General features: G+C 39.9%; 7 protein-coding genes across 8 annotated transcripts; 5 read left to right on the forward strand and 2 right to left on the reverse strand.

Moving 5' to 3' along the window:
- The first annotated feature begins 11,410 nt into the window (after nucleotides 1-11,410).
- Nucleotides 11,411-14,862, forward strand: LOC118782293 (tubulin beta-3 chain). The gene is made up of 5 exons (XM_036535600.1): nucleotides 11,411-11,416; nucleotides 11,588-11,713; nucleotides 12,197-12,305; nucleotides 12,658-12,768; nucleotides 13,787-14,862. The coding sequence occupies exons 1-5, from the start codon at nucleotides 11,411-11,413 to the stop codon at nucleotides 14,860-14,862; spliced, it is 1,428 nt and encodes a 475-aa protein (XP_036391493.1).
- A 2,896-nt stretch (nucleotides 14,863-17,758) lies between these two features.
- On the forward strand, nucleotides 17,759-28,705 carry def8 (differentially expressed in FDCP 8 homolog). Its single transcript, XM_036535063.1, has 12 exons — nucleotides 17,759-17,926; nucleotides 19,067-19,195; nucleotides 20,753-20,850; nucleotides 21,965-22,114; nucleotides 23,152-23,293; nucleotides 24,020-24,184; nucleotides 25,042-25,169; nucleotides 25,590-25,703; nucleotides 26,047-26,127; nucleotides 26,852-26,992; nucleotides 27,312-27,421; nucleotides 27,727-28,705. Exons 2-12 carry the CDS (start codon nucleotides 19,090-19,092, stop codon nucleotides 27,815-27,817), a joined length of 1,326 nt encoding a protein of 441 aa, XP_036390956.1. The 5' UTR covers nucleotides 17,759-17,926; nucleotides 19,067-19,089; the 3' UTR covers nucleotides 27,818-28,705.
- An 892-nt stretch (nucleotides 28,706-29,597) lies between these two features.
- On the forward strand, nucleotides 29,598-45,373 carry LOC118782424 (AFG3-like protein 1). Its single transcript, XM_036535781.1, has 17 exons — nucleotides 29,598-29,800; nucleotides 30,513-30,603; nucleotides 30,767-30,835; nucleotides 30,951-31,075; nucleotides 31,503-31,652; nucleotides 31,898-31,972; nucleotides 33,425-33,549; nucleotides 34,785-35,055; nucleotides 35,329-35,466; nucleotides 38,642-38,795; nucleotides 39,015-39,122; nucleotides 40,055-40,180; nucleotides 40,429-40,539; nucleotides 41,523-41,638; nucleotides 41,972-42,172; nucleotides 42,942-43,136; nucleotides 44,080-45,373. The coding sequence occupies exons 1-17, from the start codon at nucleotides 29,672-29,674 to the stop codon at nucleotides 44,302-44,304; spliced, it is 2,409 nt and encodes an 802-aa protein (XP_036391674.1). The 5' UTR covers nucleotides 29,598-29,671; the 3' UTR covers nucleotides 44,305-45,373.
- Nucleotides 45,374-51,226: 5,853 nt separating this feature from the next.
- dbndd1 (dysbindin domain containing 1) lies at nucleotides 51,227-75,249 on the reverse strand. 2 transcript variants are annotated; one of them, XM_036535292.1, is made up of 4 exons: nucleotides 74,957-75,249; nucleotides 69,706-69,849; nucleotides 63,205-63,342; nucleotides 51,227-51,889 (listed from the first exon to the last, which is right to left on the reverse strand). In XM_036535292.1, exons 1-4 carry the CDS (start codon nucleotides 74,985-74,987, stop codon nucleotides 51,735-51,737), a joined length of 468 nt encoding a protein of 155 aa, XP_036391185.1. In that variant the 5' UTR covers nucleotides 74,988-75,249; the 3' UTR covers nucleotides 51,227-51,734. The 2 variants fall into 2 exon arrangements, with proteins under 2 accessions (XP_036391185.1, XP_036391184.1); XM_036535291.1 differs by having other exon boundaries at nucleotides 69,706-69,852.
- Nucleotides 75,250-83,943: 8,694 nt separating this feature from the next.
- gas8 (growth arrest-specific 8) lies at nucleotides 83,944-97,594 on the forward strand. Its single transcript, XM_036535601.1, is given in 22 exon segments — nucleotides 83,944-83,967; nucleotides 84,534-84,620; nucleotides 84,865-85,062; nucleotides 85,277-85,483; nucleotides 85,598-85,652; nucleotides 86,100-86,305; nucleotides 86,596-86,763; nucleotides 87,029-87,115; nucleotides 88,885-89,000; nucleotides 89,002-89,058; nucleotides 89,676-89,773; nucleotides 92,839-93,043; nucleotides 93,186-93,324; nucleotides 93,577-93,710; nucleotides 93,804-93,957; nucleotides 94,047-94,151; nucleotides 94,353-94,457; nucleotides 94,570-94,710; nucleotides 95,264-95,411; nucleotides 95,765-95,914; nucleotides 96,195-96,267; nucleotides 97,411-97,594. Coding segments are annotated over 22 exon segments (2,841 nt in total).
- A 1,161-nt stretch (nucleotides 97,595-98,755) lies between these two features.
- Nucleotides 98,756-104,595, forward strand: mthfsd (methenyltetrahydrofolate synthetase domain containing). The gene is made up of 8 exons (XM_036535750.1): nucleotides 98,756-98,926; nucleotides 99,120-99,223; nucleotides 99,682-99,795; nucleotides 100,152-100,265; nucleotides 100,883-100,973; nucleotides 101,093-101,202; nucleotides 101,922-102,047; nucleotides 104,050-104,595. Exons 1-8 carry the CDS (start codon nucleotides 98,899-98,901, stop codon nucleotides 104,560-104,562), a joined length of 1,200 nt encoding a protein of 399 aa, XP_036391643.1. The 5' UTR covers nucleotides 98,756-98,898; the 3' UTR covers nucleotides 104,563-104,595.
- Nucleotides 104,596-109,674: 5,079 nt separating this feature from the next.
- On the reverse strand, nucleotides 109,675-114,005 carry foxf1 (forkhead box F1). Its single transcript, XM_036535143.1, has 2 exons — nucleotides 112,707-114,005; nucleotides 109,675-111,032 (listed from the first exon to the last, which is right to left on the reverse strand). Exons 1-2 carry the CDS (start codon nucleotides 113,686-113,688, stop codon nucleotides 110,869-110,871), a joined length of 1,146 nt encoding a protein of 381 aa, XP_036391036.1. The 5' UTR covers nucleotides 113,689-114,005; the 3' UTR covers nucleotides 109,675-110,868.
- Nucleotides 114,006-121,896: the final 7,891 nt, after the last annotated feature.

The raw sequence follows: 121,896 nt of genomic DNA on the forward strand, positions 1-121,896 counted from the left end.
CTTTGATGAAATGTTTATCAAAACAACCTTTCTGGGCGATTCAAGGCTGCTGCTTCTCAGTTAGCTGATTACAGCAGAAAAGCAAAGCAAAAACATAACTAGACATAAGTAGTGTAACCCATAAATATCAAGGCAGTTCTACAGGCAAACAAATTGCTATAAAATTCACTTACAAAGTTTTAAAAGCTGAGGTTTCCTTACTGACAGCATTCCTCTATTGTTTAAATTATTGTCCTGGTAGCTACCGTAGCCCAATTGAGGGCAAAGCAACGCTTTCCAGCCATGCGTAATCCGCTAATGTCATAAAGTAAAGTGTATAACTGTGTTGAATCTGGCATTCTTGGATTCAAAACAGTAAGTAGAACAGGGAATAGTGAACTGATTGAAATGTGAGGTGGGTATGTGCAATAGCGCCATCAATGGACATTGTAATACTATAAAACATGTTTCTCCAAATAAATGGCATCCAAAATCTCTTTGCCTTGGTCATCAATTATTGAATTATTGATTTTGGATTAAGTTTCTTTTGATTTTTGATATGTTCACATTTGTTTAAATGCACAATATTTTTCATGTCTTTCTCATCAAGTTTCACTTTACTGTGTTAAATGGGATTTTATCAATTAACAATTAACAATTGTTGTTAACAATAATAGATTACATTACATTAATATTCCATCCCTCCTAAGGATCTCTAAGTATTTTACAGCAAGGGTGGATATACCACCCTCAGCTACCATCAATGTGAAGCACTTAAGTATATCATAAAAGCCAATAATGTGCCAGTTTGAACATCACACATGGGTTTTTGTGGAGGGACAATGATTTAATCAGCACATTAATGTGGAAAAGGATTAGACAGCTAATGCTAAAAAAAAGTCAGATTGGAACTTTGGCCTGGATAGTGGGGACCACACTTTCTATTTACATTATGTGCCATGGGAACGCTGACTACAGTGATCCAGGACCTAGTGTAACGTCTCTAGGGCAGGCGGGACTACTTTAATCTTACTTTTTCATAAAATGATCATGTTGCATTGCAATTTTAGAGAGCATTAAGGGTGACATTAGCAAACTACTGAGTAAATTGCATGCACCCAATCAAACATGTTCATTTCTGTAATGTGTCATAAGTGTCTCAGAAGTGCAGCAGAAATGCCGTTTACCGCCATGGAAGATGACAGGTATACCATTATTTCATAATAATAACAGTTATTGGAATGAGTAGGTTGCAAGTTTTTCCTCTTTGAGTGTGATGTTGTGAAGCAGTGGTGTCCACAAAACAAATAGAGACAGAAGGCCCTCTTAATTCTGTACAACATACAAGAGTTCTAGAATCACTGCCATTGTTCAAGGACAATGGCCAGCATTCTAACTCAATCAGCATGGTGGATCAAATCGCACCATTCCCTGACATGTGATGCCTCCATATAAGTATAATGCGACACCTTCCATCGAATATGAAGTCAGAGTCCTAAAAAGGATGACTTGTAGCAACATTATTGGAAGAATAATCATTGTGGGTATCAGTGTAGCATGCTGCTAATTGTACTTTTTTTTATCATCCTCTATTACCAAACCTAACGAAAGCAATGTCAAGCGCCGGTCTCTGGCTCCCTCTTGTGACAGAGCAGCAAAACACAAAAAAGCAGATACTGACAAATCTGTTTTCATTTCATGGAATCTCAGATCAAATAATCCACATGGAAAATTAATTTCCACAAGGAAATATATCTCTTATCTTGGTTATATTTTGATTTCAGTGCTTTTTAGTCGATACTGATATGAAGGTTTTCATCTTAATTGAAAGCAGAAGAATGTGAAACAGAAAGTGTTGCATTCTCTTGTTGCATGTGAAAAACGTTGAGAGTTTTCATTTAATAGAAGTGTTTGTCCTGTAACCAAGTGATGTTATTTTAGTCCAAGGTATAAATCAAGGTCTGAAACCATTGATTTGATAGTATTACTTAAGACCACCACTAGAGGGAGACGGTTACCGTCGAATCAAGTTATGGCTGAGCCCAATAGTTAGGTATTTGTTATTTCAAATTTGATCTGGAACTGACAGGTGAGAAAATTACAAAAAATACCTTGGAGCTTCCCAATATTGTTTTCTGTAAGTGGGTGGTTCTCATACCAACGTTGGAACACTCTAAGTCACATGCAAGAAGACAGACTGCATTGCTAAAAAATTTCTGATGGGAATGAGGGCCCATCAGATGGTCTTAGCCACAGGTATAATACCATTCTGTAAACATTCTGTAATAACATTCTGTAAAACTGAAAACACATTCACTGAGGAAAAATAAGACAATTATTTAACAGTGTTTCATACCAGAGTTTTACATGCATAAAATCCTGTACTGGTTTTATATTTTGATATTTTATGTGGGGGTGTCAGTCCAGCTTGCCCCTCCTGCAGCTAGTGTGACAGAGGCTTTCCGTATTACGTGCTGCTGGTGCTAAATGATACACCATACAGAGCTCTGGGTTCTCAGCTGATTGTTGTAGCTGGTGGTGACATATGAGTTGTCATCTTCACCGCAGGCTCCTGTTATTGTAGCTCCTCAAGCTGTCTTCACCTCTAATCACACCCTAGTCTGGGCTAAAAGGAAACTGATTTCCAACCACTCCCAACAAAGTGTCCACACAACATGCACTTCTCAATTTACTATCCATTATACATTTTAATACAGATTCTTTTAGCCTGTCTTTGGCAGGAGAGAGGATGTGAGTATCAGTACAGTTGGTGCTCTTTGCAATAAAGTATGTGTTCATAATGATTTGCAGTCAAAATATGCTTTTGTGAATCCACAGAGAAGTCTGTTTTGGAAGTTTCTCCCCTTATTTTTCTGTAAGAATGGACATGGGAGAAAAGCTTATGTCAGTGAAAGTAGTGGATGTTCATCAGAAATTAGGAGGAAGAAATTATACAATGCATATGATTTTTAGAGGTATAACAGGTTTTTGTTTCCATTTTAAATGTTCAACAACAATGGAAAACAGTACTTACTCAAGGCAGTTCAACACTCAAGATAGCTGATTCTTTTTCTATTGTATAATCTAAAACACTTTTTTTACTTTTGGGGGAGCAATCAGAGGAAGATCCTAGATCCTAATCCCATACAAGCTTCACTAATTAATATCAGAGTGCCTTATTGTAGTCCAACACTCTGAATTTGACCTCCAGTCCTCCACAAGCAGGCCAATGTGGAAAGGGAAAAGAGCCCCAGGTGCAGACTTAATAACCATGACAACTGTCCCTGAGTGCACCATCTGCCAGATAGGACCATTACTGGAGTCTTCTTCCTGTAATCCATCACTCTTTGTCTCAGCACTTTACTACATCTGCTGGGCAACATGGTGATCAATACAGTGCTGTGCATCATATTGTGTGAGAAGACTTGCCAGCACAGATGATAACTATCTGACTCATCTGTAACACAAAAGGCAGTCACAAACTTGTAAAATTCAAACAGTCTGTTTCATGTATTAGTGCCTGATTTGAAGAAAAATTATGCATTATGTCCGACAGAATTGTTACTGAACAGTTTTCAGCGCAAGATGACATGTTCTCATGTTCTGTACATCATGTCTGTACATCAGTGCTAATCATGAAAGGCTGACTCTTACAAAATGGTCACCAAAGTGAATATACAGTATATACTGGACACTGTTCTCAGTTTTGAACTTATGTCAAGAAGGTCCCTTGAACAAGGCTATGCAAAGAACACACAGGAACACACACAAAAACTAATTTTCTTTGTAAGGACTTTTGTAAGCACCTGATGCAATTCTGAATCTCATGCAAAGTACAATGAAAAATGCTTAGTTTGGGCATAGAATCTGTAAAGTTTAAGAGTCAAAGTAAAATACCTATACAAAAACAGCACCTTTATTTTTTTCCAATTTGTTTTTTTCCAACAGTGTCTGAGAATCCAAATATGCCTGAGCAGCTAGTGATGGACAGCATATCAGAATAGCTGAGTCACATCTCCAGATGAAACAATATCACCACACAGCTGGGAGAGTTATTTTCATAAAATAATTTTCATTTTTAGAAACTGTTTTCATAGTGGTAAGATGTTTTGGTACATCGTATATATATATATATATATATATATATATATATATATATATATATATATATACTTTTTGTATGTGAAAACATCTGAATGCTCATACTGTCCCTCCATATTTACCCCTGACCCCACTAACTAGGAACGATAAATGGGGTAGAAAAATGGCCATGTTGAATTATTTTCTGCTTAAAAAAAACTAAAAATGTTATAGCTTCATCTTAATAGTACTGCATATAACAAATTTGGATTTGTCACAAATAATGAATTTTGATTCAGAAACAATCTCTGAAGACTATAAATGGTCAGTAGCCTTCAGTATATCAATGATTTAGTATTTATTCAAAACTAGAAAGAAATGCTTACCTGAATGCCAAAGGGATGTTCTCAGCTGATCAACTAAAATAAATAAATAGAAACAACAGCAACAACAACAACAACAACAAAATCTGAAGAGAGCTCCCAAGTATCTCAGACAATTAAGGCACTTGTTACAAGCACAGATTGGACCCTACACTCCAGGGTTGAATCTGGCTGCTCCCTGTTGGAGACAGGGGTGGGTAAGTCAGCGAGTATTCTCTTGGATGGCTCTCAGCATGCTGTGACTCCTTTTGTTCCCTACTAGAGTTACTCTGACAGCATCAGGGGGATACTGGTCCTCTATTCAGTGACTGCCTCTTGGTACACTGTAGGACTTGCAGCGTGAAAACTATGTCGTGGTAGGCATGTGTGTAACAAGACTGCAGTTGCTTTGCCCCATGCACCTTGCTTCTGCTCAAGCTCAGCAATTGTTGTTGTGAGGCTTAGCGTAAAATATGACTGACAACTACAAAAGCTTTGTGAAACAGAGGAAGAATGCAAAAAAGATTTCTACAGCATTTCATCCAGGGAGACTGGCAAAAACACCAATCAGAAGTATTAGAATCTCGTGAATCACTACAGGAAGTGTCTTGTCAGTGTAATCCATGCCAAAGGAGGATTTGCAAAATATTAATTACAGGGAGGTGAATCAAAGCTCTAAGGACTAAAAGGCATGACCTTCCTCTGTTCAATGCTATAAGGCTTGAAGTATAACATGTTTAAAGATTATTAAGCAAATAAATGATTCAATATGTACATGTATTTCTTTTACAGCATGTATTTTGCTCCTATTTATTCATTAATAAATATGGACAGCATTTTATTTACTTTCACAGACACAAAGCAAGTAATGTGCCTTTACTCTTCAGCCAAAAACAAAGCAAGTAATGTGCCTTTACTCTTCAGCCAAAAACAAAGCAAGTAATGTGCCTTTACTCTTCAAGACCCATTAGTAAATATTTAACCTTTAAACTGCTTTGTGAAAAAGGCATGGACAAAAACTGGAGTCAATGACAATATCTGCAGGTGATGATGCAATGGGTCATCAAATCTGCATTACTTGCTGCCCAGCCCTACTGCCCCGGGAGGAACGCACACCCTCTTTATCTTCCCATTTATGATCCAGTATTGTGGGAGAAGCCATGGTGACTCAGGGCATTTTTTCTCCGCTTTGTTTTGGTTTTAGTTTGCTCAAATGTTCTGAAACTGCACCATCAATACAGCAACAGTCCTCCCAAAACAGTGTTGAAGAGAAAGAGAGACATATTGTGGTAGTGCAGGGATGGAGGGAGGGTCTTACTGCTTGAGAGAGAGAGAGGCTCACTGGTCTAACACAGACAAATAGCTAGGCCATGATGTAAGTGTTTGCTTTGTTCTCCCTGACTCACTGTCCTGTGCAGCTCTGTCTTTCATTACCATTTTGCATCATTATTGATTATAAGAGCTCATATATCCCAGTGGAGTCGTGTGGTCTCAAGTATATAATGTAGAGCAATGTGATCAGGAAACATAAACCTAAGTTATATATTCCATACCTTATTGTAAAACTTTGTTAAAGATCAGTGCAACTTTCATGTTGTATAAATGTTCAGTGCAACTTCCATGTTTGTATAAACCAGGGTTAGTGAAATGGTCAGGGGGAGAAAACTTAATGTTCCTTTATTTTATGTTTCTGCACGCATACTTGTTCTGTGGTACAGCACACTTGGAGGGCGTTGGTCTTCAGGTTGTTCATAGTTTTAGCTTCTGTGCTCATGTGATGCCTTAATGTGATCTGGTGCTTGAACAGTGTGAAAATTAACTGGTTTACTTGGCACTTTCCTCCACTTTCGGCAGTTGGAGGTGGCTGTTTTAAGGCTGCACAGTTTCATTTTAGGCGCTTCCATTCTGCTGTGCTTCCCCGAGGCTCCATAGGGCGACTAATGGCTCAGCAAATTGAGAAACATGTGACCGACATGGGATTTTGAGGCATCTGAGCAAACTAGAAAACTTTTTGAATGGCGACTAAATTAACTGCGTGTTGCCGTAGAATTAGATTATTACACAGTGTGCAACTGTTACTGACGCATTACGAAAAGTGCATAGCTTAATATCACTGTAAAACATTTTTTTTTCATGGTCGCTTTTTATTCTGACTTTTTTACTCACTCCCGGTTCAGTGCTGTTATGACTGCTTAGAGTCTATTTCACTGCAGCTGCAGGGATGTTGCAGCGTCTTTCACAGGTGTCTCTCATTGGCCGGCGCGTTGCTCCTCTACTGGGAAAGTGACGTCACCGGCTGGTGGAATTTGCATCCCTCTTTGTGAGGCAGTGCAGTGCAGTGCTGCAGAGGCGGCTTAGTATAAAACCCTCTGTTAGAACTCTCAGAGCCTGCTGTAGACGACTTGGGTCGGAACTACAATTCTCTCTCGCGCTCGCAAGACACAAAACAAAGGGAAGAATGAGAGAAATCGTTCATATTCAAGCTGGCCAATGTGGCAATCAGATTGGAGCAAAGGTAAAATGATTTATATTAATTAAAAACGTACTGGTTTAGTTGAACGGTATGGCACATGGGTAATAATTAGCGAATTTAAATACTCTTGCTTTGGAAACGAATGGTAGATTGTTTTGTTGCTAGCCAACATGTTTAATGAATGGTTGAACAGTGGAATAGTACAACTTTTTATCCTTTAAAACTGTTTAGGAAACGGAATGACTTGCAGCGTAACAGTCTATGTTTTAAAGTTAACGAAACATGTAGACTTCTGCGTCAGAGAAGTGACTGCTGGTGTGCATGTTGTCATTCCGGCGTTTGCCGGTATACCGCAGAATACGACTGATGGATTTCCATAGTGCTGAAGCGGCAGTCTGAAACCGTAGAATATGTGACCACGCCCAGCAAAGCAGACAACCAAAATATCATGTCCTTACAGAAATATTTAAGGACATTTCAAGGTGATGGAGATTCGTAATGTTCAAGTGCAGTTATCTGGGTACGAAGTTTCATTGAAAATAATAATGCCTCCTATGGTGAACGTGGCTCTGTCTCTACGAAGTTCGTGTTGCAGGTAGGTTTTCTTGAAGACGTGACAACTTATTTAGTAAGACTAAAAACTTCACTTTCACCGAAAATGGGTCTAGCGGGTTAAAAAAAATACAGTCAGCTTCTCTTTCCTTAATTGCCGACTGCCACACCCTCAGACTGCAGAGGACCTAACAAAGGCATGGTATCGGTTCTGCAGTGCAATCTGTGACGAACAGAGGAGGGTGCGAAATATTCGCCTCACATCCCACAGGCCCGTCGCAGACTGGCTAGACAGGATGCGACACTGCGTATGACATCGCGTATGACACCGCTCTCGGATATAAGAACTGCGTATTGATCGGTAATCTCACTCCACGCTGCAAGCGTGTCATGTATGTATCCATGTGATCCTAGAGGGGAACCATGGGCATCCTTTACACTGATGCGTCTATTATTAACAATACTGGCAATATTTAAACAAAAACGTCAATATGTTACTATATCAAACACAGGGTGCTTTGAACTGCCTAAAATTTTTATTTTAAGGAATCGATAAGCAAGATGATTTTTTGAATGACTGATATGGACTCTGTCTTACACAGCACTATATGAATTGTGGAAAAAAAAAGTTTTTAAGTTTTTTATCTTTAACCCTTTAACAACCTCTGTTTAAGTCAAGGATTACCATGCCCTATTCGTAGCTGCTTTGTTGTTTTTGGCAGTTTTGATATTTCTCCATTGTTGCTTGCTACCCTCACATCTTTTGTCTACAGTGTTCCCTGACATAACCAATAATAGGTGCAAAAAAAGGCCTGAGTTACAAGGGGTGCAGCCCAAAGTCAGTGTACTGGTAGAAATGATATAAATAACTGTACGGTATACCATCTACCAATGTAAAAATGTTTAAATGTTTACTATTATTGTTTAAACAAGCAGCCATTGTTTAGTGATAGGATGGATTTAATAAACCCTTTGTTGAGAGTGGGAACCTCAATCCATAAGCCAGTGCCTTTATGGGATGCCAAAATCCCAGGAGTTGTGCCGAACCAAAGTGTGAAGGATCCTGCCCTGCCCATTCCACTCACAAAATTCTTCATTGTTTGTTTGATCATGTCAGCAGATGCTAAGAAGAGAACATATATATATTCTATATGTTATATATGTAGCAGCCTTCTAACTTTCAGTGGCCTTTCTCCAGTTGTGAAATAATATTACCAGCCAACTATGATGCCACAGTGTAATATCATGTTACCTTATGTTTTCCTAAAAGGTTTGTCAGTCAGAAAGTGTAAGATGTGGGTGTGGCTGCAAAAATGCATTATCATATAATAGCTTTTAATGCAATCAAGTAATTACTCAACATTGATTAATGGATTAATTTACGTGTTGACAGGAACATGTCTAATCCAAGAAACAGTGATTCCTTTTCCAGGAGTTCTGGATTCTGCTGCACTTTCATTTATTAATTCTGTTTAGCATTAAACCCATATTTGCTGTTTTATGCCTCTGTGATTTTTATTAATTAGAAACTATTCTCTGCAAGTGGACAGTAGCATGACAAAACAATTTTGGCTCACAATGAAAAAATAACAAATCATTTGGCCAAAAATTGCTACAGATTGTCTTGATTTCATTTGTTTTGTTTTGTGGTTGTGGATATATCATGGAAATCGTGTATATCATGAGAAGCAGTTTTCATCACCAAGCCTTTATGAGGTGGAATGTTCCCTTGCAATGCTTGTAAAATCCAGAGCACATCTACTTCAATACGTAGCCTGCCGTCAGCCATCTCAGCTGATATGACTCAGCATCCTTGAATTTGTGCTGAGCAGAAGGGCATACTGTATTCACAGGACACCAGACTGCTTTGATCCTGTTTTGAAAAACATACAGTCATCCTCTGGCTCTGTGGTTTTGTGAAAAGAGAACCACCCTTCATGCAAAGCTTGCAGTGATTTGTTTAGGGAGCTGCAGGTGAACACTGCCTGTGCTGTGCTGCTGGCTTTCTTTGCAATGCATTATGAATGACTCAGCTTCCATTGATCTCGGTTCAAGGGAGAGACTGTGTCAGTGAAGGAGGAGGTGGGAAGGGCTATTACAGGCAAACATACAGAACTGTTGCCTTAATAAATTTTCTACACAGATCAGAGTTACAAAGGACAGAGTAATCTACTCAAGGTCATTTCATTGTCCTTACGGTTGGAAAGGATCGGCAACAGATTGGCAAAGCACAATGTTTTTCAGGCACTGTACTGAATAAGTCCTCAGACTGTGTGAACACTAAAATACATTTCATTGAACTGCCTTTACAATTCCTGGTTTTAAATCATAGAAATGTCTTCCATTATGTCATCCCTGTACCAAGACTTCTAATCTAAAGCAGAGTCTAGACATTGTACATCATTGAATTATGTCATTATATCCCTGGAGAGATTTGGGACAGGGGGTTGACATAATATGATGACATCATGCATTTTCTTGGGGACTGTAGGCAATTTAACACTACCCATTTAACACATTGGTGATTTATCATCTGAACTTTAACCTCACTGTCAGCCCCCTCACTCACAACCAAAAGTCCCCCATAATCCGAATTTCTGGTGCGGCACCTGGCAAAAGAGGGGGGAGTGAAAAAACGAGAGGCTAATTACCAATTTAGATAGCTGACAGACATCTGCTTTGGACAGAGGAGGCACAGAGCTGATCATTAGCATGCTGGAGTGCACACTGACATCTTCCCTTCTGTGTGGGGTGGATGCAGGCGGGGGTTGGGGTGGGGTGCTTGGGACAGGCTGTTGTTCAGCTCTACAGAAGGACGCCGTGAATGAGGGAGGAGGGAGTGGCCCTAGTTCCTTCTCCCAGGAGCAAGAAGAAAGCTGCATGCATAGATACTAATTTTATCCCACTTAGTGACAAATGTGGGTTATCTGAATTATGGCTCATTACCAGATGATTATTGTACAGATTCCACATGCCCTCTGTATTACATCAACCTTGAGATCTTTATTTTTTAGTGCATCTCCATACATGAATCTGACATGTGATAATGAATGTCTGTATGGCTATAAATGTTTAGCTGGCTTACCAAAGTGATGTTAGTACGCAGTTTTTGATTAGGTATGGGATATTGGCTCTGTTTACACTGTAACCTTTGCTTAATTGGATTAATTCTTGCCTGATTCTGCCATATGTTTTCCAAATCAGTTCTACCTTTAGAAGTCTGATATATGTTTGACTCTGAATTAGAACATTGTTTTTGTTCCTTTCTAATATCAATACATGTAGTGTTTTAAAACCTTTCAAACAGAAACACAGATATACACACATAATGTTGAGATGTGAAAGTGGAGGGGACATCATTAAGATAACATGATCGTATTGTCCTGGCTGTGCCTGATGTCACTTTTTCAGTGTGTCTGAAATGGCTCTATGGAGCTTGCTAGACAGAAACAGTGTGCCCTCATTGTAAGCCTCTCCCACTGTGAATTTTTTGCTCGGTGTAGGAAGAGAGTGTTTGTGTGGCCATGGCCCGCATCCCATTTCCAATCACTGAGCCAGTCAACTGTGTTTGCTGGAGAGAGCACAAAAAAACAAACAAAAAATGTTAACTGGTTTATTAAGTGCACAGACTGAGAGAATCTGGGCTCAGACACATGGCACTGGGTAGACTTGGAAAAGTTCAGCTGGGGTGGGAACATGGGGGAAAAATCAAGCAAATCAGAAAGGACTGGGCCATCAACTGCTTCTTTAAAGAAAAGATACCTATTACTGTATGTTCTTTTGACATTTGGTGTTAGTAAACATTTGAGAGTACAGAGATGTTCTAATGGATATTCAATGATTTGCCCAGATTTAGGGCTTTCAGTGGCATGTGTTGAGTCATGTTTAAAGGAGATGTTTTCTCTCCAGTCAATCTGAATCCTGTTCTGTGTTGTCTGGAATATTGCCTTGTGGTCAGTCTGATATGCAGGTAGGATTTAAACTACTGCACTGTAAGTGTGCATGAGGATAAAATCCCACTCAGTAAAGGCTGCCTATGGCCGATCTCCGAAAGTGCTGATCTCTGCGAGGTGTCAGACCAATCCCTCCCATCAGGACAGTTTCCCTGACACATACTGTCCTGACCGCGGTCTCTCTGAAGCTCCTCTCAGAACAGCTTGGCTCAGTGCCTGCTGTCCTCCCCTCCCCTGGTGTGTCTGCCCTCGTCTCCACCCACCTCTCCATGACCGTCAGTGCCCCCACAGCCCCATCCTCCTCTCAGCAGGCCGTTAGGTCTCACAGCTGCGCACACAGACTGGCCCCACAGTGGGACATCAACAGCATAACAGTTTACTCAGACACACTTATGTCTTCAGATATCTTTGTTGGGCATTTTCACAACTCAACCTACAGTAGTTACAATACAGCATAGCAAGCTGTGGCCTGATTTTTGCACTTCAGGTATTTTTCATTTTTTTATCGGTCAGCTTCATACTTCCAGTTTGATCATGGGTATACTACACCAAGCTAACCCTGGAGATCCAGGAAAACGTCATCTAAACTAGAAACATTCAGATGAGAATTTATGTGTTTAGTCATTGCGTCCAGCCCGTGCACACTTTTATAAGAGATTCATGTTCACAGTTTTGTTCCCAGAGCATGTTCCTGCTGTCAGTTAATGTGTGTACTTTGTGTCTGTAAGTGCAGCCAGTGATTTAGGGCAGAGCTTTGGTGCAGCTGCATGCTCAATGTGAACACTTTGCGGTTGCAGTTTTGGGAGGTGATCAGCGATGAGCACGGCATTGATCCCACTGGAAACTACGTGGGAGACTCCGACCTGCAGCTAGAGAGGATCAGCGTCTATTACAATGAGGCATCATGTGAGTCACTGGTTGCCAGTGTAATCAATCACAGACATAGTATTACATGTTGGAGGTCAGTGAAACACAAAGGGCATACCAATAAATGACCATTACATGTTTTTAACCCACAGCTGGTATTTCAGTCATATTTCATGCATTGCCATTGCACTTTATTTGGATGTAAACAAAAAAGGCAGACTCACAAATGATTTCTTTTGCTGTATTGGTTTAAACACCTCCTATAACATGGTCACATTCTTATCAGTGTTTTAAGTTGCTGATATGTGGTTGAGGCAGGTATGAGATAAGCTTGTTGAATGATGATAGGATTGATATGTAAGTAAAGCATATCTTGTTCTTTTCTCTTCAGCCTCCAAATATGTACCCAGAGCCATATTGGTGGACTTGGAGCCTGGTACCATGGACAGTGTTCGTTCTGGAGCCTTTGGCCACCTTTTCAGACCAGACAACTTCATCTTTGGTTAGTGGGGCCCATTCGTTCCTGTCCCGTAAGGGATGTCATGTCAGCTGAGATGAGAGTTTTGATTGCTTGACAATGAAGTCGTTCTGCAGCCCTGAAAAGTGACATTTGCTGATTTTGTTTTTTTGGGCTAATGTTACTGTGAGAGTGGCACATACAGTATCTTGGTAGCCAGAGTTATTAATGTTGAGGCATTTAATATTCTAGATTTAATCTGTAATCTCTAGATTTATTTCTGAAATCTCTAGATTTAATCTGAAATCAGGACTGTATGTATATGACGGCTATCTCTGTACATCACAAAAATATTCTCAATTCTCTGTGCTACCTTCTTGATATAGGTTGCAGTATTTACAGGATTTAAATGGTATGCACGCTGGCATAGATTTCTGCAGGTGACTGAAATAGCACATTGATCTCAATTGTGAAACGAAAACACATGCAGGGCTGAGCTTTTTTTTCCAAATTGCACACTGTGCTCAGAAACAGCTGCCCCCATTTCCATTAGTGACAAGCTGCCTGGGGTGTATAGCGGGCAGCCTTATTCACTGCCTCTGTCCTTGGCTGTGCAGATGAGGTTGTGGCTGCAGTAATGTTACAGCCAACAAGCCTGGAGAAATCGATGACTTTTATTAGACCAGTCAGGGAGTCTGCTGCAGTCTGTTTCCTAGAGAGATTCATCGCCATGAGTGGGCTTAACTCTTTAAGTACCAAATACCACTGTGAGGATAATTGCATGTGCAATTGCTAGTTGTCCTCTCAGAAATGTTAAATGTAGGCAGGTAGAATATTACTATTACTTAATGAAACATTATGACTACGGTAAATGGTACAGTTGTGTAAGTTCATTTTAGAATGCCCTCTATGCTGTTTGAAAGACATATTTTGATACTGAAATTTTAAGATGCTATACTGAGGAAAAATTTACTTTGGGGCAAAGTACGCTCATATAGTCAAAATTTGAGTAAAAACGACAACATCTAAAGTGATGAATGGTGCTGTTGCTGTAACCCCACAGGCCAGAGTGGAGCTGGGAACAACTGGGCCAAGGGCCACTACACAGAGGGGGCAGAGCTGGTGGACTCTGTACTGGATGTGGTTAGAAAGGAGTGTGAGAACTGTGACTGCCTTCAGGGCTTCCAGCTCACTCACTCCCTGGGTGGGGGCACTGGCTCAGGTATGGGCACCCTGCTGATCAGCAAAGTTCGTGAGGAGTACCCCGACCGCATCATGAACACCTTCAGTGTGGTGCCTTCCCCTAAGGTGTCAGACACAGTGGTGGAGCCCTACAATGCCACCCTGTCCATCCACCAGCTGGTGGAGAACACAGACGAGACCTACTGCATCGACAATGAGGCTCTTTATGACATATGCTTCCGCACCCTTAAGCTGGCCACGCCCACCTATGGGGACCTCAACCACTTGGTTTCTGCCACCATGAGCGGGGTGACCACCTCCCTGCGCTTCCCTGGGCAGCTCAATGCTGATCTGCGCAAGCTGGCCGTCAACATGGTGCCCTTCCCTCGCCTTCACTTCTTCATGCCCGGCTTTGCCCCCCTGACAGCCCGAGGGAGCCAGCAGTACCGTGCCCTCACTGTGCCTGAGCTCACACAGCAGATGTTTGATGCCAAGAACATGATGGCTGCCTGTGACCCCCGCCATGGCCGTTACCTCACTGTGGCCACAGTCTTTAGAGGCCGCATGTCCATGAAGGAGGTGGATGAGCAGATGCTGGCAATCCAGAGCAAGAACAGCAGCTACTTTGTGGAGTGGATCCCCAACAATGTGAAGGTGGCCGTGTGCGACATCCCACCCCGTGGACTGAAGATGTCCTCCACCTTCATTGGCAACAGCACTGCCATCCAGGAGCTGTTCAAACGCATCTCTGAGCAATTCACCGCCATGTTCCGCCGTAAGGCCTTCCTGCACTGGTACACTGGGGAAGGCATGGACGAGATGGAGTTCACCGAGGCTGAGAGCAACATGAATGACCTGGTGTCCGAGTACCAGCAGTACCAGGATGCCACGGCTGAGGAGGAAGGAGAGATGTACGAAGATGACGATGAGGAATCTGAAGTCCAGGGCCAAAAGTGAACATTCTAGAAATAAATTACCTTTCAATCATTCGAGTGTTCCATAACTTCTCAATGTTCTCCATGCAGGCCAAAAAAGGCATCCTCACCTTTCCTAGCTGCTTTAGGGCTCTGACTCCCTTTCGCTGTTAGTTTTTCTCTGATAACTGTTAGCGCCAGCTCCTAGTTCACTGACTGTATCATTGCTTCTTACTGGTATTATATGACCTGCTGAAAGTACTTCAGTTCTTGACCGTTTAGCTGACAATGTGCAAAATAAAGTAATGTTTCAAAAATGACAGATGGATTCAACTAGCTCTTGGTGCTGTTATTTTCTGTCATATCTTGTCAAAGCTCACTGGAAATGTTTTATTTTCTACTGATTTTGCTAGTTTTTATTTTTGGGAAATACTCAATAAATATACTGCTATCATGGGAGGTGATTGTGCTCTCACATGTGCTGAAATGTATGACCTGCATTAAAATCCTTTTTCACTTTCAGTTGGATTGGGAACAGAACAAGGTTAGGTAAAGGAATTTTATATATAATTGCACAAGAAGGATAAAGCAGAGCACCACTGAATGTTGGACTGATAGTGTGACTGTCCCATGTGTAAGTGACCTAGATGGTGGATAAAAATATCAGTGCTCCCGGGGTAAGAGTATACCTTCAGCAATGCGTTGATAACAGGGGATTGCATTAGCTGGACTGGAAGGAAGTTTTTGTGGTCTTAGATTTCTCTGCAGCACAAGCAACAAGACAAATCACATGGTAGCAACACAACAATTTTCAAAGCCAAAGGATATCCCTTAACAAAGAAGGCCTTTATATCAGTGAAAACACTGACCCTGCTATAGCCCTCAGGGCTGACTAAATTCAGATGACTGGCCACAAATATTTTAGTAAGATACCTCTCTTTGGAGAGAACAGTAGTCTGTGCTCACTGGCATCTGAAATTTCCCTGAGAAAGAAGTCTTTCTGAAGTGTTTCTGATTATAAAAGCTGTTAGTTTACAGATTCTGGTATATGTAATATAATTTGTGATTTTTCTTTTTTTTTCTTTTGCTGGCTACATGTGCTCATACTTACACACTGATACCAGCAGTTGACCTTCATTAATATGAAAAGCCCTGTAGTAGGACTCATTCATTATATATTATTCCTTATTGCTCAGATGCAGATAACAGAACACTAAAAGTTAATTGTGCTTGAGACAATGCAGCACTATGGATATAATTAATGGGTCAATATCATCTCATAAAACATACCATTTTAATAATTTAGTGCTGCCTAAGAGCCAAGCACTTTATGACTACAGGGTGAGACCAGACGCTTTCCCGGAGGTGATCTGATTGCAGTATAAAAGCCCCAAAGAGGAGACAGAATGCACAGACAAAGGAGACACAGTGTGATACGGAAGTGTGATGCGGAAAAGCTGGCAAACACAGTCTGGGTGAGTATTCTCCTTATGGATCAAATGAATCCTGGTAGACACAGAGGTAGTACCGCTCCCCCGTGAGTCAACTCACTCCACAGGAATTCGGGATGGTCTGACCCATGGCGTCACAGTGCTGAGTAAGCATACACCACAAGAGTCCTGATAGTGTCCGGGGATTATTAGTTTTGTGACTAAACAAATTATCCCAGCTGCAATGCTACTTTTATTCTGAATGCGGCCACAGTGCAAACCGCTTTCTTTTTTATCCAGAAAACCAGGAGGAACGGAAAAAGGAATCAAAAAATGCTACTGTTCGGTGTTTGAAGGGTTTGAAGAAATGTTTTGACAGATTCAGTTCTTTAAGAAAAAAAAAAACCCAAAACGGAGTCAGTCAGTGTTGTTTAGGACGTTTTTAAAATCAAATAATTTCATGAATGTGGAAATGCATCTGAAGACATTTAAAGGTCATGCTATTAGCTGGAATAATTTATGTTTGTTCCCATAAAGGCTAATTGGATTCCTTTCACAGAGGCTATTCTCTCAAAAAGTACCAAGAAGTATTCTAGAAGCCTGTAGGTGGGATACAGAGCAAAATAACTGTAGAATGTCTCTGATGTTTGAATTTGCATCTTCAACAAATACATCCTGGTCAATTAAATGTCTTGTACTTTTGTTCACTGACTGACTTATGGAAAGCGTAATATTCAGTGTGCATTCATGACCCTCATGACAACAAAGGGATATCTGTGTTTTATCACAAGACTAAATCTGACTACTTGCTTTCATGCCAATAATCGCCTTTTGACAAATGGCCTAACAGGTCTGTTGCTCCTGCTCCAAAGACACTATTGTTAATTCATCCAAAGATTTGGCATGCAGAATGTATGTCCATTATTTATGCTGAGTTGGTCTAGGATTAGGGAAAATGTGATGTAACACATGGTCCCATTATTTATGCTGCTGGGGGGTCGGCGGGTGGGGTACCTCTGTGCTCCATTCCACACCCTCTTCAAAATTTAATTTGAACAGAATTAAGATTTTACACGAAACCATTTCCTCTTGCACATTTAAAATATATTTAGGCTTAGAAATAAAATGTGACAGATAGCTGCTAACTATTTTAAAGATCTCTGCAGCCTTTGTCCCGATGTGCAAACCAATAGAGGTATAGCTGAATGGTAACAAGCTAGTATATAACATTGTCTTCCACCCCAAACGAACTCCAGATTACAGTAGGCCTACATATCAATATAATATAATATAATATAATATAATATAATATAATATAATATAATATAATATAATATAATATAATATAATATAATAAACTTCATGAACATCACAGTGGAAATAGGGAACATCTACACACAATTTGGCGAATAGCAAACCTGCCATCTCGGTTGATACGGATGATTAGTCTATTGTACTGAGGAGACACTAGAGGCCAGCACTTAGCAGTACAAGAACGCTGACATCCACCATAGAGACGGGCTACCTTTGCTTATGTTGATGCACTTTATAGCATTTGCAAAGAAAACCGCAAGCATCAAGGTTTTTAAAAGGCCATTTGAAAAACGGCATCGGAGGGGATCTTGATATGTTCCCACGGGGTTTACTGTTACTTGTTTGATTTTGAGTGAAATGGGGGTGAGTATGCCTGTCATGCTTATTGCAGCTAACTAGCTTGCTTCTCGGTGTTTCCTCGGATGTTTGTCTAATACTGGTTCATTTTGCAAGAACAACAGGAAATGTGTAGCTTGTCCAAATTAAATAATTTGCATTTATTGTGTTAGCTAGCTAACAAAGCGGCTAGTTTGCCAGATAGCCACTTATTTTGTTAGGTAGCTACATATCTGAAAGTGAATATTGCTGACTAACATCCTTATAACGTAACCAGCAAGCAACCCGTGACACTGACAGCCAACTTGCTGGCGTGAGGTAGCCAGATAGACATGTCCCAAATATGGAGCTATTCTGAGCTAGGTAAAAGAACAAAATGCGTGAGGCAATAAAAGTTGCGCTTTACAAGTGAAAAACTGATACTACTAGAAATAATAGTCGACATGTTAACTGACGGAAAACAACCGAAAAGCATTGCATGTAGCAAACTAGATAGCCTGAATACTGTTGCTCATGATAGGCTCCACTAATTCAGTTGGAGCTGGGACGATATTGGGAAAGGGATTAGCGTTCGCTAGCTGCTGCATAAATTTGCCCCTCTTACAACTAGCCTGATTAAATCAGTAAGCTAGCTGTTTGTATGAACAAATGTGGTTCTCAAACGTTGCACAGTAATATCTTGTAAAGTTGGAACGACGAAACATTTGCGTCTGTATGGGGCGGTCACGTTTGTGTTTGCTGTTTTTAAATAGGACGCTGAATGTTGTTTTTCCTTAAATCAGATTCACTGATCTTCAAACCAATTGTAGCAACCGGTACTATAGAGCTTGATGATGACGCGCACAATCCGTTTTTAAAGAGGTAGCTGAGTTTGTTTACCTCAGTGCAGTGTATATTTGTCTTAAGTAGCCTACTGCATATATCTTCACCTGCACAAGTCATTCTTCTTACCAAGCACATGTTGTTGTCCTTCGGCAAATGTAGCCATGTATATTAAAAGGAAATCGGAGAAAGAATAGGTCCTGCGTTCGTCTCATCAGTATCAAATACCATAAGCTATGAATAGCATTATTGATCGAATCAGAAATAAAACCCCAGCTTCAGCTATACCCCTGCAGTGTAAAGTCTGGGCAGGAGCTCACGCGCTGTGTGTGGATGTCGTTACAGTGCCCGTGTGTGTAGCTGGTGAGATGGAATATGATGAGAGACTTGCACGCTTTCGACAAGGCCACCTCAACCCCTTCGACAGAGGAGAGGAGGAGGGTACAAAAGAGGACAAAGGTACCCCTCAGCATGGTGAGTGACAGTGTTAGACAAAATTCCAGGTTTAGACCAAGTAGTCCATGTTAGACCAATTCTGGAAACATACAGAGGCAACTCTGTTAACCCTCAAGACGGTATTACTGAAAACGTAACTTCATGTAACTCTTATCCCAGTGATATTAACGTTAAAGGTAGGCTACTGTATGTTGACAGACTGGGTTCAGTGCTTTATGAAGCCATAAAAGTAACTTGCTTTGGTTCAGGACCACAATGACTGCAATTGAGGTCAAGGTGTCAATATCTGGGTTGTGTCAGCTGTGAGATCAAGTTACAGTTGTTTATCGGATAACACAAGAAGATTAAAGAATTTGTGTAAGGGTGTGTATATCTAAGGCGTGAGTATCAACGAAAATATGGAATTGTGCAGCATTATGCTGAAGACTGTTATGTTATTTTAAGGTCTTTTGGTTCCTACGTCAGTTGTAACTATCACTTGTGTGCCACAGTAGGAGGGACCTATAGTTAGTATCAGTGTACTGAGATGATTTTGGAGAGCCCTTATTATTTTACATGAAACTCTTTTGTTGGGATGGCTAAATCCAAATTAGGTGAAGAGCCTGAAGTGAAACGAGAAGTCTCCCTGAGTCTTGGATCACTTCCTTTATCATAAGTCTTACAGTTTGTTCCAGACACTCCTGGAGAATTGTCATTGTGTGTAGAGCATATAGATAAAGCAGACAGTGCAATTCACTGGAACAGTGTTTGGACCGGTAACCAGTCCGAAGAATATCTTTTCTTATCCTTCCTGCTGGGCACTAGAAAACCACCCACCATGCTGTGCTGCGAGGTGTATGCAGGTACATATATATATATATATATGTGTGTGTGTGTGTGTGTGTGTGTTTTTAGCGCATTTTGTAGTTTCTTCTGTATGAGGCTTGAATGAAAAATCTAGAGGGAACGTGGAATTAATTTGGTTTCTTATGCCAAAATGTGTACCTATCATATGAACACTCTGATCCTGAACCAAACATTCTGTGTATTTTAGTATTCTGACAACAACATGCTGAAATCCAGTAACCTGTGGATACTGAGGCGTTTATAGACCAGATCACTATGAATTCAGCTCTTGCATATGTCTGTACCCATTTTCCATTTTTAACCATACCTGTGGTCTGTGCTTTTAATCCTACATAGAACAAGGAGGTTGGATGATATGGTGTAATAAAACATGTTGAATGAGGTATATGGGTCATATTAGAGGTGTATGGTACAATGTTAGTTGGACCCATAGCCATCTTGCCCTCATCCACACACCTAAGCCTGACCTATATACTATGTATATATATATATATATATATATATATAAGCCTTGGTGTTAGTCATACCTTATCAGTGTCTATAAAAGTCATAAAGTTGCTGTACTGAAAACCCATGCGTTTTATCACCTCTCTCTTTTTACCACTCCTTCCGTCACAGTAAAAAGCCAGGCTCGTTCTGTGTGGCAGGTGGATCTGATATATACAGACTGGAAAGTGTTTCTGGCTTGTGTGAATGTGGCGATATGAACAGTGCTGACTTATCGTACAGAGGTGAGGCCTGAGGTGTTCTCCACTGAAACCAAAACCCAGAGCGTGGATCGAGCCATGGACCTGGGCCTGGCAGAGGATCACTTCTCACGACCTGTGGTAGGAACCCTAGCTCAGTGATATTGACATGAGAGAAATGTACCGCTTTATTGGTGTTAGAAACTAGGGTATTGCTGCTGCAGTCCCGCCATCTGAAATAACCTAGGTCAGAGTTAAAAATACATGCAAAACCTCTTAAATAAATATCAGTATAGTATCAGTATAGCTGGGTACTTTTTAGTTTTTGTCACCTATTTTAAGGTAATGGAAAAGCATGGGTGGAGTGGTACAGCTCAGCCTCTGTCTGAGTGGGTTTCACTGGGTACTTTAGTTATTTTTCACGGTCCAAAGACTTGCTGTCAAGGGTAATTAGTGTCTTCTCTGCTTGTATTTTTCTCTACTTTGCAAACGGATTGCCTTCCTGTTTTGTCCCATCCTTACACCCTGCACTTATTAGGATTAGCTCTGGCTTCCCGTTATGTTCTGCAGGAGACTGTGCTTATAAAAAATGGATAGATGTATACAATAAATCATAAGAACTGTGTGTGAAAAATTTTAATCTGAATAGATCAGAACAGCTGAACAAATAATTGAATGTGAAAGACGCGTGCTCATCAAGAACATTGTAATCTTGGTTTAATCCTTTAAAAATCTTATTTTTAGTGTTATATTTTTGAGCCAGACTTCCTTCTTTGACAGTGCTTTTAAGAAGGGAAGGGAAGGGAAGGGAAATGTCACCAGACACTTGTTTGAACAGCAACCTGCAGAGTAAGTTGGTAATCTGGTCAGCAGGGGAAAAGTATGAACTTTAGGCTGGATTTGTTCCATCAGGCAAACTTTTAAAAGAAAGTAGAAGTGATGACTGATGCACCTCATGTGGTGGAAAGTAAACATGGAAAAAAATATACAATAACTTTCATACATGTACATGAATGCGTAATGCGTAATGCATAAAGTAAGATAATAATGCATAAAGTAAGAAAATATTTTACAGCTTTGTAAACACATAATGTATTGATTTGGTTGGGAGGAGTTAGACCAGTATATTTGTGTATGTGCATTCACGACTGCCTGCCGGTCTTGTGAGTGTGATTGCGTGTGTGAGATGCAGAGATAGTCCTTTTCCACCGAACAGGTACTGTTTAGGGACATAACCCTGCTGGTGTCCACTTAGGGTTCCTTTGTGGCGTCTGACATTGAGCAGCTGAAGCAGGCGATTGAGGAGTGCAAGCGACTGATCCTGGAACTGCCTGAACACTCTGAGAGACAGAAGGACACTGTGGTCAAACTCATCCACCTCCGGCTCAAACTGCAGGAACTGAAGGTGGGCTGGGGCAGTATTCGCATAGGAGACACCCAGCTCCACACAGAATGACTGTCTGCTCAAGGCATTTAGTATAGCCATTAAAGACAAAGAGGTTTATGAAGCACATTTGTGAAGAGCATACATTTGCAGGGGTCATATATACCATCAGAATGCGAAATCTTGGGGGCCAGTGTGAAAGCGGAGCAAATCAGAGGCGTTTGAATTCTTGTCCTCTTCTGGGGCAGTGAATTGCCAAAGGACCTCTATAGCACATGCATTCTGGGAGGCACATACTGTAGTGCAGAGCAAGTTTGCATCCTTCACTGAATATATCAAACAAAGGTTTTGCTGCAGGACATAATTCTGCAGTTCCACTTTTCCCAATACCAATTTGTTGTGCAATTTCTGGAATAAATAGTTTGGATTACTTGTAACCACTCAGCTTATTTTTGTTTCTCCACTTATCTAATTTTGGGCAACAGTATGAAACTTGAAACTTTCCCAATGTGACAGGACACCTAGTAAAGATTAATGTAAGTAAAAATATTGCCCTTGTCTACCTAATTGTCACTACAGCATCACATTGCCCAAAAGGAACTTGCCAATTTATGCCAGTTTCCTGTCATGTTGTGATGGTTGCATGACCATACAGTGTTTCAACATATTGAAAGTAGTATTAGAAACTCCTTATGTGTTAGTAGTCACTTCCCTAAACTAACATTGAATGCCATTTGGAGAGGTTTCTGTGGTCTCTTTGCTGTAGTTGCACATAGGAAGCCAAGCTCAGTCCATCTGAGGCAGCAAAAGTGTTGTCCACAAGTTAGTGAATGCAATTCTAAATTGAACTTGTAAAGATGACACAATGCTGGCAATATTTATGATTAAACAGGAAATAAATGTATGCCTCGATGTTATACTTTATTCTTACATGTTAATAGCATTGCAGAGCAAAGTTATATTGTTCACATGCAATCAATTCATGGGTAAATTTTGGTTGCAACATGGTGCTGTGATGCTGTGTGTGTCATGTGACTGAGATTTGTGTTACTCTGCAGGACCCTGAGGAAGATGAGCCCAATCTGAGAGTCCTGCTGGAGCATCGCTTCTCTAAGGAGAAGAGTAAGAGTGTGAAGCAGACCTGTGACAAGTGCAGTACCATCATCTGGGGCCTCATTCAGACGTGGTACACCTGCACAGGTAAGGCCTAACTACAGTCTGAGTACATAGACCTGGCTTTTTAAGTCCTTTCAACTATACATTGACAAAGTGTGATGTATTTTTGTATTTTGTTAGCTGTAACCAATGCCTTATTCCAGACTTCCATTCCTCATAATGCTCATTGCATCCTTAGGGTCCTGCTTAATTGAACACATTTGAAAGGTAGAGGCACAGTACGGTCGTAATTCAGATTTTTTTTATATGTGACCACATTGTGCTTAAACCTGTCTCCTCATGTAGATTGTGCAGACTGTGTCACTCTCTTTTGTGGGCTGAATGTCTACACTGATAAAAAAAAGAAGATGTCACTAGGCAACAAAGACTGTTTAAGAGGGGCATCCAATTGGCTGATGTGTCTCTCTCTCAGCCAGACCAGTTGTTGCTGGGCAGCGTTGGCCTCCAGTACAGTTGGCCTCCACCATACTATTTTTCTCTGAGCTTTTGTAGGTCCCTAAGGTTGCATTTTGGTTGACAGCTTAATTGAGGAAAGTTGGATCTAATTTTTATTTCATGAATTATTAAATTTAGTGCTATCACAGATTTGTTTTTGGCACCTAATATGAGTTGAAATTACAAAAAGATAATAAAATATATATATATATATATATATATATATATATATATGTTTTATTCTATATGAGACAGACATATTGTACTGTAAAAACAGTTGCATTTATTATGTGTGTCACCCTTTCCTATTCCAAGGCTGTTACTACCGTTGCCATAGCAAATGCATGAACCTCATCACCAAGCCCTGCGTGAGATCAAAGGTCAGCCACCAGTCTGAATATGAGCTGAACATCTGCCCTGAGATTGGGCTGGACAGACAGGATTACCGGTGTGCAGAGTGTCGGGCGCCTGTGTCACTGCGTGAGTGCAGATTTAAAACTGTCCTTTGGCCACCTCCCTTCAACCTGCAACCAGCCCCCCCCCCCCCACAGCACTACTCTCCTATCTCCACCCGCACGCCAACCCCCCCCCCCCCCCCCCCCCCCCCCCAATTTCCACAATGCATTGTCTTCTCCCTTCCTCCTTTTCCTCATATCCTCTTAATGTAGACTGTGGGAGGACTATAGTGTTTGGAGCTATTAGTAGAAAATAGGCTACACGGACAGAATCTGGTTCTTCATGAGAAGCATCCTGTAAAGACGAGCATGAAAGAGCATGAAAACTGAATCAAGTTCAAGGTTTAGGATTCAAGCATGGGATGAGGATGCTGATATGTTTGGAAATCACAACTGATAAATTGTGAAAAATACATAACCAGATTTTGTCAATAAACACCGAATGAAAATTCCTGATCTTTTAAACATTTGTCTGACGCTGAAAATGTGACCGTGTGTTACTTATAGAGAAAGTACTTAGTTCCTCTTTTGCAAGCCAGTGACAAGAGTGATTCTGAACGGAATGACCAAACTTGAGACAGAAGTTGCCCGTAAGTGCTGATCTAGGACCAGAGTTCTCTAAACAGAAAAACGGAGCACTGGCTGACTCCCTCATTACTGAACATTACATTAAATTTTGCTTAGCAGGTGGCTTTTATCCAGACTGACTTACATAGCTTGAAAATGTTTTTTTATCGATTGGTACAGCTGGATAGGTATTGCACTAGGTATGCATCAAGAACTTTGACCAAAGGTCCTTACTATTAAGCTATCCTGGCCCTCACACAGTCAGGGTGATGTATGAAACAGACGCATGATGGGTTGTATTGTTTTGGGGTCCAGGAGGTGTTCCCAGTGAGGCCAGGCAGTGTGACTACACTGGGCAATACTACTGCAGCACCTGCCACTGGAATGACACGGCTGTCATCCCTGCACGTGTCATCCACAACTGGGAGTTTGAACCCAGGAAGGTAGGAGACAACTCATGTCACTTGTCTGACGATGCTTTGTGTTGTGTTAAGGTGAACATATGCATTGAATAATTTTAACTCTCTAATTTCAATGCATTAATTTCTGACTGGTTTGATATAATGGGGCCTGTGCTTTAAAAGTTGATTGATGATGAATGAATGCTGGCTGGCTATATGTGATATATGTGTCATGTGATATTGCTGTATGTTACAACTGTGATGGCAATCACATGTGCAGATGATGTGTATATGTGTATGCGTAGTGTCAGGCTTTTATGTATACATACACATTAGCAAGCTGTGATATGTATATGCACAGGAAAAGGTTGTTATGTGTGTTTGTGTAGGTGCAGGTGCTGGTGACGGCGTGTATATGTCCATTCACTGTGTGTGGTGCATTCACTGTGGTCCCCTGTGCAGGTGTGCCGCTCCTCCATGCGTTACCTGACCCTTATGTTGTCCAGGCCGGTTCTCAAGCTGCGTGAGATCAACCCCCTGCTGTTCAACTTTGTGGAGGAGCTGGTAGAGATCCGGGTGAGTACCTCTGAAACCTGCTTCATTGTGGGTCATATGTGCTGTTATTGAGAGTATTCTTCATGCACTGCTCTGCTTAATTCTTTGAAGAGATTTTGATTCCTAGTAACTTGGGTGTCTGGCAGGCTGTCTTTATGTAGGCAGTACAGTGTGAAGTTTGCACATTTTCAGTCTGCCAGGAGATTTCCGCTTCAGCAGTTCTATTTGTGACAGTCTACTGGTGTTGAAGCATTAAATAAGTCCAATGAAAGAAACTATCTGAGGAGAGTAGTTTGCTCAAGGAGGTTATCAAGAGTGATTGTGATCCTTATTGTGTTTATGAGGCTGCTTTGTCCTTATGCAGAAACTGCGTCAGGACATCCTACTGATGAAACCCTATTTCATCACCTGTAAGGAGGCCATGGAGGCAAGGCTGCTGCTGCAGGTCAGTGAGAGCACACTAGGGAGAAGTGCGCCCTCTATCTCAACTTCTGGTATCACCTTCAGAACCGCTTCTGTAAAACCACTAACCAGAATGACTCTTATTAATGCTGTCCTGATTTTGTGCAAGTGACAGAAACGCTGGTTCTTAGGTGTCGGTGCTGTGCTCATGCTAAATATGAGAAATATAGCATAAGACTTAAATGACTGTATTTCTCTTCAGGAGGTAAGAGCAAAAAACAAAAACTATTTTTTATAAACCAAGGACTTCTCACCGTCATGTCAGCTTTGTTCAGTTTGTGTTTGAGTGCCACCTTCTGGTGACTACTCATAGAAACACTGATAAAAATGTGTAGCAGCAATATGCAGAAATGATCTGAAGGCTGTATTTTCTATGTCGTGCTTTATATATTAAGAACCACAATGGTAAGTAAAATATTACAATAATTAAAGTATTAACATGACAGTAGAGTGAGAGGTTTTGCTATACTGCGATATAAGATTGCCAAAGATTATGCATGTAATGCAAAGAAGAGCTTTGATCCAATTAGGCTGTTCTGTTTATTAGTCTAGTAAGTTTAAATTAGATGACCAGAAATTAGAGTGGCTTTCTGGAAGTTTGTACATGCACGGCTTGTGTGTGTAGTCCCTGCCACCACTCCAAGGCAGGGTGGGGCCAGTGCAGCTTCTTCATACTCCCTCTACAGCATGTGTTGTCCACATGACAGCTCCAAGACCGGCAGCATTTTGTGGAGAACGACGACATGTACTCCCTGCAGGACCTGATTGACATCTCCAGTGGCCGTCTTAGCTGTTCCCTCACTGAGATCCACACCACCTTTGCCAAGCACATCAAACTGGACTGTGAGGTAGGTGCACTGTGACACGTTTTGTTGTTTCCTTGGCGAGGAGACTAACACAGAATCATGATGTCAACAGTCCATGTTCAGCATGACGTTGTTGCTGAAGATTGAAGCATTTAAATGACTTTGCTCTGCTTGATAAATGCCTCAAGGACTTGCTCTGGCATTACGTCATTCAAATGATAATTCATGCATGGTTTATCTCTGAGAAATACACAATGGCTTCTGGGTTAAAGACTGTATTTGTATCATGGTATGCTAGGGCCAACAAGAGGCCTACTCATGGTGAAAAACCTGTCATTATGCTCTGTCTTCCTCTCCTCAGAGATGCCAGGCAAAAGGTTTTGTATGTGAACTGTGTAAAGAGGGAGATGTGCTCTTCCCCTTTGATAGCCACACCTCCGTGTGCCATGACTGCTCTGCTGTCTTCCACAGGTCAGTGCACATAAGACTTGTCTGTGCTGATGTTACTCCTACCTGTCAATCTACAATACACAAGATGACACAAACACTACAAAAGTTGACTAATATTTAACTTTTTGATTTAGATTTTAACCAAATTCAACAACATTTTATATTTGATTTTATTTACAGACTATTAATTACAATGTAATGAACTTAGAAAATACCTTATCTGTTTTGTCTTCGTAGTTCTTACTGAAAGTACTTTCAATGACATATCAGAAATACTTGGAAAGCATTTGTTGAAATTAAGATGCATTTCTCTGTCTGATTTTTAGGGACTGCTATTATGACAACTCCACTACTTGTCCACGATGTACTAGAATGACAGAACGGAAAAATGAGCCAGCCACCCCCGAGGTGGCTTAACTTTACATGTTTTTTTTTTCAACCCCATCACTGTGACAACTGGTGGAAGAAGACAGGATAACTTCCTTATATTGTGTGCAACATAATATGTGCAACAGACTGGTATTTTGAAATTACCATTGTCACATTTTTATCTTGGTCTCTCGTTATTTGACTCATCCTATAAGCATGTCACCAGTATGTGTTTAGTACACTACATCTAAGTGAGGCATATTATATATTACCAGAAAAGGCAATTGGAAACCGTGTTGTTCATGAACCTCAAGTAGCTAGCAGCTCTATTGATATTTCGGTTGTAGTAGTTCTTAATTAACTAACGAGTGTAGCAGAAGAAACACCACTCACAACGCTAACTTAACTGACATTATGTACAAGAATATACTTGTTATTAATGAGGTGTAATGCAATCCTAATATATAGCATGAAAAGCCTGTTAAAAGAAGGATTTACAGTATCATCCTAACTGTGGTATCCATCAATGTGCAGCTTTTTCTAATACCATTCAATACACTTAAGCATCGATGTGGTTTATTTTTAAAGTAAAAAGCTGTCATTCTGTCATTTTTTTCTGTAAATCTTGGATGTATTGTAAAAAAAACAGTTGTCAGCGTTTTAGATAAACATGCACGACATTCCTCGGTTTATTTACTCTATAAATGTTCTCAGGCATTTAACAACTTAAGGCGTGTGCGATGAGCATATTCCCTCGATAAAGCACACTTGTTTTGGTGAAGACCTGCGGGTGACATGCTATGTCTTATTGTACAAGATGTGGGCATCGTGATGTTGTATTAATTATTTGTTTTAAAATAATATTTGTATTTGCTGCGTTGTTTCAGCATGGAATCCTTTGTTGAATCAATGAAAATATTATCTTTAATTTTCTGAGCAAGCATTTTTGTTACTATTGTTCGTGACGTTTTATTTAGTGTACCAAAATATCACTAATGTAACAAATAACTGTAATCATGTTTAAGTAATGCATGAATAAAGTCGTAAAGAATGCCAAACGTGTGACAATTTATTGCAGAGACACGGCAGATGTTCTGCGCCAACTGTGTTGGTGTTCTACCTCTGGAAATTCACATGACCGCTAGCAACTTCCATAGGTCAAGATGGCCATCTACTGGCTGACCAAAGCCATGGCTCGCTAATACACCCTGACGAAATACATGAATTTGCAATACCTCAAATTTAGCTGAATGTAGTTGCACATTTCAAATTATAGATAATTGTACAACCTCGAAAAAATTTAAGAGGAAATTAAGATGCATACAATCCGGGTAAACTGCCAGTTTTCCGATGACACGTGCCGCTAGTTAGCAACGTAGAGCTTGCTAGCTAATGAGTGTGATATTTCCGTTAACTAACAACCAAAACAGCCATATATTTAAACTAAACTGGAAGACACAACCCGCAGTGAACATTTACAACATGTAAGCTACCATCATATGCACCCTACAGTAGCGTTCCCTGCTGCTACACTGAACCTATCACCTCTACAATTCCAAACTGTGGTCCGCACTGAAGGACCTATAGTCGGCTTGTGTGTGCATGAATAGAAAGGAAAGTTACTCATAATAAATGGTTTCTTAACAACTTATTTAAGTATCGTGTACACAATAATATTACTTATTATATATGAACAAATCAAGTAAAGGCGTAGACATGAAACCATTTGTACTTTTATGTTGTTATTTTAACAGGCATATTTCAGGTGACCTGTAAGAAGTCTCTCTCAATGATGTGACATTGTATTTGCAGTTCTTGAGTAACAGAATCTAGCCAACTAGATTGGGTACCCTGCTCTTAGAGAAGCTAGGGCATTTGTTTGCGGCGTACAGTCGCGGGATAATGGCTTACATAATGGGAATGATATCGGGCGCAACCGGACCTTTTAGGATTGGCGTTAGGGCATGGGGTTATTCTGTGATGACAGGCCGAACACTTCCAACGCTTGGATTTCGTGGCTCTGCTGTCAGAGTAAGTTTTTTCGTTTTTAAACATGGTGGCGGCAGCTAGTTGGTTAGCAGGTTAGCTAGCTATCCATCCATACTGTTAAGGACGAAATAACTTCTAGTTTACTGATGTAGAGCAGAAATCAGCGATAAGCCAGCGAGCCTGTTAGCCAGTTGGCTGTCTTACGACATTTATTAAGACCTGGGCAGTTAGTTATTGAGGTAGCTAATACATAGCAAGCTGTAGTGAGGTGCAGTTACACAACTGCGAGTCTGGGTTGAGTGACACGATTATGCATAACTTTCGACTTTAGTTTGAGATGCAGATAGAAGAGTATTGTTTTTAGTCATTTTAAAACTGGTTGTGAATTTTCATTCATAGTTAATGGAATTAACAGGCATATAGGTATCACCTGGCTAAGCCTCAAAGACACCATGATGTAACAGTATGACATGCAACTTTTCAGGGAAGAAGTTAGCCGGCTAGACAACTTAACTAGAAGGCGAGTTTTTTTTTTGTAATTTTAACGCTAGGTAGCCAGTTTAGAGTTTAGTTGAAGTTAGGGACAGATTCATGTAGTATACACAGGTGCTGTAGCTTTTTATCTTGATACTCAGATGGCTACATACTTTTAGCTAGCTACTTAGCTAGCTTGTTAACATGAGGTAACCGTCTAAGAAAATAAAATAAGCTACATTGTCCACACAGAAACTGAAATGTTGTTTCCTCTTTCTAGAATTTTGCACTAAGTCGAATGAAGTACTTGGGATCATATTACAACTTTTGTTCGTCTCACCGATTACTTTCCTCTAACAAGCCACCTAAAGGTAAAATAATTGTATCTCTAATGACAGCAACCTATTTAATGTGTCAGTGTCTTACCCACTGCCTGGGGAGCTGATGCCTGTTGTCAGACATTGTCCATGAAGTAAAGCTCATGTTACTTCTGTAGGTTTACACCTATAGCGTTTTTTTTATTTGTATTGATAGGTTTTGAGAAGTTCTTTCCAAAGAATGAAAGCACTCCTGGAGTCAACAGATCAGCTGGAGAACCAAAAGGTATGGAGTACCTGGGTTTTTGGCAGCATTGATGACGAGGTCAGTGTATGACGACTCCTGACCATGATTAGAGTATTCATCGTCACTGATAATGATCATTGTTTATGTTTGGCAGAGGTGAAGGCTGAGCCTCGCAGCAGTGGAGGAGGCGGAGGAGGAGGAGGTGGAGGAGGAGGAGGAGGAGGAGGAAAGAAGGGTGGGAAGAAGGAGGACAGCAGCTGGTGGGCCCGCATGCAGAAGGTCTGTATTAACCCTGGGACTGCAGCTAAGTCTAAAATGAAACATCCATTAATTGAACGATTTAAAGTAGACTAGATTCGACACCGTAACCCTTTTTTTTTTGTTTTAGAAATATGTATTCCACTCTTTTTCTTTTCCTGGGATCACCCAGAATTAAATGAATATTGCAAGCACAACTCCATGTTATCTGTGTTATGCTGGTTGCTAATTATAACTGTAATTCCAAGAGGAAGGACAGGAGCTCTCATCCAGTGAAACCACTGGGTGATGACTGGTAGAATGCAAACTGGACTTTTACCACATCAATAGAAGTGGAATTCTGGACGTTTCTCTTGAACTGGACAGGTTACAGCAACTTACAGATGCCTATGAATGTGTGTAGAAACTGATTCACTAATGTCCTTTTACCACTCTGCGTCTCTTATAGGGTGATATTCCCTGGGATGAGAAAGATTTCAGGTACCTGGCCATTGCAGCAGCAGGAATGTCCTCTACCTTCTTGTACCTGTATTTCAGAGACACGGGCAAAGAGATCACCTGGAAGGACTTTGTACATTACTACCTCGCCAGAGGACTGGTGAGAGCAGAGCTAAATTCTTTTTAATTGAAGACACCAGCCTTTGGTCCAGAAATCATAAATTTTAAACAATCAGTGGGCATACTGGAATTAAAATGATGGAGAGCACTGAATAGTTTTATATTTTTATTTCTTTTTTTTTAATAAGATGTGGAAAGTATAGTCTCATAGTCTCACAAACCAATTAAGATCATCGCTGGTTTATATAACTGTATTATCAAGAACGTTGTCTGTTCGGTGTACAGGTGGACCGCCTAGAGGTTGTCAACAAACAGTTTGTGAGAGTCATCCCAGTGCCTGGAGTGAACACTTCGGGGGTGGTAAGTCTCTGGATCTCCTGTACATCAGGGGTAGTGTGCAGAGAGCAGGTGTATGTTGATGCATGCTCAGTGTCCGGGGCAAGACTGCAGCAATGAATCTAGCATATTTCATGTAGGGTGTACAGTCTCACTCATATGTTAAAAGGGTGTACTATTTGCCTCTTACTGGGTGCTATGCATTTAGTGTGTAGGAAAGATCTAAAATAGTTTTCTTGTTGTTTTTATGTAATAGGAGTTTACATGTTTTTCACTGGAAAAGTTGTTCTTTTGTAAAGGATTGATTGACACAGTAATTGTATGTGCAGTTAACATACAAATGTATCATGTTAAGTTTGTTTTGAACACAGTGCTCCGTGCACAGTGCTCCTAAATTAAATGTAGTTTTGCTGATTGGTCAGTTAAGTGGCTGACAGAAAGCAAAACAGTAAAAAGTAAATCAGTTTTCATTAAGGTTCACCATTAAGGTTTTTTTCTCACGTGCAAGTGGGACAGAAATCTACTTGCCTGAACAAAGTGTACCATACTTGTCCAGATATGGCAAAGTTTAATTTTAATATAAAGCATATAACACTATGATAGGCTGTCATACGTTTATTCTCCTCTGTGTTTGCTTCTCCAATTATTCTCCAAATTCAGAGAATCAACCCTCTCCCTGGGTTGTCTTATGCCTGTCTAGGCTCTCTTTTACGTGATTGTAACTCTTCTCAAAGTGATTAATACTACAGAATTATTTTCTTTAAAAATTGGTCAAATAATTGACACCATAGGTCTCTTCATCTTCTATGATATAAATAAACCTGCCAGCTACCTATAATACACTCATTCTTTTTACACACAAAAAACATGTACAACACAGAAACCAGGGATATAGAGAACTGAAATGCTAAATTTGGTTTGAATCATCACTGCTTTTACTGGCCCAGAGTAGCTGGCAATCATTAGTGCTGAACTCTGTTCATGAATAAACTACTGTTGCCAATATGTGCCCTGTCATATTGCTGAAACCAAGACATCAGTGATGGAAGACCTAGAGGGCACTTTAAATCAATTTTATAAGAAAGTTATAAAAGATGTTTCAAAGTGTTCTCTGCCAGTAAAGTGATTAGGAATCGTGAACCATAAAGTGTTTTGAAATTATGTTTTATGAATGATATTTACATACAACAAAGTCAGTTTGAGGACACATAAGTTATCATTATTCTGCATTAGTTTGAAGGTGATTTCATATCCTTGTCTGTGCTTTGAGATTTTACAGGGACATAATAACATGAATAAATTAACTTGACTAAAAACAATGAAATACAAACAAGATGTCAAGTTCTCACAATTTTTATCTCGTGGAACAAACATAAACACACAAAAGTTCCCTCATTATAAAAAAGGCTATTTCTGACATGTTGTGCTACTCCTGTTAACAGACTGTATGTATGTATGTGTGTGTTTGTGTTCCAGAGCTATGTGTGGTTCAACATTGGCAGTGTGGACACATTTGAGCGGAACCTGGAGGCGGCGCAGCAGGAGATGGGCATGGAGCCCTCTCACAGGGTGGCCGTGGTGTACAGCACGGAGAGTGATGGGTGAGTGTGTACGGGCTGAGACAGAGCCAGGCAGGGCTTTCTGATGGGGGATGGGCACCTTGGCTCTTTAAGGTCTTTGGCCCTCATGGGTTAATACATATTAGGACTGTCAGGCAATCTCAAGCTGCTCTTGAGAACTGCAGTTGACCATGTGTTTCACTTCATGTAAAGACAAATGTAATTCATTCTCTAGACCAAGTAGTGCTGTCGTATAAGACATAGAAGATGTCCGGTAGTTAAGTTATATTTGTGAAGTTTTAAAAACCTGTTGAACAATGAAAGGTCTTTGAGTTAAAGGAGGGAGAGCCCTGAAATGGGATTAATCATGCTCCTTTTCCAACAGTAGATTGGATGACAGAATATAAGTCACTGCGCTGGCTGCATTTCAGCCTCACAGCCTTAGAGCTCTAATGGTACAGAACATGTCCTCCCCGTGTTCCAGGGTCATGTGCCGGTCTTTGATTCATCCCTCTTTGTTTGTGAATTTGTTGTGCTTGAGGATATCCTTATTGGCAAACTTCATCATGATTCAACACCATCCTGTTTATGTTATGAACTGAACAGTAGCTGTTACTGCGTGGTGATGGAAGGTGGGATCATTTTATATGGCTGTAGATCTTGGAAGCATTTTGCTGACCAGTTGCAGTGCATTTTTTTTTTTAAATCTTTTTTTTTTTCTTTTTTCATTTCATGTGGTCTGTTTTATGTGTTGTTGGTGAATTGGTTCTTTCAATGAAATATCAAGTGAAAATATAGATAAATTTGTGATGATCATGAAGATTTGTCACCTTAAACCTTTAGAATGTCTCCTTTGTAGAACTCATTCTAGAATGGTTGATTGAGAAAGCATTTGGAATGTACTTTCCCAAACTTTATGAAAGAAAAAAATAATTTTATTTTTGAAATCTATCTGGGCTTGGTTCCTGGAATAGAAGAGAGGTTATCCATCTTATTTTAATGCATGTAAAATGTATTTGCCAAATTTGGGTTTTCTGTTAATCTTCCTTTTTAAAATACACTTAGCATTGTTTTGTGAGAAAATTAAATGCAGGGAAAAAGATGAGCCTCCTGTGAGCTAAAAAAAAAAACCTCACATTCTAAGTTGTCTAGCAGGCTAACTTCTTTCCTGAAAAGTTAAACTCCACCACCAGGGTAAGGAATATCAGAATGGCAGTAGACCCAAACTGAGCACCCATCAGTGAAGCATACATTCTTTCCATCTGATTCCTTCCCAGGTCTTTCATGATGAGCATGATTCCCACCTTGTTGCTGATTGGCTTCTTACTCTTTACACTGCGACGGGGACCAATGGCAGGAGGGGGTGGGGGCAGAGGAGGTGGGCTCTTCAGCATGAGTGAGTCCACTGCTAAGATGATGAAAGATAACATCAACATCAAGTTCAAGGATGTGGCAGGATGTGAGGAGGCTAAGCTGGAGATCCTAGAGTTTGTAAATTTCCTAAAGAACCCCAAACAGTACCAGGACCTGGGTGCCAAAATTCCCAAGGTAATCTCACCTGCATGAAAGTAGCTATAACTGACCGTACCAGAAACTGCTGGGTCAGTGATTGAATTTTTTTCTAGTACTATAGATAAGCTTTAATTGATACATTAAATTTGTATTTTGTTTTCTCCATTTGTGTTTCTGTAGGAGAATTATAATCTGTACATTTATGGATGTTTGCATTGTGTATATCATATTCTGTAGTTTTTTCCATTTAAACAAAGTTGTATGTGTAACAGACTATGAAAAGCTTTGTAATCCTCTCTGTGCGGTCAGGGTGCAGTGCTGTCAGGGCCCCCGGGGACAGGCAAGACCTTGCTGGCGAAGGCTACTGCTGGGGAGGCAAACGTCCCTTTCATAACTGTTAATGGCTCTGAGTTTCTGGAGATGTTTGTTGGTGTGGGACCTGCCAGGGTGAGTTGATCATGGATCACTGTAATTTTTAATTTAATGTTTTAAGACTAGTGATGAGCAGTTTGACTGTGCTTTGAAATTGTCTTATTGGGTGAATCAAAGCAGAATCAAGTTTCTGCTTGATGTTACTCATTTTATTTTCCCAAGACGCATATGCTTATCAGCACAATTGCCTTGTTGCCACTTATTTCCAATACTGCATTTTACAAAATGGCTCTAAATAGATGTGTGCAACTTACTGTTTTATGAGTGAACAATGTTTGAGCACTTTTGTATTGTTTCGTATATACTTCTATGTTTACAGTTGGTCAAAAGTAACTCAAATGCTTATTGATTAAAAGTGTGTTGACATTTGCAAGTCACTGTGGACTAGTGGGCAGTATAATGTTGCAGTGGGCAATTCCACACTAATCATTGTTGTAGTGTAAAACAGTAATAATGTATTACTTCTGAGATGTACAGATATTGGACAACAAAGCATATCTAGCCAACATACTGAAACTTGATGTGCAAGATCATTGGTCAGAAACTAATACTCATAAGAACCCACTATCAGTTTTTTATGCAGTAAAAGGCATATAGGCAGGCATAGAATTGCAACAATTCTATGTGAAAATATGGACAGTCACATAATGTCACACTTTTTCACTCCACAATGGATATCACTCTACACACAGAGTTCCCAACACTAGTTGGCAGAATAACAACCAGCCAACAGACAAAATGAAAACAGGCAATGCTAGCTAGATATAGACCTGTGAATTTCTTACATGAACTCAACCCGTACATTTACTTTATATCTTGTCTAAGAAAGAAATTTCAAGCATATAAAGCATAAGTCTTTTGATCAGAATGTCTTTGAATCCATGTTTCACATTATCTTAATCAGGTGTGTCCAAATGTTTGCCTGGTACTATATATGTTAGAGGACTACTTAATTCTAGTTTGAATTTTACTGTGCTAATTCCATACCACATACTTGTGCTTTATGTTTTGGATATAATACATGTGATACTTGCTTGGTGTTTACAGACCTTTTACGCATGGGCTAAAATACTATAGTGCCAAAAATAATTGTGCTCAAAATTAAAATACGTTTACTGAAGTAAATTAAACCACATTCAGATGAAAAAACATCAGTATCAAAACATTACTACCAAATTTAAAATACCTGAAGCTTTTTCTGTTGTTGCTGACAAACAACCCTTTCCTGGTCACCCAGATTTAAATCCTACAGTAAATAATTGTGCCTGCTATTCAGAAACCACCAACATCCAAACAGGCCATTTTAGACATGAAACAAAATAACCTATGATGCTGGGCTGCAGTTTGACCCACACTTACTTTGTGTGTTGGCTTACTTTGGAAAATGTCATTAAGTATGTAATGTCTCCAAGTAAAGCAAACAGTGTTCCTTTATATGTATGTGTTCAAACTTGCTCATGCAAAGTGTAAGATAATATCATTCTGTAGGATACCCATAACATTATTTGAGCTCAGTAGACTATACTAGAACTCCAACTTCAACTAGTTTGGCATACTCGAGTGGAGTCAGTCTTTAGGTAGTTCAGCATGAGTTGTTCCACGGGTATTTTGGCACACTCGAGTTGGATCATTCTTTGGGTAGTTCGCCAATTTTTCTATTTATGAGGCCATGCTCCCATCTTAAACAGCATCCTACAGACTATATATGCATACTGTAAAGTGTTATCCAAACAACATAAATGCTTTACTGACAAATATATGATACAGTCCCTCATATTTAGCAAAGAACTGATGATTTTGTGCACATAGTATAACGTAGTATAACATAATACTACAAACTACTTTGCCATGTTTTTGTGTGGTGGCCTATTTTGTTGGGTGCACTATGTCTAGGTCTGCAGAACACATGACATCCTTGGGTTAAAATTGTAATCAAGACACCAAGCATGACTACCTTAACTGACGTTTGATTAACCCATGAGGATTGGTTAGATTCACCGAAAAGATTTGTTCAAAAAGAACTAATTGTTCACAAATCACATGTCACTAAATAAGACCTTTCTTGGGTGTACAGGTGTATGTCTGCTGGGATATGGTAATGAACACTTTATTTATCTGAATCAACTCTACAGATTTTGAAGCAAGAAATGTGTGTTATCAAAAACTATATTTTAATTTTAACGTCAGTTTTTGAAGTATGTTTAAACCTAAAAAATGGCAGACAATTAGCCCATACCTCTTTCTCTACAGCACCCGAACTTGGAACCACAAGCCTTTCTTACAAGCTTGTTGTGGTGAAGCATAACTAAGGGTGCCTAAATGGTGCATTTCTTGTGTGTCCACACTATTTTTGCTCTTTTAAATGACAGCAGGATGCAGGCAAAGAGTACTTCACCCTTCCAAGTGCATACATAATGTTTGTGCCAGGAGAGTGTTTGAGGAGCTCAGGAATCAATATGACTTAGGGCCAAAGTGTAATACAGGTCTCCAGGTTTGTTCATTAGATTACACGTTTAACACTTGTGACCACTAGGTGGCGTACAACAACAAAGCAAATGCTAATGAAGTTGCCTGTGCTCCAAGAATTTAATGATGAACAGATACAGAATTCAGTATCTTAGCCACACCTTGCCTCACTGCTTGGTTGAGGGATTGAGCCCTATGTTGAATCACAATTTAGTGTGCTGGATATTGCACTTTTTATTCCAGCCAATTTGACAGATATTAATGTAAAATTATTCTGCTTTGTATTGTGTATCATCATTACACATGTACCAAATTACTGAATACTCCTCGTTTATGTTGATGCTGACATGATGATAGGTACATGTACAATATAAAATAATAGTGTGGAGATTTAATACTGGATGCTTCAGTTATGTCAAGTTTACACAGAAACTATCATGAATGGTAATGAAACAATGTCATGCCATGCTTATGACAGGCAAATGTAGGCATCACGATGGACAGAGTTGAAGTGTCATTACTGCGTATAACACATGTATATTACTGTATATAGCACAATTGGACCATACCCTTTTTGACTGACCCCTCCAGTCATGCCTTACTGCTGTGACACCCAATTGTAATGTTTTGTTTCATTATATTCCAGTTACTATGAGTGAAATGAGCGTATTAGCTCATAGGGAAAGATCCAATAATTTGGTTCTCTGTTGGTGCTCTTCCGTAGGTAAGGGACATGTTTGCCATGGCACGGAAGAATGCCCCCTGTATCCTCTTCATTGATGAGATTGATGCAGTAGGCAGAAAGAGGGGCAGGGGCAACTTCGGGGGTCAGAGTGAGCAGGAGAACACACTTAACCAGCTGCTGGTAGAGATGGATGGTGGGTCTTACTGCTGTGACACTTGCTGCTGCTGAAAGATCTCATACATATTAATGGAATCATACATGCAGTAAATATTGACATATATTGTATGTAGAAATACATTTCTTGATGGCTCATTTTAGACACAAGTAACCACTTCCCTGAATGATTTCAACAAAGCAAATATTCTGTTTGTTTGTTTTTTGTAAACCCCCTTATGAATTTGTCATCATCCAGGATTCAACACCAGCACTAATGTGGTAGTCCTAGCTGGAACTAACCGACCTGACATCCTGGACCCGGCGCTGATGAGGCCTGGCCGATTCGACAGACAGATCTATATAGGTATGCTTCTGAGCAGATACACTCCCTGTCAGGCCACGGTGCAAGTAACACGTCTTAAAATACACAGGGTTGCCTTTTGCGTGTTTTTGATATTGTCTCTGCGCTTCTCTAATCTCTTTCTCTAAAAAGAACGGAACCAGGGAATAAAATGAGATTTTCTACTTGAACACAGGGTACCATTATAAAGCTTCAGATTGAGGTATTAAGGGATTACTGGGGCTGCTTCCCAATATTAATAGTCTATATATGGCATTGTTTCTTGTCCCCCTTTGAACCAAACAAGGTTCAAACCTTAATTTGATCAGTCATTTGTACTTATGAAGTTAAGGAAATAGCAATTCACACTCCTGGCTCAGGAGTTAAAATTCACCGGCCTGAAAATGTACCAAAAGGAATGAGATTGATTCCAGATTATATCGAAACATTGAAAGCAATTGCTAAACATAATCCAGATCCCACATGAAATAAACAGGGTCATTGTGAAGTTACCTGGTGCTAAATTCAGAAACTATACACTCATGGACTGACATTATTGAAGTTGTTAGGGGTCTGTTATGAAGCTTTTCAGTGATATTTTTAAAATGTTATCTGCTAAATTTTATCATTTGATATCCACTCTGGCTTTAATGTGTAATTATTTGTATTATTATCAGTGAGATTTCTTGCTGAACTTAATATGTACATGTGTGTTCCCTGCCACTTTAAAAGAAAGCCCAATAAAGCTTTTTCCAGGGTCGTAAACCATAACACAGGTGGGTGAATGTTTGATTTACTTCCAGCTTTGAGTATCTATTTTTCTGTTTTTCCAAAAGCAGTCATCAGTTGATTATGGAAATTAGAGTGAGGTGCTTCTACGAACAGATTACTTCTATCGCCAAATCAAAGAGTTTTTAGAAGTCTACAGGGATGTACTGCTTCCCAATCTCATTCAGGTCCACCAGATATCAAGGGCAGGGCGTCAATCTTCAAAGTACACCTGCGTCCCCTCAAGCTGGATTCCAGCGTGGACAGAGATGGACTTGCGCGCAAGCTGGCAGCTCTCACACCCGGCTTCACTGGTGGGTGGAAAACTTCTCCCCAGGGGTGAAAGTGATGTCAAAAATCTGCTATTTGATTGTGTTTGGGAATTCCAGGTTTGCAAGAATACTGCAGGGTATTCAACACCTGTATCTTAAATCTCACTTTGTGTATGGTATGCCTTTTCATTCATACAGGGAGGAGTGATTTGAGTTTTTGTCTCTCATCTGACCTGTGACCTCTCCGTGGCGTGGCATGATTTTCTCATTATGTCTTCCCCTGTCCTTAGGAGCCGATATTGCTAACGTATGCAACGAGGCCGCGCTCATTGCTGCCAGGCATCTGAATGAGAGCATTAATGCAAAGCACTTCGAGCAGGCCATTGAGCGAGTCATCGGAGGTGAGTGCAGTGCCCTGGGGCCCTACTGCAGATGGTGCCATAACTCAGCAAGTCAGGGCCTGTCCTGTTTGTGGGGGTGGGGGTGGGGGTGGTGCAGTGCAATACTCCACCATCATCAGAGTTGGTACAGTATAGCAAAAGCCATATCTATTTTGCAACTGAAGTTGAATTTGTGATGTAGCATCCGTGATGCTCATTTTCATGACGCACCTTCCAGTGGAAAGCAGGCCACTAAGGTTGTGTATTTTGTAGCTTAAAATTTAAAAACTCAGTCACACTTGTCTGAGTCCATCAGAGGACAGAAAAATACCCAGCATACCTCTGATCTGGAGTTAAGAGAAACTGTACATGTGCAGTTAGTTTAATATCCTGTGAATGCCTCAGTGATTAGGAAGGGTACTGTTAGAAGTAGATCCCAGCTCTTCTTTCCACGCTCTGCTGTTTAGGTCAAAAGGTTTTGGCTGCTCAGACACACGTTGTCAATATAATGAGTCTGCTATGTGTATGGCATCTAAAATTATGTGCAATTAAGGGCTTTTAATGAACAATTCTCTGCTGTGTGTATAACCCTTGCTGACCTTGGACTTGGCCTCATCATTTGTCATTGACAGTTCTATCTATGAGTAGTATTTGAGTATTAATGTATTTATTCACTGGGAAGAACCAGTCATAATGTTAGATGGTCTATGTGTTGAATAATTGAACTGTCCACTGAAAAATTAAAGGCAGTAAAAGGTGGGTTTTATTCCGTTGTAAATGCAGCAGTAAAACACAGTAAGACCCTGTGGGAGGAAGCAAATTTATTGCATTGTGACATGGGTGCAGTTCTGTCATGAGAGCTGGATATTAAGAATATTGCAGTGCAAGTCACCAGGACTGGCTCAAAGTAGCATCTTCATCTTGTCATGCCACAGTGTAGCTTTACGGCCCTGACAGTGGCAGACATGACTACTCCTCTCATGCTGGTATCTGTTGAACCTCAGGCCTGGAGAAGAAGACTCAAGTCCTTCAGCCTACTGAGAAGAAGACGGTGGCATACCATGAGGCTGGCCACGCCATTGTGGGCTGGTTCCTGGAGCATGCGGATCCCTTGCTCAAGGTGCAGTGTCCCCTCTCTACCCACGGGCCCTGCTGCCAGGAGTGCATAGGAGGAGCTCTGATTTGCCTCTCAGGAGGGAGTGCATAAGGGACGTCACACCCAGCACTGTCTACAGCCCTGGCTCCCAAGGGCTGGGTGGCAATGCGACAGCTATAGCTGAGCCTCTCTGTACTGGCACAATACAGAGACCAGGATGGGGATGCAGCAGCTGGTCAACTCTGACATCTTGTGTGAAGTGAAAGTGATGACAGTGTGGCAGTGTTTCAGGTGTTACAGGTTTTGTGCCCCTTGTGTTTCCGCTGATTGTTTTCTCTGTCTGGTTCCCTGGCGCAGGTGTCCATCATTCCCCGGGGGAAGGGTTTGGGCTACGCGCAATACCTCCCGAAGGAGCAGTACCTGTATAGCCGTGAGCAGCTCTTTGACAGGATGTGCATGATGCTTGGGGGCAGAGTGGCAGAGCAGGTCTTCTTTGGCAAAATCACCACGGGGGCCCAGGACGACCTGAAAAAAGTCACGCAGTCGGCCTATGCACAGGTACTGCCTAGCCTGTGTACCACGTCACCCATACCTGCATGTTTCATGAGTGTCTGTCCGAGGACTCAACCCTTCATAAATGGCTGTGTGTGATTAAATACCCTGTCACAAGCAGTTCTCTGATCTCACACTGTCTTCATTTGCCATTAAAAGAATTATTAAGTTGCTATTCCTTTTTTAAATTAAGATTATTGCAGATGCCATTTCTTTACTGCATATAACATTTTTTTAGTTTTACAGTTTTAGTGAGGCACTGCAATAAAAAGAAGCAATGGAAGGCATGGTCTGTGGTTTGTTTTGATTTTGGCTTTGTTTAGTTTCTTTCTTGCAGCTGTATGTGTTCAGATTGCCAGTAGTGGTTTTTGCCATTCTGTGTTTTAATGAATATTTAATCACAGAAACTGAAAATAGCAGATCACTCAGAACATTGTGTTAAACTGGTCTGAGGAAGGCCCTGTTACTGTGGTCATTAGGAGCCCAGTCAGAGGGACTGCGACATTAAAAGCTCTTTGAGCCATAGTGTGCCTGTGATAGTCAGAGGGTGGTGGTTTAATTTAACATGAAGAAAATGACGTGCGAGTTAGAAAGGAACACAAGTAAAGGAAAAACAACATGATTCTCGTGAGCAAAGCTTCAGCTGTGTGTATGTTTGATTCCTCCATCCCATCCTATGTATCACATACATAGGGTATTCTGACAAATTTTCTGATTTTCTGCCCATCTGTAGTTCAAATGTTTTAAATGGAAGTGTGGAATTTTCCTCTCTCAGATCGTGCAGTTTGGGATGAGTGAGAGGGTGGGCCAGGTGTCCTTTGACCTCCCGCGGCAGGGCGAGATGGTGATGGAGAAACCTTACAGCGAGGCCACGGCACAGCTTATCGATGAGGAAGTGCGCTCTCTCATCAACAGGGCCTATGACAGGACACTAAGCCTCATCCTGGAGAAGAGGGATGTGGTGGAGAAGGTGAGAGTAGGACTACAAATACTCCCATATTGCCATGTTGCTTCTTTACATACCACTCTGAACACAAATTATAGTTAACCGAGCTGTGTGAGATGGATTGTTATTGTCATATTTGGTAAACTGGTCCATAAGCCCTTGCTACGGCTTTGGACAGTACATACTGTAAAAGCCTGATTTGCTTTGATCAGCATTTTGGAAGGATTTATCAGATGGAACAGCGTACTTAAAAAAAAAAAAAAAGGAGTCAACCACAGTGAGAGGTCATTGACACTGCACCTCTCTGAAGTACATTTTTCCTCAGATGATAATATTGTGATAACACTGAAGTATTATGAGTAGCCATTACAGCTCATTTCTGAAAGCAATCAAAAGATGCAGTTATATAGTAAGGGGCTTTGACCTACACCTTACCTTAGCTATGCTTCTGTCTTTACACTGCTTGGCAGAGAATATTGATACACTTGATACAAGAAGACCTTGTGTCCTGAGTATGCAGTTAATTGTGTTCCCCTTGGTGCGCCCGAGTAGCTCAATGATTAAGATGCTTGCTTTGAGCACAAGCAGAGCCCCATGACCCTGGCCTTGGTCCCAGCTGTGGCATCAGCAGATGATGCCTGGGCGCCCACAGCAGTGGAACAGATTGAGTTTTTTCTGCCACGGATAGGTCTGAGTAGGTTGGCCAGGGTCCCCTTGTCTCTCAGCTGTCAAGCATCTTATGATTGATCAGACACCTTGAGATTTGTCAGACATGTTGCTCGGATGGCGTCAGTGGAGTAACCTGAATCCTCTAATGTATACCCACTCTAAAGTAATGTGCTGTGTGACCTGTGTGACTCCTCTGTGAGTGCAGAGGGTGTTGCAGTGACACGAGCGTAGCATACAGTTGGCAACTCCAACAAACAGTGCATAAAATGCATAAAACTGTGCTCCCCTCTTTGTGCAGGTGGGCAAGAGGCTCTTGGAGAAGGAGGTCTTGGACAAGGCTGACATGCTGGAGTTGCTGGGTCCCCGTCCCTTCGAGGAGAAGTCCACTTATGAGGAGTTTGTGGAGGGCACTGGCAGTTTTGAGGAGGACACCAGCCTGCCTGAAGGCCTGAAAAACTGGAATGAAGAGAGAGTAGAGGCCCAGGAGGAGGCCCCCCGCACACAGGAGAAGCAAGCCCTGTAATACAGAGGGATGGACTCCTGCCCAAACTGCTCCAGTTGAGGCAAGAATTTGCACTGCATAAGGGACTGCAGCAGAGTTTAAGGTTTAGCCAGGGGTTTGAGAACTTCAAACAGTGCAATGAGGGAGGGATAGCTCTTTTTTTGTGTGTTTTTAAGTAGGAACAGTAACCTGTTGTTCCTCTCTAATCTGAAGAGTAAGCGGAGGTTTTAACCCCAACATTAAAGTTGATGGTCTTCCCTCAATGCCTTAACTCAGAGCTGCCTTGATGTGACAAATAATCTTAGGGATCCCGTACATCTGTGGTCTACTTCAGCCCTGGAATGCAGTGAGTTTATTGGGATATTCAGTGTCATGTCTTCTTCCCCTCACTAACACATCCTCACTGAACATCAGTGTTAGAGATTTTTTGTGCTGTTTGATGAATTAGGAACACTGTTCTTCTTTCTTCATGCAATTATTTATTTGTTAATTACAATCAAAAACTGTATATATTTAAACTGAACTGGTTTCTTCCCTAAAGAAATAATATGACTGATGATGTTCTTGTCACTCCTGTAGAGTTAAAAGTACTTTAACCAGAACTTGGTGATAAATCCTGTGATCTCATTGCATTCGGACTGAAGTTTTATGAATATACTCCAGATGTTGGGTATGAATGTAATACCAGCTGGTCCAATAGTTTGATTTCAGAGGGGCACCTTGGGGTTTAACATGCTTTTCATTTTCTGGAAAAGAGTCAATTATTTGAAAGTGAACCTTGACAGCTGGGTTGGACATATCAAACGCATTCAAAGTAACTGACCCTGACAAGACTTATTTATAAATGCATATATGTTCAACCAACAGTTTTTCTTTCATTTTATTTCTTCAGAGTGCAACTGTAGTTGGTTTTAAAATTATGATTTATCCTATACTGGGGGGTACTTTTCAAGCAGGAGTCATCGAACAGTTCTTGCTGTTACTATAAAACATGTACATTTGAAAATAAACCCAGCTGACAAATTCTAAAACTGTTGTCTGTGCTTCACATGCCAAGTTTGTACAGATATATTACAATATTGTCATTGTAGCTGGCCTGACTGTATTAATGTAAAAACAACAGAAAAAAAATCTGAATGTTTCTTAGATATAATATGTCTATGGTGTAATTATAGGTGTACTTAAACTAGACTACATTTGTGATACTGATACATTTTTTGAAAACTGTGTATGTTCCTCTGGATTATTCCATATTTTCCAAAAAAAAACTCTGAACAGGGTCACCTGATGCTTCATCGCAGAAGCTCCTCTTGTTCCTTACTAGCTTGTTCTGCTGGATATTTTTTCTCTTTCTCTGGGATTTCCACTCAGCACTGATAACCAAGGGCCACCTCTGGTGTATTTTGTATTAGTTTATAAGTAAATGCTTGAAAATGATTTTTTATAGCTCTTGGAGGACTTTTTTGTCTCCAAATGATTTAAATGCAAGTGTTTGTTTCATAGTTTCATAGTTATAGCTTTCGTGTCATGCTTTGGTTGGGGGGTGTCAGACAAGTGGGCCAAAGAATCGCTGCTTGGTCCTGTGCAGCCCTTAGTGATTCCATCTCATCAGAACTAGGACACAGAGGGGCGTTGCAGTCCAAAAGAGTGATTTATCACCATGACTAACAGCCATCGCTAAGTAACCAGCTCGATCCTGTTCTGGTGCTCCTGCGGGATTGGAGGGATGCTCTTATTTTAGAAGGTGCAGGAGTTTAGTGTGTAAGAGAAAGTACTCTCTGAACTGAGATGGAAAACGAAGAGAGCATTTCGAACGGAATGCAGACACTATGGAAAGACACCTTCGACAAATGCCAAAAAAGTAAACCTAAGTCATGGCATTGTATGTATGTTATGTGTGTCTTTTTTACATGTCTTTCCCTGCTGTCAATAACAATCCTTTCATTTTTGCAGTCCTCAGACCTCTTGAAATATTAAGTACCCACATAGCTTTCTGTGTCCTCAAGGCAGCTGATAGCACTAGTGCCGTTTAAAACAGATGAGTGGACATGTCCCTTCAGCTCTTCCATTCTTATACTACTTGCCATTAATAGGTGAGAAGAGGGGACTCTTGGACCAGACTTGATATTGGCCTCTATTATTTTGATCAGGCTCGAGTTAATGACGATATGAATACTGGATGCAGTTAGAGCTGTGGAAGTCTTCCAGATTTGTTTTTGAAAAGGTGTTGGTAGACTGATGCCACTGTTTGTTTTAGGTTTGCAGTGCCAGTATGGAAAATTAGATGAAGAGAGTCCTGCAGTGCAGCAATACAGATCTGAACAGTGATGCATTTCTTTCATCACCTTAATTAAAAGAAGAATGTCTACCTCCCCAAACATTTTCACTGACTGGATCTGAGTATCTGATTTAGATGTTTTTACAGAATTTGAAAATAATCAAGGTATCTTTTTTGATGTCATTCAGAAACAACTTTTAAAAATGAGTGCAGTACTGTTTTTTTTTTCTCATGGTATTGTATTTTATCTACCTTTTAAGACTTCAGGATGTCTGCCTGGTGTATGTTAGTTGGATGGACTGAAATAAATATGATACTGGACAATACTGCTATTTGTCAACCTTGTGTTTTTGTAAATTAATAGGTAGCACATTCCAGATGTTGTGAAGTATGTGTGACTTGATTCCTTTAAATGTTTGTGGAAGCCCTGCTGATTTCCTTGCTTTTTCTGAAGACAGGTCACTGCATATGATGCAGAGCTATTGTTGTTACAACTATTTGTGGATATGCTTGTAACAACATGTAAGTGTATGTATGCAATGCTTTGCTCAGGATGTGTAGTAACAGACAACACTGTCAAAGTAATCAAAATCACACAACATATAAGTTCACTGATGGCCTCTGAATGTTAAAGGAACAGGACTGTCCGGTTTAGATTAGGATAAATAAACTGATGATTGAGTCTTTCTGTGTACAAGAAAGTGCTATTGATTCATAAATACGTTTGAGGAAAATAATTTGTCCCTTTTTAAATGGATGAAAAGTGAGTTTTTTTTCTGTTCTGCAATTAGTAAGATGGATCTACAGACTGACACAGCGGTGAAAGTAGTGTCCCCTTACAGACACGACTGAATTTGACAGCAACTGGTAACTCATAGTGTCAGGCAGCATGCATGCTGTTGTGTATCTGATTAATGAGAGGTGGTGCTATATCGGATATAGAAGTCTTGCTTTTCATTCCAGACACAGCAGTATTTCATCATACATGGAGCATCACAAATAGGACAATGAAACAGGGGCCCTGTTTCTCCAGCCTTTGAACTGTCAATGCATTCCATCTGCATTTTTTCATTTGGCAGTTATCAAGAGTGACTTATGAAAAGTACATTCAATAGGGTTAGGCAAGTAGCCGTGTACATACTGAATCATTAGTGCCATCCATGGAATATAGCGCCATTGTGGGAAACATTTCCCATTAAGGGAATAAATAGGTGCATAAACTTTCATTACTACTGCCACTTTCTAGCCACAAAGCTTGTGGGTCTCCCACTACAACATGTTTAGCACTTAGCTTTTTCTGCAGCAAAGCTTAAACTGTCACCAGGCTTAGAACTACCACAAGCCTTTTGTCTTCATGGCTAAACTACCATCTGTTTTACCACTGAGCTTTAATCATGGTGTTGGGGGTTGGGGGGTAGAGTAAGGGGAGCCAAAATGTGGGTGGGTTTTGAGTTTGCACCAGAACATGGACAGCCATCCCACTGTCCTGACAGCTGTGGGGATCTCATTCCACCACTTGGGGCCCAGGATAGAAAAGAGACATGACTGCGATCTGCCATGCATTTGCCCACACATTAATAGCACATAGCAGCATAAATGCAAGAATATGAGTCTGTAATGTGGATATTGTGATGAATCAGTTCAAAATTGGTTAAAAGTTGTAATGTACAATGAGCTCTGTGGGTTAACCAAATGACCTTTTTTTCCTGCAGCAGTTTATAATTCCAATTAGATGGCTGAATTAAGATGCGATTGACATGCAGTTCTTTGGCAACTTTTCACCTTGGCTTTTAGTTACTGATGTCAGCTCCAGCTACTGCCCAAGGTGTGAAAATTTCAAACAGCAGCAGGAACATGATTTGCGATTTGGCATTTCCTAAAACGGAGCAGAAAGTGGGCAGCAAATGGTGAGTATTTAACAGAGTGGAAACCAAATATTTCTTCACCAACATTGCATCAAAACGACTGATTCGTGAGGAAAGTAGTCCTGTATTCAAAGAGTACAATCACAATCGCTATTTTCCATGTGAAAATGTTTATATTAGTGATGTATTGTAACAGGAAATGGCATTCACTTATTGAAGTGTGTGTGTGTGTGTGTGTGTGTGTGTGTGTGTGTGTGTGTGTGTGTGTATTGAAAGAAAAGAAATTATTAGACTAAATGATTAAAAAAAAGTACATTAAATTTAAAGTGTAATTCACTGGTCTCCGTCATAACTATGACTGTAACCAGAGCAAGGACCATTATCCGGAAAACTGTCTGTATGTACGTATAGTCATTGTTCCAGAACTATGTAGTTGCACAAAAAAGAAAGTACAAGAAAAAAGAGCAACTATATTTGGGCTGAAACCCTAGAAAATCTAGCTGGGGAATGAACCAATGGCTGCCCCCCTCCCACAACCCCAATGTACGATGAGCTCTGAGTCGATGAAATGACCTACTGAGATGTAAGGTTGCATTTTCTTTTTTCCTGCAGCACTTTATAATTCCATTAGATGGTGGAATTAGACGCTATTGACATGCAGTTCTTTGGCAACTTTTTGCCTTGGCTTTTGATTACTAACGGCAGCTCCAGCTACTGTCCAAGGTGCAAAAATGTCAAACAGTAGTTAGTGCATGATTTATGTGAGAGATTTGGCATTTCCTAAAATGGAACAGAAAGTGGAGAGCGAGTGGTGAATATTTAACAGAGTGGACACCAAATACTCCTTCACCAACATTGCATCAGAACGACTGATTCGAGAGGAAAATAGTCCTGTACTCAAGGAGTACAATCTCAGTCACTACTTTCCGTGTGAACATGTCTATATTAGCGATGTACTGTAACAAGAAATGGTGCTTAAAGTCATACAATTAGCATTCACTTTTTGAAGTTTGTGTGTGTGTGTGTCTGTGTGTGTGTGTATTGAAAGAAAAGAAATGATTAGGTTAATTGATTAAAGAAAAATACATTCAATTTAAAGTTTAATTCACTGGGCTCCGTCATAACCATGACTGTGACCAGGGCAAGGACCATTATCCGGAAAACTCTTTATATGTAAATATAATCATTGTTCCAGATCTTCCACAGTGAAATCAATCAAACAGACTGCTTTCTCGTGTTACTTATACCCCCACAGAGGCTCTTAAAACATAGTCTACATGTTATCAGTACATGAGAAAATTGTAGGTCTTTTTTATATTACAGAATATCTGACTATGTTGTCTATCAATTAGATACTGGCTGCAGCAAGATAAACCTGTGTTCACTAAAGAAAAAAACTATGTCTGCTTTGGAGAAATTAAGAATAACTTTATAATTCTATGTAGCCTCACAAAAAGAAAGTATAACAAAAAAGAGCAACCTTATTTGGGCTGAAACCCTAGAAACACTAGCTGGTCATTCTTGAACCAATGACCAAGAATCAAAACACTCCTTTGAACTTGTGTATAAGATGGCTTTAAAACATGAGACACTTAAAAGATATATCTTTCACATGCCCAATTATGCGCTCTGACTGCCATACCAAAGAGCCTGGCTCTTTGGCGTTGTGGTCAAAGCTGCAGTTTGGTACCCTGTAGACTCGGATTTCAGGCCGGGTGGGGTGACTGCTCTCGCCATTTGCTACATATGGTGTCAGTAGTGGGATGGTTTGCCATCGGAGGCGTGCCCAGTATGTGAGCTGTATGAGGGGACCCCCAGGTTAGGTTGACCCCGGTGTGTGAGGGACCCCAGAGATGGGTGAAGCATGGTGTGAGGGACCCCAGAGATGGGTGAAGCACCAGTTAGAGGGGCACCCTGGGATGGGAGAAGTACAGTGGGGGAATGCGCGAGGTACGCCTTGGTGCTTGAAGTGCATGGGTGCGCTTCCTGAAGGGGAGGGCAGTGTGACAGAGTGCCGTCACTACGGTTGAGTATGCGCTCTGACTGCTATACCAACGAGCCTGGCTCATTGGCGTTGTGGTCAAAGCTGCAGTTTGGTACCCTGTAGACCCCAGTTCAAGGCTGGGTGGGGTGACTGCTCTCATTCTTCGCTACATTATGACTGCAATTTCATCTCATTAATAACACGAGCCTCACCTATAGCTATAACCTTGACTTTAAAACTAAACCTACCACAGATGTCACAGCCCTTTATCTTATATACAAGTGTATGCTTCATTTACAGAACAGGTACACAGTACACAGTGTGTCTGTACAACATACATTATATTAAAGTGTACTGATATTTGCTATGAACTTAGTATGAACATAAATTTACATGCAGAAATGAAGAACACATTTTAGGTTATATCAAACTGTGTTCTCGGTCTGAAAGAAATCCAGGATCACACAAAGTCATTTTATTTCTTTATTGTTTTTTTTTTTTTATTTACTTGCTGTCAGATCCACAGTGTTGAATGAAATATCAGTGAAATATAGTTTTTTTTGTTGTTTTGTTTTTGGAACCATCCCATGGGTAGACAGTACATATTTACTGTGACCACACAGGGTGGGGGGGGGTCATACACATCAGTCCACACTCACATCAGAGAGAGGGACATGCTGTCTCACTGTAACACTATTCTGCACTTTACCTGTGTTACAGTGATCAGCATGTCACTGGGGGCAACCAATGGTACAGGTACTTCAAAAAGGCAGCACATATTCTATAGGCTTTTGGTTTGGTTTTTTTTTTTTTTTGAAAGATAAGTTTCAAAAGCAGATGAGGTGCAGATGATGGCCTGTACTGAGTGGACTCTATGACCTGTACCTCTATTATCTAGCAATTGTTCAAAAAGTGCTTTAAAAGAACACTGCTTCAAAAGAAGACTGTTCTTAAAACCCTGCCCAATGCGTGTGGACTTCAGCACAGTCTCTTTGTGCTAGTCCCACACCTAGAGCCTCCTACCACTCTGAGGCTGGTAGTTCCAAAGTCCCAGCATGCATCACGGCTGGGTGTATTTGCCGAACGAGCCCCTGCCCAGTCAGCCTCCTAAAAGGAAACCTCCACAAATTCATGTTCCTCAACTTTTGTGCTAACAGAATCCCTCGCGCATAAAACAAGAGAAATGTATGTATTGAGAGAGATGCATAAATTGGTGTGTTTCACTCACAGCTTTTGCCTATGTTTTATGTTACAGTGCACAGCATTCATTTGACAGTTCCTTTAGCACCATTGTTCTCTGGGTCGGGTGGCTTCGCTAGGTCCCTCAGGGCTGCTTGGGCCGCTCCATCTTCAGGAAGGGCTCTGTGTTGTCTGAATCACTGTGGTGCTTCCTGTCCCGTGTCTGCTCCCCTTTGCTACAGCGGGTCCAGGAAGGTGAGCGCATATACCCTCCCCTAGGCAGAGGGGGCTGGTGATGGCCTAGGGACATAAAATGTAGCATTACAGAGATTGCAATACACCTGCATGCGGCCAACCTATCTCAACATTCTCCTCACAGAGCTGCGTCTAGCATGATGAATTCCTTACTTGTATTGGAAGGCAAAACATGCTTACAATGCAGGACCAAGGACTTGGATTTAATTACACTTCAGTCCACATGCCAATCACAGCATTGCAGTTCTAGCATTTTGTAGCAGGTCTTCATTGATTATTACAGAGAGGTGTCTGATGGACAAAAATCAGCTGTCAGCCAGAAGTGTAGTCAAGAATAAACAGTTACGTTATGTTGGAAAATACTAGACAAACTGATTTATTCATTACAGAATTAAATAAGAAAAAAGCCAGGAGACTCCATCTGAGCCTCTCCTTCCTTTGTACCCTAATTGACTCCCTAGTGCTGCAGTTTTCTTGCAAATTGTATTTCTGAATGGTTTGTGCCTGAAAGGCAGTGGGTATTGAATATGTGCGGTTTTTGCCTGGTTGACGGAAGTCATGGTGCCGAAGGGGAAATGGGAAGATAGTAGGAGTATAGGCTTAGTGCTGATGTAACCAAAACACAGAATTTATGTGTGTGGCAGCATGGAGCACAGAATTTCAAGAGGGGGCAGGGTGCAGTTAATTTCAGAGCATCTCATTTCCTCCCCTATCACCACACTCAGGGAGATAAGTTTTTTTCTCATCTTAGAGCAAATCAGCCCGTGTATTCTTTCATTGTTATTCTCATGAATGGAAATTGTGGTTCACTGATAGATAGGTAGAAAGAGATATCTTGTTCTTTTGAGCATTGAACAGATTCATGCCCTTGTTTTACCTATGACGATGACAATGATTATTTTTATCATTACCATAAGAAAACAGAAAGAGCACACCATTAATTATGTCTGTCTGTGCTCCAGCATTTTGACATGCTGACACAGTATACCATCTTTTAAGATAATCTGCAGCATATTTAATTAATTCCCTAAAGCTAAAAATCAACTAGAGCTCTGGCATACATCATGTCTCTCAGGAAGAGTTTCTCAAAAGTTGCCCATCTTGGTCAAGCTGTGGAGATCTGAGCGGTTCTCTCTTCCAAGGCTTCTTTGGTGTTTCAGTCAGTCTGCTGAAAGTGGTGTGAAGGTGTGCTGAAGTGGAAACAAATGGCTCCACCTGCGTCAGAATGACTCACTGCTCTCTCTCCCTGCTGCTAGAGTGGTATTGATGATAGCTAACAGCAGCACACCCATCTGCACAGAAACAGAGACTCCTAGATGGAGTCTGCGATGGAGAAACTCATCTTGTGCAGGTTAACAATTTTTAACACTTCCTTAACTTCATGCATTGAGAGAGAATTCAGTGTATCCTAATTTCATGTTTTTGTTGATGCAGACTTGCTTTATTATTGCTGAATTGTACTGGCATAGTTATCCAGAAATGCAGTTATTTAAATGAAAGTTGCACATTTTTATTTGTAGATCAGGCCCAGCAGGCATGACTTTAAGCTGCAACTGTGATGTATCAACAGTAATTGTAAATTTATGGCATAAAGCATAATATAGATGAAATAGCTGAGACCAAGAAATAATGTGGTCACCCTGTGATATATCACACAGATTTATTACCTTGATGTATATGACAGAACTGAACCTATTATCATGTATCCATTATTCTCTCTGTTCACTTTGAGATTGGCATTGCAGGTTTTCTTTGAATCATAATTAAGGTCGAATTTGTAGTAAATGACATAATTAAAGAATTACAAATAACAAAAGATGTTTGCCAATAGTTGAGGAATGTACGCTATCCATCAATAAATACAATTTCACGAAACACTGTGCCTGACACTATTGGATTCCAGCAGAGAGACTTTTAAAATGCACCGACAAAGGTTATCGCAAATTGAAAACATACATATTAAAATAAAGATAAAGATGATAACGATGGGTATGTGCCCTTCTAGGAAGATAGTAATTTTATATCAATTTGGTCTTATTTCTGTAATTTGAACTCCCATCATTCATTGCTGAGAGGAGCATTAATGACTGTGTACATCCTGTGTTGGGATGCACCTTAGTTACACTCCTGAAGATGTGAGATCCACAGATTTATACCAGCTTGTCAAGCTGACTACTGATTTCATTGAAGTAGATGTGTTTTTTGCACATTACAGAATTCTGTGGAATGTGTAGTGGGTAGGTATCCTGACATCACCTCAGTTCTACTTTGCAATACACATTGCACTATACACATTGAACAAAATTATCTTGAAAATGATGTACCCTAAAGTTATGTGTGTAGTTGAAGTTGTAGTTGAAGTTGCTGTAGTTGTAGTTGCATGTCTACGTGTGTTTAGTTTTTTAGTTGTCCAATCTCTGAGCCAATGGCTGTGCTACATGGTGCCATTTGCCACCTTGATCTGATTTTTCCTTTCCTCTTACCCTTTCCAGTCTGTCCAGAGTGATATTGATCTCCTCGAGAATGAATGTGTGACTGCTGAATTTTCATGAACAAGAGCAACTTATTTGCCAGGTTATAGATCTGTGTGTATGTGTGCGTGTGTGTGTGTGTGTGTGTGTGTGTGTGTGTGTGTGCGCGCGTGTAACTACCGTGTTAATAGATATTCAGGCCATTCTGCTGTCCCTGGGGCCACACCACAGCAGCAGTTCAGAAGCTGTCTGATTTGAATAATAAGGATGCAGTTGCTGTCAGCACTACTGTCACACCCCAGTACTGTGATGCGTGATGGGCAGTTCTATGAATATGGATGACAGACAAGCCACATAGTGGCAATATTTCAGCAGCCAGACATCAGAGGCCTGGCTGCTGGCCTCCACCATGACTCTTATTCGCTTTTTGGCATTAGCGTAATGTCTGACCCTTCTGATTGCCCACTGCAGATGGTTTCCTCCCACATAACTAGTGTGCAGTAACATTTTTCACAGTTGCTCATTTGAACTGGACTGGTTCCAGCAGATTCCACAAACAGTGGCTCACCGTGTAGCAAGCCGCCCCACAAGACAGCAGCACTTACTCTAAAAGAGTGATATCAACCTTGTATCCCTCTATAACTGACTCCTGACCACAAAGACCAAGGGTATAAGGGTACCTGCAGGTTTGTGGGTAGGAGCAGATTTTGATGTATGGCACTAATTATACAGTAAATGTAATCATTTCACTTTGTCTAGCCCACAATGCCATTTTGGCATGAAAATGAGAAGGATTTTTATGTGATACCAAATATGTTATTATTATAGATGTTTATTTTATGATCTTATCCACTTTAAAGGCCATTACGACATGATAAATGGAATGCATATTACAGGAGCAATAACAGCATAGGCACAGAGGATTAACACAAAGAATGAACATTAAACAAAAATATCCTAAAATATAACTACAACAGTAGTAGTATTAGCGAACATATAGTGCTAAACAATTATGCATATAGACAAATAATGATCGGTAAGAGCAGCATGGCACTGAATCCAATTTCACTTGTGGGTTGGAGACATCAGATATTGGTTGCTACAATTGTGAAACGGTACAGAAAACTAAAATGAATTTAATGTTTGCAGGTAGCTCATTCCAACACCGACGTTTAGCTACAAAAAAGAGGTTGAAAGGTAGACTTCTCATTTATTGCAATTTTGAGATAGGTCAGCTCCAGTAGCTATGTGTAACGATGTTACAGTCCTTGAAGTCACAAGGAAACTGACAATAGGGGCACTTACGTCCACCTAACCATATTTCCCTTATTTAATTATTTGGAAATACAGGTAATTCATTTCAAATTGGTTTACTTGAGGTTACCAGACAGGACGGGCCTACTGTCATTTTCCCTGCTCTGTTATTTGCCATGTGGGTTTTCCTGAAGATTAGGGTCCAATACTGACATGAGGGCACATCTCCTACTTTTCAAGGCCCTTGAGATCCAGCTCACTGGCACTGAGGAAGAGCACTTCACTCCAGTGTGTCTGCCAGAGCAGTACAGAGTGCAAACCCCCTTTCTCCCAGAGACAAGGTCAGCCTCACTGTCAATATGCAGCTGTTGCACACTTTTAAAAACAAACCTTTTTCTATGGACTGCACTGAGACAATGAACAATAGGGTACTCCCGAGGATCCTAGGAAGACAAGCATTACAGTGTTACAGACGCAGTGACTGTTTAAAACAACAACGGGTGGAAACGTGCTGGTCTTGATTGGCTGACATGTATCATATTCTTCCTGAATACGTGTCTGCAAACTGTTCAATTTGGCACGAGTTGCTGATTTTTTTCAGGGCACTACAGTCCTGAAAGTCCTTGAAAAACAATCTGCAGTATACTTGCAAAGGCTTTATCTTATTCGACATATTTCTACCATAGTATAGTTAAATATAAGCAGTACTGGACTGTTGTTCAGCATGAGTTTGAAAGTCAATTAGAGCAGTGAAACCTTAGCCCTGTGCAGTTTTAATGTGGCCACTTTTTTTTTTGCATTGTTCCCAATGCTGTTGGTTGATGGGTTTTCCATCTGTGATTGTTTAAAGGTTCATGGAGAGTGTTTCAGGGTTAATATCTGCTCAGCTCTTACCAGTATTCAGGTGATAATGTGCAGGTGAAAAAAAAAACAACAGGAAAACACCCAAGGGAGTTTTAAATTATTCACAGTGCTGCATTTACACTAATGTGATTGCTCACACATTAATCACATTAAGGCCTTCTGACCTATGCTTGCAGTAGGATACTGTGGAGTGAGAAGACTGCCTCAACCGTTAAAATCTTAGCAGCTTTAACTTGCCTGACACTCGCAGCCCCTTGTCTCTCGCTTCATCAATTCCCAGTAATTCAGTGCAGATTTTTACAGTTTTTTACAATCATTTTCACAAGTGTCTCAATACCATGTCCACTTTTTCAAAAACACTTAACAACACATTCACCATATCAGTAGACTATGTGAAATAAACTGTGTATACTTTTGCATTGCTTTGATACAAAATGCATTCAATCGCCACTTCTTCCGAAATTCATGAATAGCTCTCTCAGTCAATGTTCACCACCAGCAAAATTCTGTACAACTACAGCAAATTTTGCAGACATTTAGACACTCTGCTCAAAACAGTTTAACTTTCAGTTCAAAACAAAATTTAGATCACTGTAGATGGAAATATGCTGCATTTTGACAGACAAATGAAACGATACACTTGAAATAAGACAGATTATTCCGACTTTAGCAGAAAGTTTATTCAGTTTTTTTATTTGCAACCTTGTTACCATCTATACAAAAGTGGTCATATTTGCATTGGAATGTGCATGTATATTGGCAAAATATATAGATGTAGTTATCGCTGAAGAGATTTTTCCACTATTACTGCTGAATATGTAAGTCATGGGCTATCAGTGAGTGAAAGTGACCCAAGAATGCAACTACAGTAAATTTACCACACTCAATAGTGGTATCTACAGTATTGTGACAGGCAAAACAACAGATCAAAAAGTTTGTTCTTGGTGTCATGATAGCTGCTTAGCTTCAAACATTTATGGGGCGTAGGGGATTGTAGGGGTGGATAAGATATGCTAAAGATTTTTTTCTAAAGGTTCAAGGCAAGGGAGAATGTTGCAGTAAATGTGAAATTCGTAAAAATTTGACCCAAAATACAGAGGACACCATGGATCAGCATTAGGGCTACAGCAGACTTGTAGTGATAGTATCATGTGTTGTTGTTTCACTTACTGTACTAGAAATGAAAAGCATCTGCAGACTTTTTGTTGTACTATAGTATACCTCAGAAACTGTAGCATAGAGCTGTCATGAGGCATATTGCAGCATTTCAGATTTGTTTGGTATTACAATATGTACTGTAAACTTTACTTTTTTTTGGCAATGCAGCACTAATCTATGCAAAATAGAGGATACAGCAACACATAATATATGCATTGTGCAATGCTTCAAGTTGTTTCTGTTTTTTAGTCCATTGTATTTTGAGTGACAAAGTAGTCTTGCTGGGAGAGAGCATCTTCTATAGTTATGGCAGCATGAGTCACTTTTGGGTGAATTATGAAGTGTTTTGGTGGCTGTAGTGCATATTGCACGAAAGATTAACTAATGTGCTCATATGCATGGTTGTTAAGCACAGTGTGTTAAAGAGTTTTGAAAAAGTGGGCATGGTATTGACGTAAGTGTGAAAACGGTTGTAATAAACTGTAAAAGAGCAGCAGCTTTGTGTGATGCGAGCATGTGAACTTCACAACACTTGTACAGAACATAAACAGCCGCGCTCATCTTAACTCCAGTCTTTATGTGGTTTGGATATGATTAGAAGAGCTCAGACTGTGTTAACAGAAGATTCTCCTGTGCCTCAAGTGTAATGTTAGCTCCTTCCAAAGGACACAATAATGCCATAGCAGAAAAAGGCACGGTTTCTCTCTCTCCCTGTGCAGAATAATCCCGATTTACAACACCCTCATAAACACACTCACAGACATGTTCAGAATACAATGGGAAAAAGAAAGAGCACAGAAGGAGATCTGACAGCCACCTCTCCCTTCTGTCAGTTAACTGCATAAAATTCACACAGAACAGCACACCAGGCTCTGTGTGAGTGTATAATTAGACAGGGGTATCTCTGTGTTTATCAGCATAATGGCCATATAGAGTAATGACTAGTGTTCCAGCTTAGAGAGTGAGACTTGATGTCTTTCAAGTCTTCAGTCCACTGTTAATGTGTGATGTGTCAAGATATCCATTGTACATTGTAAACATTAGACCAGGGTGTACACATTACAACAAAGAGAGGCAATCCCAAAACTGCAATTTTAGTTTAGTTACATTGCCTTTATCTGGACTGAGCATCCCGCCGGTCTACCTTTGACCAGACACTGCGTACCTGCAGCTAAGTCTCGAAATGAGACACGATTAGTAATCCTTTTTGTATAATAATGACTGCGGAGTTTTTGTACATTGGTAAAGCAGTCACTCACAATATCTTTGTTTAGTGTAAGAAGAGCTAGAACTATATTTTGTTTTTAATCAAGCAGTTAATACATTGTAACGTTACATTACTGCATTACTGTATTACTGACGTATATTACAGATGGCTAATGGGTTTAATAACTCATTACTACAGAAAGGTCTGTCTCAGATGCACGCATCATGCCATATGGCTTTGTGTATTGTCTTTGAGAAGTGATACGCTGGAGAACCAGGTTGATGAAAACAGCTGCTTCATTGCACATTTCTGTTGCTCCTGACGAACATGGGAGCTGTACCAACGCACATTCTCTCACTGGAAAGTCTTGAACTTGTCAAGCTGAGAGGGGCAGACAAGGTCAGGGTTGAGACACCAAATGGTGATGTAGACAGAGGTGAAACTATTTGTCCCAGTGAATTCTGGGAAGTGTCTGGCAGGAGAGGTGTGTGTGCACTGCAGTCTGTTAGGGGGACGCAGTGATGCATCAGAAAGCTTGCTCAGATTGCTTCCTTCACAGCCAGTATGTGAGATTCTGTTAGAAAACACAGCAGACAGCTTTTTACTGCTTGGAGAGTTTCCATTCTCATATTTTACCATTTCTAAACCGCGTACAGACTAATGTCTTGAGAGGATCATGATACACTTATGATTAATATAAAATGACAGTGCAGTGGGAGCTATATTATTTTAAAAACACAGCTGCGTAGATATTATCTAACACCAGCTGTCACTGGTAAGCCCAGACCCTTGAAGCTTTCATAGGTGAAGTGCATAGCAATGTAATCTGCGTTTATCATAACCGATCAAGTTGCACATATCTTGCATATTTAGCTAAACATCATTCCATAGAAGGAATTGCCATACGACTTGGCTTGACTTTCTGTGCTAAGAATACAGCATTTCTATGTAGGTATGCATTTGGCTCTGAGCATAAACCCCCTGTGTTTACCATGTACTGGACTGGAGAAAAAACACTCTGAAACTGGCTGTGTCATCTGCCGGCAATGACCAGGAGCCCACAGCAGCAGACGAAATTGGTTTCCTTCCAATATGAATAAGGGTGGGTATGTTGTCTAAGGTTTCCTTGTCTCACTGCTCTGAGGCACACTGCACTTTGTCATGTGCCTGCAAGTTGCTCAGATGCTCAGATGCTCAGACCGAGTATCCTCTGATGACCTCCCGCTTCACCATCCTACACTGATGTGTGAAAAATAGCTGTTGGCTATATACAAGTGTATTGGATGACTAAAGTCCCCTCATTCATTACTCCTCTCTGTGAGTGCCTAGGTTATTGCAGTGAGATGTGCCTCGTGTGCAATTAGTTATTCCTAAGCAAGTCAGATAATTTGAAAAACATAAAAAATTAAAAAGTACTTCTCTCGTATTGTCGTAAATTTAGACAATATCCATTAAAATTCCAGGTTAAATATAGTCAAGCTCTGTTTTGTTCATCCCATCCTATTTTATGACAAAATTGCGAGTTTTAACAAATATGATGAACATTTTTATAGTTCTTATGAAAAATATTATGGGACAATGTCACCGATGTCTGCTCAATCAATAGTACTTACATTTCTGATCAACATTGATATTGTTCTTTTGATTTTAGAAGATCTACTATGCCTAATTGCATTTGTATACCTTGCTGCAAAGGCAAATGTTGAAGTATTCATTGTCCATAGTCAGGGACAGGGGAGAGAAATAATTCTATGTACAGAATGACCACTGTATCACGGAGACAGCTGAGCAATTGCCTGTCTCCAGTGTTGTGGCTGAGCTTCGGCTGACTATAAATCACAGTGTAACCCATTCTACCTCCCTGCTCTCATTTCTTTTTTGTGTTCCATAACTCAATTCTGTTTAACTACCTTTTAATGGAGGTTTCCGTCATCACAATGCTTATGGTTTGGTACTCCCCCTCCACTCTCCCTGTAGTAAAGCGCACTAAATCTCCCGGAAGCGTGCTGTGTCCAGTGGGTGCTTTTCCCACTGTGTGGTTTATTGTCAGCCGAGTTTTACACCAGCTGTAGCAGTTCTTCAGGAGTGTTCTGGAGCTGGCACATAGTCAGTGTGGGGAGATTCACGGGAGCACAGGGACCCGTTTGTCCAAACTTTACTGCAGCGATGGTAAGACCTCAATCAATCTTAATCTGAGCCCCTCACACTGCTGTATATGTTTAAGACATCTCCCAAGTGTTATTTTCTGGAGGAAATGGGGGGACAGGAGGGATTATGGTGGCAGTGACCTTTTTTAGACCTGTGTAAACTAAAATTAAACACAGTGGAAGCCTTATTTCAGAGCAAGAGCAAAGCTGGAAGGTCCTATGGTGCTGCTGAATGAAATATTAAGGAGATACATGCTTCTGCACTCTCTCATCACACCCAATCAAATAATCATGGGCTTCCGGGGCCCAGAGGAACTGCTGGGAGAGAGGAAATGGGCTGCTGAAGCAATGGAGGAAAAAGCCACCCTTTTGACTATGCGTCTCCTGCTGCAAAATAGGGAGCATTCTTGCTCAAAAGATACACTCAAGTGCTTATTATTATTGTTATTAGTTTAGTTTTATCAGTCAAAACTAAAAGAAGGAAGCTGCTCAGCAGATATCTAGGTGGATGGATCTGGAAGTAAGATACATGGATTTAAATTGTCTAGGCTAGCTTTAGTGTTTGAAGGGATTTAAGGAAACTTTACATTACATTACATTACATTTAGGTCATTTGACAGACGCTTTTATCCAAAGCGACGTACAAGTGAGGAACAGCAAGCAAGATACGGTAGTGTAGGAGACCTTGGAGTGAGCTTTAAATGCAACCTAAACCACTAAACTCAGCTAAATAAGTCAAGAAAAGTAGAAAACAAAGGTAAACAAGGTGAAGACACAAGGATAGATAAGCACAGGAGACGAACAAGTAGTGACGGGAGCAAGAAGTGCGAGGCAGAAAGTGCACGGAGATGGAATTGTGTTAGAGTTGTTAGAATCGTTAGGAGAGGAGGTGCTCTCGGAAGAGCTGGGTCTTCAAGAGGTTCTTGAAGATAGAGAAGGACGCCCCTGCTCTGATAGCGTAAGGTAGCTCTTCCACCAGCAGGGAACTACATATGAGAATACTCTGGACTGAGATTGCCTTGTGTGTAGGGATGGCAATGCTAGACGACGTTCCTGGGAGGAACATAACGGCTGAGAAGGAGAGTAAGCCTGTATGATTGAGCTCAGGTATGTCGGAACAGACCCAGAGGTCACTGTGTAGGCAAGCACGAGAGACTTGAATTTGATACGGGCAACCACAGGTAGCCAATGGAGCTCAATGAGCAATGGGGTGACATGGGCCCTCTTGGGCTGATCGAAAACCAGACGCACCGCCATGTTCTGAACCATTTGTAGTGGTTTCACCGCACATGCTGGGAGGCTAGCTAGGAGGGCATTGCAATAGTTGAGGCGGGAGATAACGATAGCCTGTACCAAAAGCTGGGTAGCATATTGAGACAGGTAGGGCCGGATATTGTATAGTGCAAAGCAGCACGATCAAGAGACTGAGGCAACATGGTCCGAGAAGGACAATTGGTCATCAATCATGACCCCCAAGGTTTCTTGCAACCTTAGAAGGTTTGAGAGTATTTGAGGCAAGCTTTAAATTGATGCTGTGATGCATGGATGGCTTGACTTTAGATATCTATCCATTGGAAATGAGAAAGGTTGGACAGCACCAGCGTGCTCTTTGGCAGGAGCAAACAAGACATGAAACACAGGGAAATTTTCTGTGAGCACAGCTGGATTAAATACTCTACCATCTCCTTTGTTGCAGGTTAATGCCAATGACCAATAGCTAACACTAATAAGTCATATGTCTACTGGATCCTGTATAAGTGTAGAGACTGGGATTGGGAACCGAGACATCAAATATGACATACTGATTGACATCTGACCATAAGACATGCTTCCCAGCTCTTGCTTCTGGACTTATGTTTGCCTCCTAAACAACTTGTCTTGCAACCCATTTCACACATCTTTGCATCACACACACACACACACACACATACACACTGAGATACACATATGTACACACAGACTATATTACATTAGTAGCAGACACTCTTATCCAACATGTAAATTAGCATCTACAGGACACATACATGCTGTTAGTTTCAATTACTTTGTATAACGAGAAACATGTCTTTCCATGGAGTACTTTAACAGCTCTCCGTTCAAGATCTAGTGGCCCTAAATTTAATTTAGTTCTCTCTGAGAACCATTTCTTGTGCAGAACACTGTAGTTATTCTTCATGCTCCGGCTTCCATGCCGATGGACTTGCAGCAGTTTTCAATCTACAGTGTAGCAGTGTATTAATGGTTGGGAACACAACTTACTTGCTGGAGATTCGTTTTGGTTTTCTTCATCCGAATCAGCAAAGACCTCGGCAAGTTCCTGGTCAGACATGTCTGTGAGCTCGGTCAAGTCCAGAAGGTCAAAGTGCACCTCCAGGGAGGACACACTACTGAGGGGCTCTGCAGGAGAGAGATGGGGGACAATCAGCACCATAGATGGAGACAGTGCCCCCTTCTGGGCTTTACCGTGGCACCTGAACACTATGTTTCATCCTGTCTTCCAGATGTACTATAGCCTTGCAACAGTATCTTCAGCAGTTGTTGAATTCATCAACCATGTTGCAGATTATGAATTATGGTAATCGTATTAAACACAGATTACAGAGCTCCTGGAGATTCTTTAGTACACACAAAGTACAGTGAGTTAACGTCTCTGGCCTGCCTGCACGAAGTAAGCTGAATCCTGGTATAAGCGTATTAGATGGCATGACTGGCAGGAAGCTCGGTCAGACTGGGTCATGGCAGGGAAGCATTGTCTTCTGGAGCTCGTTCCACAGATACAGATAAGTGTGATTACCAGAATAGCCTACCCCCCTTGTGTGTTCATCACTGTAATGAACCCCCTGTGTGTTGCTTAAATGGTACTGAGGGCTGTAAAATACGAATGGCAAAATCCAGGAAATGGGTTTCATTAGATGCATTTGTGAAACAGCCATGTAAGGCCCATTGACTTTGTGACTGTTTGATAGCTGTGCCTGACGGAATAGTCACTGTGGGGTTCATTCTCAAATGCTTAATAACTTTGTCAGAAAATGTCATATTAATTTACATTAAGCTAAGTAGTTAAGTTACAATTCCAAATACATGTGAAAAGTAAGGCAAAGAGGTGATCATTTTTCAAAGATTAACCCTTGGCCCTTTGGTCAGTACTAGTAATAATAACATACCAATTTCACAAAATAATGGCTGCCTTACATATGACAGAATTTGCAGTCAGAGTGCTCGCTGTCGAAAATAGAAAAACCTTCTTTAGCTGCATAATATAGGATGAACAGGGCTTTGTGTGCCTCAGAGAATTTGAGCCCAAAGAAGATCTCCCTGCACACAGCAGTGTACTGTCAAGAATCTTAAAGGAGCAGTTGCAGCAACGGAACACTGATCCCAGGCTTGGGACTGGGCCAGCAGCCACAGAGCCATGGGACCCTGCAGCTTTAAGAATGAGTGTGTGTGTTTGTCAGCCCACTGGTCAGGTGGAATTCTGCTGTGCTTTGGGGCAGGCCCCGCCCGACACACACTTCACATTCACTGGCAATAGACAGCAGGCTCTGTGACTTCCCAAACAGACAGAACAACCAGGATGCTTCAGTTGCACACAAAACAGGCTGGGCTGGGAGTGCATAATAGCTTCCGTCTATGTGTGTGTGAGTGTTTCTCCTGCATTTACCTCCGTTCAGTTTTGTGCGTAACACGTAGACCACATTAAGAGTTCACATAATTTCATTCTGAGTGCAAAAAAATGTAACAATCTTTCCCTGTGTGTATTTGGTAAGAAAAAGCCAAGTCATGAGATTGGCAGCAAGGGGAGTTTGGAAGACCAAACGGTAGGCTTGCCCGACTACTGCTGTCAGTTTGTGACTGGAGTCCCTCTGGGTCACTCCTGCTCTGCTCACACCATCCTGTGTGGAGCTTACTGCCTCCAGTTTGGCTCATCAGCACTATCAGCTTGGCAGCGGCAGATTACAGGACACCAGTCAGACTGCAGGACCCACTGAATCTCCTCTATGTGCATGCATGCTTGTGTGTCCATGTCTGCTTGTGTGTGTGTGTGCATACCTGTGTTGGCATATGTCTGCATGGTCATGTGTGCGTACACACGTTTGTGTATGTCTGCATGTATGCTTGTCTGTGTGTGTGTGTCTGTGTGCTTGCATGTGTACATGCATGGCTGTGTGTGTGTGCTTGTGTGTATGCATGTGTGTGTACTTGTGTGTGTGCTTGTGTATGTGCGTACATGCTTGTGTGTTTGTGTGCGTGTGAGCCTGCAAGTGAGTGAGTGAGTGGGGCTCCTGACTCAGACACACACACACACACACACACAATATGGATGGATTATTTATAACATAATACTAATTTAGTTGGTTTGTTTTATAATTACACCCGCTCAATATCTATAATCTCAATTCAATCCCTATTGTGTGAGTATTATATTGCACAACAGGATATCTAATCGGTTTGGGTTAGGAACCCAAGGAGAATCAACAAAGACAGATTCAGAATGCATACAGCACAGTCATATGTATCCGGCTTGTTTGGCCTGATAGTAATGCTTTAATATATCATGCTTGTTTACCATTGTTTGTGTGCCCTTTGGTGAGGGGAGTGGGGGATGGGGGGTCATGACGCTGGCATTTTTCATGTTGTCAGCAGATTAATGAGTGTGAAATTTTCATCTCTATAATGAGGCACTTTCTCCCATCAATAGCAAAGCTACTGTGAGAGCCTCTGGACAGAACAGAAGCTTTATTTTAGGAGCAGTTTGTTGCTCACCCAGAAAGATCTATGGTCTGTATGCAGTCTGGTACATATAGGATACATCTTGTACAAGAACACCTGCCAAGACAAAACACATTTATGTAAAATCAATAACTTAGTTTTTAAACAAATTTTTAAAGGATAGTGCAAACAGTGTGTCAGCAAGAAACTGTGACAGGATGGTATAATGGTATTCAGTTGTCCTCAACTGGCAATGCTTCACTTTCTGTGTGAAAAGCACAAAATCACAATTGTGCAGAGGAAAGGGAAATGCTTCTCTTCTCTCTCATGCAGGAGCATCAAAAACTGGTGTCTTTTGATGCTCCTGCATGAGTACCCCTTTTTTGCATTTTCCAACAGTGGAGCAGTAGGACTGACTCATTAACAAGCGCTAAGTAAACTAAATGGCAGGTGGGGCTTCTGCAACCCCAGCCCACACAGGTGTTATTGCCTGAAGTACTGTTCATTCACAAAAGGGAAGAACGTTTGACTACTCGCTGTTACATCAGGCTTAGAATCCAGTCGTCCAGGATGGACACAAACTTTCCTTCTCCAAATTGATTTTGAAGTGGTTGCAACAGAATGCTTTAACAGTACAATGGATTTAAGATAAGATAAGATAAGATAAGATAAAATAAGATAAGAAAAAACTTTATTGATCCTGAAGGAAATTATTGTGCCAGAAATTGTTCACTTACAGTATCAAAAACAATGCACAATTTACAATGACTGAGCCACTGCTGTGGCAGAGGATGTGATCCTTTAAGTTATCTTGGTGTATCTCAGGTCACACTCTTGTCTACCTATCCAGAGGGGCATTTTCAGATATTGTGATCCTGATTTGGAATTATGCATGGGTCCAGGTGGAAGTGTTGTGTGGTTGGAAACACAATTCAGTACACTAGAAATGGCCCGTAGCAAATACAGCAATACAAATTAAACTCCAGTGAGAACATCGTTTCACTTCCCACATTTACAGTACCAGTCAAAAGTTTGGACACACCTGATTAAGATAATGGGAAACATTAATTAAAAGACATTTTTATTTAAAGACTTAAATGCTTGAAATTAGTATCTTAGACAAATACAAAGAGTGAAGTTGATGCCTATGTATGAATTTATTTCCAAAAAAATATTTACTTTAAAAAAATAAATTTTTTGGCTACTTTTAAGAATCTAAAATATATGATAGTTGCGATTTGTTTAACACTTTTTAGTCACTGGAATTCCATTTGTGTTATTTTACAGTTTTGATGTCTTTACTATTCTAAAATGTGGAAAACAGTAAAAATAAAGAAAAACCCTTATATGAGTAGCTTTTGACTATATAATGGACTAAACAAAACTATTCTGATATGCAGCAAAGCTGAGTCGTTATGTTACCTCTCAAATATTCGTGATGCACCCCACAGTCTTGCCTCCATCTCCCTAAGCCAAACATTCAAATCCGCAAAAAAGGTCCATAAGACACATCATCCCCTCTCTAGCGGTCTGAAACATTCTTTTGTGCCTCTCCTTCTGTTCTACTGTTTTCTTTTTCAAAGAATAAGAGGATGTATGATCAGCATGTGAGGATATCTCCTCTTGGGAAACTGGAAAACACACACCCACCCACTCTATGCAAGCCTCCCGGTGAGAAGCAGAAAGCAGATGCAGATAAGTACAGCACGCCTGCTCCCCCACACACCCTGTTCAATGCTCATTGCTTGCTGTTCAGATTCCACTCCTCTCTGTGGGTTTTCTTTTGAACTTCCACCCCCACCCTCTGAATAATTGAGAATACACAGCAGCAAGAGAGAAGGGAATGGTGATTTTGTTGCATCTGAGCTAAGAAACAATAGTGAAAAATGGGAATCTTCACATTTTCAATGATAAGGTCTGATCCTAAATAAAATTCAAGAGCCAGCTCTATAGATGTACAATAGAGCTCTCTCCTCCATGAATGACTCCTTTGTCCTTGATTTTGTAGAAAATGGCTGGTGTTTGGCTGACCGTTATAAATTGTGATTAAAAAAAGAAAGGACTTTCAAATGACTTCTGCTCTGGCTGTTGGCCCATTCTAAAGCACAACTTCAGTCATGTCCTTAAGACCTCTCCATTAGATGCTAAAGAGGCTTTTCAGTTGTGTTTTTGCCTGCTCTGCAGATAGGATGCCACTCCCCTATTCCCTCTCTGTGGTCTCCTCCACGATTTCCGTCAGGTTTCTTCTCTCAAGTTCCTGTGATTCGAAGACTCTTGATATCAGGGAGCACATGCCTAGGCTTCCCCATGCCTTTTTCTAAAGATGCTGTCTGCACTGAGCTGGGATCAGCTTCACAGATCCCCATTCCAACCCATGGGCACAAATGTCTGTCTTCCTGGTCTCATGGCATCTCAGACCCAGTCCTCAGAGACATCTCAGACAGGGGTAGGTCAGCATTAAGCATGCAGAGACTGAAGCACACTTTGGGAGGTTGGGGGTGGACAAGGGAGTGCTCAGCTCTTGTAATCACTGTAGCGGTCCCTTTCATGTTTGCTGTGGGGAAATAATTACCTTTTACTTCAGTCTGTCAGCAGGCTGCCGGGCTGCATGAAGGCTTCGCTGGAGAAATTGGCCTCATCATTAAAGAGGAATGGCTTCTGAAGCACTAGGGTGGATGCAGTCTTTATTTGTGAGACCATTATTAGCAGTAAGTATGCTGCTAATGTTGAGGATGAAAAAAAGACTGTCCTCCACAAGCTTAATACTGACAGCTTTACAAAGACGCGTTGTGAGGAAACTGCACTGCCTCTGTGAGACTGGCCTCACCACAGCAGTATTCTGGTTAAGACGCTAACTACCCTTAGGTTGGACCATTGCTTACCTGGCTAACCAGACTATCTGCTAAAATTCTAGGTCCTGAAAAATGTAAGTAGTCCATTTATTGACAAGAGGCCACACTGCTGATGTCATGAAGTGGTTCCTGCTTGCTATCATTTAGTATGTTAAGAAATGAAACACAAGGCTGAATGGACAAATTACTCAACGCCCATTGAACCTTTCCATGAGTACACGTTTAATACAACTACAGTGTGTTAAAGCATATATAACGTATAATCTAAGTTATAATAATATATATATACATATATATATATATATATATATATATATATATATATATATATATATATATATATATATATACTAATAATAATAATATATAAACTTTTGAGAAGTGTGGAAAAAACAATGCTTATTACACCTTTAAATACTGATCAATGTAGCTAAATAAGACAAATGTGCTGACATAGATTCCCTGTGCTCTGTCTGTGTAGGCCCTCTGTCTCCCAGGTGTCGGTGCCTAGCACTCCAAGGCTTCAGAAAGTGACACTCATCCTTCCAAGCTTCCTTTTTGATTGTGCATTGAGACTCCCTGTGGACAGTCGCTGTCTTGTGTGGTGTGAGCAGTGGCCTCTTGTTCCATCTTGGATGTTGTTCAATGGCAGAGAAAAAGCAGTTCCTCTGTGGAGCCACATAATGGAACTCTTTAGCCAATAAGGGGACAAAAGACAATGCCTGCACACAGTGACTTGACAGCTTGTGATTCATCATGGTGGTCCCCTCATCTTCCCAAATATATCTAAACATAACCGCGTTTGGACACCAGAGAGTCTATTTTCACAAAGATGTATTTGTTTTTGCCAAGTTTGCAAAAGAAAAAATAGGATACTTGGACATAAGATCATGTTCCCAGGAACTTTGCAAATGTCAGGTCCTGATGAAGAGACATCTGCTGCTTGATGTTGAGCATGTGCACAAGTCACAGAGGTGCTGAAGTTAAATTACAAGAAATCTAAAAATGCACTCCAACACTGTATGAACATGCGTTAAAGTTGCGGTTACTAAAAGTATTAGGAATCTTTCTATGTGACAGGCTTAAGTTAAACATGTATGACGTGACACCTTTGACCCCAGTAATCTGATGGTGTGACCCCACTGTGTCAGACATCTCCATTTCTACCCAGGCCTGCCCTCTGACTCCCTGCACTCACGTCTCCTCTCAGTGACTTGCAGCAGCCCGGAGCTGGGGACGGTGATTCCACTCTCCTCCTCCTCTGTAAGGTTGTGGGAAGGTGCACTGGTCAGATCCCCTGAACTGGAGGGCTTCAGCAGGTTCTGAATGTCTTTGCTGGACTCTGCTGAGGGAAGCAAAGGGGCAGTGAGGCATTCCTGTGCAGGCTGAAGTGTCAATTCCTTAGCTAATGTGTGCAATGGGATGCCAGGAATCATTTGCATGCCGTGCTCTCTGTTTATGTCTTTCCATCCTCTACAGAGGAAGGCATGTGTGACATTGTTTTTGGACCTTGGTCTTGCTATTTACAATGGTGTTTAGACTAGCAGCTCACAAAAAGGCATACAAATAGATTTACAGGGTAAACAGCTGAAGGCAACTGTGGAGGCACACCCAGTAGGATACAGGGCCATCAAAAAACTAAATACAAAAAGACTTGGGTGACCAGTCTACTAAGGTTTCTTATTTCCTTTTTCTGTCTTTTCAGAACAGTGCCAATGAAACAGAATATTCTATTAAAGCATTTTTTCTTCAGAAACTGGGTATTTGCAAGTTAAAGCCATTGAAAACTTCAAATGTAAAGCATTGATTCCACAAACACAGCAGTGATTATGGAGTAATTACATACTATAGCTTGGGAAAGATGGACAAATGGAGAAAACTATCACATCACTAGCACACCAAAGAGAATGTTCTTTGACAGGAATCATATTGAATACTATACTGTTTCTCTGTTGAAGCGTTCTATATTGTTTTACCAGGTGTTTTGGGTAAAAATGGAAAGACATTTTCTTCATCAACCTGTCAAGTCTAGTAATATTTTCGTAATTTTTAACTGTTTTCATCTGGATCTCAACAATGGAAAGGATATTTGTTGTTAATTAAAATAACTTTTTGTCAGTAAAATGTCAGCACTGGTTCTGAAAAGAAATCCTTTCCTATCTTCACAGCCTAATTAAAGGTGTCTAAACAGAGACAGTAGCACAGTGATTGAATGTACCTTTTGCTGTGTTTACTATTTTCGCTTCATGAAATGCTATAACCGAACTCCATACAGTTCAACATAAACGGAACATGGACTGGTGACCTTGGCACATTTTCCAGTAAGTGTATTGACCAGCTATGCCAGAAGAACTATACCCCTGACAGGGAAGTTCAAAACCTTGGTGCTGGCATACAGGACAGTGAATGGGACAGCCCCCTCATACCTACAGCCGCTCTTCAAACCCTATGTTCCTTCAAGATCACTGTGTTCTGCATCTACAAGGCAACTGACTGTCCTGACTGTAATGGGCTGCTCTTCTCAGACACAAGCCCTGTCTGCACTGGTCCTTCAGTGGTGGAATGAACTCCCCGTGGAGGTTAGGACAGTGGAACCGCTGGCCATCTTCCTACTCAGACTGAAAACCCACCACTTTAGACTGCATTTCGATTCCACCTCATTCCCCACGCTATTACACCTGATACCTCTAGTATTTGACACTTATTTTACATGTAGTATTGTGATGTATTTTGGATTCTGTGTCCTAGGGATTGTTGTATTGAAATATACTTGGCTCAAGTCAGAGTGCACAAGTTACCTTGTTGTAGGGCTCAAATAGTGTTATGCTCACACTCACTGGTCTGGGAGTGTTGAGCCTGGTCTGACACTGTTGCTCATTAAATTGAGTGGATACACTTATGTTCTATTGTGTTGGAAGTCCCTCTTCATAAAAGCATCTGCTAACTGCATGTAATGTAATGGAAAAATGCAGTGACTCAGGGTTTTAAGTTATTATCACTGTGTGAGAGGTTGTTTTCATGCAGGTTAACCACTTCAAGACTTTGGTAAATACTGTTCAATAGGACTGCTTGCAAAATATCTGTGGCCTTTCTTTCATGGGAGCAATGCTGTGACAATCTGTACTTTTATGCGGTAGTCACATCACAAATTGAACTGCAGTCACACTAATCTAAGGACAATCATTGATGGTCAGAAGGTCAGTGCTCAATAAGAAAATATTATATTGTAATAGGTTGTAAAGAAATTTTGTCTCACTACAGAAAGATGATCTTCTGATAACTTCTGATCTTCAGTCCTGATCTTTTAATTGATATTGTAACTTGCTAGCTAGCGAGCATAATGTTACTCCACCTGAAATATTGTTAAAGTTCTTACTTTAATGTGCTAACCAGTTGTTTTCATGTCTCAGAGGTTTAGTTACGTAGTTATATTTATATTTAATTTAATTCATTCATTTTAAATCAGTGTTACAGTTTGCACTGATTCTTGAATATAAGTATCCCAATATCTAAAATGATAAATTTGAAGGTAAAGTTAACAAAGCCATACATGCAGATTTTGTCCTGAGTGTTTTTTTGGCATCACTGCCATGCGAAAAGATTAGCTAGTTAGCAAGCTAAGATAACTAAGACAAGTAGTTAATACAAATTGTTTTATGTCAAATCTGTATAGTTTGCTAGATAACTTGTCATACTTTTCTAATGATTTACTTATAACCTTAACTTACCCGTATCTTTTGGAAATAAAGAATGTACCAGTGTTGAAAAGTCAGAACTCTACAATAGCACAGTAAGTGGTAATTTCCTGTGCAAAATGCTGTGCTATTTCATACCTTGCCTTTTTTCTTCTTACCTTGCCTATATCATTCATGCCTTGCTATAGTGGCCCTGTTAAATTTTCCTCAACAGAAAAGTGTCTGCTCAATTATAATATCTCTTCATGTAATACTACTTCTGAAAACAGAGATTAGATTTAGATACATCTATAGTGAACACACTTAGAAACAATGCTTTGAATATCAGTTCTAGTACTGTGAAGAATGCTAATTAGATAATGATGTGAATTTGCCTATTCTCCTTAATCCCAAGGATATACCTGCCTCTTCCTATTTTCCTTGAACATCTTCCTGTGACTCAATACTCCCAGTATTTCAGAGAGAGCAGAATGAATATTCATTGTTTTCAATGCCCTGTTGAATAAAAATGGCGACTGTTTGTATGTGTATGTGAGTATGTGTGTGTGTGTGTGTGTGTGTGTGTGTGTGAAAGAGAGAGAGAGAGAGAGAGAGAGAGAGAGAGAGAGAGAGAGAGAGAGAGAGAGAGAGAGAGAGAGAGAGTGTTTCAGCACTCAAACTGCAGGAACTGGTAACAGCCAGCTCATCTGATTCTTGATGTTTTGCACCAAAAAGAACATTCTTTTGAGGAAAACAATATTCCCTCTTACATTTAACCAGCATCACGGACATCACCTAATTATTCCACTGGGAACCATGGTGGTGTGTCAAAAATAGACATCCTCAGACTGACACACACAGACATGCAATGTGACAGTGAGTATACAGGACAGTACATGAGAGTGGGAACATATATAGTGAAGGTGCGCCCCTTGGTCAGCGATCAGTCTCAGAAGGGTATACTTTATCGATTCCAGCTTATCCGCCCAGTCACTGAGTCATGCAGCCAGGCGCTCAGTCACCTCAGTGGCTCTGCAACAGCAAGCACTGGAGCAGAGCAGGGAGGTGTGGTGGAGTGGTAAGGATTCTCTTAGCCGCCCCCACTCCCACAAAATGGCTTTTCTGCACTACCCAAGGAGGATGCGCCTATTAATACTGTTCAGGGGCAGTGAGGTTTGGAATTGAAATGCCGCAGCTGCCAGTTTGGTGGAGAGGCTCATAGGCTCTGTGTGAGGGCAGTATGCCAAAAAGGCTGGCGGCAGAGCAAATGCAGACTAAACATTATGGACTCTGATTTCACAAAGGATATGCAGCTTGTAGGCAGCTATCGATTTTTCGCAACAACAACCAAAATAGACTGTGAATATATGATTTCATTTTTTACTTGTGATAAAGTGCTTAATCGATCCTGACTGCAGTCCACACATGAGGTTTTGGAGAGCCATCTCCTCAGTTTGCTGAGGCTCTTGGTGTCTCCTGGGGGAAATTGTGTTTCTGAAGTTTTGATCAGACATTGACTACATAACACACAGTTTGTTGAAAGTACACCAGATTTCAGGTTGTTGAAATTCTGAGTATTGCCACTCACCACTTTCAGTGGTTTAACCAGGGTCTGTTTAATACACCAAGGCTTCACCAAAGTTTTAGGTGCATCAAAGCGCATGACGCCACTATCATTTTGTGCAATCAATTACAGGACACCTCACATATCGGGCAATTTCAACAATATTTTATATGTCTCGCATTATGACTGTTGTCATTATGTACACAATGATTACATTTTTCAAACCAGTTGAATCAGTTATGTTACACATGAACATAACAAAAAATAAAACCAAGACACATCAAGCCTGTGACATGATGCTCTATAACGAAACAGACACTGTAAATGTTTTCTGGGGACTGTTTGAGATCAATGTAGAAAGAGAGCACTCCTATAAAGGAGTGTTGTATTCCCTGACTCTGTACGTAATGGTTTTCAGTTTTAAATGATACATGACTGAGATGCACAGGAAAAGCACTTGACCTGTAAGTGACTGTTCAGTGCTGTCTGTCTTTTTCAAACTTATAATAACTCCAGTAGATCCAAATACAAATATACAAGGTAGATGTACTATCTTCTATATAAAGTGCAGTATCCTTGCTTGACTGAAAATAAGTAATACCATGTCAGATGCGAGTAATAAAGGCTTAGTTACTAAAAGTGTCATAACTTGAATGTGAATGCTGAAAAAACAGAGTAATTAGGCATAGCTGCTTGCTAGATCTGGAAAGTCTAATGCCAGTCTCAAAAACAGTTTGATGAAACTTAAAATCCTAGTTCTGCAAAACCTCTCTGTTTTGATGGCACTGATAGCTGCATTATACTGCTCTTCCTGTACCACTGTACAGTCATTCCTACAGAGAACTGCTTCTTTTTGAAGAATTTATTTTAGACAATGTTTAGTTATCCAAATTCCAAAGCTACTGTTTTTATTGCATTCAGATAGACAGCATTTAAACAACACACATATCCGAACAATCCTTCATCATTGTTTCAAAATTAAATGCTTAGAAAAGTCCTTAGAATGCCAGAAAATCCAGACAGCTTTAACCCTCCATCGCTCTGATTTTTAATCTATTATCTTCCATTTGTCCTTGTTTTGTTTCTGTTCATGTATTTCTTTCAATATTTATTTGTCTAGTCTGCAATTCCGTACATTCTTCAATGCAACTTAACACCCATCTTATCTGACATACAATCCACGTTCAAGCATCAACATCAGCAGCACCTACCTGGGGTACTTGCCCCTCCCTGCGCCTCCATCCAGACGAGCGGAGTGTGTAGGGCTGTCTAAGGCAGCAGCATGAGAGAGCAGGAACAACGGCGAGAGAGAGAGACAGAGAGAGAGAGAGAGAGAGAGGGGTGCCGACTCCTCTCTCCACAGCATCAGACAGCAGCAACACCCCTTTTTTTCAGAAATCCTCACTGTACGAGCATCCCCCTACTCTCACAGCAGAGAGGCTGTCACAGCAGCCAGAATACACTGCCATGCACACACACACAGATAAAGAGCGATCAGTTTGCAAATCACAGAACCGCCCTATGCTGTACGCATTGCATTGTGAGTGAGCACGGTAAAGGAGACTGCGGAACAGAGAGAGAGAGAGAGAGCGAGAGAGAGAGAGAGAGACAGAGAGAGAGAGCGAGAGAGAGAAAGCATGTGAAACACATTGGCAGACCGCCCAGGCTGGACATGAGGGCGTGGTAGCAGAGAGTTTGACAGGGGAAGGAGGGGAGGAGATCTGAGCTGCGTGAGTGAGAGAGAAATCGGTGTGTATGTGACCACAGAGGCCACGCCTAAAACAGAGAATTGTGGGAGCCACCACCCCAAGGCTTTGTACATGCAGCTTAGCATACTAACACAACCTGGGCAGAAATGGCACAGACTCAGCGTCTGGGTTTTGAGATGCTTGCTTTCAAGAGAAATTTCTGTTTTTTTGCATGTATTTTAAATTCACCTAGATGTGAATGCATTTCAAAGCAGTTTCTCTTGTTAAGCAGTTCAGTCTATCTGTGATAAAGATGCAGAAAATCCTCCCTGTCTTTTAGAGTTAAACAGATTAGAAGTGGAAGGGTGCTTCTGCTCCTCTCTGGTCTCTGGGGATTTTACATTCACTTTGCTAAATGGTGAAAAACAAATCAGGTACCTTGCTCCCTTTTCACATCTGGAGGTATAATTCCTGAATCCTTTGAAGCTGAAAGTATTCATCTGGATTAGTCCAAAAATAATCACAAGTATGTCATAGGGAGAGCTTACAAAACTCTGTAAATTAAAATGTTTGAAATGAAATATTTTTTGCCTTTTTTTTTTTTTACTCATTCAGAGTTACTCTAAAAACATCATTGCTTAAACTGTGCTGTAATTTTTGTACTAATGAAGCTGAGATGATGCAGTGGCTTTATTGCATGAAAAAGACTGTCAGTACCACAGCACTGCAAAGGATTACAACAGCTCATTATCATACTCAGACACCTTTCACATATAAAACAAAGAAGTTTAATAATTTTGCTTCTGAACACAGGCGTGTCTTTATGCTTGTCTCTGAGTTGAGGTCAAATGGTACAGAAGTCAATGTTAAGTCAGATTTTACAGTTATTTCTGTATAAACCTTGACCAGTGAAATAACTGCCCTCCAAACATAGCACTGTGATAATGCAGCCATTATGCTCTGATGCATATGCAGAATAATAAAATAAATATACAACAGATACGAAACAGCTCACGTAAATACCATCAACTTTCAATGAAAATATGTAATTAAACTGGATTAATAAGAATTCATTTCAGAAGAAATGCATTATTGGCCTGACACAGGTGCTAGTTGATGTTGCCCTCTAGTGGATAAAACAACAGGGCAAAGACTTCAACCGTAAGACAGTGACTAGATCAGGTACCTCATGATTAATCTGATTTTTGATTGTCAGATTATATGTGACATCAGCATTTCTTTTATGTCACATTGCATGTTGTATTGATATTTACACAAAAATATTTGCAGTAAACATGACACCCAACAGGCATGTAAGCAAACCCTTACAGAGGAGGAAACTTGCAAACAAAGCACAATTTTAATCATTGGCTAATCAGAATTCTAAAATGGGGTATGAACTTTTCTTACTGCCGATGTGCACATCATTTTGCACTCCCGTAGTCAAATACTGTTGCATTGACATTGCAGTCTGAAAACAAGATTATGGGTCTGTCTAAATCACAGAATTACTTGTGCAACATAAAGTTTGCATCCTTGCAAAAGAGAAAACCTTGCATTTCTGGAGTTTTAAAACCTGACCCCTTAGTTTTTGACCCCTACCTTTGCTTTGGCATTACAGTATATGATTGACTCCTTCTCCACCTGCTGATTTCAAACTGAGTTTTGGCTATGATGTATGCCAGAATCCCATGTGTGTTGTTCAACCACTATGACACGATATTGCCCAATGGGGTCCAGTTTCTGCTATGTATTGTAAGTAAGAAGTGTAAGTTCAGATAAGACACCCAATCCCTCAGAGGATTTGAACTGTTCAACAGTTCATGAGCAATTGCATGCAAGGATCCTCAGGCATTATAAGGCATTAGTTGGATACAAGCTCTGAAAACATATCCTTCATCAACTACCTGAAAACAAGAACAGAACAAGACAAAGGGACTTTGTTCTCATTATTCACCACAACAACAAAGTGTTTAATCTCGTAGTAGTTCTTATGATTATGTGCCATAATAGTGTATCATGCTTTATTAGACTTGTAAGGCACATTGGATAAGTGTTTGCGAAATAAATGAAATAATTTCACTCCTCAATTACAATAAGGCCAAAGGCAAGCTGGCTTTTCATCTCTAATTTCAATTATTATATGAATTATTTTGGGAAAATGTAACAGGCTATTTTTAAGTATTATTACTAATTAAATCTTAAGTAAAATGTCTTCCCTCTTGAGAAAGGGCCAGGACATGTTTGAAGGTTGCACAAATGCATAAAATGGGGACAAGAAGTGCTGCAACAGAGATTTAGGCAGTAGAGATGCAGAGCAAGGTCATCAGCTTAGCAGAACGTTATATATGTAGGAAAAGAAACCCCCAGACATAAGGCAAATTATAAATTCACTTCAAGTTTCACAGATAATGAAAACTCAACTGATGCTTCCTGGGGTGGACTGCTTGGTGATGGACTACTTGGAAATAGAAAATTGCGAGACAGTTTTGGACTACAGTTACCGTTTTCTGCAACACAGAAGCCCAATTTCTTGTTTTCTGGTTTCATTAACATTCCATCTATACCTGTGCTAAACTACAAACACAATGCTTATGCAAACGATTCGGTGGGATAGAATATGGTAGCCCGGTGCTCATTTATTTATAATGTTATATGACATTTCACATTTTGTTGTGCTCAGCAGTTTACATTAAAAGTGTGTGATTTGTCAGACACTAGCAAATTGCTCAGATGATGTCAGTGGAGTAGTGCCCATCCTTAAATTTGTACCCACTTCACTAGTAGTGTACCGTGTGACTTGTCATGCAAAGAAAAAATCTGTGGGGTGTGTGTGAGTGTGTTGAAGAATCGCATTCATCTTGCATCAGGACTTATGCATGAGTGCAACGGTGTGGTAATGAGACAAACCTAAACTACAGCTGGCAACCCCAAACAGGGTTGCATAAAGAAGAAAAAAGCATAACAGACAGATTGTGTCATCTGATAGCCCAGTGAAGCTGGAAGTGAAAAGAATGAGTGAACAGCATGACAATACCTTGTTGTATGTTCAGGCACTCTATCAAGAGATTAAAAACAACCCAGGATGTTCTGTCCTGAGCAAGGTCTTTTGGAGCAGATGTTTTGGATTAGATCACAACAAGCTAGTTGAACCTGCATGGCTTTTTAGGAAATGGATAACATGTTGTATTTGAACTCACATGCAATAACACTGTGAGCCTTTGGTATACACAATGGTTCTGTTCACAATTTTCCCAAACCTTTCTGAAATGTGTAGCAGAACAGTGCTAGTGCTCCATGATGCTCATTTTCAAGTCGCTTGAGGACATTTACTATACTGTATGTGATTTATTGCTGTTTGACTGCCACTATAGCATATGGATTTGATTTAGTTAAAGTCATATGGATTACACAGCTACACTGCATGTTACGGTGGATATGTACAGACTTTGGTGTCATGCACTGCCCAGTCAAGCCAGAAAAGAAAATTCCCCTTAGATGTATACACATCTACTGTTTTTAGGTGAACTGGCAGGTAACTGGCAGGTAAACGGAATCCTTTTAATTTCTAGACCATTTCAAAGATATGAATAAGGAAACTTCACCAAGCATAAACCAACCGTAGTGTAGTTTGCTCTATGCACGGTGCTATGCACCTTGTTTTGTTCTGTTGAGATCAATTATTACTATAGATTATGGGAATCAGAAAGACCTTTAGAAAGGCTAGCTCAATTTGTAATGCAACCTCTTTCAAAATCACTTCTAGGGAAGGAAGAAAGCCACTCTGGGTTTGATAGAAAATCTGCCCAGACAGTGTTTGCCTACCTTGGAATCCCCTTCGCTGAGCCCCCAGTCGGACTGTTGACAGAGCCGCCCCGAGGCATAGGCGGTATAGGCGAATGCTAGGGGTGCCGTCCATCCATAGGGGCACCCCAAATGAGGGAAGAAAACTTTTACTATTTTTTGACTAATACTATATTAATACTATTATTTCGAAATATTACCAAAAAAGGCCACAGCAACATAACTACATAGCCTATTTTCTGGGTTGCCCACAGCATACCCCCCCCCCCCCCCCCCCCCCCTAGTTAGGCTTACCTGATTTTGGGGATGGATGAGTTATCTGAACTAGTGAGTGACACCGACCGTGAAAGGTGATACAACTAACATCAGTAGCCTAATTCAAATATATATATTGTCGTCAACAAGAAAGATCACTCAACTTCAGTAGTTTGGAGACATTTTGGCTATTGCAAACTGTACTGCAAACTGTGCTGAAGACATGTGCCATCAAAGACAGGCACCACAAACCCGTTTCATCATGTGAAACAATATCACCCGTTAGAACACGCAGAAAGTAAGAAATTACAGTCCCAAATGTTGTGTTAGTGTTGTTAGTGGACCTTGAAAAGCACCAGGCCAGTACCCAGTGCGACTACCCAGCAGCAAACGATCAACCGTGCCTTACGAAAAAAAAAAACAACGAAAGGCACAAAGACATCATAAATGCAACTGCATATTGCATTGCAAAATACATGCTTCCCATTAGCACTGTCGAAAATGAGGGATTCAAGAAGCTTATCAGCTGTCACAGGGCAGCTTTAAAATCTGAGACTGTAGACAGACAGTCTTTCTTGCCCGTAACTTGTAGGGTAATGGCTTTGCTTGTTTAAAACTTGTACAGAAGATACTGACCACAGCTGAGATTTTTCTTTTGTCTATTTATTTTGTTTACATTGTCAACTAAAACACTTACAAAATGTTTAAACCCGTCTGTACAAGGGGTTTAGCATGCTGACCAGAATTAAGATTTCTTTGTCTATTTCTTGCCATTATCCTTTAAAACACTTTTAAACTTTGCAGTCTGAGCCATCTTACATGTGTGTTGCATCACAGTGCAACACTTCTATAAAGATACTTTCTATTAAGATATTTATTTTGTTGAGGAAAAAGGACTGAAAAAGGGTTTTACTTAATTTTACTCATGCATATTTTGTTGTTGAAAAAAGATTTTATCATTATAACTGTTTTGAATGTTCTGCCTCAGATTTGTGAAATGTTCTGCTGTTTGGCATGTGTTTGTCATGTTCTGACCATAAAGAATGGTTTAAAACCACAATTAACCATGGTGGTGGAATTGGCTGCGATGCAAGGGGCACCAGCTAAAATCCTGCCTAGGGCACCAAATTGGTCAGGGCCGGCTCTGAGTGTTGAGATTCTCAGCTCCCCAGCCACCGAGAACATGGCTGAGAGATGCCACAACCTTCCCTCCCCTGTAATCTTTTTTTTTTTTTCTGTACAGGGTAGAGGGGGCAGACATATAGCTGCCAAGTCTTTGTGAGTTACAGTAGGCAAAACTGGTGATTAAAATCTTCAGGTCTGGTCAGCTGGAGTAAATATCTTCACATATTAATAATCAGAAAGGTTAGCAATGTTAAAATGGCTCAGTAACATGTAGCATAGTGCTATGGCTGTAGAAGTCATGGATGAAGAATATGGTGTTCAAATATTAACCAAGTCATTAACTAAAAATATATTTCTAGATGTGTTCTACTCTTTGTACTTGCACATTGGAAGTCACTCTGGATAACAGTCTATGCTAAAGTTAAAATGTAAATGTACATACTCAGAGACTAGGCCTATTTGAATGGTAAGATACTGTAACAGTTGGGCACACGTAACATTCGAGGAGATTAACTCACGCATTAAATCCGTTTAGGCCTACTTATCACTTTCACATCACTTTTTGATATCACAGAATTGACCACAGTCAAATTCAAACCCAGTCCGTATCACTATATCATGTCACACTGACATTTCACTGCCGATTAGAAATTCAGAACGCCAAACTTGCAATCTTCACGTTACATCATAATTCGTACATTCAGGTACGTCACAATATGTACATCCCATTGCATTATTACTACAAACATTCTGCCTAAGTTTAGAATTTAGAACCAGTTAACTGTAGTTTACAACCTACCCAATTAGCCAGTTAGCTAGCTATCTTTTGTGTTGACTCCAAATTTTATATGCTTGCACTGCACATACTTTAGACATGGTAAGTTTTCATACCATCCTGACTCGCTATCAGGAGCTATACATCTCAACTAAGGTGCTTGGGTAGTTAGCTATTTATTACCCACTAAAGTCTCGACAGAGTAAAGCCATGCGCATAGTCACGCAGGGAAATTTCTTATGCAAAGCAAATCATTTTGTGTTTGATATGGCATGTGCACAGGGAAAGGTTTTTGGTCAAGACATCAACGGTGTACTATCTCTTTTATATTCGATCTTCACAACGATAATGCTGCGGCAATATTAGCCACCGACTCCACCCCAAAAACTCCAAGAATCCAACTCCACGAACACGTTCGTTAATTGAGGGCCACCAGCACTGTCGAGCTATCTATGCAGCCCTCTTGTCACGGATAATGCGGCCAAATGTTTTCTCTAATGAATTTTAACTTCAGTGCAGCTCTGTCCTTAGTGTGGAAGCTGCATGTGCGTTGTAGCTGTCTTATGGTATGAAAGCGCAGATCGTTCATGCTAGCCACAGTAGACTTATTCCTATTTGTTTGGCTCTCAACGTACAGGCAACGAGAGAAATGCCAGCGTACTTCGCTAGCTAGCTAACGCTCAGTGCTAGAAACACTACGATTTGGTACGATCACCTTTCACGAACGCAAATGTGCTGGCAAAACGAGGTGTTGCAGGCAAATGCATATTTTGGTTTTAAAAAATAACCAGAACAGTAAAATCCTTAGCCAGCTACTTACTGATGTTCCTTTTGACGTTCCTCAATCCTTGATTAAAGTGGTCCTGATTAATTATCCTAATCCGACAAACATGTCAATTAATCTGCACATATCAACAATTTTGAATATATATAAGAAGTTATACAAGGACACTGCCAACGGTGGAATTTGTTCAAATCAACAGGAGTGCAACACAGACGAGGCCAAAAGAAAAGAAAGGCCCGTACTAATAAGCAAACAATGCGATTCATTAAGAGTGGTTTAGGCGTCTGTTGTAAAAGTGCTTCAAGAACAAAGTTTTATTATAGCGATATGATATGAACCTCTGGCATATCATGAATATTGGCACGGCTAGGAGATGTTGTTTTGGTGTTCTGACAATCTGGTCTGCCCTTCCAGGGGAGGGAGGTTGGGCGCTTTCAGTAGCTACCCGGTTAGCCCATGCTGGGGAGGGAGTTGAGACTTTCACACCAGTAAACCACTATAAATTCACCGTACAATTACTGAAATAGGAGTCCATGCCCAACTCCTTTTTTTTTTCAAGTTACTCCACAGTTTTCTGAGCTGAATAATGGTTGCCAGTAACTTGGTAGCAATTTCTCATATTCGTGGTCACACACTGATATTTCTCGGGCCTGAAAAAGAAAATAACCCAATTTCTTAGCGAGTTATAAACTTAATGATTGTGTGGTTAATTTCTTACCAGCAGCTCGACAAAATACAGCACTTCACGGCCACTGGCTCGGCCGTGAACCGTAGTACTCTTTCGCTCCCGTTTTCCCGTTTACGATTAAATAAACCGCTAAAGGATTTTGTGAGTTTCTTTTAACTACTTGTCCAGTGAAGCCACAGGGGACAAATAATTTCCAGGGTCATCGAATGTGAATTCTCTGTCCTGCATCGTTGTGATCGTTTGTTGCCTCATTGAATGTCATGGTTGCGGATTTTTTCCCCCATTTTCGTATTGCATAACAGAAAACGAGTCTTTTCCCCTAGTTCCTCGAGCCAAAATGCTGCTGTCGTGTCGAACGTGTCGAACCACGTTTTTGTCCACGTGTAACGCTCCAGAGTAAGCTCCCCTGCAGATATTGGTGGGTGTTGTGTCTTTTTGTCCTTGCCATCCTGTAGTAGTTTTTTTTTTAACTGCTTGTTAACATATTGTTGGATGTTTGAAATTCCGTGTTCAGCATCAGACAGAAACTCTGCCTGGTAATGTCGGCGCGCTATTCAGTGTAACCATTCTCCTGTAAGGTCCACTTTTGCAGTTTCAGACAGGCCCATGAAACACGAAGGATGGCATTTCATTCATTTTAGCTATATCTTTGCTTTGAAACGGACGGATCGTTTCTTCTCCGTTAGCCAGTCATTGAAGCAGCCGTCGGCCTTATTTTGTGTTATTTTCAATCTGTCTAAATGAGACTTTAACTTTGCGACCAGGTTTTTAATGACTTAGGCTTACCGGTTTTTCTTTTTGGTCCACTCATCAAGTCATTCAAGACGTCGAAACAGATACTAAACATGTCCATCGTTTGTAGCTTAGCTTTTACTGATGTGGAGAGATCAGTTATTTTGTCGGACGTGCAATAACTTTAAAGTGCACAAAAATTCAGTTCTTTCTTGTAGTTCTAATTATAGTTCTTAGGTGTCATTTCAAACATGTAAATGCAATGGTAATACTCCAGATAGACAGATTAGATAGTGGTTGCTAGCCAACTCGCCAATGTTTGTTTGCCCATAATAAGTTGCCATACGATGCTGAAGATGTTGAGGAGTCAGGTAATTAGCGATAAATATAGCAAGCTAGGTAGCTAGAATGCAGTGGAAAAACATTTAGGTGTTTAGAAACTACTGTTCGTTAGAGTATCATCAACCAGTTTGCTATACATACAGCTAGCTTGCTGCTGTTATCTGATTTAATTGCCAATGTTTATTATCTTAGAGTAAGCTAATTGTTGATGCATTGTCTGACACACAATACCAGATTGACTGAACACACATTTCCTGCTCTTTCTGGAAAATAGCCCAAATACACAGGCCACAAAACCTTATGACATTAAGAAGATTATTTATGAGAAAAACAATCGTCTTAATGTCATATGGTTGTATGGTCTGTATATTTAGGCTAAATAAACAGTAGCTTCAATGCAGGAGTCAAGATGTCTTGCCAGGACAGCATAACGTCTGATATTTTTCTTCTAGGTACACCACAACAGTTAGAACCTGCCAACTTTAACCCCTTATATGAATACTGATAAATACTATAAATATACATTTATAGCATGCAAGACATCAGTCATCTCAATGAAAATTAACAGGCAGTGAAATAAATGCAATTCTTCTAGCCGCCGAAAAAGAAAGATGCAAAGAATTCAGCCAAAGGAAAGGTGTCAGAGGGAGCAGATGGCCCCTCCGAAGTATCAAAGGAGCAGGTAAGCTTTGTGACTTGCAGTTAGTGTTTTTTTTTTTTGCTAGAGTGTACAGTTCGCATAATAAAAATGTGGTCTGTAGTATCCTGCACTGACACCCTATTACTGACACTGTGGAGTATTCAAGTGAAACTGTCATATTTTTTCACTCCTTCTAATGCTAATTCAGGTTTAGACCACATTGATTAACTAGCAAAACAGTATATTCAGTGTTTACTTAAAAAATGCTATGGAATGTGTGTGGTAGCTCCAGGAGCAGATTGTCCACCTGAAAGAGACGCTAGAGAGGGAAAGGGAGGAGCGCAACTATTTCCAGCTGGAGAGAGATAAGATCCAAAGTTTCTGGGAGATCACTAAGAAGCAGCTGGAGGAGAGGGCTGCTGACCTGAGGAACAGGGATAGACAGCTGGAGGAGTCTGAAGAGCAGTTCCAAACAGAAGTCACGGTACACAGATGCTGAGATGTTTGCCAGTTGTGTGCATTCAAGGACTGAACATGATTGCACAATCCTGCCATATATGCTTTCGTGGCAGCACTGAAAGGGAACTGATAGGGACTTTTGAGCTAGGAAGTTTGCATGTTTTAACAACTGATATTTTCCCCCCACAGTCATCTCTCCCAATTTAACATTTTTATCCTTTTCTGTTTGTATTATCCAGACCTATAAACAGAAGGTGAAACACTTGCTGTACGAACACCAGAGTAGCATCTCAGATCTGAAAGCAGACAGGGTTGCTGCTATAAAAGTGATACAGAAGCAACACTTAGAGACAGAGTGTGAGTTGCGTGATAACATTCGCAATCTCAAATCTGATCTCAAAGAGCAGGAAATATCCTATGAAAACCAAATGAAGAGCCTGAAGCTGGTATGTGCACTATTTATTTGTTACAGGCTTTCTTTATTCTGCAGTGATCAGCACCATTTAATTTTCACATACTTGTAACTAAAAGCTGTTTTCCACTTCTACTCTTCATTCTAGCAACACTGTCAAGAAATTACCCAAATACAAAGTGACTTTGAAAGACAAATACAAGGTACACTCTCTTAGTAAATCTTAGCTCAGTATCTTTCCTTTTATTCAGGTTTAAGGACTGCCTTAAGTCATGAATGTGTGATTTATTTTACATAATAGTGTGAATAATATGTTGCGCTATTTGTCTTTAAACAAAAGAAATCTCCATCCTGTCCTCAGGACCTGCAGCTGTCTAAGTTATTTTGTTTGCCTTTAAATCATTAAAGTGAAAAGAAAGTGAAAGATAATTATGGATGTAATGTAATAAACTGAGATTACACACAATCAATTATACTTTGCTGCAGTGCCATACATTTTTGTCTGAGTCACAACTTTTTCCTTTTCTCAAATATTATTAAAAGGTATTAATCAAGTTTTAAAATGATTCTTTTCACAATGTATGTTGTTCAAAAGCCACTGTATTGTAAACAACAAAACCAGATCTTTCTAAGAAATTCTGTGTCTCCAGAAAACAAGGCAAAATATGATGACAAGATGGAGACACTGAGGAAGGAGCTGGATTTGATGTGGACAACGGAAGTCCACAAAACTGAGGAAAGGAAGAACAATCAAATCACTCTCTTGATTCGGGATCATGAGAAAGCCTTTACCAACATGAAGAATTATTATAACGAAATCGTCATCAGCAACATGACTCTCATCAATGCACAGAAAGTAAGAGCAATAAAGCATGGGCTCATGCCCTTGTTATTTCTATGCATTTGTTCATACACCTGCCATTTTGAATTTCTTATGATTTGTTCATGTTAGGTCTCTGTAATAATTCCCTACCTGATGATCAAGAGAGGACTGTACCCGAATCGGTTAATTTTTGTCTGTAGTTATCTTATGAGGTTTTGCATTCTATGACTCTATTTGATATGATTGTTTTGCAAGCAACAGAGGTGTGCAGCCTGTGTGTGCAAGGGTGAGCAGCAATGCAACGGGACTTGTGTCTCATGCAGGAGCAAATGGAGGCAATGAAGTGCAAGCTAGATGAGGGTGAGAAGGAGAACGTGAAATTGGTGCAACAGAACAAGCGTCTTAATGAGCCCCTGCAGAAGGCCAAGGAAGAGGTGGCTGAGATGCAGCGGCAGATGGCCACCTATGACAAAGACAAGGCCTCACTTGCTGTGCGTAAACTGCATAAAGCGTGTCTGTGTGAAATTAAACTGGGGAATTCTTACCCTTTGCAATGAAGATCATGGTATCTTTAATGACCACAGAGAGTCAAGGCCTTAGTTCAGCATCTCATCTGAAAGACAAACTTGCAGATTATTTTAGGAATTTTTACCAGTTCATTTTCAAGTGTATCCAGTACAATGCTGAGGGTTTGTGTCCCTGTGCAAACAAAAAGTAGAAGTGTTGAGTGATGTAGACAATTCTCTGTCTTAACAGGGGGCCCGGGCACGCTTGAAGGCTGCTGACAAAGAGATGGCAGAAATGAAATGGGAATATGAAGTGCTGCAACAGAGATTCAACAAGGTACGATATGTGCTAAAAGCACATATCTGTGTACAGAGTATCTGCTCAGAAACAGATAAATTAATGAATGATGGAAGGATACAGGTCAAAGGTTTTAAGTAGGCTGAATTAGCTGGGAACCTTAGGCAACTTGGTGCAACTTGGTGGAATCTGAGGTAATATATGGAACATACAGACAGGTAACAAATTAAAGGAAAAGTGTCTTAGTAAGGTGTTGGGCCACCACGAGCCGCCAGAACAGCTTCAGTGCGCCTTGGCATAGATTCTACTCTCTGATTCTACTCTAGATTCTAGCCTCTGGAATTCTACTGGAGGGATGAAACACCATTCTTGCAAAAGATATTCCCTCATTTGATGTTTTGATGATGGTGGTGCAGAGCGCTGTCTAACACGTCGGTCCAAAATCTCCCATAGGTGTTCAATTGGGTTGAGATCTGGTGACTGCAACGGCCATAGCATATGATTCACATCATTTTCATACTCATCAAACCATTCAGTGACCCCTCATGCCCTATTGATGGGGGCATTGTCATCCTGGAAGAGACCAGTCCCATCAGGATAGAAATGTTTCATCACAGGATAAAGGTGATCACTCAGAACAACTTTGTATTGATTTGCAGTGACCCTTCCCTCTAAGGGGACAAGTGGACCCAAACCATGCCAGCAAAATGCCCCCCACAGCATAACAGAGCCACCGGACCCCCTCACTGTAGGGGTCAAGCATTCAGGCCTGTACCGTTCTCTTGGTGTACGCCACACATGCACTCGCCCACTTGTCAAGAATATGGTGAAGGATGATTCATCTGACCATATCACTTTTTTCCACATCTCTGTAGACCAGTGCCTATGGTTTTTGCACCACTGAACTCTCAGATGTGCATTCATCTTTGTAATGAGGTGTTTACGCACTGCAATCCTACTGTAATATCCCTCTCTATGTAATTGTCGACAGACTGTTCTTTCTGACACAGTCTGATCACGTCCTGCATTGACATTCTCAGTCAACTGAGGAAGAGTTGCTCTTCTATTTTTCCTTACATAGTGCGCTAATGCACAAGCATCACGGTCATCGAATGTGCACTGCCGACCACAATTCCCAACCCTATTTACTGATGTCTTTCCCATAGATCTAAATGCAGATGTCACTTTAGTCACTGTTCCTATTCAAACACTAGCCAGTTGAGCATTCTTTGTGACTGAAGCTCCTGCCATCCGTGCCCCAACAATGAACCCTCTTTCAAAGTCACTTAGATCTTTTCCTCTTGCCTTCTTGATCCAAAATCGAGATCAACTGGGCCTGCTCAGCATTTTTATACACGCCACAAAGCATGATTGGATGTTAATTGCTTAATTGTACCATGCAGTACACCTGTGTGGAAGCATCGGATTCGTTATGTTTCTCCACTCATTTATTCAGGGTTTTCCTTTAATTTTTCACCCGTCTGTATGTATTTACAGATATATGAGACACAAATGCTAAGAATGTTTAAGTGAAAATAAGAGTGACCCAAAGCCAAAACAGACAGGAAATTCAAAGACAGGCATAAGAACACTCTGACTTAGTTTCTGCCAAGTCTTTCTAGGAAACACTGCTTTCCTAACCTGCAAGGCTCTGTACCTGGATTCACCTCAGACAACTTGTATTCACCACTGGGCAGGTCAGTGGGTTGTTGAGGGTTAAATTGGTAAAAGCCGCTCATTAAATTCATGTAGCCATGCAAGTGTATCACTGACATGTAACTTCTTTGCCCTAACTTCTCTACCTCTAGCTTCAGGAGGAAAAGGATGAGCTGTCCCAGAAGTTCACCAAGACCATCCTGGAGGTGCAACAGAAGAGCAGTTTCAAGGATCTATTGGTGAAGAAGCTGAATACGGTATCAAAAACAGGAGAAAAACAAGGCTGAGGTTAACAAGGTTGGTTCCACCTCCAGCTGGGACCACAAGTTGGAGCTAAACCTGTCTGATTTCTTACTCACTCATTCTGAATGCACCCCCTCCCCTCACTTGGGTTGGTTGCACTATTCACAGTATTTGTAGGTTTGTGGGCTTCCTCCTTAAGCAAATTCCAGTACATGCTACATAGTTCATTCTATAATTAGTCTTTAGATGACTTAACTGGTACAACTGGCCCTTGGGCCTGAGGGAATTTCAAGCAAAACTGTAAAAAGACAAAATTCTAACACCCTCTCATAAGAGTAATCCTAATTTCCCTAATTTATGACATAAAATATCATCCTTAATGTTTATTTGTATTACCTCATACTTGTTCAGCATTACATAACAGCAACACGAAAAACTGATTTTTTTTCTTCATTGAGAACATTTAGCATTAAAAAATGCTGTCATTAACAATTTACAGCACAAGTTGTCTCCAGCTTGGAAGATGGAGGTAGCATTATCTATTTATAGTTTTGATGTTGTCATGTCTGATATCTACATCAGCAGATTTTAGGGTTAGGTTAGGTTAGGTTTAATTTTGGGTTTTTAATTTTAATTCTGTGTGTAAAATTGACTGTTGCCAGGGTAGTCTAGCTTCTTAGTGTGTTTATCTCGTTGGCAGGTCCATAATTATGTTTCTGATTTGTGAGGATTTTGTGAACCCTTTGGAGGAGATGGGGTTCAAGCCCCTGGAGAGCACCATGGATGGGAAAACTCAGGGTGAGGGGGGCTGTAGAATTGGTGTCTGCCCCAAAATAAGGAGCAGTCCACCCAGAAATATGTAATATCTTTCAATAAATATAAGTTATAGACTACTTTCAGTCTGTGCACACTTCATCTTTCTGAACACTACGGTGTTTCCTTCCTTTGGCCTGTAACTTTTTATTAACAGTGTTTAAAAGCCTGTCCCTGCTTTTTTATTTTGCATGAACTTATTGTGCTGTTTTCCACATCATTATAATAATATATAATTCAGTACAAAGAAAAAAGTAAAAAGTAAAAAATAAAAGTTTTCAGACTTTTCTTGCCACATTTCTGTGGCAATATAACAATGCCAAAAAAATCCCATAATGTAACTTTATAATTTGTAAGCATAGTTACAGAACACCTTTATCTTGAACGTTAGAAGTCCCACACGTCTATTTGATGACAGAATTTCACACTCAGAATTTATAAAATGTGTTCAGGGAGACGTGGTCACTGTATGCAATAAGTACCTTGTCTCTGTTGGTTATATGTATGCTTAATATCACCTCTGCTGTACAGAACAAATATATGATTTCAAGCGGGACATTCCATTGTTACCCACCACACGGGAGAACAAAGAGCAAATTTCATTACATGTTGTATTGTCATACTGCCTGGCTTTCACAATGTGACACAGTAATTTGTTTCTGAAGTCTAATGTCTTTAGTCATAACAGTGCTGTTCACCACAGTAATGCTATCAGACCTGCTGCTATCAGACCTGCTGCCTTGAGCTGGTCATCAAGCTGGATTGTGTGTCTGTGTGTTATGATGAAACCTTTGAATGCTGATATTGCCACGACCTGGCAAGTGAGTAGACTGGCATGTCAGTGTGACCTGTCAGCTGTCAAGGTGCACTGCCTTCTGCTGGAAGGGAATACACTGTGTGGCTCCAAACAGTGCCTTTTGCCTGAAACTGAGTGATAACATAACATTGGATAAAGAATGTCACTCTATGGTGGGAGGACATCGGGGCTGAAATGGCAAGTAGAATTTCCGCCAGGTTAAGCAAGCCATATGCAGTGTCAAACCACACTCCTAAGAACCATGGTACTGATAATGTTAGCTAGGAATACAGCCATTCTGCAAGGCCAGACTGATTCTTGATATGGAACTCATTCAGACATCTGGATGGATTGGTTCATTTGGGACATGGACTTTGTGACCTTGGTAATGTTAATGATAAATATAGGAATATAATTGTACCTTAGACATAAGATGTACACTGCAGCAGTAAATGTTACAGCTATTACATTGATATAATAAGTATTTCAAGATGTAGAGTATTAGAATCAATATTACCACTACTATGTTACTATAATAACAATTATTATTTTATGTGCTGTTGTATTGATCATGATGAAACATAGCCAGCTCTCCGTGATAAGCCTAATTTGACTATATGTGCATAAAAAATCAGTAACATTGGGAGATTGAATGAGAAACTTCTTAGTTTCTTTTGTTGTAAATCACAGTAAGGTAAGAATTGAGGTAAAGAGCTAAATATGTGGCTTTGCAAAAACTGCAGCATCATGTTGAAACCTCCGGAGAGTGTACCTCCTGTTGGCTGCCAAGAAACTGTTGGCCACACCTCCAATGACAACACATATTCCCAGCACTTGATAATCCATGTAGGTACCTTGCCTCTTTCAAATTTCGGTTTGGTTTATGTGACTATGTTTCCAAAGTGCTGTATAATTCAGTTGTTAAGTATTATGCTGCAGAAACATTTCAGCAGCTGAGGAATTCCTGCTATAAAAACCTTGCTGGCAGCAACAGCTCAGCTGAGACTCTGAGTCCCTGAAGAAAATCAGCACTGCACAGACTCACCAGACCAGATGAAAGGCCTCCGAATGACAGGGATTGTTTCAAAGGTTGTTTGTTCTCTTTGTGCAAGGTAAGAAATCCAGTGTTGTTTTTTTTTGTTTGTTTTATTTTGTTAGCTTCTTATAATTTTGTCATACGTTTAGGGTTTATTTAGTGCGGGATAGACATCGGCAGTGCTTCTGGATAGACAAATCAAACTGTAAGGCAAATGCAAATTACATACAAAATAATATAACCAATTGAAAAAATGGCCATTGTTTGAATGCAAATGTATAGAAAGATTGTATTCATCTTGCTTCAGTACTTTTGCATGAATGCAGAGGTTTTGCTGAGACTAATGCACAATTAGCAGCTCCAAACCAGGTTACATAAAGAGGAAAAGTCATAAAAAGGCAGATTATGTCACCTGATAGCTTACTGAAGCTGGATGTGAATCCAAGAAGAATTAGTGAACGGCATGATAATAACTTGTAGCATGTTCAGGCAGATGATGGAGGGCTTAAAACACCCTGTTTTCTGAGGGCTTTCATTTTGGAGAGGGTGTTTATCATGTGATCACTACAAACCAGTTGTACATGAATAGATTTTTTGGAAAAGTTGAATTTAAACTGATACAATAATTTAGCAATTAATTAGTATAATAATTCTGCTCACAGCTTTCCAAGACTTTTCTGAAATATATGAGTAAATTGTGTAATGTTGGATTCATACTCAAGTATTAATTTCAAATTATTACTCAGATTATTACTGTTGAATTACCTATCTCACTTACAATTTCAATTTATCTAAAGGTATATGGATAATGCACTTATACTACGGAAGACTGAAATTGATTTTCTTGGCTTTTGATATTACGCAGATGTATTACTATTCCAGATAGCACTGCAATGACTAGTCAAGGCAGAAGAGACATATTCCAATGGATATATTTGTATCTACTATGCTTGCATTTCAGTGAAGTGACAGGTAAGACCAATATTTTCATTTTTTCTTTGCCATTTTAATAATTTGATTAATTACATTTCAGCAAGCACAGATCAATCTGTTGTACTGTAGCCAGCTGGACACAGAAGGGCTTATGTTCCATTCTGTTTATTTTAATTGTTAATGGACATCAACAGGTAGACAGACCAGTTATGACTCTATGTTACAGAGATGTCAGTATTACACGGACCAGATTTGTCACGTAACCCCTTTTGAAATCCCTTCCAGGGCAGGAAGAAAGCCGCCCTGAGCTTGAAACAAAATATGGCCTGCTTGTGGGGAGGCAAATCAGAGTCAAAGAATCCACCCAGACAGTGTTTGCCTACCTTGGAATCCCTTTCGCCGAGCCCCCATTTGGAGTGTTGAGATTCTCAGCCCCCCAGCCACCGAGAGCATGGCAGGGGCTGAAAAATGCCACAACCTTTCCTCCCCTGTAATCATTTTTTTTCTGTACAGGGTAGAGGGGGCAGACAACCTGTAGCTGCCAAGTCTTTGTAAGGCATGTAGTCATAGTAGGGGGTGTCTCTGTGCAAACAACTAAAAAGTATTCCCACTCCTGTTATGTATTCTCCCAGGTGCTTACAAAACATGAATCACACCAAGCGGATGTGGGATTTTTATGCTGGCAGATACCCTCCTCTGAGGACCTCAGAGGATTGCCTTTACTTAAATGTGTATACCCCAGTGAAACCAGGGCAGCCCCACCAATTGCCTGTGAGTATAAATGCAAGCTGATATCTTAGTGTAGTTCAGAATGGATCAAAATGAATGAGTCTGCTGGGAGACAAAAGAATACTACATGAGGATTTCCTTTGATCTTGTAAACCTTCCAAGCACTGTAGAAATCTGAGAGAAAAAGTTGTGACATCAAGGAAATTCAGATGTGTTCAGATAATGATACAGCATTATATTTAATAAATATGGTTATGCAGTGGCACATTTTAACAGCAGCTGTCTATCTTGCAGGTGATGGTGTGGATACATGGAGGGGGGTTTCTAATGGGAGGGGCCTCCCTGTATGATGGATCTTCACTGGCTGCTTTTGGGGATGTGGTCATTGTCATAATCCAGTACCGTCTGGGCATACCAGGCTTTTTAAGGTAGAGTCAGTGCAATGTTGGTACTGGTGTGGGAAAATTTTATTGATGTTACCGTTGAAAAGACTCACAAAAATGTATTTGTTGGCCATACAGCACTGGAGACAGCCAGGCCACCGGAAACATGGGGCTGCTGGACCAGGTCTGCGCGCTGCGCTGGGTGCAGGAGAACATCCACAGCTTTGGTGGAGACCCTGGATCTGTCACTATCTTTGGGGAGTCTGCTGGTGGGAACAGTATCTTCTTGCATGTGTGTATACCCACAGCAGACATACACAGTGTGTAATATTCAGCCTGTATGTCAGTGTTAAGTGGCTGACCTCTAGTCTGCTCCTGCAGATGCTGTCTCCTATGTCATCTGGGCTGTTCCATAGGGCCATCATTCAGAGTGGAGTACCTCTGATCCCTCTCATCATAACTAGTGACTCCAAATCCACAGCACAGGTAAATCAGGGCAGTACTTCCTCTTAGGTTATCTGGTATCTCCTGTATATACAGTATGTTGTTTACATGCTAGATTTGTAGCTACAACATGAGTGTAAACAGGAGAAGGTGTATATGACAATTAAATCCTGTAAAATTTTGTAGTTGAAGTCTTAGAAGCTGGTCTGCCTCTTTTGTGTCTGCTAATTGCCTTCTATGCAGCTATTGGCTGAGAAGGCTGGCTGCACCATTGGAGACTCAGCTGACATTATGCAGTGTTTCAGGAAGAGAACACCACAGGAGATCGAAGCTGCAACTCCATGGCTAGTGGGTGATGTTTTATGCTGAGCTAAATCATTGTGTCTGTTGGTGTTAACCTGGTGAGTTTCACATCTACATGATACATGTTTCTGTCACTTACAGTTAACTGTGTTGCCAGGGGGATATGGTGTTGATTTTGTCACTAGATGGGGAGTTTGTAACCAAAGACATAGAAGAGCGAATCCAAAGAAGGAGCTTCAAAAATGTTCCATGGATCACAGGCATAAATAGCCATGAGTTTGGCTGGATGCTGCCTCATGTATGTCATGAAACTTTGGATAAGTTCATTTTCTGCAGAGCACTGATAAACTTACATCATGTATGAAATATTTCTAATTTATGCATATACAATTTATTGCACATTTCCTTACTTTTCCTGTTTTCTGAGACCATCATATTTTCAAATCACCTTTCATTACTTTACCTGAGATCTGCAGCAATGTAAAAAAACAAACCCTTTCTGTACTGCGATTGTCCTTCCAAGATGGCTTTATTTCCTGGATGGGACCTTGGAGTCACTCGTCAGATGATGACAATGACGCTAGCATTCATGCTTCAGAAAGGGGTGGGTGCAGCCCATACAGATCGTTCTGTGACTCTGATTGTATGGACCCTTCTGTGACTCTGATTGTATAAACACTTCTGTGACTGTGATTTATGGACCTTTCTATAGAGGATTATATGGACAGTCATAGTTGTGCAGGTGGAGGTATCTCAGTAGGGGTTAATCCTTTGCCACAATTCTAAGGCTGTGTGGAGGTGGCGAGACAGGGAAATGATTCATTCTGAGCATTGTGCTTTATTTTTTGCAGGGTTTGTCTGGTCATGCACAAGAGATTTTAGTGGATGAGTACTTTGGAAAAACTGAGAATCCTGACACAATAAGGGATGCCTTATTGGATCTGATTGGAGATTTAATATTTGTATTCCCTGCTGTCAAAGGAGCAAGAGATCACAGAGGTAAATCCTAAAGCAAAGGAGACACTGGAGCTGCTGTGCAATTCAGCTGTTCTTATCCATCAAATCTGTCTCTACATTTATAGGGATGGGAATAACACTCTGTGTATAAAATGAATTGATGCATGATTTAATCAGTGTAGTGCTGGGGCTGGGTGACATTCAGTTTGTTGCGTGGGGGGTAGAAAATGAATAAAACAGACTTAAAACACAATAGGTATTTCTATAAATTGTGTACTGATATTGCTATTGTATAATTATTTAAATGATGAATCACGCCTTGAAGAGTTGGTGCATGCAAGTATGGTTTCTCAGTGTTGAAAATCAGAGCCACTATATATGTGTATTTTTTAAAGATGCAGGATTCACAACATACTTCTATGAGTTCCAGCAACGTCCTTCCATGTATGGGGATAACAGACCTGACTTTGTGAAAGCGGATCACTTTGACGAAGTTGGCTTTGTGTTTGGTGCCCCCTTCTGGACGGAAGACATAGTGATGCTAGGTATCAGTTACTTTTTTAGATGTACAATTTACATTTATTCATTTGGCAGATGCTTTTATGCGACTTACAAACGATGCAGATGTATTATGTTTTTGCGGAATGCTTTTGCTTCTTGAGTGCATGTGAAATTCTAAATAATCACCACATTGTAGCCTGGAACAGATGTGTCCAGTTGTTAGTGGTATAGAGTGTGATGGTGTGGTTGATGTTAACATCCCTGTTGCACCCCCTTGCCTGCTGTCTGTCTCTTAATGTAAGTGAAAACATGATTTATCCATAGATAGGACTAGTGAGGCAGAAAGACATCTGAGCAAGACGATGATGAAATACTGGACCAACTTTGCAAAGACAGGGTAAGAGATTCCTCCCTCATGCTTATCAAACCAAGTTATCTGCCAGTAATACATATTAAAGTTGCGAAGAACTAAACTGTTAAGAATCTCACATCTTAATAAAGTCAGAGTACAGAGGACAGAGGTTTTCTGTTGTTTCTGTGGTTTGAGAACTAGCTATCTAAAAGGGAACTTTCTCCATAGCTTTATCTGAAATTCACATTCTAGATTTAACACAGTCTATTCCATGGAAGGTATAAAACAGAAATCCTTAAAGGTAAGTGCTAACCAAGATCAAAATTAATTTATTTTTAAGCATTAGTGGAGGTACGATATAGTGATTATTTCACTTGAGTGAATTGCTTAGTATTTATTTGCTGATTATTATTCTGAGATTCCTTTTATACTAGGCTTATCTCACCAGAACAGCCTCTGGGCTTGTTAGGAGTCCTGGGGTGCAAAAGTAATCTTCTAATACAGACAAATGCAAGCACAGAGTAGCTGCATCTCTCTCACATAATCTTAGTGACTTGTGGGTGTCTGGTGAGTAGCAGAGTACTGAGTACATTCTGACAAGGAAACCCTGGCCCATGAAACCTACTCATCCACAGCGGAGCAAAGCTAAATCTGTTCCACTATTATGGACATCTGGACATTGTCTGTGAATAACAGCTCATACTCACACCCAGGTTTGAGCAATAGCACAAGCCTGTCCTCAGAATGAGCATTTTAGGCAGTTTAGCCACTCAGGAGCCACTACAATTTAGGATTTCTCCATCAAAATGATAGAAGATTGCCTTCATTTTTGACTCAGCTTTGGAAACCCAGACAATACTCTATAAGGACTGGTCATACATGAGGCATGCGCTCCATGTCCAGGTTTACATTCAGAGTCAGCTAGGATGTCACTCACATTGAGCACTTAATCAGTTATTGAGCCACTAATTGATTAGTAACCTATATTTAACACTGCAGTAGCTAATCTGTTTAATACTTGTTGTTGAGATATTTAAGAAACACCAGGGATAAATAGCTTAAAATACCTATTAAATGTACATTTCTGTTTGCACTACCCACTTCTTCTTTAAGTATTTAATTGGAGTGTTGTCAAAGCCAGATCAATATTCCATTAAGAATACACATACTCTCATGTTACCTGTGCAGGAACCCAAATGGAGAGGGTCTACTCGAATGGCCAGTATTCAACGAGGGTGAGAAGTACCTGCAGCTTAATTTGACCATTAAGCTTGGAACCATGGCAGAGAGGCGCAGACTGACATTCTGGACTGAACAGTTCCCCAAGAAACTACACTCTCAAAATAATCTGTCCAGACGCAGTGACCTATAGAAATGAAACCTGCTTATTACACACAACAATGTGATATGCATATTTTCCTTCAACAAATCTTCATGGAAAGCATAATTCAGAAAGTAGATACAAATAATATATGCAGCTATGCACATAATCTACTCTACTGAAAGCAGTTGTTCTTCACAGAAATGCTGTTCTAGTACCACCTAGTTCAGTGTATTATTGTAAGACTGATTTTGTAGTATGCATTTGAGTTGATAAGGATTTAATGCACATACTATTGCAACTGTAGCTGTGCTGCAGTGTTTTATTATGTGAATTATTTCTGACTTATGGTAGGTAGGAATGTGTTCCTGCTTCACCATTTTAAACGTTTATAAAATATACTCATTTTTTGTGAATCAAGTTTTAACCCCAATAAAGTCTGTGGTGCGTATGTGTATGACACATTTTTATTGTTTTTGTTGAGTGAAATTGGGGATGTAAGCCCCTCCAAAATAATTATTTTGTATTATCAATGTTATAATTTCTGAATAAAAATGATATTGAAAAAACGTTGCAGGTGTAATGTATAAGTGTGCATAGTATTCAAGATCCATTTGCATTACATCATTGTTGTTTAGCAGATGCTCTTAACCATAGTGACTTAACATATGTTACAATTTTTTTGCATTTTTACAGCTGGATATTTACTGAGGCAAATCTGGGTTAAGTACCTTGGCCAAGGATACAGCAGTAGTGCCCCAATGATGAATCAAACAAGCAACTTTTCGGTTATGAGCCCTGCTCGTTGCTACTCTGCTACACTGAGGACCCAATCGATATTTTGAAAGACACCATAATTAATACAGTATTATGTAATATACCATGAATTACACTGTGGGTGGTTGCAGGTTAGACATACACTTTAATCCGTATCAGGAATAATTATGGATTAGTTTCAATGAATATAAAAAAGGGAAAATTATGATATGGTAAATATGTCATTTCAAAGAAATGTTACAGTTATCGTTAGTTATTCATGTGACAGCAATTGAACTGGTGACAAATCTACGCAAGATAGGAGGAGAACAGCGCAGTATGGAGTATGCAATCGTCTTTTGAAAAAAAAAAAAAAAAAAGACTGTTTGGTCTTTAACGGCCACCATACTGCGTGTTGAACCAAAATAATGCTCCGCTTTCTGAAGTGGCCGTGTAGCTACGAAGTGACTGATCGCATACGTTGAGTGTGTGTTGTCTTGTTTTAACCGTCTGCTGTATTTGGCAGAGTAGTTGGGTTTCATAAACTCCATAAAACTTCCCAAGTATCACATTTGAGAAAACAGCAAAGTTAATGACAAATGGAACCTGTTATATCCTTAAATCAAGGTAGCTAAAAGCGGAGCCAGTTGCGTGTCGTTTGCCGTTGTAGTTATATGAGTGCATATATTCGGCTAGCACGAAATAATAACGGGCTTTGCACCGTGATGTAGAATATTATTGGTAGCCTATGTAGCTAGTCGACTGTAGCTTGACCATAGATTTTTGCCTGGCAGTTGACGTTCTGTTTGTATACTATCAGGGGCTTCCAAATGGGACATCCGGCAGAAAGTATGGGACTATATTGAAGCTAAGAACTTGGCAAACTTTCCACGACCTGTTCACAACAGAATTCCAAATTTTAAGGTATTTAAATTAGTATGCAAGTTCTTGATTACACTATTTTTAATATATTTTATACATGCTTAAGCATTCACATCTGTCGTTGCTTATTATGTATTAGAGTTTGGGAAACTGTGTGTGTGCCAGTCAAATGGCTAATTTGCTATATCTGTAGAAGTGCTATTAAGTTTTATTGTAACATTGTACTGATACTGCCTGGTGTTTTGCCACTATATAATCTATAAATATTTCATTTGTAATAGCTCTATTTAACTATTTGGAATAGTTGGATTAGATTTTTTTTTTTTTTTTTGATAGTTTTGCTAATCGTTCTGTTTTTCTGTTTATTGGGTACCTCCCAAAGCTACTTAGTAGTTGTCAGCTTTTCAAAGTTAAAGACATAAATAGACCCAGCAGCAAGTGGCTTTCCCTAATTCTTCACACAAATTCTATCTCTCAATTCTGGCCCCTGTTTGCTGTAGGGGGCTCAAAGTGCCTGCATGCATGTCTCAAACCTTGAAGCGTTCCACAGAACAAATGAGATCAAGGTGGACCCAGATAAGCCATTGGAAGGAGCTCGCCTAGCTGTCCTACAGGTAAATATTTGTCAAGCTGAAAGATAACATTACTGCAGAATTAGTGCTGTTTCTAAATTATAGTACCATCATGTGGAATTCTCCCCACCCTTCCCATTATTACTTTTTCACACTGAAATAATTTCAGTCAAGTGAATACATGAATGAGAACCTAGGAATTCTTACAATCCAAGCCCATGTGTTCACCGTATCAGAGGCACAATGTCCCTTTCAAAATAATGTGCCCCCTTTCCGAAAAACAAACACATTAGAATTAATATGAGGTCATGATAATTTGCCTTTGGGGATTTGCCAAAATATTTTTGTAGCTGTGTGAGTTTGCTGTGCGTAACATTAATTTGGTGTATTGATTTCAGGCTGGAAAAACATTGCTGGTTCCAACTCCCCGTCTGCGCACTGGTCTGCTGAATAAGATTGTTCCTCCCCAGGGAGCGAGCAGGGATGACCTGCATGTGTGTGCCACCTCCCAGGTGACTGCACTCCTCAAAACACCGTGTATCTCTGTATCAAAGCCAGGTTATTTGTATTCTTTGCCCAGAGGTGTCCATATCACAGTTTAGTACGAGTTATTCTCTGCCAAGTGCGCATTATTGATAGGCCATCTCTCCATATGCCATACATTTATTTCTTGTTTCTTTTGTAGCTAATTAGTTCAGATAGTTACAGTAATGAGAAAGTCCCCCATCTCCTTCAGACTGCTTGTGAGAATGTTGGGGGGACCTACTAGAGAGGTCATGGGGTCATCTATAGGAAGAAGCCCTTTGAACTCTTTAAAGTAATAGTCATTCGCATAAGGGGGATGACAGGCAATTTGAGTAAGACTCACATCTCCGTAATGCAATGCGGTAGGATTGGAAATATGGACACATTAACATAGAATGGTCAAAGCATTAATGGGGCACCATTGGACCCACTGGCAGAGTTCTCAGGTTGCAATTTGAGAAACTTGGAAAGGATAGGTCTTGTTTAGATTAGTTTACAAAATGCCTAAGGTCTACGAGTTTTGTTTGTGGAATTGTCTGCCTCAAAGCTTCAAAGTGTGTATATGTTGTGTGACCTTTTTTGGTCCTTTTGACTTTGAATTCAGGGGGTGAAGGAGTACAGTGTGCCTATCGGTCTTAATGACAAAGTCAAAGTGGACTTGCTTGTGGTTGGATCAGTGGCAGTGTCTGAAAAAGGTACAAACAAACAAAACTCACACACTGTGTCATTAATTGGTATGTTACCTATGCTTAACCTAAAGAGGTTTTCATGATTGTACTTTTGTGCTTTATTTATTTTCCGTTTAATTGTCTAGGATATCGTATTGGCAAAGGAGAAGGCTTTTCAGATATGGAATATGCAATGATGGTCTCAACTGGAGCAGTGAGAGATGCAGTGGTTGTTACTGTTGTCCATGACTGTCAGGTTTGTACTGAAAATGTTTGATCCTAAAGCTTGTTTACCACTGTAGATTATCCAAGTCATTTTTCGCAAACAACTATTAACAAAGAGCTGACTGAAGAAACAAGTTCCTATTGAATATGGATTTGTTCCCAAACAAAGTGGGCCAGTCTAGCAACAGGTGTAATGGGCACTTAGAATAATATAAGTGTTTGAATACTTGAAAGAATGGGTGATTAAAAACATACAACAACAAATGTAAACATTCTAAACAATATTGTAGTAATATTAAACATTATTTTTGTCCCATTGCCCACTAGTTGACACATTTTTACACGCTGTAAGCAGATTACAGTTGAGTACATGCATTTTTTTGTAATATAACTGCACAAGTATAACAACAGTTCGTATTTGGCTACATCTTTAAAATGTATTATCTGTAAAAATGTATTTGACTAGAAAATACTGAATTGATTTTTTTTTTTTTTACAAGTAATATTCAGTCTGAAAAATCATGCTAAATATTATATATAATTTTTATAAATAAATTAAATTATTATAAATAATTTAAATACAAATTTAAATTACCTCTATGGCAATCCATATATATAAAATAATATGATATTTATATGGATATTAGCATAGTGGTTACATTAAATGCTGTGTGTATCACAAAACATGGTTTCTATTATATGGCAACTTTTAAAATGTTGATGGTACTAAATGTTTAATTTTTTATGTAGGTCATGGATATTCCTGAAAATCTAACAGAAAGTCATGACCTCACAGTGGATTATATCCTCACCCCAACCAGAGTCATCAAGACAGACTGTAAACACCCCAAGCCCCAGGGCATCATATGGGCAAAGGTAAAAAAAAGCAATTACTAATTCCATGAAGGAAAAGTAGGTCATTTTACATGGGAGAGCACTTATCTTTGAATCTTCAGGATATTCCCGTTTTAACTGTACACTAGTGGTCCATTTTAATTAAGGTTGAGCACCTCCTTCAAAGGCCTTGTTTTCATTTGACAGTTTACCTGATATGGCTGTGCGAAGCTTCACAAAGTCAGTGGCTGCCTTCATAATTCTCTTAATATGCCTTAACAATTCTCAATTAATATGCCTTAACAATTAACAATTCTCTGTTATGCGATAGAATTAGGCTGTCTGCTGCGTGTCATTTAAAACATTGCTGATACACTGGTACACGGGTCTGATGCTACACGTGTAGTTGGATGCAATATAATGCACAATACAGATGTTGTTTACTAAACAATATTTTCTGAGTATATCTGAATGGGTGATAAATCTGATGAAATTATTTTGCAGTGATTTGTGAATTTTGAATGTATTTTGCTTATCCACTTTTCTAAGAATATAGAACATATAGTGATCAAAAATACTAGAACAAAATCATACTGACCCTTTTTCTAATAAAAATCAGCCTGGGCTCACTTAAAACATATTATACAGTATTCATTGGAGTGCAATGGTGCATAATTAATGAAAAATCCCATAGGATATTAATATAGTGTAGGGAATAAGGGAAATATTTTGAGATATTTTTTGAGACAGTTGAAATATTTAACATACAGTTGAGTGAATTGCCTGGATGCCAGTGGACATGGCAGGAATAAGAATGCTATACAAAAAAAAACTTATTATTAGTATTAAGAAAGACAGGAAGCACTGCTTTTTTTTGAGTCTTATGAGGGTCTTGAGCCAATTAAAGAAATTTAGCTGCGAAGTAGAGCATTCCACAGCACAGACTTTCGAGGATTCTGTGAAGAGCTAAAGAGGTGTTACATGAATAAAGCGAGTAAGAACAACAAAGGCCGATTTTTATTGAGACATGAGCAATTTATGTTTTAATTTAGTGAGGCACATTGAAAAATGTCATGATTGTGTGACAGGGGCAGCAGTTGCATGATGACATTCAAATAATTTAATGGTCATTTCATTATTATTTTATTTAATAAATGATTGGTATAAAAATACTAAACCATTTAAATTGATCTGGTTCCATTTTTGGAAAACTTAGCTAAGGACACTTCTCAATTAATTAAGAGAAAAGTGTTTTTGAATACACAAATGTCCATTTCACCGCTTAATCTGGAACTTCACTTTTGAGAATCAAATCATCCGGGACTGATTGTTATTCTTACAAGCAGATTCTCTTACAAGCAGAGTCACTGTCTAATGTATGAGGCAGAGCTTGTTACTGGTGCTCTCATTGTATGACTAAAATATAAACATGTTTGGAAGACATATCTTATTTGTATTTGAGGATATGTTTGTTGTACCTTGTAAGAAGGTGAAAGTGGCACCAATATATTCTTAGTAAGAACGATATCTGAAGATGGGGAGTGGCTGAATGATTTTCAAGAGCCTTTATTTTTGAATATTCAGAGGCCAGGTAAAATAGTGACATCATGAAATCAAAGTTTCTGTTGTGGCAGATTCACGTTTTACCTTTTAGAAGCAGAGTAGCTCTGCAGATAGTAAGATCATAAATCATCCAGTATGCAACAGTGTACTATTTTCCCATTCTCAAAAAAGTTAGATTTATTTGTTATCAGCTGTTTTTAGAAATATCAGCAGAACTGAACTTTTTATGTTAACATTATTTCCAAAGGAATATAAATAATCCATTACGTTTATGGATGTCATTTCAAATGTCTTATGTCAGTGACATCAGGAATTGCATTTGCATTGTGCAATTCAAGTTACATTTTACCTCAACAATAAACGCCAGTCCAGCTGCATCACCAGCTAAGCAGGCCTTACTTTGCTCTCTACACTGCCTTGATGTGAGTGAACCACCCCGCTCCTCTAGTAATGCACACTGTACCATGTTTCACACCTCCAGCTGGATGCAGCCATGCTGGAGAAGATACCAATTCTGAAGAAGCTGCGTTACATGGAACAGCAGGCCGGGAGGGACGTGACGCTGAAGGGGGCTCTGGTCGGAGCGGCAGTAGAGGAGACAAAGCGGAGTCCAGCCAGAGAACAGGAGCCCACGCTCAAGCGGGAGGACATTGAGGATGGTGCCCCCAGACAGACAGCTGTCACCACAGTGTACCTGGGCAGAATACCTGCTGGGCTGCGTGTAAGCGAGCTGAAGAGTGCCCTGAGGGAGTGCGGCGCCACGCCGCTGAGGCTAAACTGGCAGGGTGCACAGCACAGAGCCTTCTTAGACTATTGCGACAGGCAGGCCGCAGAAGCTGCCCTGCTCGCCCTGGAGGGACTGTCCATAAACGGGAAGAGCATACAGGCTGAGCTCGCTAAGAGTCAAAGGAGCAGCAGAAAACCTAGCCATAAGCACAGGCAAGCCCAGATGACAAGAGCCCAAACTGGGGCTGAGGCTCGTAGTGTTACATAAACACACTTTACCACCCATAGGCTTCAGACACTTGACACTTTTGAAACACAGGGAAAAAGAAGAGCCTGTTCTGAAAACAAGTGTTAACACCTTTAGAAACATTTTGCCATCTTACTGCTAACAGTATTGTAGTCCCTTTAATGCAAGGCTGACATACAGGATCAGCTGCTATCTGTATTGGCAATGTATTTTATTGTTTTGTTGTTTGCAGTGAAAGTAAAATATGGAATATACAAAACAGTCTCAATTTACCACTGGATTCTGTATACTAAACCAAAACCTTAGGACTTACTCAGAGCTGATGGAAGCCGTAGGATGCTGAAGACCTGGTTACTGTGTCTTTACCACAGTATTTTGGTTTTAGAGAAGTAGTAAATCAAACTTAATTTAAGAGAAGAACGAAGTAATGATTTTTCAAGTTGATGTGTTATTCTAATTTTGATTTATTCTAAGGCATGGTCCTCCGAGTTTATTTTGGAGTGCTTCTTGACGTAGCGCCAGTGTTAATCTTAGCAAGCAACAGAAGTGAAAAACATCAGGGTCAGATATTTTATGGTACAAATATGCTTTTTTCTTGAACTGTTTTATAACTGGTCCTACCCTGTCAGAAGGTCAGATTAAAGGTTTATTACAATATTTGAATGTTCTTTTTCCTCTCATTTACTCAAGTGTAGCTTTAGTAATGTAAAGAATTGTATGATTACGGTTGACAGATTCAGTTTGTCAGATTTCAGTGTGATATTCAGGTGTTCAAGATGAGATGACCTACTTGCTCAAAACTGAAATATGTATGTCACCGGAGTCAGTTTCTTATGTAGATAGTATCTGGAGTATCAATGGATTTAGGGAGTTTTATTTCCTTGTCACTGTGGTAACTGATTATTGTTACTAGTGGAAATGGATGTCTCAGCATAGAAGGGTCCCATTGCTCACCACCTCACACAGAGGTCGTCTATAAGAGGACAAAGCGTGCCCAGCACGAATTGTTCAGGTGGTGATGCATCAACCAGGTTCACCTCAGAATGCTTTCCACTGGCAGTGAAACTATTAAAGGTTAATAAGGACTATGTTCGTCAGCACTGGCCATTGGCATAGTCTCCCTCCAGCTGATGGACTGCGTACCTGCACACAGCATGGCCAGTAGGTTGCTGCAGTTTAGACAGAGGCTGACAGATGAGAGCATTGCATGCCGACTTCACTAAACAAGCCTGGCTTTTTATGGAGTTGTCATCTACCTTGTCTAACAGCTGTGGGCTGCGAGCAGGAATTTCGTCCGAGCCACAGCCAAGATGCTCTGTCTAATGTCAGGAGCTGGCCAATGTGTGGTCCCCACATTACAGAAAACTTGGACAGCCTCCTCTGTGTGTACGCAAAGGAATTTCACCAAGTTCAGCAAGTGGTCACTACTTCTGATTGCTCAGTAGTGATATGTGATATAGGTATGTTTTTGAGGCAAGAGCAGTGTATCATGAGGTAAGCAGAAGTCGTTAAAAATAATGTGGATCAACATCGTAAACACCATGGATCTTAATGGTCTATGCTGATCTTTAGGTAGGTTTGTCTGTTGATGTATACATTATCAATAGAGATATGGTGTTTCGTGTGCAAAGTAGCAAGTAAATATTGTATTATTTAATTCCTACGGAATTATGCTTTTAGAAAGTAGACACTGAAATGTAACACAATAATAATGGCCCAACTTGCATATTGCTATTTGGTAAGTGTAAATAGGACAGGTTGTCCAACCAATTGTCACCTGCAAACTTGAATGAATATCACTTGTTAGTATATACTTGTCACATCAGCAGGTAAAATAATACAGGCTGGGAATATTACCATACCAATTAAATATTCATTCCTATCAAACACCAAGTAACTTCGCACAGTCATACTCCAAATATCTCAGTTGTAATAAATCAAAATTATAATTTATATAATTTGTAATTCACACATTGCAAATGCAAATAAGTTCACACAGGTTATTTGGCTTAAAGGTACCCTATAATTAAGATTTTTTCGGTTGACGTCATTATTCACAGCTAACCTCGCTTATGTGAGTATGCTTTAAATTTCTAACTCCAATTCAGAAAAATATAACGTAGCCTATTCAAACTCAGCCTCTCAAACAACCACTCTAAACAGTAGACGTTCGGTGATCACTACTCTGTCAAGTATTAAACAAAGTGTATGGTATTTGTGTAGCGACCTGTTCCTGAGGAGTGTACACGGCCAGCAACAGCATGTCATTTTGAATGCGTTATTGCAGAATTATCCTCCATTCTCAACCTGTGCGCAAGTATTCCCTCATATGTAAAATACGTCGTTAAAACATTTTATAAATACATTTGTGAGTGTATTTACTGCTTCACAACCGTACACGTAGTTGTCACGAAGCCTGACATACATTTGGAGTCGTAAAGGTCATATTTTTGCGACCACAAAATTGCCGTCCGTCAAATATGGACCAGTGACTCCACATGATGTAGAAACGAAGAAACTTGTATTTCCAAAGGCAGACATTTTGTACAGACACTGTATTATCGACGTCATATTTGGTTGTGACATTGGTCTCATAATACCCATAGCATTAGGAACATAATGTATAGACCGATGTAAATCGTTAAGAGCGTCTGCTAAATGCCTGTAATGTCATGTAATGTAGACGATACAAAATTCAAGTTGAATATTTAAACAGCCTTCTTATTTTTAAAGAAAAAAACTTGTATTACTTAAAAACTAATGCTACTTTGTTTTATTGTTGGAGTGTTGGGCTATAAATGAACCTACTGTAAATTAATCTACACTCGCATGTTTACAGCCACTTACCCCAGTATTCAGTCAACTTTTGTCCTTCACTTGGATTCACAATTAAATCCAAACGTTATTTTTCTCCACAAGCGCCGTCTGACTTCAGCGGTCACCGAGTGAATGAAAAATGTTGACTGAATCCACAGGGCCAGTGCTATGAGGGTGCTTAAGGGTGCATTGTACCCACTCGGACCTTAGTGCACCCCCCAGTCGTCTCCTTATATCCCGATGTCTACATAATATTTATTACTTTTTTAGGATATGACGTTTTGTGGTCCCCCGTGGATTGCAAGTGTTCCTCTCTGTAGGCGCCGAGCCTGTGCATCCAGGGGTTGTTGTTGCCAAGTAGGTTGTAAACCTTTTTGGTGTTACCCATTGATTTTAAAGCCGTGCCAGTATATTACCGTTAGGTGCCGCTAACACAGAAGGAGCCATAATTTCAGTTTTACGCCTTCGTAAACATGAAGTAAACAACTACAATGTTTTTGAGTATTTAATGAAGTGAAACCGATTAATGCAATTTATATTTCCTCACTGTCTATTTTCAAGTTCAGAAAAAGGCCACATGAGAATGCACTACCGATTAAGATGTAAATGAGATGTAATAATGAACTTCACAACAAAACAATCCAGTTTAAGATAATTTAACCCTTCCTTCTGTATGTAACTTTTGAAATTATAAAAAGTAATGAAACCAAACCGGTCATATGCATAGAACCTGTTTCAAAGCACTCATAGGTTACACTCATAGGTTACACGTTAAATAATAAAAATTTAAATAACTCTCATCGGAGGCTATATTAACTCAGAAATTGCTCAGAAATTCATAATAGGTCTATAATTTATGAGTGTCCTACATATGTTAAATTACTTACTGAGTTGTTATTGTAATAATATTTTAATGCCAAACAGGCTTAATTATCAAAAAGTGGGTTTACTTTCCTAATATGTGAAATTCAGCGATCATGGGCATTGCAGCTACAGTAAGGCACTTGAAAGCTTAAGCGCTGGCTATTCCAAAGTGAATAAAAAAAATATATAAAAAACCTCTCACTTATCTATATATCTTTAAAAGTAAACATTATGTCCAAAATGACATATTTGAAAAGAAGCAGTTTCTGCTGAAGGCATGTTGGTGGGAGAGGACGAAAAGAGCAACCGTGGTGGTCGTACTTTCCTCCCTCTTTGTATAAAAGAATCTGATACGAACTTCGCACTCCCTCCCGTCGTCAGACATGCCCGGGATTTCTACTGTACACGATTTCTTATCTTGCACAAAAATGATGAAAACTTTTCTCAACATGCAATGTTATTCCATTACTATAAAACCTGGCTACCATTCGCTTTGAGTTAATCGGTTTAGTATAGGCCTGATGCAGTATGCCTGGTAATGGCTGCTACTGCCATTATGACAAGTTATTGAAATGAACAGAAAGGCCTCTGAATAGGCTAATACAAAGATGTGCAAAAAGAGTTCACAAAGATCAAGATCAGTTGACATGGAATTTACAGGTAATTGAGAATCTTCGATAATTTGGTGCGTTAAAGTATTTTACATTGCGTTCTATAAAATGTATAATAATTGATACCGGGGGCCTAATTTAGGAGTTAGTGAGGTAGAAAGACAACTAAGACTCGATTTGCTAGTTATTTCCTATTTTACTGGCAGTTTATTGTAACAACGTGAAAATATATAAATACAAACACCCCACTTGTACAAATTATAGTAATAATATAGGGTTATATTTTGAGTAAGATGGCGGTGATTTGGAGCCCTGCCGCATTGGTATGAGTTTGACTGAGGTTTTTGGGAAAATGGGTGGTCTTACTTTTTAACCCAGTGGTGACTACTCTTAATCCTGCATTTGGCAAACCCAGCATTGTAAATGTAACTGCGGTATAAATTTGCGACAAATAAAGGGACAACAAGTGTATTTGGAAAAACAAAACAAAAAATAGGAACAAATGTTTATAATGATTTCTAACAGTTCCACTCAAACTACATGCTGGTACTCATAGTTTTATACAAATAGTGTGTTATCTATATACAAGCTAATCTAAAGAAATTTGAGCAGAAACATACACAAAAAGACATTACATCATGTACAATTTATACAGTGCAGGAAAAGGAACACGAGTGTCAATACGGATATACACACAAAGAAACATGAACAATGTAACTGACAGAAGTTACATATTATCTTCATTTTTTCGTTTACATCAAATAGAAAAGGTTTCATGGCAAATATTGCCAATAAGGTACATTTTAATACTGAGGTTATATTTTACAATTAAAGTTGCCTATATGCAGAATAAATAAAGGGGTCTGCGGTTTACATTTTTTAAAAAGTGCCATAATTTGTCCGGAATTGATAATAATATGTCCACTTTCAACTGAAGGAAACAAAAACAAAGGCAAAATGATTTAGGACCATATTCAATTTAACCGCTATTATCTTCGTCTTTAACTGTGAATAGTGAATCCTGCTCCTTTACCTTTTTTACCTGCACGATGTATTTTAGAGTTTTTTTTCTTATGAAACTCATGTTACATAAGTAAAAAACGAATCTTGCGTAAATGTGTTATTAAGGAAAGGGCAAACGCATACAGGAATAATTGAATAGCTCCCTGCATTTGGGCCTTTGTTATCTCTAAGTCCCAGTGGACCAAGCTTGTCCTATATTGAAAACAAAACAAACAAACAAAAACATATAGGCTATAAAATAATTGCTTTGATATATCAGTCAAGCCAAATACCCCATGTAAGAAAGAAAAACTCTACTCAGCTCCTCTCGTCTCTAAAGAATTCATAATTATAATAAAGTAACATTTTCTAAGAAACAAAGGTTGTCAAGTTGTAGTCTTCCGCCAGCAGAGTTAGTACCTAGCTGTGCTCTTTGGGGGACAGAGGGCCTGATTCAATCGAACCTGCTTCTGTTTGTCATTACAGCTGAATAGTACATTAAGCAAAATGTTCATAACATTTTAAGTCCAATTGTCGCTTAAATTAAAGAAATGTTGTGTTGATAGCAATCGAAAAAAAGAAACACTTGCTTAAATCGAATCAGGCCCAAAGTTGCACTCTTGCGTGTTCAAACGATCCATTGCAATTACCTTTTTCGCTCGAAGCAGTTTCTTCAAGTGAAATGTCCTTCCACAGTCGTGTTATTTTCCCACTTCCTAGACAGTTAGGGAAGTGTAGGGATCGATTGAGCCGGTTTTGAAAGTTTTTGAGTTTAGTGATGTCTGTACAGTGCTTAGGTTCTGTACCAATCCGTTCCTCTTTCATAGTTCAGAACTGTATCATTTATTTTGTAATGCCATGTTTGTGACGCTTGCATTTTTGCATTACACAGGTGCTCTTGAATAACACGTCAGTCTCTGTTACTTCCCGGGGACAGAATGCTCGCTTGCACCCCTCCAACTATATAGGATTTTAGTGGCTTTCATCAGAGACGGAGTGTCATTATTCATTGCAAATGATGCTTACTGGACTGTCACATTACGCAGGGCTTGATGTCCTGATAAGCAACTTGTTGGTGATGATAGTAGGACCCGCTACCTGGCGAATGCATTGCGGATGATGTCATTGCGTTGAAAGAGAAGACGAACTCCTTCCTGTCACACATGCTGGGGGACTGGGAATGATAGCGAGGAATACCTGACATGAAAAGAAACACATACCTATTAGTAAAAGAACACTCAGACATGAACAAAACTCGCAAAATCATGTATGCAAATACAAAACATGACATGATAGTCACTGCAAGACCACATACAGGCCCTAAATGTCATCCGCGTCGTAACTGCACAAAGTTAATGTTGTATAAATAGGCATACTTAACAGCGGTAAAATTTGACCTTTGTCTTTATAATTGCAAACTCACCGTGATCCATAAAACAGCAAAACATTAAAATATTTAAAGTGAGATCTTAAATTCTGCTCATTTAACTAAAATAGCAAGTTATACCAACAGATTTATTTCAGACATATACAGTCCCTACATCGTCGTTTGCAAATTTCGGATATTCATTTTAGTCCATTCATTCTGTGCTTGGAACTAAATTGTAAGAACATGACATATTCATCTGAACCAGATTTACAAACTGTTATTTCTCGTAACAAGCGACACCCATATATTCTAAATGAATAATTTGAAATGCTTCTCGTTATAATTTATATTCAATATTAAGGCAATGGCAGATCACAAGCCGTATTTTCCTTCTGAATATATTGCAGTTCATTGCAGATGGGAAAAAATCTAGAGCTGTAAAAAAGTTACAAAATTATTAAGTAAATTTTATTGTTGTATAATACACGCGTTGAACAATTCCATGACAAATATGCTGGACTAGTTTCTCTAGAGGAAAATCTAGAAATCATTAGATTACTGCTGTTGAAGTTAAACATTTACAGTTTTATATACGGCATTATGACCACTTGCGATTTACAGCATGTTGGCCTAGTCTCAGATTGATCTTAAAATGTAGGACGAAAAACTCGCCGTCTGACGGTGAAATATGACCTGAAATGACACATTTAACTTAAGCTTTCATTAGCCGCTGATTATGGTAAAGAATTACAGGGAATAGTCATGTCTGGCCAAGGCCGGGGTGGATTGTTTTAATTGACAGTAGGCTGCTTGGTCTGCTTGCACGCTAATCCCTTAGGACATAGTGCTGCAGGGCGCATTGACTGGCTCCACTTGCGATTGTTGTTCTTGCCGCTGGATTGGCATCATTCTAAACACTTCTCCCTGCAGAGATGTCTTCCGCGTGCTTTCTGTAACCACCTCAGGAATTTATTAGGAAAACAGAGGGAATGCTCTACATTGGTTATCTACTCAAGCCCATGTCCAGTTAAAATAGGGCAGAAAACAAAGGTATTTGAGGTATTTTGTAATTCTTGCCATAAAATAATTAAATCTCTTAGTTTTGTTTTTTCCTTTAATTTAAAATATTCCACAGGCATCACACATAGTCTAGAGTTTATTCAATCTACATTTCTAACATTTATATTCTGTAGTTCCTGTAGTATGTAAAATAATATTATGCAGTCACATCGCTGCTTTGGCTCTTATAAATAGATGCTTGTCTACTTCATGTACAACGTACAACGTACAACGTACAAAATTAAACACCGCGGTAAAATTGCAATTATTTGAGTTATGACAGATTACATTCGAACTTTTATGTGGTTGATATCTCCATCTCACATTTTTAAGTAGTGGACTTGTTTTGGAACGCACTGGTAAATGTTTAACACATTTTCTATTGAGCGTTTCAGTTAAAACTACTTTCATGCACATGCTTTTTAGAAGTATGAATAGTGTACCTTGCAGGTCGGCAGTACTGTGGCCATTCTGATGAAGATATGACTGGTCTAGGGAGTGTGTTGGTAAACTTGGCTGTAGCGGATTCGCTCCAGGGTTGCAAGGTGACAGCGGCTGCTGCTTGATGTAAGAAGCGCCGTTATTCAGAGAAGCCGAGGCCGTAGGAGCCCAAGCGGATGTTGTGCTGGAGTAGACTGGATGAGGCTCCATAACTCCTCCACTCGTAAGCAGTGGCGACGCAGAATTGTCGTGATGTGGGTACTCGCCCCCCGTGGACCCTGTGCAACTCCCCATGTAGGAATGTCCACTGTTGGACGACAAATGCGATACAGAGTGTCCCGCCAAACCCATCCCTTCCATATTGCTTGCCAAGTGTCCGTTCATCATCCCAATACCACTGTCCAAGGATAAACTGTTTGGAGGACAAGACAGGGCTCCCCCGGTCCCCTGGAAGTTGTAGGACTCGGGTAGATGGTTGAATCCAAGTCCGTTCATCATGCTGTACATCGGCTTCAGCGCCTGACATTTACGCCTGAACCCCCTCGGCCTTCGACGGAAAGATCCCTCCTCAAACATAAACTCACTGGCAGGATCGATAGTCCAGTAATGACCCTTTCCCGGTCTACCAAGACCCTTTGGCAACTTGATGAAACATTCGTTAAGAGACAAGTTATGACGCACAGAATTTTTCCATCCTTGGTAAGAACCTCTGAAAAACGGAAAACGACTTTGGAGAAACTGGTAAATTTCACTAAGCGTCAAGCGCTTTGTTGGAGAGCTTTGAATGGCCATGACTATCAAAGCTATGTAAGAGTAAGGCGGTTTCTCCGGCCGGCGGATTCCGGCATTGGTCTTTTTGGTTTTAGTAGTTGAGGAGGCAGTCTCCATCACTGAAGTCTGCCCGTTTGGCTTTTCCGGTGGAGCAGACATCGGGCTGCTTTGTGCTGGCGTCTGTGCCGAGGGTTGTTGGATCTCTGCCGTCATTAGTTCTTTGCGCAATGTCAAAATTCCTAAATTCCCAAAGTGAAGGCTGGCTAGACACACAGTTAAAACTACTGAAAGACACTGCGTTTTACTAAGTATCAAGCTGTAACTACTAGTAGAAGGACTACACTTAAACCAAACAACCAAAAAACAACCCGGGTTTCTTACTGCGTGCGTAAATGCGCTTTCCTACAATGCAACTTTAATTCCTGTGTTTGAGTCCAAATACGCAATGGGAGCCGCTTTCAACGTAGTCGGACTGTTCTCTTCCTTCCTAACGAGATCGCCTTTTACTTATCTGTTGTCATCAGCGTCTGTTGTCATCAGCGTATGCAAGCTCTTGACCGTCAGAAACGTCACGAGCAGGGAGAAGCCCGCCCAGTCTCCTCCCACACAGCAGCGTCCGCCCGGGTGGGCTGGGGCAAAGTAAGCTGCCCGCCTTAATTTTCAGTGTGGAAAAATCGCATATTTTCAATTGAAATCCATTGCACATTTTCCAAATGTATATCTTAAAAATAAGACTATGAACTAACCGAATAGATACATAGGTCTACAAGTAAAGTCGAAACAGTGTGTAGCAGTATGATGAATTCAGTTTCAACGATTGAGATATTACTTGTGTACTCAGTTTGTTTTGTCCCACGATGCACTGATATTCATCACTATAATGGTATTATGCATTTATAAAATAAAATTTCAGATATGCACTTTATTGTTGGTCCCCATTATATTACAGTAATATTTGCCATCGATGTCAACTGAAATTGCGATGACAAAAACCGGTAACATGTACATAGAAGCTGCAACAAATTACATGTTACTGAAGTTATTTAAATATAAAAATGTTTAAATGTTGGTAAACGAAGCGGTTATTTAATTGAGACTACATACCCATTTAAAACGCGTTTCTGATTTCTTTTTAAGATAGACAGGAACAAGGGCAGGATGTTTATAGATCGAAATGTAAACATTTTCGCTGGGCTTCTTTAAATAAAAAATCAAGCAAAAAGTCCCGCTAGATCAGCTAATGCACCTTTCTGAAACTTTCAAAATGTCCGTTTTAGACAACGTCGTGTATTTGGATTTGACTTTTGAAAATAATTGCCGAAAGCCTTTCAATTAGACATTATTTTCACAAAAAGAGCTTGAGAAGCCACTTTCAGCTTTTTCGTTCACTTTCTACCCTGAAAAACTTGGACTGGATAAAACGCCGGCGCCTGCAAACTTTTCTATCATCGGATGACATCCTCAAAGAAAGGCAAGTCACTTGAAAAAACTTTGTCACAGTTATGTGTAATATTGTGTCAGAACTTATTTTTTTCCAGGTCCCAGGTCTAACAGACGTGTAGATTATTTCAAAACAAAGTGTCAGATAACATTAGTACCATGCGTTATGGTAAGTGCAGTTACACTTATGATCGAAAATGTGTAAGGACACGACACCTACGAGTTTAAGTACAATACAAAAATAAATAAAATAAAAAGGGATGTTTTGTCAAAACCATCAAATAAAATGCAGTAATGCGATGTTTGTTAGAGCAGTCTGTGGATCGTTTAAATACACTAATAATACATCATTAAATCACGACATCGCAGAATGAAATAAAGTAACATCGTGTTGTTCAGTCACAGAGTAATTAATATCTTATCAGTATCATGATATGGGTACATGAGTGCCGCAATCGTGGTAGTCTTAATCAATAAAGCACATAGCGGCAGCTTTATTGTAAAACCTTATTTTCTGTTTGTTGTGAGGTGTGACTGTTTGTTAAGGATTCATTTTTCGCGTCTGAAAATTAGTTTTCTCACTCCATAAGTATACCCCTAGTCTATACGAGAGTCCATAGCCAAAGTAATAATCTGCGTATTAGTCCCCGGAGAACGGACCCGTTTGCAGCTCTCTGCCCTCACAGACACGCGGTTTTACACCGGTTGCTCGTGGGTCATTGACCTTAAATGTGAAAACTGGTGCAGCATGAGCGCGATTCTTGATTTCGCTAATGTCAAATTTTCAGGAGACTGTCAAAGAAAACATGTTTAAAACAGACGCAGGGATGAATCGGGGAATAAATTGCATATATCTTCCTCCGATTGTTGTGTGCGTGAAAATGGTCTTTGTGAAATATTTGTGAAACTAACAGTAGTAACATGTGTGGAAGTAGTGGTATGATTAGTAGTAACACTGCAAATGTTCGATGATCTGTGAATACACCATGTAGAGACCACTCCATCCTAATAAATCAACTTTGAGATTGAGCATATTGGAAATCTATATATAAACTGTTTTGCAATGGTCAAACCAATTGATGCAATATTCCCAGTTATATGTAACAAACATCATGTATTTGTCGTGCATTGTGAGAAGATTCAGGAAATGCCAGCTTGTAGATTATGTATATGCATAATATTTTGTGTCATGTACAGAGCACGCTAAATACAAATTTCATCTAACTGCAAGAAGGATGGAGGAATATTTCATTTAATAAAAAATATAAATAAGAATGAACACATATATCTACATATATCTCAAAATTTTCATTTGTATTAATGCACGTATTTGAAGATAGCATGTTGTGTGTCGCATCGTCCCCAATGGCTGGCTACTGGGTGACGCCTGACCGCAAGGGAAAACAAATATATATATCTCAGTGGTCTGAGGTATGCGTTAAGAGGTAACAGCACAAGCGAGGTAGGCTCTGTAGCGGCTGAGTTTGTAACCCAAGTAAAGAAATGTGTATAGGTACTATTGTTTTAACCAGTCTCTGCAGCGGGCGCCCAGTTGGAAGGGGGCCCATGCATTTATCAGAGGAACAGACCACCCAGCGTGCAAGGACAAGGGGTAGGCGCGCGCCCGTCTACCCTCCCCTGTTTTTAATTAACGTTGATGACTTCATTCTAAGAAGACCCTTGTTTCAACGCACTTTACCATTTTAACACCGAAGCCTCTCTCCCACTCCTCCGCCCTCACCTCTCTTCTCAACCTACACTATAAAATCCAAAAGTCTTCAGCCAATTGATCCCTAAACGTTTACACTAACCAGAAGGGGGAGTGACAGGAGGAATTCAACCAGTCTTTTAAAGGGGAAAATAGAGACGATTGGCATTTTGTTAACAAGCAAATGTTCCAGTTCAGTGGTGTTGACAGGGTGGCGTAATATTTTATAGCCACTCTTTATAGTAGTTTGGTTTGCGGGGTACGAATAAATTTGGGTTTATTCGGTCTGTGAAGTTATTCTGTGTTTTAAAAACCCCTTTGAATGCCGTTGAATGTTGTTTTGTATAATCAGATAGTTCAATTACAAAGGCTTGTGTTCACCTCCTAAAGGAAGGATTGGTTGTTTTCAGACACGGCGTTTGTAATATTACACATTTGATTGACATTTGTAATACACTAAAATATACAAATGATAAAAAATACATCCTGTGAAGCCGAACAATGGTATTGCGGATGCGGTACATTGCATACCGGATGATTCGCATTTGATACATACAGATATAGATTATAACTTGCTTTAATTTTCGAATTTCGTCGATTGTTAAAAAGCACAGAGTGGAACTCATATCCGTGTTTTTAAAAGGTCGTTTCATGGTCATAAGAAAGTAGTTTTTTCATTTTACATCCAGAGGTTACTCCTTTCCAGTTGGCCCTTTCAGCTCAAAGCACGCGCATTTTCCATGACGTCCTTTAATGAAATATTTGACAACATAGCATCCCTTGGAATTCACGACCACTTCGCTGGGAGAATTCAACATTTGGCTTTTACACCACGCGTATTAGTCACGACGCTGAACTGCGTTCCAAATAACATCAGTGACCTTAGATTGCTTGTGTTCGCTTTTACGACGATCTATACCACGATTTAAAGTTTCTTTTAGTTCTTATCACATGATTAAGAACTCCTGTCAAAAGACATTTTTTTTATTTATATATTGCCATTCAGAAAGTCATTGTTTTCTCCCAAATATAGTTTATAAATAGTAATGCTAGCATATGCATGCAGATTTCTTTCTGATTGTCTGTCTCTTTCTGGGTCATTCACTCACTAGCACGCGCGCCCGCGTCTTGATCTTTGGGCAGTTAAACCAGCTATTAGGCCTTCTGTTATGCGATAAATTGAGGCCAGTTGTGTAACCCTTGAAAATCAATATGTTCTACAGACATACGTTGCCCTCAAGTTGTCAATCTTTTGAGGAAAACATGTAATATTACCTTTTCTGCTGTTACTCACACTGTGATGAGCCAGCTACTACTATTCTAACTGATGCCTCTGCTGTTGATATTATTGCAAGCTATAAAACGGAATAAAACTGGCAACTGCATTTCCGACGCGGGTTAACTATTTATTGTGACATTACTACAAGATGGAACGTTAGACAAATGTTGTTTATATTAAAACTGTTATTTGTCAGTTTCATACGACGGCCTACATTGACATTTTGACAGAGGTGCTACTCCACTGAAGCCATCTGGTAGTTTTTGTATTGTAATCCTATTGGGCTCATTGCCTCTGAGCCCACAGGTATTGCCCCTGAGATCTTCGTCGATATGTTTTTCATGTAACTTGAAGTAAAATCTTCCTTTATGTTCCGACTTAGTTTATTTTCTTTTTTGTACTAGGCTACTCCTTAGGAAATCCCACAATACTATCTGGTGGCTAATTAACTGAAAAGATTTCCCAACATACACTAAAACTGCCTTTTAATGACAATAATAGGGGTCTCATTTCTCTATGAGTAGATAGAAAGTAAATTACAATCGCTCCAAAGTAGATTACAGTTGAGCCTACCTATATTTTGTCACAGCTATTTTGGTTTGGCAGAGTCTCATTAAATTATAACCTTGCCTCTAACCTTCCACAACTCTTCGTATTTTCTTTGATTATTGTTAGAATTGAAACCTCTTCCTTAACAATGAGATGGACCTAACATATAATCATCGCAGCATCTTATTTAGGCGCGCATCATATTTAGGAAATTGATCCTCTAATTTAAAATTTTATGTGTGTGTCCTGATTCTGTTTTGAAAGCCAAAACAGTGTTCCCTCTGGACACACTACGACATGTTTCTGAAAGTTAAAAAACAACAACAATAATGAAAAAACCCAACAATATATTAAGTAAGAAATAATCTCCTGGAATATTTTTTTCGTGCAAATGCGGGGTATTTGTTAAAAATTACTAACTATATAACACATATTCAGGAACAAGAATGCTGGCTGAAGATAGGAAGAGTCCATTTTCCTGTAAGTGCACCTTACTGTATGTGACCATTGTGATCAGACACTCAGTTCAGAACACTATAAACTTGGCCTTTTACAGAAAACAGCAGATCTGGGAAAAATTCAGACGTGTTTATATAGCTATATTCAGCATAAAACATACTTTGTTCAATCACTTTATTTGTGTCATCATTCTTACAGATTGTTAAATCGGACTTTTAGAATAAACAACAAACAGAATTTCGGTTGAATTGTGCTGTTAAATTGTTCATGTCAATTCTAACACAGAAAGTGTTGTTTTCTCGAATAACAAATCCAGAAAGGTGAAAGAGCAAAAGGTCTATGATAAAAGTATGAAAAAACAGATTGGCAGATTGTTCAAAAAGAAATCGTTCTTAATATACACATTCACTAAAATCTCAAAAGCATACACTGCTTCGAAGGCTTGAAGTGTGCTTCAATTGTCGAACAAGTGAACTGACGTAAATCACGTTTGAGTTCATGAACACACTATAGGGAACGTAATCATCAGTATTATCATTTAAATAGAAAAGGGTAAACTACTGCAATTCCTCCTAATCCGAACATCAGTGTTATAGATTGACCTACAGTGCATGGTCATTTGATGCGTTTAATTGAGTGTTTACACCTCAGGCAAAATGGAGTCTTACAGGCAAATTAAAAAAAAATATCCATTCAGGATATGCAGCATTGATATGCCTAGGAATTATTACAGTAACATTTCAATATACATACGTTCTTAAAATATAAATGCATTGATGAGTTACATCATTTTATAGCATGTAATAATATAATGTATTATTGTAAGCGGATTTGTCTGAAGAAGGGTACACCTACTTTTTAACTAATTGTGAGTTGATTTTATTAAAGACATTATGACGTTTGAAATAATGTTTATGAAATAATGTGTATATATGTATATATATGTACATATACATATGTATGTGTGTGTGCATGAGTGTGTGTGTCAGAGAGAGAGAGAGAGACAGAGAGAGAGAGAGAGACCGCTTGAATTTACCTTTGCATACCTTTGTGGGTGTGAGATATATATATATATATATATATATATATATATATATATATATATATATATATATATATATATATATATATATATGGATTAATTCTTTGCGCCGGAGCTTCTCGTGCGCCCCATTATGGTTATCTTACGAACCAAACAGCAGCAGATTTCTAGATCGATACTGACTCATGTTTATAGTTGCTTGCTTTAAATCAGTAGCTTTGTGCATCGAACAATGCGTTTATTTTTATTTATACATTTTAAGGACGCAATTTATTTACCATAAGGCAATAATAATGGTAAACATATATGTGAGGTGTAATGCAGTTTAAATGTATCATAATAATATAATGTACTTTAAATGACATGTTTACACTGGTATAAGGCAAAATGGTATTATTTAATTAATATCAGCGTTTATTTTGGTAATAGATTCATAGTGATTTATTGTGTTATCAGTCATCTGTAATTCTTATTTTCGCACCGCGTTGCAACTCATTGGCTCATGCCTCAATAAAACACACTGATGCCACCGCAGCAGTTTCATCCTCGAGAATAGTGTTTTGCATGTCATTGTTAGTGTCAATAATCCATTCCCTTTAAATACTTAATTGAGCAAATCAAATCATATGTATTTCTAATAATCTGAAATATAAAGGGACTATTTACTTCATGCATCACTGAGACTACAACATTGTCGTATAATTGAAACCAGTATAAAATAGTAGTGGGTACTCCCTCATCACTTTCACTTACTTAGTAGGTGGCATGTATATTTTTGTTCAAGTGGTGTTTATGTTAATGAAAAAGGATGGGATTACAAACAGACCACTGATTGCACTCGTTGGACTGCTAGATTGAACTGAGCTGTGTAGTTGTGGGCCCCACCCTTTCATGTAATCAACAGTACCAGAATCGCACTGTATGACTTTTTAATTTCTCTGGCGCTGTTGGACCTCCAAGGCGCAGTGCTGTGCAAAAGGACGAGAGAGAACGACCAGTTCGTGTGCTATAACGTAATTACACCACTACAGTTAATCGAGCATGAATATAAATGGGAATCATGCATCACTTTGCATTGTTCGTATTTTGCACATTTGGGCTGTCTTAACGGTATTTACATTATATTATATAACTGAAATAATTAACAGTGGGTTTTAGATGATCTCTGTGGCCCTCTCCCTTATCTTAAACAAGTTTCTGCATAAATCTGTAGCCCACTGTTTCTACACGAAACCAGAACGTGATATTTCCACCCTGATAAAAGCATTGTGAAGTATTCCTCATGTTATAGCTATTTCCCCATCTATTATGCTGTATGTAATATGACTTTAATTTCATCAGTTCAAATGGATGCGCACTTGAGTGGCATGCATCCAAATTTCACAATGTTTATGTGTTTGGTGTAGGACTAGTTTTTGTGCGTAAACTATAAGCATTAAATCAGAGTTTTGTATTTTAGTGCAGATACTGTAAGTTTGGAAAAATGACTTTAAGGACAAGGTAAATGATGTGAAATTTTGTTCTAGAATGCCATTCATCTCAGAAGAAAATGCCTGAGATAATGCCTTCTTAGTTAGCTTGGTATCTTTTTGGATAAGAAAGCACTGGATAAAGATAATTTATTGCTTGGTGAGGATGCTTGAGGTTGGCATGGTTTGCATCTGAGGTCATGTTATTGTTAAATTGATTCTGATCTTTGCTCTTTTATCAAGAGACTTGACCATATTAAATATAAATTGTTGGCTCAGTCTGTTTCAGTAAAATAGTAACAACACTCATAAAATAATATTTATAATTAAAAATCTCAAGTGTTTATTTGTCTATGTGTTTCCTGTTTGCTATCTAGGTATATTTGTCATATGATTTTACAAAATATACTAATGTTTTCAGATTTCCTTAATATTTTATAACTCATACAGGTGTAAACATCCTCTTCACCTTCAC

The sequence above is a fragment of the Megalops cyprinoides genome, chromosome 8 (genome assembly GCF_013368585.1).
Source record: "Megalops cyprinoides isolate fMegCyp1 chromosome 8, fMegCyp1.pri, whole genome shotgun sequence".
NCBI classification, from domain to species: domain Eukaryota; kingdom Metazoa; phylum Chordata; class Actinopteri; order Elopiformes; family Megalopidae; genus Megalops; species Megalops cyprinoides.

Coding starts and splice junctions, on each gene's coding strand:
- LOC118782293 (XM_036535600.1), top strand. Junction 12,306..12,657: donor CTATTACAATGAGGCATCAT/GTGAGTCACTGG, acceptor TTTTCTCTTCAG/CCTCCAAATATGTACCCAGA. Junction 12,769..13,786: donor ACCAGACAACTTCATCTTTG/GTTAGTGGGGCC, acceptor GTAACCCCACAG/GCCAGAGTGGAGCTGGGAAC.
- def8 (XM_036535063.1), top strand. CDS start 19,090: ATGGAATATGATGAGAGACTTGCACGCTTTCGACAAGGCCACCTCAAC. Junction 19,196..20,752: donor CAAAGGTACCCCTCAGCATG/GTGAGTGACAGT, acceptor CTTATCGTACAG/AGGTGAGGCCTGAGGTGTTC. Junction 27,422..27,726: donor TGCTCTGCTGTCTTCCACAG/GTCAGTGCACAT, acceptor TCTGATTTTTAG/GGACTGCTATTATGACAACT.
- LOC118782424 (XM_036535781.1), top strand. CDS start 29,672: ATGGCTTACATAATGGGAATGATATCGGGCGCAACCGGACCTTTTAGG. Junction 29,801..30,512: donor TTCGTGGCTCTGCTGTCAGA/GTAAGTTTTTTC, acceptor TCCTCTTTCTAG/AATTTTGCACTAAGTCGAAT. Junction 35,467..38,641: donor TTGGTGTGGGACCTGCCAGG/GTGAGTTGATCA, acceptor GCTCTTCCGTAG/GTAAGGGACATGTTTGCCAT.
- dbndd1 (XM_036535291.1), bottom strand. CDS start 74,987: ATGGAGGCGCAGGGAGGGGCAAGTACCCCAG. Junction 69,853..74,956: donor GGGAGGGGCAAGTACCCCAG/GTAGGTGCTGCT, acceptor TGCTTCCCTCAG/CAGAGTCCAGCAAAGACATT. Junction 63,343..69,705: donor GCAAGTCACTGAGAGGAGAC/GTGAGTGCAGGG, acceptor TCTCTCCTGCAG/AGCCCCTCAGTAGTGTGTCC.
- mthfsd (XM_036535750.1), top strand. CDS start 98,899: ATGGAACCTGTTATATCCTTAAATCAAG. Junction 100,266..100,882: donor ATGTGTGTGCCACCTCCCAG/GTGACTGCACTC, acceptor CTTTGAATTCAG/GGGGTGAAGGAGTACAGTGT. Junction 100,974..101,092: donor AGTGGCAGTGTCTGAAAAAG/GTACAAACAAAC, acceptor TTAATTGTCTAG/GATATCGTATTGGCAAAGGA.
- foxf1 (XM_036535143.1), bottom strand. CDS start 113,688: ATGACGGCAGAGATCCAACAACCCTCGGCACAGACGCCAGCACAAAGC. Junction 111,033..112,706: donor CAGTACTGCCGACCTGCAAG/GTACACTATTCA, acceptor TTTTCATGTCAG/GTATTCCTCGCTATCATTCC.